The sequence below is a fragment of the Sorex fumeus genome, unplaced genomic scaffold, assembly GCF_029834395.1.
Source record: "Sorex fumeus unplaced genomic scaffold, SorFum_2.1 ptg000044l, whole genome shotgun sequence".
In the NCBI taxonomy this organism is placed as follows: Eukaryota; Metazoa; Chordata; class Mammalia; order Eulipotyphla; family Soricidae; genus Sorex; species Sorex fumeus.
In genome coordinates this window covers 70,199,612-70,342,979 of record NW_026606101.1, presented here as the reverse complement: position 1 = coordinate 70,342,979, position 143,368 = coordinate 70,199,612, and the positions used below count along the sequence as shown (strand labels likewise).

The window sequence follows — 143,368 nt, the reverse complement described above, 5'->3', positions numbered from 1 at the left end:
GGTGCTGGGACTAGGACTAGTGATGATATCCTTCTGGTCCCATGTCCTGTGTCTGAGTTCTGGGATGTTCCACCACTCCATCCCCAGAGACGTGGAAAGGTAGGGACAGCCCAATCCCAGATCGAGGTGCTAATGGTGGGCACCCTACAGAAGGGACAGATGCTAGAATTAGCGTCCCAGTCAGGGTCACTCTGTGTGTGTGTGTGTGTGTGTGTGTGTGTGTGTGTGTGTGTGTGTGTGTTGGGGGGGGGGGGGCTCCGTGAGCAGCTGTGTCCTATCGTCGGTCTGAAACTGGGGTGGGGTGGCCAGAACTGGGGTGTGATGAGAGAGCTCTGCCTCCATTGGACAAAGTCCAGGGCTTCACCCTGACACCGCTGTCGAGATAAAGAACCTCAGACACAGGGTTGGAGAGATTGTCCTGGGCTGGAGAGGTCGTCCGGGGCTTGAGGTGCTATTCTTTTCTTTTTTTTCTTTTTTGGGTCACACCTGGCGATGCACAGGGGTTCCTCCTGGCTCATGAACTCAGGAACTACTCCTGGCAGTGCTCAGGGGACCACATGGGATGCTGGGAATCGAACCCGGGTCAGCCGTGTGCAAGGCAAACGCCCCCAAACCTGCTGTACTATCACTCCAGCCCAATTGAGGCGCTATTCTTGACCACCTGTGGCTGTCCTCTAAGCACAGCCAGGAGTGATCCCTGAGCACAGGCCTGAGCACCGCTGGACATGGCCAAGCCCACACCCCCAAATAGAGTAACATAGTTCACCTTCTCTAATCTGAGCCATTTGATTTGGTGTGTCAGTGTCACTTTATGAGAATAAAAATATTTATATGGGGCTGGAGCGATAGCACAGCGGTAGGGCGTTCGCCTTACAAGCGGCCAACATGGCCGACCCGAGTTCGATTCCTCCACCCCTCTCGGAGAGCCCGGCAAGCTACCGAGAGTATTCGATATGCCAAACACAGTAACAACAAAGTCTCCAAGGGAGATGTTACTGGGCCCACTCGAGCAAATCGACGATCAATGGGAGGGCCTTTACCTTACCTTTTATATGGGGCTGGAGCGATAGCACAGTGGGTAAGGCGTTTGACTTGCATGCGGCTGACCCCGATTCAATTCTCAGCATCCCATATGGTCACCCAAGCGCTGCCAGGAGTGATTCCTGAGTGCAGAGCCAGGAGTAACCTCTGTGCATCGCCAGGTGTGACCCAAAAAATTTAAAAAAAAATATTTATGGGGCCAGAGAGATAGTACAGTGGGAAAGATGCTTGCCTTGTATATGGCCTATCTGGGTTTGATCCCAGGCACGCTATATGGTCATCTGAGCACCACTAGGAGTGATCCCTGAGCATAGAGCCAGGAATAAGCTCTGAGCACTGCTGGGTGCAGTCTCAAAAATGTTCATAAGGATTTCTCATAAACTTTCTAGAAACCTCAGTATTCAACTCTATTTCTCCATAGTATCTGAAATTTATTCAGTGAGAATTTCTCATCTTAAGGATGATTTTAGGAACCTAAATTCTATGACTGAGTTTAGTGCTCTTTAGGAATTAATATGGGGCCCAATGAGATACTACAGGGGTTAAAATAGCTGCCTTAAAAATAGCTGTTCCTGGGGTTCAATACCCAGCACCCCATGTGGTCCCCTGAGTATCAGCCAGGAGTGATCTCTGAGCACAAAACTGGAAGTGAGCGCTGAGCACTGCCTGGGGTGGCCCAAGTACTCCGCACCGAAGAATAAATATCTTGGACTCTCCATAGCCATGCCACCGGACCCCAAGCCAGGATGTTCTATTCAGGGTGTCCCAGGAGTGGGGCGGGTGAGGCCCCTCCCTGTCCCAAGGGACCCAGCACCAGCAGCCATAAACCTCCACAACTCAACCACTGCCACACTCAGGGCCCCTCTCCACACACTTGGGCCAAGGCTACATTTATTTATATTCAGACTTCTTCGTCAATACCCTGAACGATCGGTTTGAGGCTCTTCGTGTTCTTGGAGCGAGCAAATGCCATTGGGCTACACTAGCACGCGACAGGGATGAATGGAGACATCACTGGCACCGGCTCGAGCAAATTGATGAGTAACGGGATGTCAAGTGATCAAGTGATGAAGTGATATAGATATGGATATAGATATAGATATAGATATTGGGTGGGCACAATACAGATAGATATCTATATCTATCTATTTCACTGTCACTGTCCTCCTGTTGTTCATCAATTTGCTCGAGCGGGCCCAGTAACGTCTCCATTAGAGACTTTGTTGTTACTGTGTTTGGCATATTGAATACTTCACGGGTAGCTTGCCAGGCTTTGCCGTGAGGGCGAAATACTCTCGGTAGCTTGCTGGGCTCTCCAAGAGGGGCGGAGGAATCGAACTCGGGTTGGCCATGTTGGCTGCGTGCAAGGCAAACGCCCTACCACTGTGCTATTGCTCCAGCCCCATCTATCTATTTAAAAAAGATTTTAAAAGCAACCTTTCCGAAAGATGGCGGCCGCACGGGAGCCTTGTGGAAAGCAGGTTTGAGCCGGGCTGGGGGGGGGGGGGGGAAGCGGCGGGGACCTCATGGGAAGGGGGGCTTTGTGGGCCGTCCCCCACGCCCCACCGAGGTCGCCAGCTGCCCCCCACGAGCGGCTCTCCGGCATGGCCACGGCCCCGGAGGCACAAGGATTTAGCACAGAGAACCAGCCGCTTGGAGCAGAAAAGCAAATGGACTTGTGTTGATCCGCGCCACCAAGCCTGCCCGGAGGGGGAAGGGCGTTGACCAGCCCGCCCGCTCCTCTCTGGAAAGAAAGATGGCGGCCGCACGGGAGCCTTGTGGAAAGCGGGTTTGAGCCGGGCTGGGGGGGGGGGGGGAGCGGCGGGGACCTCATGGGAAGGGGGGCTTTGTGGGCCGTCCCCCACGCCCCACCGAGGTCGCCAGCTGCCCCCCACGAGCGGCTCTCCGGCACAGCCACGACTCCAGGGCACAGAAACCAATCTCTTAACTAGCTAACTTTTAATAGAAATTCTTCCAGGGTCAATAAGTAAAATAGCAGAAATCCAAAGACATCATTTTATTCTTAAACCAAGTTGTAGAAAGCAAATCATTTCACAACGCTGTTTCAGCATGTCTGATTGGGGGGGGTGGGTCATAAACTCTTAACAATAATTGTGCATCTTCTATCGAAATAATCTATCTAGTCAAAGTAGATAGAGTATTAACTAGAACTCATCTGCCTCACAAGAATTGGAAGGGGTGGGAGGTGGGGGTCTATTGGGGTTCGGGGTTAAAAATGAGTATTGGTAAAGGGAAATGTGTTCGGTATCTACATGACTGAGACCTAAACCCGAAAGCTCTGTAACTTTTCCCACAGTGATTCAATAAATAAATAAATTATAAAAAAAAAAAAAAAGCAACCTTTCCTCTACCCAAATGCCAACCATTTCAGGACCCTCCTTCTCTAGCCCCCAAATCTCCATCTCCCACCAACCAGTTCCCTCCCTGAGTCAGCACACAGACAACCCCCCCCCCCCGCCTCATCCCAGCAAAGGGGGCTGAGCTGAGGCTCTTCCCAATGGTCCCCAGACCCAGCACCTGCTGCTCACTCCCCTGATTCTCCCTCCCACCCCAGAGAGCCAGCCTGGACCCTCCCCACTGCTCTCCAGTTCAGTGTGGGTGGAGGGTGGCACCAGCAGCTCGAGTGCCACCAAATTTAGCAGCAGGAGGAGGACAGGAAAGCTGGTGCCTCTCGGATGTGTGAAGGGTTGCAGATTTTCCCCACCCTGCTCACAAATGCGCCGAGACAGAGCCTCTTTATTCCTCTCAAATCATCCCGATGTTTCTTCGCAGTCCCCAGTCACCAAATCTATGAGGAGAGAGCAGCCTCGGAATATTGACAATGAAATTAGCATTTTAGGCCAAAGAACCCAGCTCTTTAGGGGGAAAATACGTCACCTCTAAATACTTCTATTTTTATTGTAAAATAACTTGGGTGATAACATATGACTCACTCCAATATTTGATATTACAAACATTAGGGTTTGAACTTTGTGAGTTATGCATATGGAATGGGCATAAATCCCATTATTTGAGCTCTCTCGGGTATTTTGCTGCTGTTGTTGGGGGGCTGGGAGGATCTTGGTTCACCCCTGTGGTGCTCAGTGCTTACTCTGATTTCGTGCTTGGAGATCACTCCTGGTACTGCTGCAGGGACTCTATGGGACGCAAGAATAAAATCCAAGGGGGTATGGTGGTGCCAGCAGGTCAACCTGTACCTGCGGGGCTAGTACCTGTATCAGCAGCCAGATGGTGCCTTCAGACTTCCTGATACCCCAAAATTCCTGCTGTGCCTTTGGCCAGACCCAACAACTTGAGGCCAAATTTACCAAGAAATTAAATGACCAAAAGTTGGGTATGTGGGAGCCACTGACAAACCACCTCCGGCTCAGCTATACAAGCTCATTTATTGGCCTTATTTTAGAGACCCATAAATAAATCTCGAAAGAGATCAAAAGCTACAGTTAATCAGACCAGGGTAAATTGGAGCAGGGTTGGCCCCCAGCAGCCACTTGCTTCTGCAATCCAAAATCAATGCCATACCCCCAGCCTGACTCCACTGTCTCAGGACGGACCTCAACAAGCTATAACCTGCCAAAAATTCGGGTATGTGGGTTTTGTGACTGAAACCTCTCAGCTTTCTCGGGATTGGGATGGGCTACCTCCCCCTACCTTCCTGTACTCCCAGAAGTCTCGGCAGTCACATTTATACCCCAAAGCTGCCACCCAATTGAAAAGCTACTCCAGCCTTACCATACCAATAAAAATACCGAATGCCCTAAACAAACACCATGACCTCTTAGCACCTGTATTGCAAACCATAATACACAAAAGGAAAAGGAGAGAGAGAGAGCTAGAAGGAAAGTGTCTCCCATAGAGGGATGCTGGGGGTGGAGGGGTGGGGCTTGGGGGGATGGTGGTAGGGAAACAGGGAACATTGGTAGTGGAAAATGTACACTGGTGGAGGGATGGGTGCTGGGTCATTGTATGGCTGAAACCCAATTATGACAGCTTTGTAGTGTCTATCTCATGGATATTCAATTTTTAAAAATGTTTTAAAAATTAGTAATGTGGAGCTTATGCTCAATTCAATCAGCTTAATTAATAGCTGAATAAATAGTAGCACTCTTACATTTAAAAAAAAAGAAGAAAATCCACTGGGGCCTGATCAATAGAACAGTGGGGAGGGCAATTGCCTTGTATGTGGCTGACCTGGGTTCAAACCCCAGCATCCCATATGGTTCCCTGAGCACTGCCAGGAATAATTCCTGAGTGCAGATCCAGGAGTAATACCAAACCATTGCTGGGTATGATCCCCAAAACAAAAGCAAAACAAAAAACCCGAAAAACCAAGGATAAAATTAGCTAGTTACATGCGGGGCAAGCCCTTACCCCCTGAATTATCTTTTCTGCCCCTCTCTGCAATTTCTGTATTTTTTCCCAAAAGCCCTGTAAGGACCCTCCCATTAAGGCATCTGTGCATGAGCTATATACACACCCCCACAACTGCAGAAACAAAGGAGACAAGGGCTGGAGTGATAGAACAGCAGGTAGGGCATTTGCCTTGCATGCAGACTACCCGGGTTCAATCATCAGCATCCCATAAGTTTCCCTGAGCACCACCAGAAGTGATTCCTGAATGCAGAGCCAGAAGTGACCCCTGAGCATCACCAGGTATGCCCCCGCAAAAAAGCTACCCATCCCGTCCCTTTTATCCCCCATCCTTCCTTTCATTGTCATTGCGATGTTTGGCAGAGTGGGGGTCATGCCCTTGGCTATGGTACTACAGAGTTTGCCCACCTAATGCAGCTCCGAGGTTCACCCTCAGCTTGCGGGTGGCACCAGGGATCCAACTTGTGGGCCTCATTCCTGCCAGGAGAGCTTCCACTACTGAGTCGCAGCTCCCCGAGCCATACAGTCTGGGAACAAGCACGTTTGTACCTCAAAAACGCATGCACGGAGGAGTCTAGGAACTGTCCGTGGGCGCAGGCAGCCCTCTCAACAGCACCAGCAGTTGTCCACTCTCTCCTCCCCAGACCATTGCCAACAGTGACTGCAGGTTCATTGCCCTTGCTGGGGTCTGGGATGTGGGTGATGAAGGATTCCAGACTGGAGGGAGAATTGGGACACCCACATCCATGCAACACTGTCCGCACCCTTGCTGAGGTCTGCTATGGCTGGGGCACTGGGCCAACCTGGGAAGGGCTTTCCTACTGTGGGTTCCTCCAGAAGCATCAACTGTGGAGGGTGACTGGGGCGGGGAGCTGCCTCCCTGGGGTGCTGATGTCCTTGTGGACTCAACCCTGGGCTGATGGCGGTGGCTGCAAACCGCACCTCCCCCTTGTGGCTTTTGCCTGGAAAGTTGCCCGTTTCCCCAGTGAGGAACTCCCTCTGCGCCTACTGCCTGCAGGCCTGAGGCAGGTCCCTCAGCTCAGCCACTGTGCAGGCTTCTTGTCTCTGAGTCCGGCATAGCCCACACTAGCCGGCAGGGAGGACGCCCGAGAGATGTTGCCTCTCTCCTGCTACCACGAAGCTTTGCTGCTGAGCCAAAGCCAGAGGGGCCAGGCTCGGGTTTCAAACACGAAGACAGGAAATTCTCTAAACATGAACACAGGGATGAAAGACGAACTCTTTGGGGGAGGGAGGAAGGCTGGAGCAATAGCACATCTGGTAGGGCACTTGCCTTGCAAATGGCCATCCTGGGTTCAATCCCTGCACCACATATGGTTCCCCTGAGCCTGCCAAGAGTGATCCCTGAGTGCAGAGCCAGGAGTCAGCTCTGAGCACTGCCAGGTGTGGCCTCAGAACCAAACCAAGTGTAAGGCATGTTGTCTTCCAGTCCCGACACAGAAGCATGCTGTGTTCCCATCAAACTTGAACAGAAAATCTGCGTTTATGTCCTCAGCTAGACTCCCTCCCTCTCTCCTTCCTTTCTTCCTCCCTTCCTCCCTCTCATTCTTCCTTTCTCCCTCCCTCCCGCCCTTCCTTCCTTTACTCTCACCCCCTTCTTCCTTCTTTCCTTCCCTTTTTTAGAATGAATAAGGTCTGTTTTAACCCGGAGGGATCTTGTTCTCGATTTACCTTTGGTGGTGATCACTAATTCCTTTCTAAAGATGTTCACTGAGGTTTCCTAATGCCTCAGCAGGATCGGTAGAAATAATGGAAGTTGTGAAGATATTTGGGGAATAAATCACCGGTCATTTTTTTCAAAGTTATTTTGCTCAATATTTAAGATATGTTGCTACTTATAATTCACTGTGATTCATCCATTTTTATTGTTGTGGGGTCTAACTCTCAGCTGGCTGGGTTTTGGGGGTGCAAAGTGGTACTGAGGATCGAGTCCAGGCCTACCACTTGAGCCCCACCATTTAATTTTTTTAAATAACAGCTTTATTAAAGCAAATTCACATACCATACAAGTCCCTCACTTAAAATGTATAATTTAATGCTTTTTTAATTATTCAGTCCGACAGCCACCACTAAATGCATTTTCTAGTCTTTTCCTTGCCTCAAAAAGAAATTTCATAGCCATTAAGAGCTACTTTCCTTTCCCTTCCACCAGGCTGACACAATTATAAGAAGATAAAAATTGACTTTTAATCTCTGCAGATTGGTCTGATCTGGACGTTTCTTCTAACTGGACTCCCTCAGGGGATACATGATCTTCCGGGACAGGCTTCTTCCACTTCATTCCCAAACTTCATCCACTCTGTAGCCTGTCCCTCATTCCTTTTCGGGGCTGAATGGTATTCCACAGACCAGGTTTGATGTCCTTGCTGGCATTGTAAACAATGCTGTTAGGAACATCATGTAGAAACCCAGGCCTTTCCATGCTCTTGGATCTGAAGAAGAAAGATCTATGTTTAATCTTTCATTGTTGTATTTTAACTAAACTTTTTTATATTAAAATGGAAACTATTAAGGTATTGTGACTTAGATAATTATTTACAGTTGTTTCAGGTAGGTAGACACAATATTCGAACCCAAATCCCACCACCAGTGTTGACGTCAGATTCCCTCCCATCTCCTAGCCTTCCTCCTTGACGGGTCCTTCATTATCAGTACTAGTCGTCATGGTCCTCCTCGTCATTGTTGTCACAGTAGTCGTTGTTGTTTTGGGGTCACACCAAGTGGTGCTCAGGGATCACTCCTGGTTCTGCACTCAGGGATCACTCCAGGTGAGGCTCAAGTAGAATGGGGTGCTGGAAATCGAACCCAGGTTGACTATGTGCAAGGCAAGTCCCTACTCTGGCCCTGACCAGCATGATTTTAAGTTTGGTTATTGTAGTTTGGATCGCATGCGTAAAACTTTTGATGAGCAGAACAGTCAGACTCTCTCGCACGAGGTTACCCCACTCTCCTGCCATCCGCGGCTCACAGTGCACTGGCTTCCCACATCCCCCTCACACACCGGACACCATCTGTCTGTGGCAGCCGCTCTGCTGGGTGTGAAGTGGTGTCACATGTGGTTTCCATTTGCGTTTCTTCACGGGTCAGCGTGTTCAGCCCTTCTTTGTGCTTATCAATCATTCACTCTGGAACCATGTCTGGAGAGAGCCTTCGCCCACTTCCACTCTGGGTTGTCTGTTTTTCCAATACTGGAAGGTGCTTTCTCTCCTAGATGGAAGACCTCTATCAGAGAAATGACTTACAATGTTTTCGGGCTTTCACAGGGTCGGCCGCTTTTTGGTGATGTGCTTTGAGGCACATGCAGTTCTAATTTTATGATATGCAATTTGTCTATGTTTTCCTGTTTTGCTTTTGGTGTCATATTCAAGATACAATTCACTTTTATACAAACTTGGGTTATATAATATCATACAGGAGTATATATAATCTCACATATGATACTATATGACATTTAGATTTTACATAGTAATACATAAATATCATTTTAGTTTATAAAACAGTTTTTATTTTCTAGAGAATATATAACATACACACAAAGTAACTGAAATACCTCGAGTTCAGGGCTGCCGAGAGAGCTCAAAAGGCTAGCATTGCATGTGGGAGCCCCAGCTTCAACCCCGGCACTACATACTTCCCTAAGCATTGTGGGTGTACCTCCTTCCCTCCCAAACATCCTCGAGTTCATGTGCCCAGTCTGATAGTAAACTCAGAAAACAAGATCTTCACTTAAATGCAAACTCGGCTGGAGAGAGAGCTCTTTCCTATTCACAGCAATTGCTTTCAAATGTTGGAGAAGCCAAATATTACAAAGAGAATTTCTATGAGACCCTGCAGTCTTCACTCCTGGGAATCTACACTAAGATAAAAAACATTCTCCAAAAGACGCAGGAACCCCCTTATTTATCATTTATCATAGCATTACTCCCAATAGCTAAGTTGGAGGCAGCCTTAGTACCCACAGCCAGATGACTGCCTCAAGAAACTGGTCTGTAGACCCTCAGGGACACTATTCAGCTGTAAGACTCCCAGCACTATTCAACACGCCCCCACCCTTTTTAATTGAATCACCGTGAGCTACAGTTACAAAACTTTCATGCTTGAGTTTCAGTCATACAGTGATCGAACACTCATCCCTCCACCAGAGCACATTTTCCACCACCAATGGCCCCAGTATCTCTCCCAGGCCCCGTCCCACCCCTCCCGCAGCCTCTACGGCAGACAATTTCCCTCTTACTGTCTCTCTACTTATGGGTATTAAGGTTTGCAATACAGATAGCGAGAGGCCATCACGTTTCGTCCTTTATCGACTTTCAGCACTCATCTCCCATCCCAAATGATCCCTCCAACCATCACTGACTTAGTGATCCCTTCTCTATCGCAGCTCTCTTCTCCCCCAGCTCGTGAGGCAGGCTTCGAACCATGGAGCAATCTTCCTGGCCCTTGTCTCAACTGTCCTTGGGTGTTAGTCTCATATTATGATATTTTAGTGAGTGCAAATGAGTGCAGTCATTCTATGTTTGTCCCTCTCTTTCTGACTCATTTCACTTAGCATGATACTCTCCACGACCATCCACTTATAAGCAAATTTCATGACTTCATCTTTCTTAACGACTGCATAGTATTACATTGTGCAGATGTACCAAAGTTTCTTCAACCAGTCGTCTGTTCTCGGGCACTCAGGTTGTTTCCAGATTCTGGCTATTGCAAACAATGCTGCAATGAATGTACAGGTGCAGATGTCCTTTCTACTGTTTTTTTTTTAAGCCTTGGGATACGTTCCCAGAAGTGGAATTGTTGGGTCAAATGGGAGCTCAATTTCTAGTTTCTTGAGAAACATCTATATTGTTTTCCAAAAAGGCTGAACCAGTCGGCATTCCCACCAACAGTGAAGGAGAGTTCCTATCTCCCCGCAACCACGCCAACACTTTTGTTGCTTTTTTGTTCTTTTGGATGTTTGCCAGTCCCTGTGGTATGAGATGATTTAAAAAAAAAATCACTATTTAAAAAAAAAGTGAGAAGAAGGTATGGTGGACGCAAAGGGCTGAATTTGATCTTTGTGAATGACACCAAGAAAGCTACATGCTACAGGGAGGGGCCTTCTGCTCAAGGAAACTAGGTTTCACCCGGAAGGTTTAGCCCAGGAGAGGTTTCCAAGGCTAGGACGGGCTCAAGACTCTGCTTACTCACAGGTCCACCAAAAGCATCTTTCAGATCAGACAGTTGAGGATGGTTTTCCATGGGTGGGACACAAGCTGTTACCGTTACCTCCACTCTATAAGGAGAACATCTGAAACAGGAGCCTGGCCGTCTCATAGGAGAGGAAGCTTTTTCCTGTGGGGTATTGGAATTTCATTTCAATGGAAAGTTTTTCTTGGTAACCAGGCTATTATCTTTAACATGCTTAATTGAATGCTCACTACAACTTCCGTAAGGTCCTGGCATTTCCTGGACAAGGAACTAAACAGGAAGCCGTTAGAGATTTGTTAGAAGACTTGGGTAGACATAGAATTAGATTAGAAGAGAATTCAGAAATGACCCCCTCACTCTCCCTAGTCAGCACCTGGCTTCTTAAATTAGCCCTCAAAGTCTCATGTAACTTTTTAACTATTGGCCTTAAAAATCAATCTCTAGATGGATTACAATCAGTAAATGTTTGATTTGTATGTCTATTTTATATCTCTGGGTCACATAAAAATGTCTTGGGTGCAAAGAAGTATTGAGTGGCAGAAGATTTAAAAGCCTGTTCTAGGAGCAGCTAGGCCCATGGAGAATTTCCAAGATTTCTGTTCCTCTTCTTCTCTTTCCTCCTTCCTTTCTTTCTTTCTTTCTTTCTTTCTTTCTTTCTTTCTTTCTTCCTTTCTTCTTTCCTTCTTTCTCCTTTCTTTCTTTCTTTCTTTCTTTCTTTCTTTTTTCTTTCTTCTTTCCTTCTTTTCTTTCCTTCCTTCCTTCCTTCCTTTCTTCTTTCTTTCTTTCTTTCTTTCTTTCTTTCTTTCTTTCTTTCTTCTTTCCTTCTTTTCTTTCTTTCCTTCTTTCTTCTTTCTTTCTTTCTTTCTTTCTTTCTTTCTTTCTTTCTTTCCTTTCTTTCTCTCTCATCTTTTTTCTTCTTTCTTCTCTTTCATTCATTCATTCCTTCTTTCCTTCCCTCTCTCCCTCCTCTCTCCTTCCTCTCTCTCTCCTCTCTTTTTCTCTCTGTCCATTTGTCTGTCTCTGGTGTTGGAGCAATACCCAGTGATGCTTACTACTGGTTCTATGCTCCGGGATCACTCCTGGTTTTTCTCGAGGGACCACATACGATGCTGGGGATCAAACCCTGGGCTGGCCATATGCAAAGCAAACACCTTACCCACAATATTATCCCATAGGCCCCAAGATTTTTCTTTCTATAAAAACAGAACTAGAAAGTGCTTCAGATCAGAGAGGAAGCAGAGGACGATGTGGAGAGAGAGAGAGGAGGATTAGACTAGGAGGAAAGGATGATTCCTGAGGAGTGCCCCCACCCCACCCCAACCCCATCCCTTATAAACACTGCAATCCCTGCATTTATGCTCGGAGATGCCATTTAGATTTCCTCCTCTGGTTACACTGTCTTCCTGCCTCTCAGGACGACATGAGGGTCTAAATTCTCCTAGAAAAACCCCTTAAGAATCAAGTGAATTCTTATGGCTACCATGCAACTGACAGGCTTGATATCATGGCTGAGAAGGGTTTGGGCCACACTGGGCTTTACTTCAGGGACCACTCTTGGCGCTGCTCATGAGACCTTATAAGGTATTGGGGACTGAACTCCAATCAACCATGTGCAAGACAAAGCACCTGAACCCTTGTACCATCTCTCTGGCCTCCAGGCTTAATTTTTAATGATGAAAAGTAAAAGAAATATGTATTGGTTACACTAAGATATCTTAGCTGCCCTCGTGTCATCTTAGGTACCAGCAGGGGTGCACATACCCTGTTCTTGGGGGCAGAGTTCCTACCTACACAGCCACTGGCAGAAGCAAGGAGAAAGGAGGAGAGTGGACAGACTCCAGAATGGGAGAAGGGAGGTGATGACACCTCTTCCCCCACTGTCCTCTCACCCACTGGATCTCATGGGAGGAAGAAGTGCCACTCAGGATACCCCCAGGGAATGCCAGTTCCAATCCATGAACTGACTGGTCCTCTGGCCCCGTGCACTTCCGCCCTGTACACAGGAACTGTCTGCCGGTACAGATCTCTCTCTCTCTCTCTCTCTCTCTCTCTCTCTCTCTCTCTCTCTCTCTCTCTCTCACACACACACACACACACACACACACACACACACACATCCTAATCTATAACACAAATAGATCCTGACCTTCCTAATAAACACACACACACACACGCAGGCACACACACACACACACACACACACACACATTCTTCCTCATCTATAACAAAACAGATCCCTATCTTCCTAATACACAAACACATGCACATACACATTTCCTAATCTATAAACACACAGATCCTGACCTTCCTAATACACAAACACACACACACACACACACACACACACACACTCCCTATATCGATCATTCATCCAGAATAGCCCGGTCCTGCCTCCCTAAGTCTAGAGAAAGGGTGAGAAGAAAATGCTAGTTGTTAGTACAGGAGCCTCTTAGGTGCTACTTCCTGGGAATTACCCCCTGCCGCCTCCCTCTGATCCCCGCAGGCTCCTTGTCCAGCCCTTTTGCCTTGCTCATAGAGTTAGGGATCCAGGCTCACTTGGGTGAACCCTGAAGGTGGAGCAAGGAAGCCCAGGGGGACCCAGCACTGTTCCCAGGCAGCCCAGCTTCCTGAGAAGAGGCGAGAGGTACCAACTCTGCAACAGCACAACAAGCTGCTTTGTCCTGGAGCCCTGCTCTTTGCCCAGGAAGAGGCTCTGCCGACTTGCTCAGTTTCTGCTTTGGCTGGGGAGTAGCACGGCAAGAAGGTCCCATGGTCACCCACGCCCCTCGTGGCTGTCCTTCAGCCTGTCGGAAAACATTGTCTCTCACCAAGATGAAATGACTTCGTTGAATTAGAATTGATGGACGGGCTCTTTGGGTTTGAATCAGGCAAGATGCTGAACCACATAGGAACTCCCAGGAGCTTGGTTGTGCAGGAACAATGAAGAGGAATGAGAAACTGATGGGAACAATCAGTTCAAATTCAGGCTGGGGCCCAGGAGTCTTTCTTTCTTCTAGACACAATGGCCTGCTTCACTCAGAACCAGCTCTTTTCTTTCTTTCTCCTAGAAGTATCTGGAAGCAATCCACTCATTCACACAAAAATGCACTCACCCATCCATCTATCCATCCACCTGCTCACCCATCCATCTACCCACCCACATGCCTACCTACTCATCCATCTATCCAGCCATCCATCTGCTCACCCATCTGACCACCCAACCACTTACTCACCCATCCATCTACCCACCAGTATGCCCACCGACTCGTTCATCTATCCACCCATCCATCTGCCCACCCTCCCACCCACCCATCCACCCACCCACCTACTCACCCATCCATCTACCCATCTACCCATCCACTTATCCATCTACCCACCCATATGCCCACCTATTCCTCCATTTGCCCACCCATCCACACATCCATATACCCACCTGTACTCCCACCTACTCTTTCATCTACCCACCATCAATATGCCCACCCATCCATCTGCCCACCCTTCTACCCATCCATCACCCATCCATCTACCCATCTACTCATTTATCCATCCACCCATCCATCTATACCCACTCACCTACCAACCTATTTATTCATATATCCACCCACTTAAAGCATCAATCGACCTACCCATGTACCCACCTATTCATCAACCTATTCACCCATCCATCTACCCACCCATCAATTCAGCCATCCATCCACCAATCCACCTAATCAGCCACCTAACTCACCCGTCCATCTACTTACCTACCTACCCACCAACATACTCGCCCATCCATTACCCACCCCCTACCCACCCACCCACCTCCCACACATCCTGAGTGCCCTATAACAGTGTGGCAGTGTTGGGGTCCTTGTGCTATAGGCTCTAGTGGGCAAGAAGTCTCCATATTTGGGAGCTTCTGGAGGTAGAGTCGGGGGCATCCTTTTGGGAATGCTGACTAATAAACGTTTGTTTGGTGCCAACCATGCTGGACCTGTGCAGATGGCATGGCAGGCTGTGATGATACCTAGGTTACTACCATACCAAAGACTAAGAACATCACCACTTCACAGATGTCATTTAACACTGCATAGGTGCCACAGGACCTGTCATTTAACCCAGAGAGGTCAATTTACTGGTGTTAACATAAGTTAAAGCCACAGTGCTGTACACATAAGGTATGGAGGAAGCAGGGTTGGAAATCGTGTCACACCTGGCAGTGCTGGTGGGTGAGACACCATGAGGTACCAGGGATTAAACCAGGGTTGACCGCATGCAAGGCAAGCATATTAACCCCTGTCCTATGTCTCTGGGCCCACCCTTACTATTTGTATCTTTATTGTGGTTATGTTGAACTTTGGTACAAAAAGGAACAACATTTTTAAAAAGAACTTAACTATGTTTTACCACCGCTAAGAGAAAAGGAAAGAGTCAAAACTTTGATGAAAAGGAAAAGCAGGGGCTGGAGTGATAGCACAGCGGGTAGGGTGTTTGCCTTGCACGCGGCCGACCTGGGTTCAATCCCCGGCATCCCATATGGTCCCCCAAGCACCGCCAGGAGTAATTCCTGAGTATAGAGCCAGGAATAACCCCTGAGCATCGCTGGGTGTGACCCAAAAAGTAAAAAAAAAAAACAAAAGGAAAAGCAGTAAGAATTTATACAATTCAAATGAATCATCATGTAAACACCCTGCCTCGCATATCATTCTGCTAGAAGAAGCTCATCTAAATTTCAAGTGGAGACTTCAGGTTATTATTATTTTGGTTTGGGGGCCACATCCGGCAGTGTTCAGGCTTACCTTTGGCTCTATGCTCAGGGATCTCTCCTGACAGTGCTCGATGAACCACATGCACTGCCGGACTCACAGCACCATCTCTCCCGCCCCATGAAACCTCAGTTTTAACGAGCTGCCTCATTTGTGTGTTGTTCTCTGCAGCTGATGTGGAATTGCAGCGCAGAGGCCGATGTTGATCTGAAGGGCACAGATTCATGCTCTGAGGTTGTGATATCCCACTAGAGGATGGGAAAGGGGGACGCAGCCTGGGAAAGGTCTGCACGTTGCAAAGACCACAAACAAGATCCGGGTGTCATCCTGAGACCTGGCAGCTAGCTTGCGGTGGCTGTGGGTTTGCCTTGGGTCAATGTCCATACAGGGCGTCCTAAGGGCGTCAGAGAGCTGCACGGGCTGGGGTACATCTGCCTCGGCTCTCTCTCACCCAGGAAGGCACAGGAGGGCACATGCAAGCTTGGAGATCTGGGCTCCCAGAAAGCCCCTGGAGTGGAACTGACTCCAGGCCTGGCCAGATTCAGGGCTCCACAATGGCATGGGGACTCCATTTCCTCCCACTTGGAGCTCCTCCCAACCTCCAAGGTGCTCCCTGGGGTGAGTAGGAGGTAACCCTCTTCCTCTTCCCGCGATCTCCTCCACCCCAAGGCGAGGCCGCAGAGTTGAGCACCTCCTTACACCGGCTACAGGAGTCGGGAAATCTCATTGGCTGTGAATGGGTCACGTGCACACCGAGGAGCCAATCAGTGGCCTTGCACATGCAGCGTTCGGATTGGCTTATGCCTTGGCCACGTGCTCCTTCCTGTGGCCTGGCTCTCAAACGCGTTTCCTGCTTTTGGGGGTTTCTGTAGCCCTTGGGTCAGGCAGTTTAAGGGCTTGGGGTGTCTGGTGGCTCTCTCTCCCCTCCTAATGGTGCAGTTTCCTCCCTTCCGCCCTTAGTGGGTCACTGAGCCCTGGAAGCATAAGTTGGCAGCAGTGGTATATGCGGCTGGTATATGACTTGGCTCCGGCTGGCTTCTAGATGGTTCTCATTTTCTGACAGCTCACTGGTGACATTTCGTGAGAATGACGTGCTGGCCCATTGACGACGGGAGGTGGAGCGACAGTGGCAACAGAAGCTCATTTTATCGTGAAGGGTGGGCTTCTAGGCATGAGGTTCCTCCACAACTCCCTTAGCAGCGCCGCGGCCCCGTCTGAGCTTTGCATGCAAAAGGGTCGGACGCGCTCTGTTTTCACGCTCTTACTGGTTCACATGGCTCACCGCACGCCAGTCCAGAACACTTATCCTTCCTCTATAGGGGATCTGCGTGCGTGTGTGCGTGCATGCATGCATGCGTGTGTGTGTGTGCGTGTGCGTGTGTGTGCGAGTGAAACAGTTTATGGACTGGGCTATTCTCCGTCAGCTGCAGTTCCAGGTTAAAGCAGAACCCGGTGTTCTGTGTCTTATTCTTGGTGTTAGCTTAATGGTAAACTAGAAACCCTCAGCTCTGGAAGCAAAGGGTAGAAGCCGCCGGGCGGACCCGCTGGGATCGTGAGCTCGAGTGGGCTGCACATGGTGCAGCTCAGCTGGGGGTGAGGTCCAGGGGAGAGCCGGGAAGCCGAGCAGGCACTCCACGCGCGTGGGCGGCCGCTGGTCCCCGCGGGGCCGCAGTGCCCTCTGCTGGCACGACTTTTCTCTCTGTCCAAGCAGCGGGCCTGGGAGGGACCAGAGCAGGTGGAACCTTCAAACTGGAGGTCACAGCGGCCTGGGCTTCAAGTTTATTTCCTCGCCCAGGCTGTACCCGTCTCTCAGGGGCAGGACAGTCTGTTTGCAGAACTCACCTTCTGGAAAGAAACGTTTTCTCTTCTCAAAAAGAACACATTCGGCACGAAGTTTCACATCAAGTCGCTGGTGACATTTTGTGAGAATGCCGTGCTTGCAGTTTGATGGAGGGAGGTGGAGCGACCGTGGCAATGTAAGTTCATTTTGTCCATGAAGTGTGGTGTTCTGGGCACGAGGCTCCCTTCACAAACCCTTTTTGCAGCGCTGTGGAGCCCCTTCTCAGCTTTGCATGCGAAGGAAACGCTGTTGTGGCCTGAGACCCAGACCCAGGCCCACGCCCACCTCCCACTTCTCCACCTCTCCCCACTTTTTTTTGCAGTACCTGAAGTCTCTGTGTCCCCTGGCTGGGACACTCCCAAGTGGGCAGCAGGAGACCCTGTTCCAACAGTGGCTTCAGCCACCCACGCCTCTTTGGTCTGGGCTGCTGTGGCCGTTCCTTTTCCCAAGACTTTCTTCTCCTTTAGGGTGATTGACCACTTGGGCTTTCCCAAGACAGTCTCTGAAAGTCCCCTGGGCTGGGAAAATCTTGAGTCATGTGAGCTGGGTACCCTAGAATAACCTGGACACCCTAGAATGTCCCCAGAATGTCCCAAGATGCCCTAGAACCCTCCCTCCCCCATTAGAATGGTTTAGAATGCCCTGACCTTGAAATGCACCCGAACACTCTAGAGAGGCCCAGAATGCCGTGGAATGCACTCAGACACCCTAGGATGTCTTAGAACATTCTGGAAGGAGAGGAGGCACTCCTTGGCGGGGTAGGGAGTGGGGGATGAGGCTGCAAACACGGAACTGGCGCAGTCAACTCTGTGGTGGTGTTGGGGTGAAGAGGAGCAGACCTCAGAACATGGCAGGAAGAAGCTTGTAACTGAGACACTGAGAGGACTTTACACCTGTGGACAGTCAGGCGTCTGGGAGGGGGACCTTCAGTGTAGCCTGGAGCTTGTGGCTGGATACGGTGGGATGGCGGAGCCAGGCTTCTGGGGACACGGTGACACTCCTCTGCACGAGAGTATTTGCAGGATCGAGAGAGCTGATATTTTACATGTGAGGCGAATACACTTGGAACTAACCTGCTCTGTGCTCTTGCCGGGACAAACACACCATCTACAGGGGCTATAGTTCCTCATCTCACTCTCCCTCCTTCTCTCTCCCACTCTTTCCCCCTCTCTCTTTCCCCTCATCTCTCTCCTCTCTCCCTCCTCATCTCTCCCCCCCACCCAGGGCTGAACAAGAGAGGCCTTCCTTCCCTCTCGACTCAGCTCCTTCCCACACTACAGGGGTTGGGGGAGTGTCTCATGGAGGGGAGTAGGGGCTTGGGCACACTGTGCAGACCTGAAACTGTCTCAAGATGGGCAGCCTCCCCCGGCCAGCAGCTGCCTGTGGTCCCTCCTGACCCTCAGGAGTACACCTGCAGGGGTGAGGCCTGACGGGGCCCCCTGGGACTGAGATGCATGAGAGGTTCAGAACCCAGAGGCTGCCGGCCCTGGAGGCCCTCTGAGGTGAGGCGGATGCTCTTGGCATCACCCTCACCCCCCGTGGCCTGATTGCCCTCTTAGAAGTGGAGGCAGCCCTGCCCTGTCTATCCCCTTGAGGGACCGGATGTGCGTCAAGGGAGCGATGACCCGCATCGCTGGGGAGCAGCCCTGCCCCTGAGGCCACCCCCCCGCCCCTCCCCTGCCCCCGCTGGGCTCATACCTGACGCTGTGAGGTCCAGATTTCAGTCACCCACGGAGGGTGCCACGTTTCCCTGACTCAGGAAAGACATGCCAGACCAAGACTTCTGCCATGTGCCCTGTCCACTCTCCACAGGGAGGGCAGAGCCGAGCCCCTAGCCTGGAAGCCGCAATGTTGCTGCCTCGCGTGCAAGTTGCCGGTCATTCTAGAACATCTCTCTCTGCCTGAACCTGAGCCCAAACACTCTCCCACATCACCCCTGAGCCCCAACTTTCGCACTGGGGAGTCTCGCTTGCAGCTACGTGAATCCCGAGACGCCTGCCACAGCTCCCTTCCCTCCCTGCCCATGCCTCCTCCCCTCCTTGGAGAAGTGGGGGCTCCCCTTGCCCCTCAGACATGGGGCTGCTGCCACACCAGCTCTGCCGATCCTGGGCAAACCACAGAACTGGGTGAACCAGTTCAAATCTGCACAGTTTCTGCCTGCTTGAGTCTGGGGGTGCTGGGCCACCCAAGAGAGCCACAGAAAACCATGGATGATCGTGGCCACCTCCCAGGACTGGCGTGAGGATAACGAGTTAGCAGTCGCGGAGAACCTGGGTTGGCCAATGGCACACCAGGAAGAGGCAGGATAAAAGGAAGGGCGGGAGGCTCTGAGGGCCTTTCCCGGAAGGCACCAGAGTGACTGTCCCTCCCCGTCTTATCCCCCTGCCCCCCAACATGCTTTAGTCAAAGTGGAGGCAACAACGGTGGTGGACTCAACTGCAGCTTGGAAGCCCAAAGGCTTCGTGTGGGTTCTTGTCTGTCTGCACTGGGCAAGCCCCGCCACTTCCATCTGCTGCAGTGACCCCGCTTTCCAGGGAAGCCGTGAAACACCCCACAGCACTGTGACGAAGGCCCTAAGGAAGACAACTGTGGGAGCTTTGAAGAACCCCAGTTGCAGGCCTTGTCCCAGACACCCCATCTTGGACACCTCTTGGTCCCAGGGTTCCGTCTTCGAGTGTTTTAACCCATGCTCTGAGTTGTTCCGTCTCAGAGTCTGGTCTGGTTAAGTGGAATCACGCTTAACCCGTACTCTGGGGGTTCTTGGCCAGAGCCACCCTCTCACTAATATTTTCAACTTCCTTGCCACCCCATCTTTCACTGCACCTTGTGTGGTGGGATTCCAGCCTCCCCAACGTACCTTCCACACAGAATTCTCTTTCCCGGTGTCTCGTGTCCCCTTCAACGCTCATCTTCCTGAAACAAGCGTTCTCCGCCCCCCACAGCCCCCTGCCTGTCCCTCCACGCCCAAATCGATGTCACCAAGATCACCGAACACCTGTCTTCCAACTTCACACTCATTGGCACTGTAATGGAGGCTATATCATCCCTGGCAGGAGCATTTACACCCCAGAAATGGGCAAACACTGTCTCCATGTGCCTCCTGCCCCCTAGGACCCGGCTGTTCAAGGTTTACCAGCCTGTTACCTCACAGCTGCCAGGGCCAGAGGGCACCTCCCAAACATCTCTTACCTGCATTCCACTCCACACAGTCCTCGACTCTGGTCTCCGAGTAGCTGTTCCCTGCATTTCCCTCCTCCTTTGAGGTGTTGCCCCACCCAGGGGCTTCTAGATGGGAGTTGGGGAGACAGGACAGTGGGCAGGGCACGGGCTTGGGTTCAGTCCTGGGCACCACCAAAAGTGAGCCCTGGACCTCTGCGTGTGTGGCCCCCACAAAAAAAGGCAGCTCTTTGTTGGACTTTTATTTAACTTCACAAAATCACAAATCATCCTGTTATTCGTCGATTGCCTCAAGCAGGCCCCAGTAACGTCTCCTTCATCCTAGCCCTGAGATTATATTCAAGGCTCTTTTAGGAGAATGAGACCCATCATTTGGACAAACTGGCAGGCTACCGAATGTAGCCTGCCCACACGGCAGAGTCCGGCAAACTCCCTGTGGCGTACCCAATATGCCAAATAGCAGTATTTAACTTATCTTTCAAATATCCAGGTATCTTCTGAACTTCTTCAAGAGTCTAAGGAGGCATGGCACATTCCCAGAGTTTCAACAATTTATTTTTTCTTTTGGAGTCACACCCTGTGATGCACAGGGGTTCTTCCTGGCTCTGCACTCAGGAATTACCCCTGGCAGTGCTCGGGGGACCATATGGGATGCTGGGAATCGAACCGGGTTGGCCACATGCAAGGCAAACACCCTACCCTCTGTGCTATTGATCCAGCCCCAGATTTTCAACATTTCTAAATCTAAATCTATCCACTTCTTAGCTCTCATCTCCCAGGTCAGAGTCTAATCAACTGATGTTATCTTCTCCAAAGCACCTTCCACCTCCTTCTCACACTCTTTGTTTGCCAAACAATCAGAGCCAATTATTCTCTCCACCAGAATTTCTACCTGAGTTTCCTAAGGACTCTACTTCCACTTCCAGCTACCTGTGTCTTCCAGGCCATTCCAGACACTTCCACCAGAAGAATCTGCTTTTCACCAGCACACGGGTTGAAGTCTCTTGTAACCTGCTTGAAAAGGCTCGGGGGTTCTCTGCGACCTCCAGGACGGCACCCAAATCCTCAGCCAGCCTGGAGAGGGTCCCAGGGGACAGCTTCCTCCAGCTCTGCAGGGAGTCCATTTCTCCCGCACTTTGGCCCCCACTAGCCTGCAATCCCCTGGATCTAGAAGTCACCTTCATGCCTGGCCTGCTCTTTCTGTGCCCTGGAAGCGTCTCCAGCTTCAGCTTGGACTCAACTGCAGGGCTCAGCTCTAAAGCTTCCTCTTCAACCACAGCTCCCCTCGAACTACCAAATGAGGCTGGAAATAAAATGGGGGCACCAGAGCACCGGGACTCTTAAGGCTCTTCTCGTGGTAATAATCTGCCCTGGCTTTTGGTGTTCCCCATTAGCTCATCAGCTCCAGGGACCCTGGTTTGGTTTACTCATGTATTCCCAGGCCCTGGCTCCGAAGCGTTGAAAAGGAACATGTGACTTCGGAGCCAGACCCGGAGCCCAACCCACTCACCGTCTGCTGGCAATTCCGTGTTTCAGCTGCTCAGATACAAACCTTGGGATTGACTCTGACACTTCTGCCTCCTTCAAGCCCGAGGGCCCTGATCAGCACGAATCTTATCTATTTTCCAAGAACACTCAACATCTCAGCCAAGCGGGAAATGCTTATTGGAAGAATATAATCCAGTCTGGGAAGCTATTTTCCAGACTGTGAGAATCTCTCTAGGACAAACCATCCAGTTATTTTAGGTGGGAGGGGGCAGGTGGTTAAAATTAAAATTATAAAAGGGGAAACCAAAGAGAGACAGGGGAAGAACTTAGGAATCCCAAACAATTGCAGTGGGGGGGCTTTATTTTGATCAGATTCAAACTGTAGGGAAATATTGTGACAATCGAAGACACTCAAAAGCATTAATGGAAAGGTCTGATATTTTTAGAAATGGTTCTCTTTAAAGCTAGGATAATGATATGACTGTATCAAAATGCTTACATTGCATACACACTTAAATATTTACAGAGGAGATGGGATGATGTCTGGACTTTGTTTCAAAACTAAGGAGAGGAGAGAAATCGGAGAGGGACTAGAGGAAACAAAATGAGCTACAAATTACTGATGGCTGAGGCTGGAGGATGGGTTTGAATTGGGGTACACGAGGATGCCTGCTTTTGCATGTGTGAAACTTTTCCTTTTAAAAGGGGTGTGTGTGTGTGTGTGTGTGTGTGTGTGTACACGCACGCATGTGTGTGTGACCTAGCAGGGCTATCTTCACTAACCCTGTCAAAGACCATCACCCAGCTCCACCCCATCTCTGCGCCTCCACACCTGTCTCTTCCCAAAGGCTCCACATTCCATGCTGCTCCATGGAAGTCCTGCCTCAGGCTCTCCTCTTCCCTGATCAGGCCTCAGCCATCGTCTCCTACCACTTGGCCTGTCAGGGCCGCCCCACCCTCTGCCGTCCAGGCATCCAGACAGGAAGTATAAACATCTCACAAATGTCTCGAGGGCCTGTGGGTGTGTCTGAGAGGCTTTCCAGGCTCCTGAGGCCATGTCCCAGACTGGAGAACCATGGACACTCAGCCAAGGTCAGCTCCCTGCTCCTCATCCTGGTCCTGCCCTCCCGACAAGTGCGAACTCGGTGCCACAGATCTGTGTGGCAGTTCTGCGGCCCAAGTCGCTTAGGACTGTTTTCTGAACCTCTCTTTCTCCTGTCTCTCACTTTCCCTTTTACCAGCATGCACCCTGGACCCACTGCATAAATTTGAGGATAATTAGCAAAGGTGAAAAGGATGGGGAGAGAACCAATTTTTCTCTTTAGGTCAGAAATCATCAGGGCCAAAGCGCTAGTACAACCAATAAGGCACCTGCCTTGCACACAGCTGACCCAGGTTCTATTCCTGGCACCACATGTAAGTCCTCAGGGTGCCTCCAGGGTCCCTGAGCCTGGACTAGCCCCTGGGAACCTCTGGGTGTGGTCCCCAAGCATCCCATCCCAAATAATTTTTTACACCATAGCATTATCATTTCAGTCCACAGTCTAAAAGAAAGGGGATGAATTCTTACAGCATTCTGACAAGACGTGCATGGCCCCATTCCAAGAGACCAGAGAAGTCAAACACATGGAGGGTGGAGACAATGGGGCTCCCTTAACATCACGGTGCTGGTGCTACATCTGTGGTCATTAGACCCCAGCCCAGGGTGAGCCCGTGTGGATGGCGCCCGTGTCAATGTGTCTGCATCACTTCAGCTATTGACCTAAAGCTGCATCTGTCCCTTGCTCTCTCTTCTGTCTGCAAACAGCCCATCTCTGAGATCTGCACAAAAGGAACAAAACAGTGGATGCAGGAAATCAGGCTGACTGGCCTGAAGGGCGGGGTGCCTGGCAGTGGGAGTCTTAGTCATTGCAAAATGGGACAGTGTGGTCCCCCTGCTGGGGTTGTGCAGGAAGAACTGAACGTAAGTCCACATACAATAACTTTGCCAAACACTTGGAGCCTGTTCAGTGTGACTTGTTTTCTGTGGATGAGCACTCGCAGTCCTTCAATCAGACTGTTATCGCAATGTAAGTCTTATCTCCCTAAGGTGAGGCGTTTCCAAGGGACTCCACCATAAACAGCCTTTCATTCTGCTTTCTTTCTTTCCATGTCATACTCCCTTCGTGTCCTGGGAATGTAGTAAGTTCCATGGAATGTAAACAAGAAACAGAAATATACTGAATGAATCATAGGTGAAGAAATGGCATGACTCACGCACATGAGAAAAGGCTTCCGGCATGCACAAGTGGATTAACATGAAAACAGTTAAAAAGAGACTTAACATAGGAAGAAGCTATTTTAATCAAGCAAAACCAAATTATTATTTCTAAAAATAAAAGTAGACTTTTCCAACCCTTGACATCTGCATTTAATAATATCTTCTACCCAAAATACAGATGCTAAAACAGCAAGTTACAATATATCTTGTACAGCATACAGTATGTTCACTGTTTACACTTACTTTATTTCTAGTTGGTCGTTAATATAGTCAATGCATACTTAAACATCACTCATAATAAAATCTGCACAGTAAACAAAAAGAAAGTGACAAGGCTGTCTTAAAACGGCTCTGCTATAAATTGTATAGAATATACAGAATTACAAAGTCAAGTATTTTTTATCAAAATATACACCCCCTCCCTGAAACTAACACAAGCTATCGACATTTTCAACGGATAATACAATTATAGAAAATATTTGCAAAATTATTTTTTCATGTATAAATATTCTGCCATATGTACTTTGGTCTAGAATTATCAGCATACAAGTCCACTTAAAAAATACCCACATGGAAGGGCTGGGAGACATCACTACATCTAATTTCATGGCTGGAGTGACCTCAATCAAAAAAGGTTGAAAGACAGAGTTAAATCTCCTTGCTTCACAACCCTAATTGAGAGAAAACAAATGAATAGATCACAAAAACCGCTCAGTCAAGATCCTAATTAGCCATCTTAAAAAAAAAAAAAAGAAGTGTCCAAAAGCCCTTGTGTGACTATCTTGTTAACATAAAATCCAAATGAACAGTGCAGGTATCTGTATTTACAATGTAGAAAATAGAGTGGAATTGACCTTGCATGTCCCCATTTCTCTCTGTTACATAATACTGAGCGTAAGTGAAAGGAGATGAACAGAAGATAAATGCAGATACAATATTGGGGTTACTTAACAGCAAAGTACGACAGTATAAAAGGGGGGGCTTGGATCATGTCCTTTGCTGAGTGCTGAAGCACCCCACAGCCCGCCAGCTCCACAGGAAGTCTTCTTGAGACATCCTCCCCCACGGCGAGGAAAACTGGGGTCTTCGGAGCTGCTCCACTGGGAGAACACAGATGCGGTGGGTTTTCCAGTTCTCAAATCCCATGAACACGAGGGAACAGCAGCCCTCCCCCGCACACACACACGTATGCCCTCTGCCACCCCAAAACCACACTGGTAAACCGTGGGTGATCGTGCTGTCTCTCCCTCCACGCTATGCCGGCCACTTCCCAAGTGGGAGTCACAAGTCCTGGCCCCCCAGGAACCTGGTTGGAAGCGGGAGCGGGGGGGCACAGATCCCCTCCAGGGCCCTCGAAGTCTGAGGGTTGGCCTGACGGGGTCACACCGCGTACGAGAACACCAAACAACAGACGCAGGCTTCAAACAAGGAGCCAGATGTCTGCAGACACGAAGAAAACATGAAGGTTTTGTGAATGGGTTCCGAGGCCTCGGCACTCCACACTGTCCCCCAACCCCCGACCCTCAGCACAAAGCCCTGGCTGGCTCCCCAGCGAACAAGCTATGCTTTGCAAAGGGCGCCCTCTTGCCCCCGTCACGAATGGGTGGGGCTGAGCTGAGGGACCCTCCGTTTTCCTTCTCTCTTTTACCACTTTGTCCCCGTAGGCGGCATCACCCCCAAGAAGGCTAATACTTATGGGGGGCTGGGTTGTGGGGGAAGGAGGGGAGGGTAGCTCTCAAGAACCCGGAGATTCAGCCCCAGGTGCGGGCCTGAGAGGTGCGAGCTGGGACCTGAGCCCCTCCCTGAGGAGGCGCCTTACAGACCACCAAGCCCCTGGCCTAGGGACGACTGGAAGACTGAGGAGGAGGAGGAGGAGAAGTGAAGGAAGGCTCCAGAAGAAATGGACCCTCCTTCATTCTCGGAGGCCACTGCAAAGGAATGGCCAGCACAAGTCATCACGGAGGCCTGGAGTGGGGTGGGAGGGGTTCTGGGGGCAGGTGCTCCCCCACAGGTAAGGCAGGACTTACAGTTGTGCAGCCGAAGCTGCTCTGGGTGCCATCAAGGTAACAGCACCCCAGCTCAAGGCTGAAGCATGCTCTTCCACCACCCGCACAAATGCTTTCTTAGGCCACCGTGGCTGGGAGACCTCCCACCCGTCATTCCAAGTCTGTACAGGGGGCACAGACAGTTTCGTTTAGAAAATGACTTAGAGAGATGTGGTGTGGTTTTGGTGTTTTTACAAGGTTTGTGCCGCAAGCAGGTCGGTCTAGCTAGTGTCGGAGGGGCCCAGTCAGGCCGCTCGTGTCCCGGGTATTAAGTGTTAAGCTCTAGTGTTCCGTGTGTCTTAGGTACCCATAAATTTAAAACCATTCCGGATAGTGCAGAGGCAGAAGGGGGTGACTGCGGTCAGGGCTCGTTAACTGTTCTGTCTCGGTTCCGGTGATGTCGCCCGCATTCGGGGTACCCGACCCTACTTCTCTCCAGTGACTAAAGACTGTGTAGCAGCCAGTTCCAATTAGCGCGTATTTTAAAAGCTTTAAAATGAGGCTAAAACGAAACGTTTTCCCCTCACCCTTCACCCCCACCCCCCACCCCCACCCCGGCGGAAATACCACAGCTAAGAACTTTATCAACTTTCACAAGATACTCAGGGTACTGGAAACTTGAGCTATTTTGCTTTGGGGTGCTTTGCATGGAGTTCATGCTAAACCCAAAGAAGGTAAAGATCCTTTTTTCCCCCCCTGAAATTTTCACAAATGAGATTCTCCCCCCACCCCGCCCCCCATTTGATGTTTCACTCCCTCTTGACTGTGACGTAAACCAAAGAAAAGGGAAAAAACTAAAAAACCCACACAGCTAACTTCAATGAGAGAGAGAGAGAGAGAGAGAGAGAGAGGGAGGGAGGGAGGGGGAGAGGCAGAGAGGGAGGGAGAAGAAAGGAATACCCAACCAAACTCACGAACAGCTACAGTAGGACCCCCTTCCTAAGCCGGGGGGCCCCTCACGGGCCATCCTCGCCCGCGGTCTGTAGGTGGGGCTTTTGGTCCTGATGGTCCGGGTCCATCATGAGCAGGGTCTCCGGCACGCCCGGCTCCCCCTCGAGTCTCTCCTGCTGGCCCAGGCTCTTGAACAAGTGTTTCTTCTGGTGCATGCCCAGGGCCGCGGCCGTCTTGCAGATCTTGGGGCACTGGAAGCAGGCGTAGCCCTTGCCGTCGTGCTCCTGGATGTGCCTCTGCTCGTGGTTGCGCTTGGTGGACAGGTACAGGAAGCTCTGCAGGCAGAACTGACAGTGGTAGCGCTTCTCGCCCGTGTGGATGCGCTGGTGGATCTTGAGGGTCTCGTTCAGCGTGAAGGCTTTGCTGCAGTACTGGCACACGAACTCCTTGACGCCCAGGTGGATGCGCTGGTGCTTCTGCAGGTTGCCCTGCATGGAGAAGCAGCGGCCGCACGTCTGGCAGGGGTAGGGCTTCTCGCCCGTGTGGCACCGCATGTGCATCTTCAGCGTCGACGGGCTCTGGAAGTGCTTGGCGCACAGCTCGCAGGCGTAGGGCCGCGCCGTGACGTGCCGGTGGGGCCGGCCCAGGCCGCCGGGGCTGCCCGCGCCGCCGCCGCAGCCGGCGGCCTTGTCGCCCTCGACGTCGCAGAGCTCGCACTGCAGCTTGGGCATCTCCTTGGGCTCCTCCTCCTCCAGGGCCCTGTCGGGGGGCGGCCTGGCCGCGGCGCAGTCCAGCTCGGCGGGCAGCAGCAGCTTGCCGGCCCTGGCCCCGCGCGCCTCGGCGGCCGCCTCCTTCCTCCAGCCGCCGCGCCGCACCCTGCGCAGCTGCCGCGACTTCCTCTTGGGCTTGTAGTTGTAGTAGGGGCGCCAGGGCTTGTCGCTGGAGTCCTGGTCGCTGGCCTCGTCGAACATCTCGCTCAGCTCCACGCACTCGGCCTGGTAGAGGCCCAGGGGGCTGCGGGCGCGCGGCGCGGGGTCGCGGGGCGCGGCGGGCGGCGGCGGCGTCGGGGGCGGCGGCGGCGGCTCGGCGGGCGGCGGCGGGGGCGGCGGGGGCGCCGCGTGCTTGGGCCGCCGGCCGCGCTTGTAGAAGAGCTTGGAGCCCAGGATGTGGCGCTTGACGATGGCCTCGTTGCCGATCTTCACGGTGATCTGGCACAGGGGCGCCACGCTGCTGTCGGCCGACGTGCCGGGCAGCGCGGGCTTGGCGATGTACGTCTCGATCTTGCCGCGCTCGGGCGCCGGGGCGCGCGCGGGCTCCGGGGCGCCCGTGGCCGCGCCCCGGGGCTCCTCGGCCGCGGCGCCCTTGCCGGGGGCCGCCGCCTTCTTCCTCTCCTTCGGCGCGCGGGGCCTGCTGGCCGCCCGCCCGGGCCTCTCGGGCTCGGCTCTGCTGTCCTCTCTGCGCGGCCCCGGGCCCGCCGTGGCCGGCTCTGCGCGGTGCCCACCGCCGCCGCCGCTAGTGCCGCCGCCGCCGCCGCCGCCGCTGCCCCCGGGTCTGGCGGCCAGGGCGTTGCTGTGCATGATGACCGACGAGAACTGGCTGCTGTGCACGATGACCGAGGGCGCCGGGCCGCCGTAGCTGATCACCGACGCCGAGTTCTCGCCGCCGCCCACCGCCAGGGCGGCGGCCGGGGCGTCCGAGCTGACCGCGGGGTCGGCGGGGGCCACGGCCAGCTCGCTGGCGTAGAAGTGGCCGTCGAGATCCACCTTGAGCGCGTCCTTCCCCCACTTGGTGGCATCGCCGGGTTGGACACCGGCGGGCGTGGCCAGGTCCTGGTGCGCCGACCTCTCCAGAGGCAGGGCGGCGGGGCCCTGGGCCAGCGTGGCCACGTGGCCTTGGAAATTCAGGCTGGGCAGCTCGGAGGCGTGCGGGGTCTGGATGACGTAGGGGCCCGCCTCACCGCGGCCGTGCTCGCGGCCGTTCTCGTAGGCCGAGTGCCGGTAGCTCTTGTACGGGGCGCGCTTGCACTTCATGGGCAGCAGCCTGTAGAGTTTATAGGGATACACGCTGGGCTTCAGGCCGCCGTTGGCCGTCTTCTTGCTGATGGACAGCCGGTAGTCGATGGCGTGGAAAGACTTCTGGTGGTTCTTGAGGATGTAGTAGGTCATGAACGTCTCCAGGCAGAAGATGCACTGGTACCGCCTTTCCCCCGTGTGCCAGATCTCGTGGCGCGTCCGGTACTCGGCCAGGGCGAACACCTTGTTGCAGTAGTGACAGGGGTAGGTCCTCCTCCAGGAGTGGACGTTGGCGTGCCTCCGCAGGCTGGACAGCGTCACGTAGCTGCGTTTGCACACCACGCAGCTGTAGAGGACTTGGCCGTTGACGAACTTCACCATGTGGTCCTCGTCCGGCAGGGCGCTGCTGCCCGGGGCCCCGGCGCCAGGGAACTCCCCCACCCGGTTCTCGGCGAGCAGGGCCCCGGGGCCGGCGAAGGCACCCCCGTTCTGCCCAATGGTGGGGTAGTTCTCCAGGAAGCTCCCGCTGGCGCCGGGCATGGGCAGGTGACTGGAGCGCATGCAGATCTGCTCGTGGCGGTCCAGCCGGTTCACGGTGCTGAACTGCTTGTTACAGTACTTGCACACCAAGGGCTCCTGCGTGGGCTTGTGCAGCTGCATGTGGCCGCTGAGCAGCGCACTGCTCTCGAAGGACTTGGAGCACGAGCTGCAGTTGTACACCAGCGGTGGCACTTCTTCAGCCGTGGCCGGCGGGGGCGGCCCAGGCGCATCCGAGGCCTTATTTTCCTCCTCCTCGGGGGCACAGCAGGCTTCCCCTTGTGGCTGTGGAGACGGGGGACAGGGCAAGCTTGAAGTGGCTGGCGGCGGCCTAGGGGAGCTGGGGTCTGGTCGTGCCGCTCCATCAGTGGCTGGAAGGGATGGGGGGTTTTCGGCGGGGGGTTCGGGGTTGGGCGCCACGACCAGCGTCTTTGGCTTTCGGCACGGTTTTGCTTTGGTGGCCCGCGGGGCCTCGCCATTCTTTTCCTGCCCCGTCTTGCCCGGTGGAGGTGGCGCGGGCAGCGGCAGCGGTGGGGGCGGGGGGCTGGGGGGCTTGGGGGGCTCCTGGGTGGGCAGGCCTCGGTAGGCCTCGGTGGCTGAGGACACAGCATAGGAGTGCTCGGCCAGGGTCCGCACAGGCTCAGCCTCGTGGCAGGCATCCGCTCGCTCTGGGTATAGGCTGCTGCCGCCCCCGCCCCCGCCACCAACGCTACGCACTGGGTCCGATGCCTTCTTGAAACTCGCCCGCAGGTCCAGCGGCGAGAACATGCTGTTACTGTTGTCGGTCTCGACGATGGAAAAGGCGTTGGTGATCCTCGGGCCGCTGGTGACGGCCGGTTCCTCGGGGCGCCGGTCATTCTTCTCCTCTTTCACCACGCCCTTCTCAGTGATGCAGAACACGTAGGGGCCCGGCGAGCTGGTGAAGTGGCGGTCGGTGAGGTCTTCCAGGAAGGCGATGCCCAGCCTCTTCCCCGCGGCCGCCAGGTCTGTGACAGTCTCCTGCCGCCTCACCACCACCGTGGAGCTGTAGATGTAGTTGAGGATCTCCGTGAACACCTCGGCTTTGAGGTCGTCCAGCTCTAGCACGTGGCTGGAGATGCAGATGGCCCGGCTCCAGAAGATGTTCTTGAAGTAGAGGCTGGAGGCCGCCAGCACGTTGCTGTGCGCCTTGAACTTGGTGTCCTCCACGATGATGGTGACGTCGCACAGGATGCCGCGGATGCGCTGCTCATTCAGGATGGACAGCACCGTGTCGCTGTGCAGGGCGTCCTTGAGGTCCCTGGAAAGGGACATGACTGTCATCTGAAAGCAAAGGGGAGAAATCGTCAGACCACCGCACGCACGCAGCTTCTTTGCTCCTGGGCAGCTCTCTTGTCCTTTCAAAAAACGCTTTTGCGTTTGGTAGGAAAATAATCATTATTTTTTTTTTTTTGGTGTGTGTGTGGGGGGGTGGGATTCCTCTTTGTTTGTTTGTTTTCCTAGCTCATTCTGCGGCCAACCCCAGGACAGAGCATCAAGCGCTGGAAAGCTAAGTGTTACCTAGCCTCGACACTCTCCTCAGCCTTGTGCTAAGGAGCCAACGGAACGAGAAATCCTCCCAAAACTCATCCTCCAAGACTGTAGCTCTATGAACAAGTCCATGTTCGGGGAGCAGGAGAGGGGGCCACCCCCAACACATGGCCATAGCTCAGAGGGCTGGAAAGGGGCTCTGGCCCCGCTATGCTGCCAGAAGGGGCTGCCCAAAATGCTGCCTGAAAGTGGGGTTCAATCCTCACCCATCATCAGCCAGCCTGACCAAGTCTGGCCACCAGGGGCGCCCTGCACCCAGCACTGACCCTGCACTGGGGGTGGGGGCGTTGATTGGGTGGCCCCACCCAGTTCCCTGACTGCTGTGATTTCCCCTTCCCGACAGCTCAAGTCCATGAGGGTTTCCAAGAGAGCACTGTGAGGCTGTGGAAGCCTAAGTCCGAGCAGGGAAGTTCTGCGTCGCGGAGGCCACATCTAGCCCAGAAGCAGCACGGGCGAAGGCACAGCGGCTCACATGCCTGTGCGTCTTCCAGGGTCCACCTCCCGCTGTCCTCTATAAATGGTCAAGGATAGCTGGAAGGGAACCAAGTCCCCCGGGAGGGGAGGGCAGCCGGAAGCGGCCGCCATTGTGCTCAGCCACGGCCAGAGACGCCTCCTCCAGGGACATCTGAGCAGGTGGCCTTCCGTGGCCACCTCCCGACCTTATTTCCCTCCTGTGCTCCCCGCCCCAGGGTCCTGCCAGTGGACCCCTCATCTTGTATCTGTCCCCTCCCCATTTCTGGCAGATCATACCATGTGCTAAGTGTTTTGTTACATTATGTTTCATTTGAAAAACAACCACTTGTTCCTACAGTGAGACACAAGTCCCCCCACCCTGCACCTCTCCATCCAAGGACAATCAGCTACTGTTAGTTGGTCTCTCCCCAATCACAGGGCACCCAGAAAGCCAGGCTGATTGGCCTTTCTTATCTTGGGTGCTGGGCCATGCTCAGCTGTGCTCGGGGCTGAGTCCTGGCTCCGTGCTCAGGGGTCACTCCTGGAGGGTTTTGGGAAATCTGTGTAGTGTGGAATATCAAACCCAGGTCTTCCAAGTGCAAGGCAAGCACCTTCCCCACCCTGCCACCTCCCTGGCTCCTCCGACTGGTGTTCCCGGGACTGCTGGTGGCAATACCGTCCTTGGTCCAGGGTGTCGGAATGCGCCTAGCCGGCCAGTGCAGGATCCCTGAGTTGCACTTCCTGTAGGGCCCTAATTCAGCTGAGAAGGCCAGATGGCCGCAGGAAGCGCCTCCCAGACCTCACAGAGCTCTTACAAGGCTTCGCCCATGCTGCTACTTCTGGTCCTTCACGTGAGAATTCACCGGCTAAAACTCTCTTTATCTCCTTGGACCCCGGGAGAAGGGTGTGTTTCTACCAGCAAATCCTTGAATTCAGACCAGGAGAATGATCCGCTCCCCAGGCTTCTCTCTTCATCCTCAAGATTAAGGCAGCTCAGGGCTTTCATCATCGCCTGTGCTGTTGGAGCAGCCTTGCTCCCTGACTTTCTTTAAAAAAGTTTTAAAAATCACATTTTCAATTTGCTTTTGCTTGTTGGGCTACACCCAGGGGGTGGCTCAGGGCTTACTCCTGGCCCTGTGCTCGGGGACCATTCCTGGTGGGGGTCAGGGGACCATATAGGATGTGCTATGGATCCTGCCCCCACAAAAGGGGCCACTCCTGGCCTAGCTTGGTCCATCGAGGGCCAGGGGTGGTCGGGTCTAGTAGCTTTCAGGGGACCGCTAGGGCACACCCAAGCAAGGGGGTAGGGGAGGTATCGTGTTGTTCCAGGGATCAAACTTAGGGTGCACACGGGACCCCCGTGCTCTGTTCCTTGAGCCACCCCACGCCCCAGTTCTCCTCATGACCCTGCCCGTGGAGTCCTAGTCCTCCATGGCTTTTTTCTAGAAGTGTGGCATACATAAAAGGGGAGGAAGGGGCTGGAGCAATAGCAAAGCGAGTAGGGCATTTGCCTTGCACGCGGCCGACCCGGGTTCGATTCCCAGCATCCCATACGGTCCCCCAAGCACCGCCAGGAGTCATTCCTGAGTGCATGAGCCAGGAGGAACCTCTGTGAATCGTTGGGTGTGACCCAAAAAAGCAAACATTTAAAAAGGGGGGATGGAATACAACGCACTGTGTGTGGCTTCCTGTGTGCCCAGAGACCAACAGCCGTCTGAGGGTCTATCTGAGTCATCTGAGGGCCCGACCCTGGGCTACCCCTGGGTGGAACCATAGTCACTCCTGGGCTGGGCCGGGTTGTTCCACTCGTCCTCCCTTAAGTTCAGCCCTTTACTTCAGACCTTTATCAGGCCCAGTGGAGAATCCCGGATGTGGCAAAGCGCAGGCCAGGCCCGGCAGCTCAAGCAGCTGCTTCTGTCTTGGCTGGGGTCATCTGGTGTGTCCTTCCACTTCCAGACGGTTCCTCCTTCCAAAGGGCTCTGCCACGGGGCTCTGCCGCCCTTTGGGGAATGCAGGGGGCCAGGGCAATGACACAGGTTATGAGCCTTGCTCACTTCTGACAGGATTCCGGGGGTCCTGCCTTAGGTGTGTCCATCAGGACGGTGAGCTGAAGGTCAGCTATGAACACTTGGTACCTCGGTCGTCCCCACAGGGCAACAACGTCTGTAACAGGAGTCATAACACGTGACGTGGAGACAGACTCGGGCCAGGAGGGAGCTCGGCGCGGAGCCTGCGTGTCCTGGGGATGAAGCCTGAGATATGATCCCCAGAACATCCAGACGCACACAGCCTCGTCACGTTAGAACATCCAAGTACATCCATCTTTCTGGCAACTACCACTCTGTGATAGGAATTCTCTTAAAAATCACAGTTCCTGGGGTGGGAGAGGAGGTATAGCAGGTAGGGAGCTTGCCGTGCATGTGGTTGACCTGGGTTCGATCCTTAACACTCCATTTGCCCCCCTGTGCATGGCCAGGAGTGATTCCTGAGCACAGAGCCAGGAATGACCCCTCAGTACTATTGGGTGTGGGCCCTGCCTCCAAAAACGAAAGTCCCTAAGCAATCATCTTGATACGATTTCTTGGTATATGCTAAGGCGCCATTGTTTCCATTGTATCCAGTGACTAGGTCTGTGCCCGGCACTGTCAATCACAGGGCTCAGAGCTGGGGACACTAAGGAGGAGAAGGTGAGTTTCTGGCACAGGGGCCCAGAGTCTGGGGCAAAGAGAACATGGCCAGCTGGTACAAGGCCATGCACAGGATGGGTACTGGAAGCAGTGTCTGGCAGGAAGATCAAAGCCATCACTGATAATGCGGCAGGAGAGGGTATCCGGGCGGGTGCCCCAGCACCCCCACTGACGAGCCAGGCTGGGGCAGGAAGGCCCTGACCACATCCTAAAGGGCTCGGCCGGCCCCTCGGCCGTGCAGCTCCGGCTGCAGGTAGGTGGGAACCACTGAAAATGCTGATTTGAGTGTTGGGAAATGACTCAGACTCTGCAGTGCTACGAGAGGAGGGAGTCACGCGGGTGGCCGACGCCCAGGGCAGAGGCGACCCCAGAGGACCGGCTGGAAAAGGTGACAGGGCAGGTGGTGATGCCGGCTCCCAGTCACTACAGTGGGCGGGAAGTGGGGGGCTACCGGAATCCCAGTTTATTAGGATTCTCTTAACAAAGAATGAGAGCGATGGGTGAGTAGGGAGGGGATCAGGCTGACTGCACCAGGAAGACAGTTTCTCCCTCAGGGCCGGAGCGATACTACAGCAGGGAGGGCGCTTGCCTTGCACATGGGTGACCCAGGTTCGATCTCTGGTGTCCCATATGGTTCCCTGAACACCACCAGAGTGATCCCTGAGCACAAGGCCAGGAGTAAGCCCTGAGCACGCCCCAAAACATAAACAAGGAGATTCCGTCTTGGTGGGGACGGGGGGGCTGCTCCCCATACCAGGTCTGTGTCCGGATCACCAGACGAGAGACCCCTGTTCCCTGCTCCTGCAGGCAGTCGGCTTTAGAGGCGGCGGGCTGAGATGCTGGAGCCCATCTGCATCTCCAAGCTGCTACTGGCCCAGCGGGAAGGTACCCACGCACACGCACAGTGCCAGCTCAGAAGGCCCCATGCTGCCAAGTTTCCTTCCTTGTCGCAGGGGCAGCCCCCCGTCAGAGCCAGGCCCGGGGCGGGGAGAAAGGCCCAGAAAGCCCCAGGGACATGCACACTCTGCCTCCAAGGCTCATTGTGGGCAACAAGGGAAGCACGTCCGGGAACCGCAGCACACCGAGCCCCCATGGGTGTCAGGAATGAGGCGCGGGGGGTGGGGCGGGGAGGAGAGGAGCGGGCAGAAGAGGTGACACTTCCTGACCGAGGCAGGGCTCAGTCCTGCAGGCCCCCACAAAGGGAGGAAAGGAGGCTTCATCCCAGAGAAGCCTGGCATCCCAAGTCACAAGGCTGCACAAAGGTCACCAGGTAAAGGGCCAAAGTCCCCTCTGAAGCCAGGACTCTGGAAGGCAGGCGCAGTGGAGGGTGGTTGTGGCAGACTCCGTGGGGGGCCTCTGCAGTCCCCTGAGTTCCCCTCGAGGTGTCAAAAATAACCAGCAGACCACAGACACCTGGTGAGCTCACAAGACGCTCAGGAAAAAGCCACATTTCACGATGAAGAAAAGGCCATGGTGGACCGCGGCTGCCACCAGCCACATGGGCCCACAGACGGGCCTGAACTGCTGCGTTTGGGGCACCGGGCTCTGGAAAAACTGCTCAAAAGCAGCAGATTTTTACCTTTCTTACAAAACTCGGAGACAGGGCACCCCAGGGTGTTCCAGGCATGGAGGCCAAGGCGCCACATTCCTGTCAGGGTCCTGTGTGCTAAGGGCCAGCCCGGGTCTCAGGCCCACGGGCTACTGGCAAGCACAGGAGAGGCTGAGCCCGGCTGGCACAGTGAAAGGACGTGAGCTGGAGAACATGGGAGCCAGGGCCCCGATTACGACAGCGGGAAGATCCCCCAAACCACCATAAAGTCGTCTACACTAGCGTGTGCGGGTGTGCATGTACGTGTGTGTGTGCATGCATGCATGTGTGTGCGTGCGCATGTGTGTATGTGTGTACATGTGTGTGCTTGTGCATGTGTGCACCTGTGTGCCTGTGCGTATATGTGTGAGCGTGCGCTTGTGTGTGCATGTGTGCGTGTGCATATGTGTGTGCATGCACTCTCATCCCAGGCAGCATGCTCAGACTTCACACTGTGACTTTCTCCAAGACATGGCACAAGGGGCAGAAGGGTTGGGGTTCCTCCTGTCCACGGAGTGCTGGCAGTAGGTTTCCCAGAAAGGATACAAAATGGAAGGGAGAGGAGACTGAATTCACGCGTAACTTCCTAACGAAACAAGTTCTGTGCTGCGAATTCACTTTTCTCGGGAGAATGACCCAGGTGGAACAGCTAGGTAGAGAGAAGGTTAGTGGAAATGTCTGGAAACAAATATTTTGGGGAGTCGATCTTTGTTTATAAATGACAGTGGTAGCAGGACTATTTTCCAGAGCTTGCATGTAAGTCAGCTTGTACTTAATTATCTGGTTTTTGGGTTATACAGGGTGATACTCAGCCTGGCTCTGCTCAGGGGATCATACGGGATGCCAGGGACTGAACCTGGGTTGGCCATGTGCAAGGCAAGTGTCCTACTTGCTGTCCTCTCCAGCTCCAGAAGTCAGAGTTTTTAACTTACACTTTCCAGATACACAAATCTCTAGCCAGCCCCCACCCCCAAAACACACACACAGACACACACAAATGTCAGACTATCTACACATATGGACACATGCTAACAGTCACTTACTTTCTAAAGATGTAACAATAGGGTACACCCACTCTTCAGTATCCAAAATAGGACATTTGAGGGATGCAGAATGTGGCTTGGCGTTGAGCGCGTATGTGAAGTCCTGGGCTCCCATCCCAGCACCACCAAAAAAAGCAAACCAGAACAAAACAAAATGGGGCCCTTAGGGGACAAGGGGTGCAACTAATTACTCAACCGAGAGAACAGACACCCATGGTGACCGTACCCCAGGAAAAGAGGGTGAATGTCAATATGTAAACAAACAAACCTTTCATAAGTGGGTCACAAAATTCTATTTTCTGGTTCTAAGCATGCATATGTCTATTTGCATCAAGTAGACTTCATCTGTATGTAAAATGCGGTTGAGAATTTTATAAATAGAGGATAAACATCTTTTATAACAATTCTTTGTATAAATGTCACTCGGAAATTCTAACTAATTAGCATCTTTGGCTGGCCGCCTCCTGCCATATTCCAATTTATAAATACACACTCCGAGCGCACCCAGATGGGCATTTGGGATGATTCAAATGACTTTTATTCACCTGCATTTGGAATGAACTCACTTCAATAAAACAAATACACAATTGTGGTAAAATATTCATACAGGATGCAGGTCCACTAAAGTACAAAGCTCTTTCTCTGGCCCAACCACTCTCTCCCCAACACACCTACACACGCTCACCCTCAAACTCACACACACACACAAACGTGTACATGCGCACGCACACACACACACACACACACACACTCTCTCTCTCTCTCGCAGATTCACTGTCACATGCCCTTTCTTCACTCTCTCATATCTGTGTGTATAGATACACACACACACATACATGCTCACACTTCCATGTACATGCACACACACATGCTCTCACATACATACATGCAATCACACTTGCACACATGCTCGCTCTTACATTTCCATGCACACGTGCACTCTTTCACATACATGTAACCACCCTCTCTCTCCACCCCCCACTCCCAGCCACGGGTGTTTTTCTCCTAACTCCAGAAAACTCTATCTGGCATCTCAGAGCTATCGATGTGGGCAGCCCTTCCTCGGGGATTCTGAGTGGGGGTTCCTACCCCCATCCGAGCCTGTGGTCGACTCAGCTTTCCCTGTCTGGTCCTCAGCTGCCAGGATGTGGCAACCCACTTTTTGGACTGCTGGAGGGGACAATGTGGAGTCGTTTGCTGACATGGACCGAGGTGGCGCGGGTGACTCCACAAACCTGACAAAGCAGATGGAGTCTAACACACATTCTACTTGCCAGAGCACACAGCAGCTAACGAAAGGAGAAACGGCCACTCAGCCACTCCCTGACTCTCAGTGTCTTCCGTCTGGCTGTTCTTCCAGAGTGTTCTGGGAACCTCCTGGTCTCCCAGACCCTAACACAGGCCCATAGCCAAGATGTCACTCGCCTTTTTCATGATGCTGACAATGCTGCCAGGAGCAACTGCTGGCACTCTCACTGCATCAAGCCAGCAGTGACTCCACCCAAGGGGGGGTACATGGGGTAAGGTCACGAACTCTGGAGCCCCAGTTACATAATCTACGACTCTGTGAGTAGTCGATGGGGGCACACAACACTTTCGGTGCCTACCGAAAAGTGATGAATGCTTTGAGGGGTGACTCCACAAACCTGACAAAGCAGATGGAGTCCACTCCTGGCTGGATTGGGGGGAGGTGGGGGAACCACACTGAGTTTCGCGCTAAACTGGCCAACTGTGTCATGGAATACCGTGTGGAGGGGCCAACAGGCAAACGAGGGTTATTCAGAGACAGACCTGCGCAAACATTTTCTGGAAAATATATGAGTAGATGACTGCAAGAAAGTAATTTTGTTGCCGGTAATAATATGCTATGTCAGGCCCACACTAGAATTCTGGAAAGCATGGTATCCACTGCCAATGAACTCAAAGACTTCTCAATATCTACAGCTTTTCTGATGAGATTAGTGGTGATGCGGCTGTGTGGTTTATGGATGCTGTGTAATGAATCTGGAAGATGTACAGAGCTCAGTGGACCAATTGTTTCCAAACAACCCAAGCATATTGATATTAATTATACACACACACACACACACACACACACACATATCAGGCCTAGGTGAAAAGCTACAAGAGAGATCAGAAGGTTTAAATCAGTAGTTCACAAAGCATGGAAGGCTCACTGATGTGGTTTCAGACTCTAAGAGGCAAATAACCACTACGGAACCCATTTGGGGGCTGGGGAGAGGGCTCAGAGGGAGGGAGGACATGCTTTGTGGGAGGGAGGCCATATGGGTTCAGCCAGCAAGGCCTGGTGCTTGAAGCACATCTTCGTACTCCCCATTACCTCCTCCCTCCCCTCCCCCACCCACATAGACCGCACAAAGAAACTGTTATTTTGTCAAGTTTTGGTGTGGAATCGAGGAATCGAAGAATAGTGACCATTAACTGAAAAGGCTATTTTGAAAATCTTCCTTTTCAAGTATCTATCTGTGTGATTAAATTTTTCTTTAGAGGCTTCAACTAAAATGGCATTCTGCAACTAAATTCAGAAGGAGGTAAGAAAAGTCAGCTTTCTATAAAATCAGACAGTGAAGATATCTGCAAAAAAGAGAAACAATCTCACTCTTTTCACCTTTATTTGTCTTTAGAAAATAACTATTTCTTAAAATGTCTCTTTATCATGCAACAGGGATTGTCATGTCATTTTTGGATAACTTAATATTTGTTAAAATACACAAATTTTTATTTTGAATACAGTAAATGTCAACAGATAAACTAAAGCTTGGGACCTCAAAGGTTTATTCGACTTTAATGGGGTCCTGGGATAAGAATGTTTGACGGGGGGGCTGGAGCCATAGCACAGCAAGTAGGGCGTCTGCCTTGCATGCGGCCAACTCGGGTTGATTCCCAGCATCCCATATGGTCCCCTGAGCTCCACCAGGAGTAATTCCTGAGTGCAGAGCCAGGAGTAACCCCTGAGCACCGCCAGGTGTGACCCAAAAAGCAAAAAAAAAAAAAATGAAGACCCCTTGATAACGACCCAACCAGTGCGATCCAGTATTTTCAGCTTCATTAGAATCTCCGAAACCAACTTTACATATGTTGTTTTGCAGATAAGTAAATGCATATAGTAATGCATATAAGTAAAAAAATTAAATTCAAACAATTTAAAACACATACAAGTACATGCATATAAGGTAAAAAAAATAAAATTAAATCAAACAATTTAAAAAACTAAAAAAACCCTTCAAATGATAGTCTTTGTGTAAACTCTATCATTATGGACAAAGAAAAAAAAATCTTGCAACCCCCCTGTAAGCTGTTGACCAACAAACATGCAGAACTCTGCAGGGCTAGCAAATAAAATGCCCTTTTGTTAGCAAATCTTTAACACATAACAGACAGGGAGAGATAAAGCCCCGTCGGCCTTCACCCTCAGCAGTGAAAATCCCAAGTCCCTCCCCAGTGCCTTAGCATAAGTGGAAACGGGTTTTTCTAAACGTTCCATCAGAGGGGAGGGAGAGGAGCTGGCCGCATGGAGCACCCCCACCCCCGCACCCCACCCATCCCCGACATGCACCTCCTTCCTGCAATCCCTAACCAGGCTGCAAGGGCAGAGCACTTTCTCCTCTCTCCGAGGCGCCTTCTATAAAAAGCAACTTCGAAATAAAACCCGACTAAAAAAAGAACGCGCTGGATTAGGCCACTGACCTGGAATCCTGCAAAAGTCAAACCTGCAGCCCGCGTGGGGCTGCCGCGGTGGCGATGCCTGTGTCCAGCGGGGGCCTCCTGCCCGGCTCTGCCGGCCCCACGGCCCGTGTCCCGCTGCAGGCGACCGCCGGGGCCAGCCGGCCCTGCTTGCCCGCACGCATCTTCCCGGCCTGCTGTGTCCACGTCAGCCCTGCCCACGTGACGAGGCTGAGGCACACGTGTCAGATCTCAGAAAGCAGGTGACCGAGCGGAAGCTCTTTATGGAGTCGGGCTGTGGCTAGCGGCCCGTCTTCCTGCTCGGCCTGGCTGGCAAATCGCAGCCCCAGGGGAGGCCGTGTGGCCAGACCGTGGCGGGCCGTGGAGGTTCTGGGACTCTTGCAGGCACTGCGGACGCAGGGAGGGGTGGTTTTCCCCACAGAAGTCCTGGTGGTCGGCAAAGTGAAACTCAGGAAGTTCCTTTATGCCTTTCGAATCCCCTGCCCCAAACACTCTCGCCGCAGGAGGGAGATGTGGCTGGCGTGCAGATGATGGGCTGCGTGCACAGGGACGCTAGAATCTGGGAGGGATGCAATGTGCCCGGTTAAATAGTTCAGGTGGTTTGTTTGGAAACATCAAAGTGTGTGGAAAGGGGGGCTGGAGCGATAGCACAGCAGGGAGGGCGTTGGCCTTGCACATGGCCGACCTCGGTTCGATTCCCAGCATCCCATAGGGTCCCTGGAGCACCACCACGAGTAATTTCTGAGTGCAGAGCCAAGAGTAACCCCTGTGCATCGCCGGGTGTGACCCCAAAGGCAAAAAATAAAGTGTGGGGAAAGGTCCCAGGTGGCTCTCTGGAAGCACAACAAGGTTTTGGGCCCGTTGGTGCTTGCCGCAGTCGGACGAGAACAGTGCAGTCTCTGCCCCCGCGCCTGGGTCTCTGTTCCTTCCCGGAGTCCCTTGGAGGGGAGCGGGTTGAGCTTTCCTCCCCGCCCCGACCAGGGCTCCGGCAGCCGAAGACCTCCAGGACCAGCCACCACCATGCTGAGACCACTCTCCGCACACATGAAGGTACTGGCAGAGGGACAAAGCCACGCGGGTTCCGGGGCCGAGACCTCCAAGCCTACTCGATTTGGAGTCGAGCATCTTCCACCCAGAACCTCCAAATTCCAGTAGGCGGGGGTCACACCCACCACCTGGCCCCCTGGCGCCGTGTAATCCCATCAGCGGCCAAGACTCAGAGACTATAAAATCCAGATCCCGGACGAGAAGAGTGCAGTCTCTGCCCCCGCGCCTGGGTGTTCCTTCCCGGAGTCCCTTGGAGGGGAGCGGGTTGAGCTTTCCTCCCCGCCCCGACCAGGGCTCCGGCAGCCGAAGACCTCCAGGACCAGCCACCACCATGCTGAGACCACTCTCCGCACACATGAAGGTACTGGCAGAGGGACAAAGCCACGCGGGTTCCGGGGCCGAGACCTCCAAGCCTACTCGATTTGGAGTCGAGCATCTTCCACCCAGAACCTCCAAATTCCAGTAGGAGGGGGTCACACCCACCACCTGGCCCCCTGGCGCCGTGTAATCCCATCAGTGGCCAGACTTCTTATTATCTCATTCCTACTTTGGACAAACTTGCAGGCTATCGAATGTAGCCTGCCCACAGGGCAGAGTCTGGCAAACTCCCCGTGGCCTACCAAATATGCCAAATACCAGTAACAATGATGGGTCTCATTCTCCTAAAGAGCCGTGAATATAATCTCAGGGCTAGGATGAAAGAGACGTTACTGGGGCCTGCTCGAGGCAATCGACGATTAACAGGATGATGAAATGAAATGAAATGAAATGGTGCTTGCCGCGACATGCAGGTGTATCTCGGGCCTTGAGTGCGCTGGGCCCGCTTCTCGTCTCAACTAAATTCCCCTGGCACTCAGAGTCCCTGAGCGGGAGGCAGAGTTTTCCAAAAAGCTGGATGCGACGGGTCCTCCCTCCACCCCACATCCCCACACTCCCCCGTGTTGCAGTGTCCAGGCGGTGGGCTCACGTTCCCTGGAACGGCTCGCGTGGGAATGAACTGATTCTGGAGTTGATTTCAAATGCCAGATACCTCTTCCTGGGACCAGCCAGTTCCAGGCCTCGTCCTGGCTCAGTGCCACCTTGGCGGGGGGGGGGGGGGGGGAGAGGGGGACGGGGGCAAAGCTGCATCTCAGGGTCTGAGAACCAGAATGAATCTCGGGCTGGTCACCAGGACCCGGCAGAGGACAGACAAGACGGTCCGGCAGATGGAGCACCAAGGGCTGCTCTGCTCCTGCCCAGCCGGCCACCCTGAACCTTCTCTCCCTCCCCGCCCCCCCAGCCCAGCTCCTTCTGTGTCCAACTTTTTGGGGTCTCCTACCAGGCTTGCTCAACCTTTCCCCCGTGTGCTCCCCACCCGATCTTGCTTCTTTCCTGCGCCCTCCATCCACACCCAGTCTCATGCCTCGGTCCCTCACTAAGTTTTCACCAGTGACCTGTGAACTCTGCTGGGGTCCATGGGGGTGTGAGCACAAGGCCCTTGTTTAGGAATCGCTGCTCAAGACCACCGCTGACACTGCTTCTTTCCGTTTGTTCTGTCTGGGGGCCACACCCAGCGATGCTCAGGACTGACTCCTGGCTCTGTGCTCGGGGGACCGTCTGCAGCGCTGGGACTAAACCTGGGCTGGCGGCAGAAAAGGCAAACCCGTCCGCCCGCCGTCCTCCTGCTCTGGTCCCCACTCTGGTTCTTTCTGGATAAGCCTGACACCGCAAGCAACGAGGAGAAGAGTTGGAGCCGAGCCCAGAGTCGGGGTCAGCGCGAGGGTTGTGTCCTGCTCAGTCGGGGACATGTCTGGCCCCCGCTTCAACCAGAGGGACTGGGGAAAGCACACGGATCAGGTCCTTCGGGCCAAAAGTCAGGGGCAGTTCTGTCCTGATGTGACGATGACTGCCAGACCCCTGGCCAGACCCTCTCAGCTGCAGCCCCATGCGGCCACCTGCCGGTCCCTGTTCCTCCTCTCCCCACGGCCGGCACAGTCTGGGTCCAGCTCACGCCCGCTCTGCCGCACACTGTCCAATGCCCATCAGAAGCTCCCTGGCCCCTGGGGACGGAGGACTTGGACATCCCTGTCACTGCACTGGCTCCAGGCTCTGGGCAGCAGAGGCCCCGAGGCGAGCAAAGTGGCCAAAGCATCAACAGTTGGCTTGAGAGGCTCAGTGAGGGAAGGCGGGGGGCCCAGCCCGCTGACCCCAGCTGACCGCCCACCCGCTCTGCTGCACTTCTGTCTCATAGAGCACTGCAGCCGGGGCCCTCCCGCCAGGGTTGATGGCCTTATCCACTGCTGGGCTCAGGGACCAGAATCAGCCTGAGCGTGGCCCCTGGTGGCGGCAGGCGGGTCTCAGGTCCCGACACCTGCAGTGGAAGATCACTGCTCTATCCTACCCCGCACCAGCTTCCTGTACCGAGTGTGCCATGGATCTGCCCACCACAGGCCCTTTGCATAGGCAGCCCCCATGGTCGACAAGGCCCTGGGAACCCCAGAAGCAGTTCCCCAGATGCCCATTCAGCACCCTGCATCCGGTTCCTTTGGTTTCAACTGCCCCCATGCCCATTCCTGAGAGTGACACAGGAGGACCCCCAGAAGGGGGCATGGGAAGGACACACTGGGGTGACTCATGCTACTGAGCAGGGACCCCCGAGCACTGCAAGCCTGTGCTCCTTGAGCGGCTCCATCTGAGGGTCATCTGGGCCAAGGCAACCATGGCCTGTGGCCCGTGGCTTCGTGGTTGACACCTGAGCTCTGGCCTCCAGTTCGGCTGCTGCACGGGGCAAGTTCCTGACTCTGCGCCCGGCGTCTTCGTTGGTACCATCAGCCGGTGAGAGCATCTCCCGGGACCAGGCTCTCACTTGCTCTAGCATCTGGCCCCAAATCAAGCTTGACGTTAACATGACTGACTGCCAACGAGTCATCCTTAATCCTTAGCCACCAACATCAGGAGGCCAAAGACGGTCAACCCCCAGCCCCACACGCAGGGACTTCACAAGGGTGGGGACAATGGATTTCGTGTGATTGCCTCTTTCTACCTGTCATCTTTGGTGGGAATTCAAGACAACCAAACAACACCTCCTCTCTTTAGAGTGTCTCTCTCGGGTCACAGGAGCTGGCAGTAGCTGAGGGATTTCTCTGAGCTACAGGGGGTGTCAGACTTGGGCAATGAGGGTGTCGGCCAGGTGAGCCCGGGGGGATTATGGGGCTCAAACCAGGCTGACCCCAAAAGGAAGGGAAGCCGGCTACCGATCATTCATGAAAGGTTCAGTGCAAACAGGACAGATGTTCAGCAAAGCCAGAGGCTGTGTGTGAAAAAAAATACAGCAGTGGGGCTGGAGTGATAGCACAGTGGGGAGGGCGTTTGCCTTGCATGCAGACGACCCAGGTTCGATTCCCAGCATCCCATAGGGTCCCCTGAGCACCGCCAGGAGTCATTCCTGAGTGCAGAGGCAGGAGGAACCCCTGTGCATCGCCGGGTGTGACCCAAAAAGCAAAAAAAGAAAAAGAAAAATTCAGCAGTAAGAGCCACCCCTTTTTTGGGGGTGGGCGAGAGCTGAGAGGGTAGGGCGGACAGGGCGCGGGCAGCAGGAGTCCACCAGGCTGGATTCCTGGCACTACATGGTCCCCTGAGCACCGCTGGGTGAGGCTCTGGAGGGCCCTCACACCACTGGGGTGGCCCGAGTGTCCCCAGTACTGCAGAGAGTCCCCGCAGCACCCCATCATCAGGTCCTATGAACTGTGACCTGCCACTGGGGTCCCCGGACCTCCTGAGAACTGCTTGGGAGACACCCCCCCCCCCCCAAAAAGTCTCTATCAGAAGGTCTTGGGAGAATGTCAATAGTGGGGAAAGGTGATACACTGACTTTCAAGCTAATTAATTTTTTCTTTGGGCCACACCTGCTGGGGCTTTCTTCAGGGGTGCTTGGGTGAATGGTGCTGGGGGCCCCAATATGCTTGGGGATGCGGGATGGGGGCAGGTATTGGTGCTAGGGATCAAACTCAGGGTCTTGCACCTGCCACTACTGCAGCTGTGAACTGACCCCAGGTGCAGGGGTGAAGCATCTGCCTTGCACACAGCTCATCCCAGTCCACCCTGACGTCACCTCTTGTCCCCCAAGCACTGCCAGGCCAGGAGTAAGCCCAGAGCACCCCGGGGGGGGGGGGGTGGCCTAAACAACTGCCCTAGGGCAGGCATCACACTGTGAGCCTACAGCTGACCAGTGGCGGACCCCAGCAGCTGACCTCAGTAACTGACCCTTGACAGACTCAAGAGGAGAGAGCATGGGGTGCTCCGGGTTCACCAGGATCAGGCTCCGGGTTCAAAGGATCAGCAGGAAAGAGGCTGGGGGTTGGCACCAGCTGAGGGGGGTCTCCCCTGCTGCTCCTTGTCTGTCCCGCTCTGCAGAGCCAGCACCCCAGAGGCCCTGCGTGGGGAGACAGGCTCACCCTCGGCTCTGTCCCCCAACTCCATTATTTTGTTTCCATCTCACCTCGGGAAGGCAGGAAGGCGGGAAGTCCAGGGGGACGTCCCGATTGCGAGAGGCTCCTTCGGGACCACCCCAGTCACCCAGGTTCAGCCTGCCATGGGCTGAGAGCAATCAAGTGGCCCCCCCCTGCCGCCCCAGGGTCTGGCCTGAGGGCATCCGTCTTCACCCAGACTTTGGGGGCTGAGCCCTGCTTGGCAGGGCTGTGGGGGGAGCATTTTGAAGTCCCTGCACATGTGCGGCCATACCCCTGCCCGTTCACAGCGCAGTGTCCACAAGATGGTGCTGAATCCACATGCTGAGCTGCTCTGGTCAGCCAGCGGGCACCTCCCTCTACCCCCTCCCCCCCACACACTGCCCTCGGCCTTTCTTTGAAAGGACGAAGCGTCCTTTCAAAATGAACAGACAGTGGGTGTCTTAGGAGGAAAAAAAGGCAAAGAGCGCCTGCCTGCTGGTTAGTGGACCGTGTCCACGCGGCTTCTGAGCCAGCCACCGACGGGTACTGGACATTCTTCTATTTGGGGGTGGCCACACACTAGGCCTCTCCAGTTCCGGCACGACCCTTTCCTCCTTCGAGATCACCGTGGGGGGGGGGTGTTGGGGGCACACGTGCCAGCCTGCCCCGCGGCAAGCAGTCCCTTGAGGTTGGGACATCCCTTTCCCAGCTAAGCGCCGCTGATGCTTCCACCCACCCCACCCCACCCCAAGAGGCCCAACATTGGAGACAAGGAACTCGGGGTTTCAGTCCTGTCTGGGTGCCATGAGACATGGCCCCGATCGCCACCAGATTCCACGCATGTGGGACCATGCACCTTAGGATGACCCTCCGAGAGAGGCAGAAGCCAGGCCTGAGGCCTACCCTGGGGACTGCAGTAAGTGCCCAGACACCCTCCCCCCCCCCCCCCCCCCCCCCCCCCCCCCCGCTGAGCCTCCTGATTGATAAGACAAAGGGAAAGAGACTGGAGGGCGGGGATGTCGGGAGGCGGAGGGACAGACTTGAGTGTCCCCAGGCATGTGGCCACTGAGCACAGGCTACTGAGCTGGTGACCTGGCATGTGGCTGGCACTGACTGTCCTTTCTCCCTTTGTCCTCTCCAACTTCCAGAGATGAATTTTTTAAGGGGGGGTGCAGGGAGTCCCTCAACCGTAAAGTGCCAGGGGGGTCTACGGGTCAGATGGTTCAGTGCTTGGGTTGGGGGAGAAGGTCCTGCTCGGGTCTACCTGGGGGTTACCTGGGCTACATCCAACAGTCCCTGGGTGGCACCTCAGGGGCCTGCATATGCCAGGTAAGTAGCCCTGCCCTGTGGCCATCTCCCTATCCCCAGAGCTATGTAAGCTGTCACTCCGAGTTGACCGATTTCATTGGGTGCCCTGAATCATGTTCCTCTGGAAACTCACCTCCTGTCTGCCGGAATCTTTGAGATCGCCATTGCTATTTAAAGTAGGGGCTGGGCGATAACACAGCGGGTAGGGCGTTTGCCTTGCATGCGGCCAGCCCGGGTTCGATTCCCAGCATCCTATATGGTCCCCTGAGTACCGCCAGGAGTAATTCCTGAGTGCATGAGTCAGGAGTAACCCCTGTACATCGCCAGCTGTGACCCCAAAAGCAAAATAATAATAATAATAATAATAATAATAATAAATTAAATAAATAAACCCACAAATTCCTGACATGTGCTAGGCCTGAGCCGTTTCCCATCCCCACCCCCCTCAGAAACTCCTGGCACCAGGGAGGGGGTGGGGGCTGCTGTCAGCAGAAGGCAAGCATGGGTCTGATCGATTTGAGTGCCGTTTTCAAGATCAGGGCGCGGAGAGATTTATTTTCTCCCAATAGCTTAGAACTGAAAAAAGGGGGGGGGAGGAGATAAAGCCGCAGCTTCCTCCTGAGCAAGGAAGTGGGAGGCACCGCACACTGCAGGCCCCGGGGGAAGCCTTGGCGTTGGGACCCAGATAGTCAGTCCCAACGGACTGCTGGGCATCACCCAGCGGCGAAAGAACAGGGTGCTGAGCCCCCTGGAGCGAGCTGGTTCTCAGCTACAGGGGTGAGCCCGCAAGCCCTGGCGCCCCCAGTCTCTGCTCTGAGGTCTGCACACATACAGCAGGAATCTCATTTTCCACCCTCTCTCTTTTCCTTTCGTTGGGGGGGAGGGGTCGGAGGGTGTGCCGGGGCTGGCTGAACCCACCCCTGCACTCTCCACCTAGCCCGTTAACCATTCGTCTTGCGCCCTCACCTCCCCACCCCTACTCCTTTGTTCCCCCGGGGTTCCCACTGGTACCGTCACCTCCTGCCCCGCGGAGAATCTGAACAGCCTGCAACTGCTCCAATGTCCCCATCCATCTCCCGCCCACGGACCCACTCACCTCCTTCCCGATCTCCAAGTCCCCAAAGGCCAGTTTCCCCGAACCAAGGCACAGAACAAAGAAACTCGTGATTCCCACACTATTTACTGGCCCTGTTTTTTCTCTCTCTCTCTCTCTCTCTCTCTCTCTCTCTCTCTCTCTCTCACAACACCCTGGCCCGGCTCTGAAACATTCTTTCCATTTCAAAGATGAAGATACTAAGGCTCAGAAAAAAACAAAATGTCAAGCCTACATTCCAAGCCCTCAGCTCCAACCGGGCAGAGCCGGGTTTCTAGCCTTGATGGGGAGTCAGGCTTTGCCATTCAAACCCCACCTCACCTACTTCAAGGCAACACTACGCTTCCACTATGATTTCAAACGCCCAGGAACAGAAACTGCCGTTGCATCTTTGGATTGTTATGTTTAAGGGTGGTGCTGTGTTATGCTGAACTCATGTCTGACTGTACGTGCCTCTCAAAACACCACAAATCATTAGCTGCTTTTGCCAACACAATCTGCTTCCCCAACCCTGCCCCCAACCCCCACCCCGCCCCATGGAGCCCTGGGCAGCCCTTTCTGCCACTGGCCAGAAAGGCACCCGTGAGGTGAATGTCCAACCTTTTCACACCTGTGAGAGGAACATGAAAACATTTTGCAGACCGAGAACGAAACCAACAAAAAGTACTTGGCCACGATGAAAGCGGAAATTAAAATGGCATTTGGGGGCTAATACACTTACCTTGCGCATTGCCAACCCAATTCAATTCCTGTCACCACAAATGGTTCCCCAAGCCCTGCCAGGAGTGATCCCTGAGCATAGAGCCCGAAGCAAGCCCTGAGCAATGGTGGGTATTGTCCCCTCCCCCCCCAAAAAAAAAACGCAAACATATCTGCAATAAGAAGCACTGGGGAGGAATTCAGCAAATTGGAGGGCACGCCTAGAATCCTGGGGGACCCCAAGTCACTGAGTTCAACACCTGACATCACATGGTCCCCTGAGCATAGCCAGGACTGACCCCCAGCTGCCAAGGCTGGGGCAGACTGTGAGCACAGCCAAGTATAGCCCCAGACATACGTATGTACATGTATACACACACACACACACACACACACACTCACACACATACACAAGTATTTATCTATCTGTATGCCTGTTGTTAAGTATGCCTGTTGTATATCACTGTCCCCAACAGTCCCGCCACGTGGCCTAGGCATACCCAGTGTTAAGCGGCAGTGACTCTTATGGACTGGCAGGAAATCTCTGTGGAGCCCCATGGGTCCGTGACCACTGCTCTTCACCTCTCCTTTGGATTCTGTCATTCTGCATCACCAGTTTGCGCCACTGGTGCTGGGATGACCCGAAAGGATGACCGAGACAGTAAGAAGTGCCGATGTCCACAGGCCTGGCTGGCCAGGGCTCAGTGCAAGCTCCTGTAGCTAATTTCCTGGGTTCATGTTGTTTGGGGGCCACATCTGGCCGTGCTCGGGACTTGCTCCTGGCTCTGCACTCAGGGGTAACTCCTGGGGGGCTCAGGGACCACATGGGAGCACAGAGACTGAAGCCCAGTAGGGTGCATGCAAGGGAAACTGCTCTACCCACTGTACTATCTCTCTGGCCCCTAATTTCTAAGCAAATCCTCCACTATCATTAAGACCACCGTCTTTTACTTCCTTCACCAGCAACTGACGAGGGATAGAGCGGTCTGGGTTCATTTGCTCAGGGAGTCACAATAACTCTCTCCCTTATTTATTTCTTCCCGGGGGCTTCCAAGCAGTGATCAGGGCACTCAAAGGCTCCTCTCCGTGATTCTTGGCCAACCTGGCTGGGGGTGCCGGGGACTGCCTTGGGCAGCCTGATGGTGATGCGGCGGGAGCCGACATCCAAGGGGTCACCCAGTGATGCTCGGGGACCATGGAGCACGTGGGGCTGAACTGGGGTCAGCCACGTTCAAGGCAAGTGCCCACATCCCTGGCCCAGCTCTTGGTGTTCCCACCCCGCCTTGTTGACCGTATTTAATCTTTTATTTCTTCTCTCCCTCAGGGGCCTCTTGTGGTTTCCTGTCAGTTTTCCAGGGGGCTGTGGAAGGAGCAGCAGGGAAGGAGAGGGCGTGTGTGACGCGAGAGAGCATTGCTTTGGGATCCAAGAAGGCAAAAGCAATCTAGCCCAGACAGAGCTGGAGCAAAGGCCCAGAGCAGGAAACGCTGCTGGGGAGAGGGGCTGCAGGGGTGGCGGGGGCGGGTATGCTCACCGGGAGGGCCCTGCGTCCTGCTATGCCCAGTGGCAACCTCATCCTCCAGTGCCGTCACCATCAGCCCTGACATCCAGGTGGGAATCACCCATGACCTCGGGGTAGGGGAAACCAACCTTCAGGCTCCGATTCTAGATGGGGTTGATTTAGTTTTGGGTGAATGAGGGGTCCTAGGGATCCCCTGTCCCCCAAACCCTCCCTTCCCCAAGCTGATTCCCAATAGTGTGCCAGTGACAAGATCTCACTCAGGAAGCATCTGACAAACCTGTAGCCGGGGCCCAGGGAACAGTGTGGGAAGGCTGTCGGGGAGGACGCACCCTACACAGTGAGCACGTGGCAGCCAGGGCCAAAGGCTCGACTCTTCCGTGAGGCAAGTGTCAGGGGCTTGAGCGAGAGAAGGGAGACTAGCCCCCTGTTTCTACTGCCTGGGGGCAGACCCAGGTGGGGGGACGCTCCAGAGGCTGAGGCCCTCTGAGGTGCCCGTGGACACCCTTGGACAGTGGGCACGACTGACCCCGTGAGCCAGCAGCAGAATCCAGTGCAGAGACTGCTAGGGATGGGAGGCGGACGAAAATGGGATGCAAGAAGGGGGTGGGGGAGGCCAGGCCAGGTGGTTATGGGGACACCAGGACCACTCAAGGGCCCTCAGTGACAGTCCCATTCTGGCTGTCATGCCAGGCTGAATCATACAGCCAGGGAGGGGCACAGGAACTGTTTTTTTTTGTGGGGGGAGGCAGGGAAGTGAAGGGGTACACAGGGCTCCTTGCTGGCTCTGTGCTGGGCTCACTCCCGGCAGTGCTCGGAGGACCATAAGCAGTGCTGAGGACTGAATCCTGTCAGCGGCACACAAGGCAGGTGCCTTAACTCCTTGGGCGCTATCTTTCAGGCCCCCAGAACCTGCTTTTTAACTTCTGGAGCAGATAAGGTTTGGACATGCTGTTTCCTGGTGTGGACGTTTGCTAAGTCAATCTGCTAAGGCTGTGGTAACAAATGACCGCAAACTGGCCACACCGAATCCTTGTGTGTTTGCTCCTGGTTCCGGGACCCCCAGCCGGGCAGCTGCCCCCTCCCCCACTCCCAGGCCGAGAAACCCTCCTGCCTCTTCCTGCTTACTGCGTCCAGGTGTCCTTGGCCGGTGGCTCATCCCTCCCACGCCTGTGCCTCTCTTCCCCAGCCTCGCCCTCTGTGGACCTCTCCCGTGTATCTCATAGGACTGAGGGTCTAGCCCCACACCCAGGAGGAACCCTGCAAGCACCAAGATTCTTCCCAAAAGAGATTCCCTTCAGAGCCTTGGAGGAGCGCTCCATCCAACCCACCACAGACCCCAAGGCTCAGCACAGTGAATGAGACTGGGGTTCCAGAACAGGAGAAGAAGGAAGGAGGAGGAGGAAGGAAGAGGAAGAGAAGGACGAGGAAGGAGGAGGAGGAGGAGGAGGAGGAGGAGGAGGAAGATGGGGGGGGCGGGGAGGAGGGAGATTGCTATTCCAGGCAGTCTGGGCAGCCCCCAGGACAGGGGCACAAGAGTTCCCAGAGCCCAGAGCCTCCTGAAAGTCCCTCAGAGGAGGAAGAAACCACCACGGTGGTGAGTGAACAATGTGAGAGGCCAACCTGCCCGCAAGCTGCCTCAAACTTAGGCAAGGACACACGCCATCTCGCCCATAGAGAAACGCCCAGAGCCACGTCTCCCAGAACATGACCCTCCGAGCCTTCCCAGGTAGGCTGCTCCGGGCCCAGAACTCTGGGGCCTTCTTGGAATAGGGCAGGAAGATCCCCTTTTCTGTCTGAAGGCCCAGCAGCCCTCAGCGCCCCGACACACACCCTCTGACTCAGAAACGGCCCAGCTCCACAGCTGAAATTCATCACACTGCCAAGACACCAAACTGTCTCAGGGATCTTTTAGTTCCCAGGCCATGTGGCTGCCTAGGTGACATCTCCAAATTTCACAGCACTGTCAGCCCATTTGATGGGAAAGCCGCACCGCAGACCACCAAGCTCAATGAGCCCAAACACAGAAGGGCCCGGCGAGCACCACCCAGCATGGCAGATCCTCAGACAACGACCTTGGTATCATCACCATGGCATACAATGATCACAAACCGACTCTTACTGATCTAAGTCATGAAATTCCATTTGCGTTTGTGTTGCAACAAACAACATGAAGTAAATTTGTTTGTGCCTGCAAGGGGATAGGTTGGGGTGGCGGGTGGGAAACTGGGACATTTGTGGAGGGAAGGGCAAACTGGCGCTGGGATTGATGCTGGCACACTGAATGCCTGAAACAACTGCATTATGAATAACTTGGTAAATCGTGGTGTTTTAATAATTAAAAAAAAATACAGGTGAGGGGGCTGGAGCGATAGCACAGGGAGTAGGGCGTTTGCCTAGCATGCAACCGACCCGGGTTTGATTCCCAGCATCCCATATGGTCCCCTGAGCACTGCCAGGAGTAATTCCTGAGTGCAGAGCCAGGAGTAACCCCTGTGCATTGCCGGGTGTGACACAAAAATTAAAAATATATATATATATATATATATGAGGGGCTGGAGCAATAGCACAGCGGGTAGGGCATTTGCCTTGCACGTGGCCGACCCAGGTTCGATTCCCAGCATCCCATATGGTCCCCCGAGCACTGCCAGGAGTTATTCCTGAGTGCAGAGCGGGGAATAACCATAACCCTTGTGCATTGCCTAGTGTGACCCAAGAAGCAAAAAAAAAAAAAAAAAAAAAAAACAGGTGAAGGCTTTAAAGGGTGGAGAAAGCCCTCACTCAGCCAATTCACTTCCTGAAGGAATTCGGGAAGATGCGGAGGATTTCTCCAGAGGTGCTGACCACCTCAGCTCCCTGGGAGCTTCCTGCCTAGATGGGTGTCCCCAAGGTGGCGTGGGATGGTCAGTCTATGTCTCTCAACATGCTTCCTCAGTGGCCTCTGGGGCCCCCACACTCACGAAAGGTCAGCAATGCCTCTCCTCCCCACTGCTCATTTTCTTCTTCTTTTTCTGTCTTGTGAAGAATTTTTAAATTCATTTATTTATTTTTAATTTTAATTTTCATAAAGCTGTTCACAATAATTGATTACATTCAGCATTCCAACACCAATCCCACCTTCCCAACACCAATATTTTGAAGTTTCCCACCGCCATTCAAGCCTGCCCCACCAGCAGATGCTGGATAATTTATTTTGTATTGCTTGTTATGAATAGTATAAGATGTCTGTAAGGGTCTATCTCACAGTGATTCAACAAAAAAGAAAAAAGTAATAATAGGAGATGTCGCCACTTCTGCGGCCTGGGATTCTAAAAGTTTAAATAATTTGGGTTCAGTGCCATCCCTGTGGCAAGCTGCTCCATTCCGAGATTCGTTTGAGAGTCTCTGGGTCATGGCCGTTAATGCGCTTACATGGTGCCCAGAGGCCGTTTGTGGATGTGACAGCCAGGACGCCTGGAAGGATGGGGAGGTGGGAAGGGATGGCCCAGTCCCGATCCCTTGAGGCCAGGCGTTTTCAGTCACTGGTCCCGCATACCTGGGTTCTTCAGCCGATTTATTCTCTTGCGTGGGGGACCTGGGTAGGGCTGTGAAGACTGGTCACGAGGGTGGCGGTGGTTGGGTTCTGGAGGTTTGTGGCTACCGGGGTTCATCTGATGCGGGCGGAGAGAGGATGCCTGCGCCCACCTGAGGGGCCCCGGGGAAATCAGCCTGGCACGGTCTGGAGCCAACCCTGCAGCCGGCTGCCTGGTTCCGAGATTTGCGAGTCCCGCCGCTCATTTTCATGGCAACACATGTTGCCATCCGAGTCTGCACAGTTGGGAGGTGTGTTCCCCTGACACACAACGATTCTGTCCTCTGACACAGGAAGCTCCCTCTGTGCCAACAAGGTTTCCACAGCCAGGTCAGTGGGGAGTGTGTGAGCGTGTGCATGTATGTGAGTCGGAGTGTGAGAATGTGTGTGTGTGTGTGTGTGTGTGTGTGTGTCTGTGTGCATGTTCACTTTTTTTTTTTTTTTGCTTTTTGGGTCACACCCAGCGATGCTCAGGGGTTACTCCTGGCTCTGCACTCAGGAATTGCTCCTGGCGGTGCTCGGGGGACCCTATAGGATGCTGGGAATTGAACCAGGGTCGACTGCGTGCAAAGAAAATACCCTACCCGCTGTGCTATTGCTCCAGCCCCGCATGTTCACCTTCATGTATGTGTTTAGAAACAAGGCCCAGGGCCCAGCATGGTCAGGGGCCGGCAGATGGCAAATGCCAGCACTCAAAACTCTCGCTCTGTGGATCCATAAGCCTGACCTACAGGGACACCCCCCAAGACTGTCCCAAAGTGCCCCCTCACTGGCAACTGTGAGTGATCATCTCTGCCTGCCCACCTCTGGGTCATCCTGAGCATCTAGATCCGTGTTCCCAAACACAGGCGCATGCCTCGGCCATGTTCCTTGCATTAGCTGGCCCCGTGTCTCAAGGATGCATGGTCCCTCTCTGTTCCCTGCCTGTGGACACAGCTAAGGTATATAATCAGGGTTGAAAGGAAAAGCTGTGGGGTGAGAGAGAAAGCTCAAGCTCAGTGGACAGGGAGAATGACCGGTGTGGGTGGGAACCCAGTTGGGTCCCTGGCACCACACAGCGAGTGCCCTGAAGACGGCCCCTGTCACCACCAAGCCAACCACTGAACTATGCGGTCAAGTGGACCGAGTGTCAACTGGGTATCAATCCCAGGACCCCAGGCATCACTTAGGAGACACCCCCCCAACACACACACACACACACACACACACACACACACACACACTACAACAGCATCAAGGGCAACCCAATTTCCTCACCTCCTGGAGGAATAATCGCTACGATGGTGGTGTCAGTGACAACCAAAGCTGACATTTACTGATCACTCTGTACACGCGGGCCCTGTGCAACACAGGCGGGCTCGCTTACACTGCGAGAGGGGTGGAGACGAGGAGGGGCTGGAGAAGTTTAGGAAAAAAGAGCCGGCATTCTAAATTCCAGGATGTGCAGAAGGTCAAGCCCGTGTCAACAATGAGAGCAGACAATTGTCACATTGTCCCAGGTCCAGGGGAACTGGGAGGTTGCTAACTGGGATAACGAGAAAGCATCCCTGGGCAAACGGGTCTGCTCTGGAGCCTGGGCTGGCGCGCCAAGCTTGCTGCTATCGACCCCGAAACTCTTCACAGGGCTGGCTCTGTCTAGCCGCCCCGGGAGTGACAGGGCCGGACAGGGAGGGGCTTCCTTTGTGGGGTTCTCGCCATTCTGTCCTGAGACAGGCACACAGAGGGGCAAGATGAAGGTGGCTCCGTGCTGACGCCTCTCAGACGTCCCTGGACATCCAGGGCATGTCCTGCCGCTGACCCTACAGACTCAGCCTGAAGGCCAGGGGTCATTTATATCCCCAGTGGCTCCTTTGTCTTCCGGGACTCGGGCAGGGTCCTCGGGCCCTGAACTTTCCTTGGGCTGGATCTCCAAGGGTTCCAAGCCCGGCGCACTCTGCAAGAAGAGACGAGGCAGGCGGCCACTAGGGCAATCCAGACGGGCGGGTGGTGGGAGGGTGGCGTTCTGTGACTGTGGGCAAAGGAACAGAGCCCAGAGACTGAACTCCCGGGGCCCCACAGCATGTCAGTGACACGCACCCCAACCCAGTTTGCCACAACCTAGCCACTCTTTTTTTTTGTGGGGGGGTCACACCTGCAATGCTCAGAGGTTACTCCTGGTCTCACCTCCAGATGGAGCCCAGCTGCGGCAGGCGGAGAAGGCGTTAGGGTCTCCAAGTTTATAAATTAGGGTCCAAAAATTCTGATTAGACCCTAGAAGGTGCTAGGGTCTCTGGGCTTATAACTTAGGGTCCAAAATTCCTGATTAGCGCGTCTGTGGCGCCCTCGCTCACACACTTCCTCTGTGCCGTCTCCCACAATTCCTCCTCGCTGTGCCCCGGCCCCTGCCCACCTCCCATGGCCCCTGCTTGCCATGCTGCAGCCTGAGAAAGGCACCTACTCCTGGGGGCCCCGAGGCTGGCCAGCTCTGAGGGGGCGGTCAGGGACCCTGGCTGTGTTTCTAACACTGAGCACAAAGCCGTACGCAACGGACTCCTGTGAAAGAAACCAAACGGGGAGATGCCGGTGCCTGGCAGGAGGCCTGGATCCAAACCCTGGCCCCTGGGCAGCTTCCTTCTGTTTTGTTTGGGGGTGGGGTGCCTCCCAAGGAGGAGGAAGGGGTTCTGCGGGAGATGCTCAGTCAATAAGGTTGAAATGCAAAGGATGGGAGATGCAACACTGCACAGGGCCGTGGTGCTGGGATTGCCGGTGTCACACTGGTAGTGCTCAGGGGTCTCCACTGGGGCTGCCAGTGAATGCCTGTAGGCCCACGGAACCGGGGCTTGCACTCAGTCTCTTAGCATAGACCCTAACCACTGGACTCTCCTGCTCCCTCACCAACTTTGAGATGAGGGTCTGTATGTATGCACACATGCGTGTACGCATGCACACGCACATGCAGGGACAAAGCCTGGAGCACGTCTGTGAAAAAAAAAAAAAACATTGTCTACATTTTCAGAAAGTTCCCCCAACCAACCCAAACCCACCGCAGATGAAAAACCCACAACAGCCTGTTTAGGAAAATTACGCTTTAAATAGACTCGCATGAAAATAAGTTTTCGGAAGAACAGGCCGTTCTGTGAAGCCACTCGAGTTTCTGCTTGCGCTTTCATTTGAGAAAACAAACACTCAGACTCCGGGGCGGAAGGATGCGAACTCAGAACACAGCCGCCACCGCCGCCACTGCCGGGGTGGGAGAAACCAACCGGGGGCTGCGGGACCAGGAGTCACAGGACCAAGTGTCCAGCGGCACCGAGAACGCCTCAGCCCCGTCATGGACCCAGGCCACGGCGACATCAGGGCCTCCTGCCTTGGGGGAGGAAACGTGGGTGCATGTGCTTGTGTGTCTGAGCTTCTATGTGCGTGCGTGTGTGCCTGCGTGCATGCAGCATCTATTTGTGAGCCTGGAAGGGCAGATCCCCGGTGCCTTCCTCAGAGACCGGGAGAGGCCTGGCCGAGCAGTCCCCAGAACGGGTGAGGAGCGCGCAGGCCTTATCAGAGACGCCTTCCTCAAACAGAAAGGCCCAAAATAGCCCGTCCCCACGTGGCCAGTCACTCTGGGCAGATTTCCTGAGCGTGTCCAAACAAGAAGCCTGGAACAGCATGAAACCTTCGCTCCAACGGCGGCTGCTGGCTGGGGAAGGGTGTGCCACCCGCTGCCCCTTGGCCCTGCTTTCTGCGGGGGGGGGGGGCACGGGGGGGGGAAGGCTGGGTGTGAGACTGCACCCCCACCCGCGGGAACCCCGCTGGGCCCGGGTGGCAGGAGCTGGCCCTGCAGAGCTGCTCCGAACTGCACACCCAGGCCTGCGCTATTCCACAGCACCCAGGCCTCAGCTTCCTCTGGGGCGCCCTGTTCCTCCCACTGAAGCCAAAAAGTGTGCACAAGACAGCTCCCGGAGAGGGCAACAAGGCCGGACCCCCTGGAAGAGAGAGGGGAGGGGAGGCGAGCCCCTGGAGGTAACGGCTTCCGGAAACGGGCACAGAGGCTCACCGGGCCAGAATGCAGGGATGGCAGCAAGGATGGAGCAGGACACAGCGGAGCAGCTCTGAGAACTGTCCCTTTGGGCCAGGAGAGAATCATGTGCTCTTGGAGCTCTTCACCCCTACACACACACACACACACACACACACACACACACACACACACCATGTATGCACACAACCCGCATCTCAAAGCCAGCAAGGGAGCAGAAGAGGGCTTGTCAGTTTGGGGCCAGGGTGCCCTGGTGGTGTGTGTGCGGGGGGGGAACGGGGTAGCTGCAAAATGGCACGTGGGTCCCTCTTCCTGGCCATGGAGCGGACAGCCCTGCTGTCTGTGATCGACGCGACAACCTTCAGGCACGTGACTAGGGACAGCAAACAAAGGAAGTAAGGTCACACCGCAGATCAGGGCCCAGGCGGGAAGGGAGGTCTGAAATCACTTCATCCTGCCATGACAACCCCCCCCCCCCCCACATGCACCCAGCCATGGGCTCGAGCTCCCCACCCCCACAGGCTGTGAGCGATGTGCAGAGGGGCTTCGAGGGCTGTGCCCCGTGATGGCGCATTTCTTCCCTCCCAGACTCACATGGCTGCACAGAAAAAACAAGAAGGGGGAGCGGGGTGGCACTGCCCCGCCTGGGTTTGACTCCCGGGCGGCAATCATCCCTCCCAAGCCTTGACAAGGTGGGCCTGGAGGACACTGAGCCCGCCCTGGGGGCCCCCACCCTGCACGGCTTCCTCAGGCCCTTGCACTGAATGACTGTCTGGTTGGCAGAGAACTGCCGGGAGGACCCACTCCGAGGCCCCTGAGCACCCCTTGGGAGCTGCCTCCCAGTCCCCGAATAAAAATGTACCTAGAGAACAAGGCCTGACAGGGGCAGAGGCTAGCCCCGTGTGAGGCCCAGGGCAGAAGCTAGACCGCATGAGGCCCGGGACTCTCCCAGAACACCAGCGGAGGTAGCCTTGGGGTTGGGGTTTGGGGCGAGGCGGGGAGGGGGTTTCTCCAACGCTCCTGACTGGAGAGGGAAGAGCATATGCTCTTGGTGACCAGAGCTGGCATGAACTGCACACTCGTGCGGGGCTCACAGGGGGTGGTGGTTGGTGGGTGCCCAGTCACGTGTGGGGGTTGTGTCCCCCGCCTGCCTGGAGGCCCGCTGTGCCGGGAACTGCCCTCTGCTGCGGGGAGTGTCTGGACTGCGTAGAGGACACTGGGTTCTGGTCGTCCTCGGCCACAAGCCGTGTGACCTTGAGCACGTCCGTCTCCCCAGACTTGCCTCCCCTTATCTGGCCGAACAGGCAGGCTCGAGGGCTTCACAGATTCTTTCTAGCCGGGATGTCTCCATCCCTCCCTCAGCCCCTGCGGATTCAGCCCCGGCCAGGCAGGGTCTCTGGTTCCGAGCAAATGCCCCCTCCCAGGAGCAAAGCCTGGCAGCGCCTCCGAAGCGTAAGGGGATCGACCGGGCCCACCGCCCCATGGGCTCTGCATGTCAGAAGCTGGGGGGTCAGAGCCCCGACACACGACAATGCCCTGACATCCACTGACCCGGGAGCAGCCCCTTGAGCACCTCCGAGGGCGGCCCCCCAAGGCAAAACAACACCCAAACACTCCAACTGGAAGTGTCAGGGGCAGCGGCACCCCCCAAAGGCGGGCCGGCACGTGGACCTCTGAGGACCACTGGACGGGGCTCTGGAGTCCTAAGAGCCCCCCCGACACGGCGTGAACCCCTACTGCCCCTTTCCCTTTGCTTCTGCCCAGCCCCATCTGCTTTTGCTCCTGGAGGAGGAACAGAATCCGTGCCCCAGGGCTGGAAGGAGCCACAGAAGCAGGCCCCGGCCTTGGCCATCGGGTGTCTCCTACTGGGGTCTTTGGCTTGTCCCCAGCCCCCTCCGCAGGGCTCGGGGTCCTTCCCTCACCCCGTTCCCACGTTCTCTCCCAGCAGGCACTCTGCACACTCCCGGCACACAGAGTGGCCCAGAGAAGGTCCTGCAGCCCAGCGCTGGGCCCGTGACAGTGACGCTCGCTCGTGGCTCTGAGCTCAGGGAACACTCCTGACAGAGCCTGGTTTGGATCAGGTGCTCGGCTCGTGGCCGAGAGGTGTGGTGGGACAAATTCAAGCCTGCAACCTGCCCTTTGCCCCACTCACTTCCAGTAAAAAAAAAAAATCTTGAGGTTACAATAATACCAGGGACAGGGGTGAAGATCTTTCTCTGCCACGTGGGCTGCAGCCTACAGCATTTGTGCCCATGGGGGCCGAGTTCTAACAGGACAGCCGAGACGGGGCGCGAGAGATGGGGGACTGAGTGCATGAGGGCTGTGTTTTCTCCCCTGGTGGGTGATGGGGACTCCAGGGATAAACAGAAATGCCCTGATTCCAGGCAGGCATCTGGGCCAACCAGCACCAGCAGCAGCAAAGCACCAATGGGCTTGAGTAAATTCATCCCTAGAAATGGGCTCAGAGAGCTACTAGGCAGGGAAGGTGCTCGCCTTGCATGTACAGGACCCTGGTTCAATCCCTGGCAACGCACAGGGTGCCCTGCGCCCTGTCACTGTTAGATGTGACCCTATATTTCTTCCCCCAACCCCAAATCAGCAGATCTTCCTATTGAACGACTGGATTCCAAAATGATATATTGGGGGCTGGATCCATAGCACAGTGGGTAGGGTGTTTGCCTTGCACACGGCCGACCTGAGTTCGATTCCCAGCATCCCATATGGTTTCCCGAGCACCACCAGGACTAATTCCTGAATGTAGAGCCAGGAGTCAGTACTGACTGAGCATCACCAGGTGTGACTCAAAAAGCCAAAAAAAATAATAATAAATAAAATGGTATATTGGAAACACAGGGGAAAATTCTACATGCTCAAGACAAATCCATGTCTGATCCTCACTACATTCTCCATCCAGCAATATCTCTGGCTCCATCCTTTCTTGCGCCCAAGCCAAGACGAGAACTAGCACGATGGGGAGGGGGTGGGGGGCGGTGTAGAAAGAGGATCAACTGTTTTCTCATCTATGAAACGAGGCGATCTAGCCTGAAAGTGAAACGATTCCAAGAGGGCAAGAGGGAAACTGGGAGGTAATGACAGAGATGTTATCAACCCGAAGTCAGCGCCAGCGAGAGAAATGCGTCAGAACAGCTTAATGGCCAGGCTGTGCCATGTTATCCCCATTAAATATATTATTAGCAGCAACATTTCAAGTGACAGTGGCTTTGCAGATTCAGGACTCTGCCACTTACTCCCTGGGAGAACAAGCTGGTGTGGGGGTAGCTTTGTGCCACCGAGCACCCTGTCTGGATCCCAGTCAAGCCAGCGCCATCCGGGACCCGCCTGTTGGTAACTTTGTTACAAATATGATGCCCTGTGTTTTAGGAGTCGGAGAAAAAGTGCTGACCGCCAATCCCATTGAGACTGAACCTCAACTACTTCGCTTTATCAGTCTCGGCATTTTTTTTTTTTTTTTTTTGCTTTTTGGGTCACACCCGGCACTGCACAGCGGTTACTCCTGGCTCATGCGCTCAGGAATTACCCCTGGCAGTGCCCGGGGGACCATATGGGATGCTGGGAACCGAACCCGGGTCGGCCATGTGCAAGGCAAACGCCCCACCCGCTGTGCTTTGCTCCAGCCCCCCAGTCTCGGCTTTATTCCTTCCTCTGCTTCTGAGAAATGAACAGTAGATCTGCTTTGGAATGGGCATGCTAATTTCCGGTGCCGATTCCAAGGGGCCTCACCCCAAACCCTACTGAACTTGAATGTCCGGGCCAGGGGCCTGGAGATCTACAAGTTAAAGACCCTCCCAGGTGGATTCCTCACTCACCGTTGCTGTTCACTTAAACGATCACTGGGTAGATCAGCTATGGGGAAGATGCGCTCTTTTCAGGACACTGTCAACCTGTTATAAAGTGAGTCACTGAGACGGCTCTGGATGTAGAGGCACGGGAGGCAGGAGTTTACGTTCCTAAGCGAGGGTGTAGATGGAAGGCGAGGTTGACAGGGGCAGGGACGGAAGGTGCATTAATTGCTCGCTATGGTGAAAGTTTTGACCGGAGTATAATGACTCAATCTCCCAAATAATCCTGTTTGAGTTATGGATGGAAAAAGTTAGGCTTAGCAAGAGGGTAGCTTTTCTGAAGTCACAAGCCTGGAAAATGGCCCAGCAAGGTTACGAAACTCGATTTATCTGACCCCGGGTCCTCTCATTCCATTGCACTAAGCTCACAGGCCCGTGGAAACATGCGTGTGCGTGCACACACAAAGACACCGGCCCGTACACGCATGCGCGCGCGCACACACAGACACACAGACACACACACACACACACCCTCGTGCAACACGGAGGGAGCGAAAGACAAAGGAATCACAGAACCTTTCAACACCCTCAGAGTCAACAGTAAGTTTTTAAAGAACTTATCCTACCAGCAGATATTCCTTAATTGATTGGTTGAGAAGACAATAAAGTGCACAGCCTCCTTTACTAGCCTGAAGTTTGGGAATCAGAAGTGCGTTTGAACAGGGATCCTTGATGTTTGCGAGTTGAAAAGTCTGTGTGTGTGTGTGTGTGTGTGTACGTGCGCGTGCGCATGTGGGTGTGTGTTTGGTGTTGGGGATCAAACCTGGGACCTCACCCAGGCCTGGCAGATCCTTTACCACTCAAGTCACACCAGCAAGCTCCACATTCATCCCGCAAGTCTAGTATTACGCCAAGGACACTGCCCCAGCACTTACCAATTCTGGGGCCTCGCCCCTTCCACTCCAGGCTCCCCCGACTCTGGGAGCAAGCCCTCCCCCAGGCTTCTGGAAGCAGGCTCCCCCATGTTTCCGCTGTCCCCCTCTCAGACTGCTCCCCAGAGTGACCCTGTCCTTTCTTGTCACAGAAGGCCCTGCCCCACGCCCCATCTCTTCCTTCTGCAACATCTCGTCGCTGGGTGGTGTTGCCTCTGGCCTCATCTTCATTTCCCCTAAGCACAGTCCTGTCTCCCTGGGTGGCGTCTTGGTGCCACCCCCAGAACTCAGCGCCACACTGACCATCCAGCCCCTCTTCCCAGGACCCGCGCTCTGGAAATCTCGAGGTGGGGTCTGAGTCCTCCCCGCACCCTGGACCACCCACGTGCCCCTTAGCTGCTGCAAACCGTCGTCCATCTCCCCAAGACCCTTTATCTCCCTTTCCTGGGTGGTGGCAGGGGTTGGGGGGTGGGTTTCTCCTGCTCAGAGTCTCTGCACCTGCCCTCCTAATCTCCCGGAGCTCCTGGGCAAAGCGGCAAGCATCTGCAGTGCCGCCTGGAGGTTACTGCACTCAGCTTCCTCAGGCTGGCTGCGGGCACTGGGCACTTTAGGGGGGCCACCTGCCCGGGGCTCCGCAGCAGGTTTTCACTCAGGCACACTCACAACCTTTTCTCGAAAAGGCCCCGCACTTCCCTACCTTTCCCCTCCTCCTCTTTTCAAACGTCTCTTCTGGAAACGCACATTCTCACTGGCCTGGCTCATCTTATGGATATGTTCTGGCACCACACCTGGCAGTGCGCAGGGCTCCCTCCTGGCTCTGCGCTTAGAGATCACTCCTGATGGTGCTGGGCATTGAACGGGAGTGGGTAGATGCACGGCAAGTGTCTTTACCCCTGAACTATCTCATGGGCCCTTAAATACTATCTTTTTTTTTTCTCAAGAAAGAATCCTGGACTTCAAGAAGGAGCCTCTTCCACCTCAAAATATCTTTGCTGGCATCTGGGGCCCTTGGCTATCGAGTTTATTTCCTCAACCATGTAATAGGGCTAAGAGGGAAGGAAGCCAGAGTTCAGCTCAGAAACTCCCATTCTCTCTAGCTCAGGATCCTGCTCCTCCTCATCTCCGCCTCGCCCAGCCCCCCCCCACACGATAAATATTTGTCACAACATTTATAGAACTCCTGAAAGTTCGCAATGCAGTCAACATCTCATTTGTTCTCGTCAGAGCTGACACCTGGTACAAGTAGCTTTCGAGATTTACAAGCCAATTGCTGTGGCCTGGTGCCATTACGGGAACACTAACCCTGGACCTTGTAAATCCAAGTATCTCTTAAATGACTCCACTTTTGAACACTCACGGTCCTGAGCGGTCCACACGGGCTCAAGAGGGAAGCATTTCCAGTCAAAGGAAGTCCCTTTGCCAAACCACTCTGTTCTCTGCAGAGGCTGAGTGAACAAACAAAAGGCCTTGAGCCGCAGGTGGCAGTAATGGCAGAATCAAAAGTTTAAAAAGCAGAAATCCTGGAGCGGGGGGTGGTGTGTGCCGGGAGACCCTGTCTCCTTAACAGAAACTGAGGAGCATACCCTGCATGTGGTCAGCCCCAGCTGGATCTGTGATACCACGTGGTACCCCAAGCACTGCCAGGTACAGCCCTGAGGGCCCCCTGATCACCCACTGGGTGCCCCCCGGGGTGATCTCTAGCACTGCAGGGCCTGAGCCGCACCCCAGTCTCGTCAGCCCAGGGGGCTAGGAACTGCCAGGAGGTGCATTTTTAAAAAAATATTTTTAAATGGGGGACTGGAGAGATAGTATATCAGGTAGGGCACTTGTCTTGTACACAGTAACCCGGTTTGGTCCCTGTTACCCCATATGGTCCCCCAAGCGCCACCAGATGTGATTCCTGAGCCAGGAGTAACCCCTGAGCATCGCCTTATGTGGCCCAAAAAGGAAAAAAACAAAACAAAGCAGTTTTTTTTTTAAATTTTGTTTTTCTGTATATCTGGTTGGAACCCCTGTTGACAGATCAACATCTTTCTGGAACTAGTGGTCTGGAGAAATTCTAGCACCTTTGTGTCAGAACATCTCTAAGGGCTGAATAAATAACTCCTGGCTAGGTTAAGGCCACACCTGACTAATAAACATGCTGAAACCACAGTCATCATTCGGTCTTCCAAACCTGAGTGGCTCAATAAAAGAAGCCGAAAGAACAGTCGAAGTGAATTCCTAGAGGGCCTGCACATTGCTTTAATAGGTGGATGAAAGTATAAGTTAAGTTGGAGTTGGGGATGGGGCGGAGACCCAACCTTTCGTGGGGAGGCAAAACCTTGACCTCCGTGGCTTCGGTCACTTCCTGCAACTGATCTGGTCGCTTCCTGCAACTAGCTAGAGCAAAGCCGGCGAAGGAGGGAAGGAGAGAGCCTCTGGCAGTGCCCAGCTCGGGTTGGCATTGAGCTCGTGAAGGACGAGCACTTTGCCGTGGACCCCAAAGTGGGAGCCCGGACCTTCGGACTGGAGGTGTGGGCCGTGCTCAAAGCTGCCCGCACACTCCGATTTCTGCCCTTCTCAGCGCTTCCTGCCCTGGCAGGGCACGGCACACAGTGTGGGGGTACCGTGCATGTCCCTCTTAGCGCTCCAGTACCTCAAGGTCCTGAGTGCCCTGCCCTGGGAGTGGACACATGTGTGGGTGCAAGCAGCCTTTGCAGACGCCTCAGAGGTGGAGTTTCCTGGGCTGGGCCATCAGCCTCGCCCACCAACGGCATCTGAGTTGGGTGCTCCCTGCTGGGTCACTTGTCCCTGTGGACACACACTCACAGGCAGCCTGGAGGCCACAGGCTGGCCGCTGAGCTCCGGAGGGCAGGGCAGCGGAGCTCCAACCTCGGCAAGGGCCTCCTGCAATGTTCTCTAAGGTTCCAGCTGAACCCCCACCTTAGCAAGGGCCCCCTGCAACGCCCTGTGCTCCCTCTGAGGTTCAAGTGCGCCTGGGGGTCCCTCAGCCAGGAGAAGCCCGAGACCTCCAGGGACGCTGCCAGGAAGCTCCCAGGACCATCACAGGCCAAAGCCGACTAGCAGCAGTTGTCCCCAAGCCCTGTTCACTTAGCTCCCCGTGGCCCCAGGGACCTCCCCACCTGGTCTCCTTAACAACTTAATAACTTTGTCAGCCCCAGGTCCGGTGAACTGCTGGCACAAATCACCAGCCCCCCCGGGGAGTGCATCCGGTGTGACACAGGAAAAATAAAACAAAACAAAACACCAAAAAAAAAAAAAAACGCCAAAAAACAACACCTTTTGTCGATTTCTGGTGGGCGCAGGAAGGAGAAATGCAAACTTAGTTACCTCAGTGAGCGCAGACCAGCCTTAACCCAGTGAGTTTCTCGTGCTCGGGAAGAAATCACTTGGAAATCCCGGGTCCCGAGTCCTCCATCTCCTCCTCGTCAAGATCTGAAAAAAACAAAGACAAAAGGGCCGTGTCCCGTGACTCGCTGCCGGGATTTGATGTCTCAGCAGCAGCCACCGCGGCTGCCACCACGATCGTTACCTACTCAGAGCTGAGTGCTGAGCAAGGCGGCTGATCCGGGGCAGGGGGGAAGGGGTGGCCTTGGCCAGTGTCATTACACCCTCCAGTGTGGGAGACACCCCAACACACGTGTGCACGCACACACACACATACACGCGCACACACGAGCTCCGGGAGGTCACAGGTTCTGCCGAAGGTCACAAAGCTCGTGTTAAGTCACCCGCGAGACCCAGGCCCTACCTTTAAACTAAATTCAGAACCTGTAAGCAGCACCTTGCCAACTGTCCTTTTTCTTTTCTTTATTGTGACCCACCATAGTAGGTTTGTTTGTTTTTTTTTAATTACATTACAGGGGTTAGGGAGATGGCTCAAAGGGCTGGCTTCAGGCCTGCGTAAGGTCGGGGTGCGACACCTCCTGGCACTGGGGGGCCCCTGAGCACTGCCTGGTGGGTGGGCTGAGCACCGGGGATCCAGTACCACTGCGCAGGGAGCACCAAAGCCTGTGGCCTTGCATGGTGGGTCTCGCAGAGAAAAGGGGCCTCGGATGCAGGCCCCTCACCCCCATCTCTTAAAACAGAGAGCAGAGAAGCTCGGGGAGACACAAACCGAAACCCTGCGTGTGCACACAGCGCGGGGCTCCGACGCGGGCCCTGGTGCTTTCCCACTTCTCCATTCTCTCCTCTGGCGTCTCGAGGCAGCTCTGGTCGCGACCCACCAAACTGACTTGGCAACTCGGGCGGATGGGGGACCCGCCCTTGCTGGGGGAACACGGTGGCCCAGGGAAGTCCTCACTTCTCGGCCACAACGCGCTCAAATAGAAAAAAGAAAAAAGGAAAGGAAAAAAAGCTTCGTATTTTTTTTTAAATCAAGAGAGCCTGACCCAATAGCTGAGCTTCGTAATTAGGATTAAACATAAAATAATAATAATAATAATTTTAAAAAGGCTTAGCCTTTCAAATAGGTCCCAGGTCCCAGTGATCCTGCGGGTCTCCGATGCCTCCGGGGGTGGGGGCGGCAGCCCCCAGATCCAAGTGAAGCCGTGGGGGGCGCCCACTTACCTCCCGGGGGCGGCAGCTACAGAGTGCGGCCGCGGGCGGACCCAACTCTCCGAGGTCTACCGGGGCCACCCTGCAAACAAGTGCCCCGGCGGGACCCCGACACCCCCGCGCCCCGCCCGGGGGCCGGGCCCTGCCTCCGGGTGTCCCGATCACCCCCGCAGGGGTTGCGGTGCGGGGCTCCGCGCGGACCCCGGCTTCGGGCGACCGGCAGGTCCCCCCGGGGGCTGTCGAGGCTGGGTCCGAGCCGCCCGCGCCGAGGGATGCGGCGGCGCGCGCCGTTCCCAGGCCCGGGGTGCGCGTCTCCCCCGCCCTGTCCCGGCGCCCCCCAGCCCCGGCCGCGCACCTGGGGCCCCGGCGGGAGGCGCAACCTGCGCCCCCCCCGCCCCCCGCCGCAGGCCCGGACACCTGCGGGCGCGGGGCGGGGACCCCCCTGCAGCGGCGGGGCGGTGCCTGCAGCCCCCGCGCGCGCGCCGCCCCCCGCCGCCCCCCGCCCGGCGCGCGGCACTTACGGGGCTCGCTCGGCCGCGCGCGCCGCTCCCCGGGGGCCGCGGCGCTTCCGGAGCCGCCAGGCCGGCCCGGCGCCGCGCAGCACCGCCCAGAAAATGGAGGCGGCGGCCGGGCGCCCCGGGCCGGCCCGCCCCGCGCCCGCACCCCCGGGACACCGGCCGGACGCGGCGGGGGGCCGGGGCGCACGACGCGCCGCTCCCGGGGCCGGGCCGGCGGCGCTCAGGGTCCCCCTGGCCGCCCTGCGCCCCCCCAGCACCCCCGGGCCGCCTGCACGGGAAGAAATGGGGCGCCTTTGGAATGCGTGAGACCCACACCTTAGGGTGGCACCTGTGCGTCACCCGGCCGAGGGGGCGCGTGGGGAGGCCTCCAGCTGATTTGCAGAACCCCCCCATGAGCAGGACCCCGACCCTAGCTTGGGTCAAGCCACTCAATCTCCGCAAACCCGTTACCGAGCCGGGTAACGTGTGGCTTGCGCGGTGGCTGCTCTTGCCTCGGACGAGTGAGGCCCTGGGTTCAATTCCAGGCACCCCCAACAACAAGCCCCGGCCTCGAGCACTGAGCCTTGCAGCGCCAGGGGGATGCACCCCACCGCCCCCCTCCACCCCACGCGCACACCCCAATCAAATAAGCAACAAAAACTAAAGGGAAACGGCAGGCCCGAGAAACGCCTCGCGCGCCCAGGCCTGGGTTTCGTGCGTTTGGATGTTGAATCTGACCGTTCGACTTGGGTGCAGAAGAGCCGCGCTTCCAATCGCGGAGGGTGGAAAAGGCCCGTTCTCCGCCCGACGAACATCCTGTTTTCCAGCCTGGAATCTAGGGGTTGTGATTCTGCAGCCCCGCTCCTGCCTGTGTTTTGTTTTGTTTTATAAAAAAAAAAAGTGATCATGTGGATAAAGAAAGCGGACGGGAGTCTGTATGGAAGACCGAGCCTGGAAAAGCAGTTGCTGGGAGAACATTTTAAACGATAGAGGGCAAAGAAAAACACTGACTTCAAGTCCAAAGGAAGGCTGGTGTCGTTTAGAAAATGAAGGCTGGCCAGCCTGGGGGGGGGGGGGGGACCCAGGGACAGGCAGACACACGCACCCCAGCAGGGCCCAGCCTCCTCCACGCCAGACACCCTTCTCTCTCCAGGGACGCCCGTTGGGAGCAGCCTAGGCCGCTAAACTGCACTGGGTCACGAATGATTCATCTTCCCGTTTGAAGTCACCACCCTGGGCTCTGTTTACATCTCTAACTGTCCCAGCACAGTGGCCCCACGGCTGACCTGCTGTGGAAACTGGATCTGACCTCTCGAACCTGGGGTAGGGGGGTGACTGCACGTCAGTGTGGGTGCTTCAGGAAATACTGCAAAAGCAAAAAAATAGACGCGCTGCGGGTTAGGAAGAGTGGGCACAGGGTGTGTGTGTGTGTGTGTGTGTGTGTGTGTGTGTGTGTGTGTCTGGGTTGAGGGTATCTGCTCAGCTCTGGCCCCTGAGGAGGCCACTGGCTGTGTGACTGAGGCAGGTGACTTAACCTCCCTGGGTCTCCTCTATCAAACGAGGCTGGTTTTCCTCTAATGCTCTGGGAACCGTGACAGTTCTGCAGGATGATGCCCGAGAGGCCTCGGGGACAGAGTGGGCTGCCGTGGGTGTGAGCGCAGGAGGCCGGACTCTTGGCTCTGTTCCTGCGGCCGGAGCGGTGAGTGCTGGCGGCTGTGCTCACAGCAGCCCTGAGACCTGAGAAAATTTTCCATGCGGGAGCTGTCAGGGTGACTGGGCGCGGGCACGCGGGGCTTACGCACCAGTCTGAGGCTACAGCCCCGTTTGGTGGGCTGTGCACGTGGTGAGGGGTTGGGGGTACCTTGATCAGAAGCTTATTGAGGGCGGAGTTGGCTTTGCTTTCTTCCCTAAGAGGCTTAGCAAGTGAATGGCTCCTTACATCCACTTGGGAATTCAGAAACAGTGGCATTTCGTTCTCCTTAGAGCCAAATGTTTCTCCAGAAGCGAAGAGAGCGCCTCCAAATTGTTATTAACTGAAATATCATGGCAGCAGTTTAAGACACCACAGCCTCAAACTTACATAATCAGCCCGTCCTTCAAAATTTTCCACCCTTCCGTGTAACCAGTCGGTAGAGTTTCCCTCTCTTAAACATTCTTCTGAGCATGGGGAACTATCTGGAAATTTCCAGAAACGTCCCAGCTTGTCTTGATTTTGTTCTTTTCTGTAAAGGTTTCTCGGCAAGGCAACTAAATGTGGTCTCTGTTTCCTCTGGCTTTGCCGATACTTGTCGTTTCAATACATTTGCAAATCAGCAAAGCGTGCCTTTTGCGACCCCCCTCCTTCACTTTCTCCCAGCTGTTCACTGCCCCACGGCCCACTCCTTCTTTCTTAGTAGCCTTTCCCGGGAGGCTTTTGATTTTTTTACTCCATGTTGTTTCATTCAAACCTCACGATTTCTGCCCCGCCCGCAGGAGTTTTTCTGATCTAGGACTAGAGGCTAGTTTAACGTAGACGATCCCTTTCTATTTTGAGACTAGTGTCATCGTCATCTGTGAATGACAAGTGCTGTCTCTTTGAAACCCACTTGCGTAGGGGCGTGGATGTGACTCAGCCGTTGAGGACGTGCCTGGCTATGCCGGAGGCCCTGGGTTCAATTCCCAGACTCAAAAATAAATTTTGTTGTTGTTTTTTAAAATAAAGTCCATTTTTTTGTTTACTTTTGACCATGATTTTGAGGACTAACGCTCGTTCTATCTCGAATACTTGCAGCTCCGGGTTCACGGACCCCAGTTTCACTTTTTTTCTCTTGCTCCCTCATCTGGGCCCTTAGCAAATTCTCCCCGCTGGCCTTCCCTGTACTGCAATCTCTTCCACATCCAGATACGATGTTTTAGGAAAATCCGAGTGCAAATCATTTTAATTTCCTCCACATTCCTGAGACCTTCCAAGATGGGTTGTGTTGAGAAGTTTAACAAAGCCCCCTGCCCACACCCCCAAATGCAAATGCAAATGCAAATGTTCAGAAGGGGTTGTCAGCGGCCAGTTCCCCAGGGAGCCAAAGCAGGAAGTAATGTGCAATCCTCCCCCCCCCCTTCGGCCCCCAGACCTACAGGATAATTCATGGATGGGAGTCACCACTAGCCAGCCAAGGGGGTGGGGTTGCCAGACCTGTAGAATTTTCTCATGAAGCTCACCTCAATATGTTTCGATAAAAATCTATGAAATACTGACAACATTAAAAAAAAAAGAAACAGAATCAGATTAAGTGCTAGCTCTAATTGCTAATTCATTTCAACTTTGGGGAAAGCCTCCAAGTCAAACTCTTTTCAACACTTTTTTCCCCTTTTAAATAACAATGGTAAAGATGAAAGGGGGCCGGAGGGAGGATCAGAAGAGTAAATGAAACTTAAGAGAACATTGTAGTCGTAAGGTACCAACATAATTCGAAATTGTGCTTCGAAAAGAACTGGTATTTAAAAAGAAAAAAAAATCACCCAACCCACAGCTAGAGAGACAGTACAGGGATTCTACTAGTTGGTCTTGTATTTGCATTTGATCAATCTGAGTTATTCCTAGCTTTATGGTCCTCTGAACACCTGGAGGAGAAAGCAAGCATACACCCAAGCAGAGCCAGGAGTGGTCCCTGAGCACCATGGGGTGAAGGAAAAAACCTCCTCCTCAAAATGAATAAGAAGAACATTTTTAAGCAAAGTGAAAAAAATAAGAAATTTTTAATAGCTGGATTGTTTTGGAGGCTGACTATGAAAACCTGCTTCTGAAAATGCATTTTTCAGTGATCCATATTTATAAAATTTTTATTTAGAGACATTTCAAAATTACAGGATCGTTATGGAGAGAACAGTACAACAAACTCCTAGACACATAACACCCAGCTCTATTTTTCCCCCCCTCGGAGCCGTTTACAAGTTGCAGAAATCATTTTCTTTTACCCCTTAAAACGTCCACCTTCATTCCCTAAGAGAAGGGCTTTCTCTTGGTATCATCATCATTTAGTCAATCATGTGAAATATTCAGCGATCAAAGCCATATGCTTCAAAGTGATATAGGAAAGGATTTTCATGAAATGAGAGTAGGAACACTGGGCAGCGGCTTACGCAGTCAGCAAGCTGGACTTTCTACCCTGTCACACGTTTAAAATGTTCATGAGATGCCCTGCCACAGAGGCGGGGTGGGGAGGAGAAGCGGGGAGGGGTGGTGGGAGGGATGCTGGGACCATTGTGGTGGAAAACGGGCACTGGTGGAGAGACGGATACTGATCATTGTATGACTGAAATGCAAGCACGCAAGTTTGTAAATCTGTAACTGTAGCTCAGGCGATTGACAAATAAAAATAAAGAAATAAATAAATAAAAATATCCTGAGACATTAAAAAAAATGTTCATGAGAAACGCTGTAACTCACGGTGACTCAATAGGAGTAAAATTAAATGAAAAGTTGCTTCACTAGCCATGAAAAACATATTAAAATAAAATGTTTATAATCAAGTTTTGAAAAATTGTGCAAGCGAAAGCTCTGGAGTGATATTAAAGACACAAGCATCCCTACAACATATTAACACTGTCTCAATGATGAAAAAAAAATCACCAAAGATGTGACAAAAATACATAAATACTAAGATATTAATGTTTCAAGTTGTCTCACTTTAGGTGAAATGCATTTTTTAATTAGAAGAAAAGGAGCAACACACTTTAAAGAAATTAGAGAAGAATTACCAACCCATCCAATCACAGCTATTGCTCAAAGTTAAACAAGACACGTTCGTGATCTGGAACCACCAGTGGGATCTCTAGTGTACTTAGGAAGTTGGCCCCGAAACTGTGTCCTGGAGGCTGAATTCAGCCTGTCACCTGTCACCTCTGTATAACCCAAGTGCTCCAAAAGGCCTTTCCTGTGGGGGAGGGGGGCTCAACAGTGCTGGGGGCAGGGAGAGGGACACCAGATCCAGGGTCTGGCACATACCACTTGACCCATAATCCCGGCCCTGGAGAATGGTCCTAATATTTATTTATTTACTTAAATTTAATTTTTTTTCTTTTCGGGTCACACCTGCATACTCGGCAATGCTCAGCGGTTATTCCTGGCTCTGCACTCAAAAATCACTCCTGGCAGTGCTTGGGGGAACATATGGGATGCTGGGGATAGAACCCGGGTTGGCGGCATGAAATGCCCTTCTGGCTGTTCTATCACTCCAGCCCCTAGTCCTAATATTTTAAAAAAATGTAAAAAAAAAGAATAAGAGTCAAAAGAAGAATAACAGCGAATGATACAAAAATGACCTGAAATTCAAATTCCAGTGTCTGTAAGTGGAGTTTTATTGAGACAAAGGTACAGACATCCATGTATTGTATCTAATATCTCTCACTATCTATAGAGCATATTTTATTATTATATTTAATATATTATTGCAATAGCACAGCGGTAGGGTGTTCGCCTTACAAGCGGCCAACATGGCCGACCCGAGTTCGATTCCTCCGCCCCTCTCGGAGAGCCCGGCAAGCTACCGAGAGTATTTGATATGCCAAACACAGTAACAACAAAGTCTCCAATGGAGATGTTACTGGGCCCGCTCGAGCAAATCGACGATCAACGGGAGGGCCTTTACCTTTACCTTTACCTTATTGTATATTGAATTGCCAGTTGAAAGGTTGTAGGCATTTGGGTGCTTTTTTTTTAAAATTGCTAAATAACCTAAGTAAATTATACAATAGCTTCAACCCACAAAGCCTGAAACCTTTACCTTTTTGTGGAGAAAGTTGACCTGCCCTCAGTGTGGAATCGGGCTCTCTGTGACCAGAGCTGAAGGAGCACTGGACTAGGAGTCAATCATATTGCCTTAAGGTTCTGAGTGGCCTGGTTAAGCCACACGCTCTCTGCCCCCCACCCCCATCCCCTTGATGACAGAAGAACGTGGGTTTAAGGTGGAGCAACTGAAACCTGCTCCCCCCTCCCCCGGGCCCTGTACACACTAAGCCAGAAACACAGGATTAGCATGAAGGCCAAGTGCTGGCGAGCCAGCCAGGCATGGCTGCACTTAGGAGTTCAGACGAGAGGCAGATCCCACAAGGGCCCCTTCACAGTCACTCAGAGGGACAGACCCTTGGATGCTGGGAAGGCAGAGTGCTATGCCTGCCTTGGCGACAGGGCTTGGGTGGGGGGCGGGGAAGAAAATGTTTCTAACGCCTGCAAGCACAAAGCAGGAGGTGTTTGGGGTCTCCAGTGGGTGCGTGCGTTTGGAGGAAATGGAAAGCACTTGGTTGGAAGCACAGGTCCAAGGTTTTGTTTACAGTTTAATACTGGTCTGGTAGAGTGATGGGGTGAGGGTGCGTTTCTCTAGCCCCCTCAGTAAGCAGAACAGAGACTAGGTCTGGACTAGCGTCTGGGCCAAACACCCGAGAAATGCCCACAGGCCCCTGACACCTGCTCAGGAAGCAGCCTGGCCAACGCTTCCGAGCAAAGGCACATAACCCAGGCGTCCAGGCAGCGAGCTCCCGGCCTGCATTTTAGGGGCGCTCCCAAGCCCACTTTTGCCCCTCTGCACTCCGCTGTCTCTGGCCCCCCAGATGTGTGTCCCTTGGTCCTCCCGGGCTGTTCCCTTTGTTCTTCTCCCCTTCTGCACCTCCACCCCCACCCCTCGCTGCTTCTCTCCCGGATCAGCACCAGGCCGCTGGCCTGCAGCCTCCCAGGATCCAGCCTTTTGGAGAGGACCTTTGCATGCCGAGGATGACCACGCTGGAGCGGCGTGCTTCCCTGCCCCGGCTGAAGCTGCCCCTCTTCCCCTGCCAAGTCCCAGAAATGAAGGAGGAGACGGGCGACAAGGCAGGGGCACTGCCCTTCTGGGACTTAACCACATTCTCAGCTGGTGGCTTTGTGTCCGCTCTGGCTGGCTAGTGAGGCCCTTGGGGCAGGGACCCTGCGTCACACTCGGCCCTGGGGAGGCAGGGGCTGGACTGTGAGGCCTTAATTAGAGCAAGGCCTCAGCAGGGCAGGAGCTGGATCGGGCAAGAAGCAGGGGGATTTCCAAAGAGCTGGCACCAAGGCCCGGGGTGCGGGAGGGCGGGGGTGAGGAAGAGGTTACTTTTTCATACAAAGGAAATCATGAAGATGCTCAGTGCCCCGGCCCCCACCTCGGGCCCCCTTAAACCACTACAGAAGGCTATTTATACTGGAATCAGAAAAACAAAACCTATTAGAAAACAAACTCCAGAGATGAGACTGGGACGCAAGTGACAGAGATGCAATGCCAGCCCCGAGCAAGAATAACGCAGGAGCCGCGAGATGTGTGTGTGTGTGTGTGTGTGTGTGTGTGTGTGTGTGGTGGGGGAGGGGAGACACACAAAATGAGTCAGTTTCACAGGAGCCGTTGACGGGATGGTGAGGCATTGTTTAGGCTGCGGCAGAGTGATGCCCGTGAAGGCGAGTGTCTGTCCGGGCAGCCGTCTCTGATGTTGCTGGCCAGTCCACCTTCCACAGGCAGCCGGGGACAGGAAGGCAGACACACCTGCCTGCATTAGATTCAAACATGGGCACTCGAGGGGTTCCCAACTGAACACCTGCTTATGAAGGTAAAAGCACAGCCCCCCCGCCCCCTGCAGTGGGACGGGGTCACCTGGGGTGCAGGTGGGTGGCCTGGAACCAGACACTCGACACAGGAGGGGTGCTGAGAGGCCCCGGAAGCCAGGAGCGAGACCTGCGGTCCCAGGGAAGGGTGACAGCTGACATGTCCCCAAACCCGAGACAGGCCTCTGGGGAACCATCTTGGAGCCCCCCACCCTCGCCTGCCCCATCTCTGAGAGAACGGAGCACCTGCTCATTGCTTTCCGGCAGAGATGCTGGAGAATGTCACACTCACTGCCCCCCCCCCCCCCGCCCCCGCCACGCCTGTGCGCCATCCGGGCCCCAGGGCCACAATGTTCCATGTCATTTCCCTTCTCCCAAGCGGTCAACCATGCAGCAGAAGCTCAAGGATTATTCCAAGAGGTGAAAGTGCGGACCCCACACTGTGCCCACACACACGTGCACATACACATTGCACACATGCACACATACACACATGTGCGCATGCGTGTATCCACACATCACATATGCACACATGCACAAATGTACACATATGTGCGCGCACACACATCACACATATGCAGACATGCACACACATGTGCACAAACATTACACACATGCACACATGCACGCACACACATGCACACATGCACACACCACACACATGCACATGTGCACACACATACATATACACATAAGCAGAAATGTACAGGCACACACACATGCACACACATTGCACATACACACACACGTGCGCACACACATCACACGTACGCACACCACATGCTTACACACGTGCAGTTCCCTATGCTGTTAAGGATCAGAATACTCTGCATTGTGGTTCAATGTTTTCGTGCCATTTGAGGCTGTGGAAGCGTCAGTAGCCTCTCACTCGTGAAAAGCAAAGCCCAGCAAACCGGGAGCCCCTTTCAGAAGGTGCTTCTGAATGTTCGGGCATCCAGGGATTTCTCACTGTGAAACGCGGATGCTAAACCCGTTCCTTTGCCCCTGGACCTTCGTCTACAGGCTGACCCAAAAGGCACCAGGAGTTCTGGTTCTTAAGAAGAACCTGCTGGGTACGAGATCCCACGGAGCAACCCTGGGGCTGGGTGGAGCACCTAGGGCATTTGTGTGCGAGCTCTGCTTGCAGGAGGTCTGGATTTGATCCTCACGGGCCCCTGAGCACCTGACCGGGAGTAGCCTCTGAGCACAGCCGGGTGCGACCCCAAATTAAGCCCCCACCCAAAGGGAACTATCACTGCAAGTGGCCTGCAGAGGGGGCTGGGAAGACAAAGACGGTTTATTGGTCGATGAAGCATTTGCCTCTGGTGGGGGGGGGGGGGGCGCGGGGAGTGAAAGGAAACGCCTCTCTCAAAGCCCTGCCTGCCGTGAGTTTGAATCCTGGTGTTCCCATGAACGAAAATAAGTGGCTTCCTGGAAAATCCCCCCTCCCAGAAGCCTCGCAGCCAGGCCTACCTCAGGCTGCGCTGAATGTCCACCGTGTTCACCCCACCGATTGTTTCCTGCGACTCCCAAGGGAGCTCTGGGGTGAGGCTGGGTAAAAGGTCACGGCCCCATCAGCACCCAGAGTAAGGAAGCTGAATCCAGCCTTGGGTGGGGCGGGAGGGGGGTTCATCTCGGCCACTCCCTCACTTCAGACAAAGCTCACTGAGCTAAGTCACTCTCACCCACCTCTGACCCAGTGGCAACGCCAAGGTCACAGAGAAAGGACTGGCACCTTCCTGCTGCCGTGCCTGGCAGCTTTTCACCCCCTCCCAGGCCTGTGGGGCCCACTGCCTCTGTCGGCTTTCCCCGGCCCACCTTCCTCTTCCCGTCACCCTGGTTATTTGTTTATTTGAGAAGGAGACCTGGGGGTGCTCCTCACAGTTCTCAACGAACAGAGCTGGACTTCAATACTGAGGTCCATGGATGCTGTACTGTTTGGGCTCTGGACCGTGTGGTGCCAGGGATGCAACCGCAGTTGGCACATACATACCTTAGCCCAGTACCTTATTAACTCCAGGACCGGTCTCTCTCTCTCTCTCTCTCTCTCCCTCCCTCCCTCCCTCCCTCCCTCTCTCTCTCTCTCTCTTTCTCTCCCCTCAGCCCCACCCTTGGTTTTTTAAAAACGTAGCTTCCCTTTTCTTCCTTACTCTCGTCTTCTTTAATGAATTTCTGACCCTTCTCTCCACCCCACTGCAGCAGGCCTCGGTATCTTCTCACCATTACAGCCTCTGGACTACGCCTTGCATATAGTAGGTGCTCAATAAATGTTTCATTGCCCAGAATAATAGCCTCTCCCCAAAGGCGGGAGCTGTCAGAGCCAACCGCACGCTACTGGGCACTCGAAGGCTCAGCATGATTTAGCACGGAAGGGAACAAGGTGTGAGATCGTTTTCTCGGTCCTCTGCCCGCCATTACCCTGTGTGGACGCTATGGTCCTGCTACTCTTCTGTCTCCTGGGGAACTGAGGCACTGGCTGAGGTTGGGTTCAATGCCCATCCTTCTACAGCTAAACATGAAGACTTGGTACTGTCTCCGTGCTAAGGCCTGAAAAAAAAAAAGTTGCTATTCTCTTGGGAGAAACAAGAGCAGAGGATTTTATACCAGAAAGCACCCAGGCAGAAAACCACAGATGTGCCCATTTCGCTTTGGTGAGAACAAAATTGTCGTCTGTGCATTCTTCCTTCCCCACCTGTTCTGGCCTGCCCAGTCTAAACACCTCAGCCCAAACGGGCAAATGGCTCATGCATGGTCTTTTAAACCAGGAGGAAAAAAGATTAGATAAACAAACAAGCCACAAGAGCAGGGCTAAAAGCCATCTTCATAATCGGCAAGGAGTGTTTCTGTGGCTGGCTTAGGGCGTCCAATAATCAGGGTAAATAAGTAACTTTAGAAAAGCCCTGCGCCTTTGTCAATATTTCTGTGAAATATGAAGGGAAAACATTAAGGCGAAACACAACAAGTCATAAACAGTAATTATTCTTCCATTCATTGGTCTATTGATTACAATGACAATGGCCTAAGCATCTTATTTGGCTTTCAAACTCCTTGGATGGTTCTTAAAATTCTTTTCTACAGCCTGACCATGAAAAACCTACGTGAACAATACCACATCAAAAAAAAAAATCATTAGGTGTGAAAGTCTTCACAGTTATGCTACTGGGCTCGGGTTCGAGACAGAAGGGACCAACGTTTTATGAAGAAGAAACACACACATGGATCTCCCAGTCATTCATTCTTATGGCAAAATAGTTCCATCACATCTAATCTTATAATTAAGATTCCAATGGGTTCCTAATGATTCATTTGTACTGGCCTATCAAAAGGGAAGACTTTGTAGTTGTAATCTTTCTCGAATAGCAATAGTGTTTTAATTACAAATGGCTGGCTTATTAGTTGTTCAAGAGTGAATGACAATTAGGTGGAGCCTACTGCAACCGTTCCTAGTCCAGGTTCTAAAATAAATAGGCAAGATGGAGCTTCAAATGCTGCCCTGCAGTGAGGCTCTTTCGGTGCCTGCTAGAGCCAAAATGTACTTAGTCATTTTTAAGTCATAGGCAAGAAGGAAAATGGCTCCCGCTCGGCCCCCCGTCCCCTCCCCCACAAAAGGTGTCGCAGGAAGGCGATTTCATGGCAAGCCCCAAGAACGGAATCACTAGGACATGAATCACTGTCCCAACCGAACTGAGCCAGCAAAGACTCCAAGGAAAACATTTAAGTTGGCCTCCGAACAACAACACAACCACCACCACCACCACCACAAACCCCTAGCTTATGGGAGGTCTGCTCTGCAAGCAGGTGTTCCGGATGACGAGCACTGCTAGAATGAAACAACGATTGACAAAGATGGTTCTGCATCTCAGCGTTCTACACAGGGAGCAAACTTCGGAAAGGGTTCGGGCTGGGCAGGCTAGGTCTGGCTCACAAGGCTTGGTGAGCACCATTCTCTGGGGTGGGGGCGCAAGGGCTTGGGTGCTGCTCTCTGCCGGGAGCACTGAGATTCCCCGTACAGGGGTGAGGAGAGAGGAGAGCACAGCATTCCCTGAGACTCGGAATTTCTGAGCGACCTTCGGTTGCAGTGGTGCTGGGGAACCCACGAGAACGAAGCTGCACCTTTGCACACCAACCTTTGATGACAAAGAAAACCCGACTTTTGCAAGTACTGAGCACAAAGGGAGAAGAAAGCAGCTCTCAGTGGGCCAGCTTGGGCTACGTGGGCATAGATGGGGCTTCAGTTTGAAGGCTGGAAGACCGCATTTTAAAACCCTTCAGAGCCCAGTTCAGACCCTCGAGCAAAGGGGCAAAAAAAAAAAAAAAAGCACTGCACATTTTTCAGTTGACATTGGTTTCTTGTTAAGAGACCATCTTCGGCAGATCTGGGACTGCATTTTTAAATAAGATGTGGTTGCCAAGGAAACAGGTCTGGCCCAGTGTTCATTTGGAACTAAAATATATTTGAGAAGTTAAGCTCAAAGGTAAGAGCCCATGAAATTATTTCTGAAAAGTCACAGCATTTGGTACCTAGAGACCGGAGCTGAAAAGTCTGCACTGAAAACATTCAAGGGACACTCATTCATTCAGTGAGGCTCTTTTTCTCCTAGCAGGGCCTTTTCCTGATTATAAGTCCCCCCCTCAATAAACATATACAGATAGTGTGCACATTCTTGTATATTATCTAAAATAGATCTTGGAAGCATGTAAGCTTTTGTTTCCGTCTTCCATATAACACGCTTAAAGACCGCTTCTTAAATAAAAAATATTTTTTAATATTTTTGATGAAGCCTGCTTGCGCTCTTCATAATTTTCTCCAGAAACCCCATTTATTTTTAGTTTCAAGCTAGCATGGAGCTGAGTCAACAGACTTTTCAAAAAATTCTTTTGTTGTCTAATAGCGCCACACCTATCATATATATAAATGTATATCTATGATTTTTTTAAAAAGGAACCATCTCACTACTGCATAGCATCAACATCTTAAAAATTCATAACTACTATATATTTACATAACACATTCATGGGGAAGGCTATTCGACCCGATGCTCTCCCTCCCCCAAATTACAACTCTTTTATACCATTTTTGTTTTAAAAGTCATATTTTAATTCATCTGATATTCTGACTTCATGGCTTGCAAAAGAAAAATCTATAAAACATGCAAATTTCAACCTACCTGTATGTATCACTTAATGCAGTGCTAGCATAAGACATTCAGCCATTTTTATGGAAAGCGATGGAGACCAACTGATTTCTCGTCTTCTGGCTCACAAGTTTTAGATGCAATTGTCACACTCAAAAAAAAAAAATCATACGCAGAACAGCTTGAAGGTACTGCGCTCACAAGAACTGAATTTATCAACAGAAAACAGGATTGAAAAAAAAAAGTATTTCATCCAAGGTTTCTCTGAGGCTGCAACCAAAACATGGTGTGTTCAATCCCCCCACGCCCCTCCTCTGAGAGTTCAAAGCCCGGAGCTGACCACTGCAAGGGCCACCATCACGTTTGTTGAAAATCAAACCACTCTGAGACCTGCCCTGAAAATACAAATTTGAGAACCAAGTTGTTTGCACCCCCACGGAGTGCCTCTGAGTTAAAAATAGGTACCACCTTGCCTCCTACCTGCATCATAAATATGTAAGTTTCGAGTGTTTAATTTGATATTCACATTAATTAACAATACAACATACATTATTTAAAAGATAGCAAATGCAGAAAGAAACGGGAGACACCATCTGGTAGCAGAGTTTGGTTGTTGTTGTTGTTGTTGTTTTGAGTGAGGATCTTTCTGTTGCTGGCTTTGTTTAAAAAAAAAAAGGTAAAACTCTATTTTTGAATGTAATGAAAGGCAAACCAACCTCCGGAAGCAAATGAATCGGAACGGAAAGGTGATGCTGAAATCTCTCAGGCTGTAATGAGGCAAAAAGAAAGAAAGAAAGAAAGAAAACAAAACAAAAAAACAAAACCCCAAACCCAAGTCTTCACCACCAGATGATACGGCACACAGAGCATTTACATACCCACATCTGAAATACTAGGCAACGTGTAATGAATTCTCTACACAGCACGCACACACAGCACCAGCACGGCTAATCCTGCCTGCCATCTTAGCTCGCAGGAGCAAGATGACTAACTGCATGCAGTTCCCGGGCACTGGGGAAGGAGGAGGCAAGGGGGTGCTCACCTGAATTGCAGTATCTGATTAATGTTGTAAGTGACATTGCATATCAGCCTCAGAGTCTTGGTTCAACTGGGTAGGAGGGAACAAAGAAAAATGCCAGCAACTGGTGATGCAAGATGAGCCCAATCACTAAACACTGTTTCACAAACTCCAAATTCTGCCCCCAGACAGCAAAAGGCGTTGTAGACACTTGAGTCGAGCGGCTGCACCGCGAATGTTTCCTTCTGCTTCTGAGAAGTGCAAGGAAAAAAAAAGGAAAAGAAAGAGAGGGGGAAAAATCCTTTTGCTAACGGAGGAAGTGAGCTGGGATGAAATCTGTCATATCTTCTTCCTGAAGGAAGCTTGCAGACAGTATGTATCTGGCTGGGGATGCATTTCATAGACTGCTAATTTCCCAGAATTGCTCACAGATGCAATAATACTTAAAACAAAAACAACCAAACCTGTGAAGCTTTTGAAAAATAAAGAATAATATTAAAAAGGGTGGAGCTCTCTCTAGCTCTCTCTCTCTCTCTTTTTTTCCTCTCTCCTTTAAATCCTAAATGCTGCCGGCAGGCTTGTGGAAGAATGCATGATCAGCTGTCTGTGGCAGTGTTATAACCTCTAACCACAAGCGTGTAAATGTATCCTGCTAAATCTATCTGCAACGCAGAATGGCAGATACCGCCCCGCTCAGAATTATATTAAAATGTGAATGAATTTGCTTAAACGGAGAAGCAGAATAAAAGCAGAGCAGAAAAAGAAATGGAGGCTGATCTCTGGAGGTAGAGCTGACCACCAGGAGCCATAAAAGCTGTCCTTAGGAGACTGACCTACATAAGGGAACACCACAGCCCTGCGGACGGCAAGCTCCGCTCCCAGGGCTGGAGACGCACAGGGACCTCTCCTCCTTCCCCCTCCAAAAGCGAAGCGGTGAGGAAACCAGCCATTCACAGGGGTGCCAGAAGACTATGTATGTATCTATACGGATGTGTGCGTGCGTGTGCATGTGTGTGCGTGCATGTGTGTGTGTGCGCGCGCATGTGTGTGTGTGTGTGTGTGTGTGTGTGTGTGTGTGTAAATGCATCATATTCTGGCATGGAAATGGTGTGCTGAGACGCAGAGCCTCTTTGTTTTATTTTGAGGCTTATCTTCGCTCCGCTTGGGATGACATTGACATCACTGGAGGTCAGGGCTGACACTGGCGTGCGATCCATTTTATGAGTGAAATGTTTTCCGAAAATTAAATCTCATCTACTCAAACACCAAATTTCATGTCTCCTTCAGTGCCCCCTCCTTCCCCCCGCTGCTCAAGATTGATGGGGTCTAGTTTGGCTGAATGTAATAAATCGGAATCGCCTTCTGTAGCGATTCTAATTCCAAAGTGTAAGAATTAATATTTCTTTAAGAAAAGGTTGGAGAATTCTCATGCATTCCATTGCGATCCGTGCCATCAAGACACCACGCACGCACGCACACAGAGATGCATGCATACACACAATGGAAGCTCAAATTGCAATGAAATGTTTAACCAAAAAAAAAAAATGTGGAAAAAGCTGCTTATTCAGGAGCATGAAGAAATGTCTAATAAGCAAACACTGTTTTTGCGACAAAACCAGTGTCACCACCATGTCCCCAGAAAAAGGAAAACAGAACAGCAAGAAACATTTCCTTCAGATCCTGCTTACAAGGTACAACACCCCCCACCAAACACACACACCTCCACACGTGTGCGCGCGCAGACATACACATACACACACACGCACATGCATACACCGCACACAACCCCCACGCTCGCACACACATGCACATACACATGTGAATATACACGTGAGCGCGTGTGCGCACACGCACGCGCGCGCACACACACACACACCCCGGAAATGCATTTCATTTACCCTGCTATATAAAACAAGAAGGTTTTTATTTTTAAGGAAATAGAACAGATTCTTTCCCACTCTTTCCAGCTACAAAGCAACCATACCCGCCCCCACCCGCAGTTCCTGGACATAAGCCAACACTAAAAAAAAAAAAAAAAAAAGCTCTAAGACTGATTTTGAATATATGACATTTAGTGTTTTTCTTCTTGTTCTCCCCCTCCCCCCCAAGCCTGTGAGTCCCTATCACATTGCTGATTGCAATCATTTTTAAAGATGGATTCATATTTTCTAGGACTGCTAGTTTTCCAGCGCCTCCATCTTCCTGTAACGGCTGAAACAACTCGGCTTAGCAAAACAGTCAGGATCCCCTGAGTGTCTTAAAGGGGCAAAGGTTCTTCCAACATCTTGACTTAGGCACCCGGGTTCACCATGGAATCTTTTGTTTCCGTCTCCTCTGCTCTTTTTCCCTCAGAGCCCAGGTAATTTTCAGCGCGCGGTCTAGAAAGGACTCAACCTCGGAACCTGGAAAGTCTCTGAGTTGGGGGCGCTCCGGGTCCCTGGTCACACCTGAACTTCCCTGGACCCTCTTGTCTTGGACACGCCCCCCCAGCTACAGCATGTGTCCGGGATGGAGAGTCCCGGGGGTCCCTGGTCCTCCCCACCCCCATCCCCATTGGACCTGGCACAGGGAGGGCTGCAGGTTACAGACACCGACAGAACATTCAAACAGTGTCCCCGGGCCAATTCCTCCTGTGGCGTGAGGGGGGACAGGCTTAGAGAGACAATCGCCCCGAGTGACAAGGTGCCAACTTAGCAGCCGGTAATGTGGGCAGCACACCCCAGGCCTGGCATATTGAGCTGAACGCTGCTCATGCCAGGCAGCCGGACGTTCGTGTGACTGAACTCAAGAGTCACGCCATTGTGGGGGTTGAGCAGGGAATCCCCTCTGACCCCAGGAGCAGGGGGCCACTGGGTCCCCTGCTGGGATCACAGGCATCGCGGCCAGGTCCTCTGCCCCGCTGGACTCCTGCAGCGGGCAGCCAGGAGCCCAGGAGCCAGAGTCGGCTTCGGGGCCCAGAATAGTGACCCTGGCTGTGACCCTCCCTGCACCCTGGGAGTTGGGTGCCGGGGTGAGTGATGCCCAGTGCTCCTGGGGGGTTTCTCTGCCAGCTCCCTCCATCAAAAGGAGCCAGAAGGCCATGGGCAGGGTTTGTTTCGTGACGTCCCAGAAAACACTGCAGGAGCAAAGGCAGCTCGTTTCCCAAACCTGCTTGGATTAAACACATTTGAAGTGGAGTGGAAGCGAGCAGATGGATGAGCCTTGTTTGGGCAGACATTCCCAACTGGTCAAGCCTGTTTGGTGCCTTGAAGGAAAAACCCACATGGGGCCTGGATTATTTCAGTTTTGTCAGGGTTGAAGAGGCAAGAGGATGCCTACATCAAGGGCTTCTAGAAAGTACGAGCTCCCTGGCCAATTCCTTCGGACGCACTCATGTCACACGTGAATCCCTCTTCTCTCTCTCCCTCCCTCCCTCTCTCTCTCTCTCTGTCTCTGTCTCAGACTCTCTTTCTTTCTCTTTCCCTCTCTCTCTCTGTCTCTGTCTGTCTGTCTGTCTGTCTGTCTCTCTCTCTCTCTCTCTCTCTCTCTCTCGCTCTCGCTCTCGCTCTGCCTGTCAGTGAAAATTTCAACCTGTTTCTGCCCCGTGGACTTGTTAAGCCAGAGGCACCCTACAGAAGCTGGCAGTGGGCACGGCAGCCAGGGCCCAGCCTTTCAGTTGGATTAACGCTCTGCCCTGATCGCCGTCTCACTGCTCTGCAGCTTGTTTATTTCCACTCCTGTGGGTTAACGTTAAATTGCACAGTTGTTGCGAAGTACGTGACTCAAGTATGGACAGAGCAGGACTCTGTTTTCAAACCCAAAACAACATAAAGTCAGAGCCCAGAGTCCAAAGGAGCCCTTGCTTGATAACCAGGCAGATTGGTTTGCACCTTTTCCCCCTCTTTCTTTTTTCTCTCCTTCCTTCCTTCCTTCCTTCCTTCCTTCCTTCCTTCCTTCCTTCCTCCCTCCCTCCCTCCCTCCCTTCCTTCTTTCCTTCCTCCCCCTTCCTCCTCCCTCCCTCCCTCTCTTCCTTCCGTAGTTTTGGACCACAGCCAGCTGTGCCACGACTGCCACACGTCACACTTATGCTCAGCCCTTTGAGCTGGCTCCTTGGTTTGCTGCACGCCTTTTCTTACACCATTCGCAGCATTACAACTAGGGGACTGGAGAGATGGTACAGGGGTTAGGGCGCTTGCCTTGCATGGATCAAACCATCCGGGTTTGATTCCCGGCACCCCATATATTCCCTGAACACCACCAGGAGTAATTTCTGAGTGCAGAGCCAGGAGGAACCCCTAAGCATTGCTAGGTGGGTGACCCCAAGACAAAAATCACAGTGCACAGTAGCGGAAGACATAGTGGTATTCGGTGGGCAAGGACCTGGCCTGCACGTGGCCATCCTGGTTCAATCCTCAACCCCAAATATGATCCCCTGAGCTCCGCCAGGAGTGATCACTCAGTAGAGAGCCAGGAGCAAGCCCTGGGCACTGCCAGGGGTGGACTGAAAACAAAAACAAAACAAAATTATATTTATTTTTCATCTACAGCTAAGAGAGATATTAAACATTTATAGGCAAAGTTGTTATTAAGGTATTTTATCTCGATTTTTAAAAGTCAATTTTTACCAAATTTAATATTTTTATTTAAATATGAAGAGTTTAAAATGTTCAATAATTTCCATGAGATTGTTTATTACATTTCTATGACATATTCAGTCTGAGAAACCAGGATGAAATTAACAGTAACAGTAAAAGCCAATAGATTATATGTAGCCTAATTTTCTGGGAAAATCCAACGTAACTTGAAAAAAAAAATAAAAATATACGCATGTATACACACATATATCCATATATATGCACACATATTAAATATATATATGCATGTCTAGAGATCTTGAAAAAACTTCTACCTTCTTCTTAATCGTTTTTTTTAACTTTGAGCAGAAGCAGAGCTAAAAATCTTTTATTGAGCATCTATTATATAACCCAACATTTTAGCTATGAAGCATTGCTGAGAAGTTGAGTAGAAAGCAGCGTTAAGGGCTGGAGAGACAGTACAGCTGTCGGCTGTCAGGGCACTTGCCTGGCATGCAGTTGACCCGGATTTGATCTCCAGCACCAATTATAATTTCCCAAGTCCCACCAAGAATTGTCACCGAGCACAGAGCCAGGTGTAAGACCTGACCATGCTCAGGTGTAGCCCAGAACATAAGAGAAGAACAGATAAGAGGTGCAAGTAGTTTTGTCTTCCTGAGGTGCCCTCATACTCTGAGTTTGGGGGTTCTACACAGATTGGCACCCTGGCTTCTGAGGCTGATGGAACACGAGTTGGGTTCCGTGGTCCCGCCTCCTGGCCGTAGGGCCGACCAACCAGCTTGCTTTCCTGGTAGTACTCAAACTGCCGCCACCCAGACGGTTCTCAAAGTTGAATTTTGCCAGGAGGCCAGTCGGCAGACCCCTGGCTGGGCCTCGCAGAGGGAGATTATTTTGCTTGGTGCCCCCAAGGTTGTGGGGGCGGGAGTGCAGACAGTGGGGCAGAGGATGAACACCTTCCATTCCCAGACACCAGATCACCACTGGACGGGCTCTCCCACCAGGCACTGGACTGAGGTGACCACCATCCCAGGGCGAGAGCAGGAGGGTGAAGGGCAACATGAACCATGGGGTTTTCTTTGTCTTTTTTTCCCTTAAGTTAAATTTTAATTTTTTTAATTGAGTCACTGTGAGAGACACAGTTACAAAACTGCTCGTGATCGGGTTTCAGGCATACAGTGATCCAACACCCACAGTGTCAATTACCCATCACCAATGGCCCCAGTTTCCCTCCCGCCCCCTTCCCCAAGCCTTCCTTTATGGCTCTATGGCAGCCACTTTGTCTGTCTGTCTCTGTCTGTCTATCTGTCTGTCTGTCTGTCTGTCTGTCTCTCTCCCAAAAAATGTGCCAAAGGCCAGAAGGGTGACAGAGGGAGATCCAGCCCTGCCCTAATCCACGCAGCCCCTCCTGGTGGGGAGGGGAAGGGAGGGGTCTACTTGGCACATCTCACCACTTCTGTTTTTGGATTTTGGGGCCACACCTAGCAGTGCTCAGGGCGTCTCCTGGCTCTGTGCTCCGTGATGATGCCTGGTGGAGATTTGGGGGGCCACATGCAGTGCTGGGAAGTGAGCTGGGGTTGGCCGTGTGCAGGGCAAGTGTCCTCCCCGCTGTACTGTCCCTCTCCAGCCCATCTCATCATCGAAAGGAAGACACAGATTTGAGTGGGGTTGTTCTTCCTAGCTACGCTTGGGGACACAGGGGTGGTGGTGGTGGGGGGGGCACTCCTGGTGACATGTGGCCCCATGGTTCAATGCTTGGAATCTCCAATGAGCTGCTGGGGCCCCGTGGTGCTCGGGGGCTGCCAAGACCAGGCCTGGCCATGCAAGGTGGGGGGTGGGGGCAAGGCAGTGCCAGGGATCAAACTTGGGACCTTGCACATGGAATGCCCCCTCAGCACTTTTGACAGCCCAGCTGGGTTTGGTGGGGGAGATTCGGGGCGTCTGGGCATTCGGCTCGTCCCGGGAGCCAGCAGCAGATCCCCAGGGTCTCCTGGCTCCTGCATCTGTGAACAGAGTCAGCAGGAAGCAGCCCTGGTCTCTCCCTTCTGGACAGACTGAGACAACGAGGCGGAAAGGGAGGCTGGGGGTGGGGGTGGGGTGGGGCGGACAGGGAGCAGCAAAGGGGGAGGAGGAATTCGTGCAGGGGTGCTGGAACCCGGCAGAACTAACCCTCCTCCTGGGCCACAGACACCCCAACACACGGCCTGGAAACCGGAAGGGCTGCAGACCACCCGGGACCCTGGCCGCAGGGCAGCCAGACAAGCCCCGCCGGACGGCCCTGCCTTGGGGCTGAAGCCAACAGCGCTGCTGAGATGTGGCCTCAAAGGACACCTTCAGTACCGAGCAGGGCTGCCTCCTGCAAGATCCCCGTGACGAGGGGACAGCAGAGGGGGGAGGTGAGCTCACATGGGTTCACTCCCAACTGACCAGCCCAGGCTTGGGTGGCCTGTCTCTGCTCCCCGCACCCTGTCCCCCGAATCTCCAACTTTGTTTCCGGAAGCCCCTTCATAATATTGGGGAACCCGGTGCCATGAACTAAGAATTGGGCCTGGGGACCGTCCTGTGCCCATGGACGTCGTCCAAGTACTGGCCCAGTTCCCTGCAGGCTCGGCCTCCATCTTTCTGCCCCTGCCTCCCTCCCCCCCCACCCCGAACATAGGAAGGGAAAAGAAAGAGGGGCCCGGCCTCAGCAGTCCCTCGGGCAATCGGGGCAAAGGGTTCACAGGCCCACAGGGTGGGGAAGCGCTTTGTCTGTCCCTCTCCTGGGGCACTCATTTGTGGAGTATAAAATAGCATAATCGGAGACTGACACCCAAGGACAGTAGACACAAGGGCCGGGAAGATGGCCCCATGGTTGGACGCCTGTCTCATGAGCTGGGGAAGGCAGGTGGGATAGAGAGGATCACTAAGACAATGATGGTTGAAGGATTCGCTCGGGATGGGAGATGTGTGCTGAAATTAAAGGGCCAAACGTGATGGCCTGTATCTGTATTGCCAACCATAATGCCCAAAAGTAGAGAGGGTGTGGGGGAAATTGTCTGCCATGGAAGCAGGGGGAGGGGCGGAAAGGGGGGGGATACTGGGGACATTGGTGGTGGAGAATGTCCACTGGTGGAGAGATGGGTGGAGCACAATCATTGTATGATTGAAACTCAAACGTGAAAGCTTGTAACTATCTCATGGTGATTCAATTTAAAAAAAATTTTTTTGAAAAAAAGAGAAAGGAACAACCTAGATGTAGGTAGTTTTCTATAAAGAAAAAAAAAACTCAGAAAGAGAAAGGGCATCTAAATCCTTTCTTTGAGGAAAGAGGAAACGCAGATCAGAGAGGGTGTTAGAGCCCCAGAATGAAAGGCTTCCCTTCCTTAGAATCCACAGCCGGTCACAATCCCACACACGAGTTCAATGCGGAGAAACGTCCTAAGCTGTGGAAGTGGGTTCGTGGCAGCACATGCCTCACGTATGTGATGCCCTGGGTGAGATCCCTGGCACTCCTCACTGCCAGCCCCCCCCCCAAAAAAAAAGCAAGAAAAAAATTCTCAGCAGCTACTTATTAGACAGAGTAAGTGAATTCGTGGAGAGATGCCGATTTTATAGAGGCTTTGTCACTTGGATCGCCATTCCTCTCATGAGGACATGCTATTGTCTATTCAATTAGAATTAACTTAAACAGGGCCGTGCGCTAGCAAAGCAGGGAGGGCGCTTGCTTTGCACTCGGTTGACCCAGGCTCAATCCCTGGCATCCTACAGGCTCCCCAGAGCCTCTCTGGGAGTCACCCCTGAGCCCTGCTGGGTGTGGTTCCAAGACAAAACAAACCCTCACATAAAAGCTTCCCTTGAGCGAGGGGATGTGCCCCAAGTGAGGGAGACAGAGGGGCTGGGCTCCTCGCATGAGACCCCGGGTTGGGTCCCGGGCACCGCACAGCCCTCATGACAGCGGCCCGCTCTGCCCTAAAACAGAGCAATACAAAACTTCATTTTAGGCAAAGAAGTGAATATGGGCCCTAGATATGACCCGGGACCAAGCATTGCTCGAGAGACGCCGGGGAGGCAGGCCGGACGGGCGGCTGTTAGTCAGTCCGATCTGCTGCTGCTGCAGCCGATGTTGCCTTGATCCGTTCTGGGCTTCAGAGACAAATCTCCTGAGTTAGCGCGAGCAGCTAAAAATAAAGCTGCGGGTTTCGTTTTCCGTCGCTCGGTACGGTTCTGAAACCAAAAATGGTGCAGAATGGGGAGGTTCAGCCATGCACCCCGAAACCCGGTGCTCGCCACTGTCACCTTCCTGGGTGCCGTCCTCATCACTGACCACACCCAGGCCTACCAGGAGTGGAGCCCCCTGAGCCCCGGAGATGAACCCACCACCAAACCCCCAAACAGAGACGTCCTGGCAGAAAACCGGGGTGGGAGGCAGGATCAAGGGGGCAGCGGCTGGGGTGAGCACGGTCACCTCTAGACAGGAAGTCGCAGCCCCAGCAGCCCCCAGGCCTCAGTCTCCATCTGGAAGAGTGCTAGGGACCCCCGTCATGTAGAACTGGGGGGGGGCAAACAAAGCTCGAGTCTCCTCCTGACAGGGTCCCAAAGTGAGGGTGCGCAGCTCAGCCTCCTTTGACCTAAATGCCCGTGGCCTGTGCAACGCCATCCTGCAAGGCCGGACAGTCTGCAGTGAGTTTCATCTCCCCAGACCAACTGGCCAAGGCCTGGGGCGACTCCAAGGGGAACGGTGTCCGACGGAGGCCTCGGCACGACCAAGGGAAGCCAGCCGAGGTGGGCCTAGCCCAGACGGCAGCCATGCGAGCGGAAACCCCTGCATGGGAGGGGCGCACACAAAGGTTAACCTGCCCCCATTAGTGGAGGGGCTGTTTGTGGAGGTGAAGAGCATAATCTGTGGAAGAGCGGAGCCAACAAAGCCAGGCTGCGGCGAGGAAGAAATTACCGCACCGCGCCTGCCTCGCCGGTGATTGCTCCACTCCCACCCGCGCCGTTCTCAGATCTGAGTCTTCCTGGCTTTGAAGTCCCCACGCCCGCCCGGTGAGCGAGCAGGGAAAGGGGCCTTGCCTGCTGGATTCCACTGAGAGTCAGTCAGAAGTGGCAAACAAAACCATCCGACTGTGTAGGAGAGAATTCGGTGGTGCATCCCTCATGGGTGGGCTGGGACACACCCTTAAAAAAAAACTAAACAGGGGCAGGAGAGATAGCACAGTGGGTAGGGCATTTGCCTTGCACGTGGCCGAGCCGGGTTCAATTCCCAGCATCCCATTTGGTCCCCTGAGCACCACCAGGAGTAACTCCTGAGTGCAGAGCCAGGAGTAACCCCTGTGCATCGCCAGGTGTGACCCCCCAAAAAGAAAAAATAAACTAAACAATAGCAACAATAAAAAGAACAACAGCAAAACTCCACCTCTTTAAAAGTTGCTTTTCACCTGTATTGCAAACCATAATGCACAAAAGGAAAAGGAGAGAGACAGAGAGAGAGAGAGAGAGAGAAAGAGAGAGAGAGAACAAGAAGGAAAGTGCCTCCCATACAGGGAGGCTGGGGTAGGGGGTTGGGGGGTGGTGGGGAAACAGGGGACATTGGTGGTGGGAAATGGTCTCTGGTGGAGGAATGGGTGCTGGATCACTGTATGACTGAAACCCAGTTATGCAAAGCCTTGTAATGGCCTATCTCATGAATATTCAATCAGAACATTTTTTTAAAGAGTAATGTGGGGTTCATGCCCAATTCAGTCAGCTTAATCAATGGCTGAATAAATAGCAGTACTCACCTACGTTATTCAAAAAAAATAAAAGTTGCTTTTCAGGGCCAGGAGAATGAGGGATGGATGGGTGCAGGGGCTGGAGCACCTGCCGCTCACAAGCGAGGCCCTGGGTTGGATTCCCACTCCAGAGGCTCCCTGCTGAGCACCACCAGGTAACTGGGTACCCACTCACTCCAGCACTGCAGGGCAGCTCTCAGGCTAGGACCCCAGAAGTTTTTTGCTTCAGGGGTGGGAGCAACAGCTGGCAGTATTTCGGGCTGACTCCTGGCTCTGCTCAGGGATCACTCCTGGCAGCGTCTGGGGGACCATACGGGCTGGGTACAAAGCAAGCATGCTACCTGCCCCCCAAAAGGGTTGCATTTAACAGGGAGTGTAGCTCAGTTACACTTTGCACATGTGAGACCTCGGGTTCCATCCTCAAGTACCGACATCTCCCCCCACACACATGCTCCTGCCCAAACCTGCCAAAAACATAAAGAAAAAAAAAAACTGCTCTGTAACTTTGATGGAAACAATTTGAGTCACAAGAACTCGCAAAAGCAGTATGTATACCTCGCCTGCTCCCCCAGGGTGGGGTTTACCGGCGAGACGTGGGCACAACACGATCAGCACAGGGTCAGACACTCACACTGAGCTAGGAGATTCACACACCAAGTGAGGGAATGTGTGTGTTAATGTGTGAGTGTGTGTGTGTGAATGTATGTGAGTGTGAGTGTGTATGTTTGAGTGTGTGTATGTGTGTGTCTGTTAGTGTGTGTGTGTATATGCATGTGTGTCAGTGTATGTGTGAGTGTGTATGTGTGTGCATGTGTTGAGTGTGTAAGTGTATGTGTGAGTACGTATCTTTGACTGTGTTGTAAGTATATGTGTGAGTGTGTCTGTTAGTGTCTGTCAGTGTGTGAGTGTGTATGAGTGTGCGTATATGCATGTGTGAGTGTGAATATGTATGTTTCAGTGTGTGTGCATGAGTCTGAATGTGTGTATATGCATGTGTGTATGAGTGTGTGTGTATGAATGTGTGCATGAGTGTGTATGTTTCAGTGTGTGCATGTTTGTGTGTGTATATACATGTGTGAATAAGTGCATGTGTGAATGTGCATGTTTCAGCGTGTGTGTTTGTGTGTAGTGTGAATGTGAGTGTGAGTGTGCGTATGTTTCAGCGTGTGTGCTTGTGTGTATGAATGTGTGTGCATGTGTGTTTCTGAAATACCATCATTCACGTAGACCACAGTCATTGCCAACAAGTCCCACAACTCTTCCACACCAACAAAGCAGCTCCGCGTGGAGCCCTGCCTGCCCCCAGCCTCACCCTGTGGACACGCTGACCCTGTCCCTGAACCCTGAGCTGCAGCCGTGGCCTCAGGGAACCCAGCTTCTTGGCGCCAGCGTTATCTGTATGGAGAGAGCCCAGGTACGTGTGAGGGTACGCCACAGGGCAGCCCGTGCCCAGTACCACTGTGAACATGGAATGTCCATGTGTAGACTCCTGTGCTAACATACGTGTCCACGTCTTCTGTGCGAACACACGGGAGGGCTGTGCCGTGTCTGTGCGTATGACATGTGCAAACCGTTGGCCTGAGTGGCCGCAGCATCGCGTGGCACCAGCCACGGAGGAGGAGCAGGCTTTGGACACCTCCACAGTCCTGTGAAGTGCTCAGGGGCCCGTGAGGGGTTGGGGAGGGGCTTCTCCTGAGGACGCCCCGTCAAGACGGCAGCAAAGTGGGGCCCTGTGAACCTGGGAGGGGCTGACTCCGCTGCATTGTCCGGCACTTTGAGGATGGAAATGGGGCCCTGGGATGTGCCTCCAGGCTTGTGCAGTTGGTTCTGATGCAGCTGGGGGTCAAGACCTTCTGGAGGTGCTGGTCTTAGGGGCAGTGTGTCTGGGCCCAGCCAGTGAATGTGACGGATGGCAGCGACACTCAGCATGGGGGGCCGTGGCGGCCAGGACGGGGGAGGAAGAGTCGGATTCCTCCTACAGGTCTGGATGCTTCGGTGCTTGAGTCAGTTGCTTCCGGCAGGTGGGCAGTGTGTGTGTGGGTGAGTGAGTGTGTGTGTGTGTGTGTGTGCGCGTGCGCGCGCATATGTGTGTGTGTGTATGTGTGTGTGTGTGTGAACCTGGAGCCATCCAGACAGGCGGCAGGAGGGAGGACCACCCGTGGCGCCCCTGTCCCATCACAGCCCCTGAACATGGTGTGTCCTGGGACCTCCTACTCTGCCCAGCACGAGGGAACTGTGTTTGGATGTGAACTCTGATTTCCATTTTTCCATTGATTGGAGGATGTGGGGGGTTTCTCCTGAGCAGAGCTGAGGCGGCCCAGGGGCCCCCCACAGGAGTTCCCAGTGCTCAGGTCTGAAGAAGCAATGCCGCTGGCTTGCACGGGGCCAGGACTCAGCCCCCAAGGGTGCTGCGGGCTTCGAGGGCTCCGTCTGGCAGTGCTCGGATGGCCACTTCATGCCAGGGATCGAACCAATTGGGCATGGGCTAGGCCTGCCCTGTAACCACCATCCCCCAGGGGCTGAATCCGGGGTCACTGCTGTCCCTACTCCCCTGACCTCCTGGGCCTCAGGACCCAGGTCCTGCCAATGATCCGGGCTCCATCTGGAGGGCATCTGGAGGGGACTGGAGGGGCCTCGATGGGGGAGTCCGGGGGGAGGGGTCCTTCAGACTGGAGGGGCGCCCTCATGGGCCCTGCTTTAGCCCGTGCTGTCCTGGGGGACAGATGAGCATGGATATGCATGAAGGCACCTGGGGGCTTAGGGCGGAGGGGAGAGGAGTGGAGTAGCGGGTTGACAGAGGCGGCCAGCAGCCCCGAGGGACACTCCTGTCCTCTCAGGAGGTGGCAAGAACCCTAAAATCTGCATTACCGCACGGAGAAAACTGACCCCCACAGCTGAGTTGGGGGCAGGCGAATCCCCTGGTGGGGGTGCAGGGTTGGGTTGCATGTATGGGAAGCCGTCGTTCGTGCTGTGAACTGCAGAACCCCTGTAGCACTGGAGCACTGTCCTCCCGCTGTTCATCGATTTGCTGCAGCGGGCACCAGTAACATCTCCATTGTGAGACTTGTTGTTACTGTTTTTGGCATATCGAATACAGCACGGGAAGCTTGCCAGGCTCTGCCGTGCGGGCGAGATACTCTCGGTAGTTTGCTGGGCTCTCCAAGAGGGATGTAGGAATCGAACCCGGGTGGCTTCATGCAAGGTAAACGCCCTACCCGCTGTGCTATTGCTTCAACCAATAAAAATAAATGAACAAAAATAAAATCTTGCTTCTGTGTCCAAGACGCTCCCGCTGGCAGTGTGCTGAATCTCCCCCTAGATCCCCCCTGGACCTGGGGTGAGGCACCTTTAGCCCCTCACCCAGCCCCCCCCCCCCACCTGCAACAGCTGCCCCTCTGCCCCCATTAACTGAGATAGCGGAGTCTCCATCCCGGAGACCAGGCCTCCAAAGAGGCCCCCTCCGTAGCTTGGCCTGCCCTGACCTCAGTTTCCCCACACAGCACACGCCCTGCCTCGCTCACCCCCCTAAGGTGGCACGTGCCCCACCCTGCTCAGCTCTCAGAAACTCTGATGCTGGACCCCACGTCTCCAGGCCCGTCTGGGTGGCACCGGTCTGTGGGGCACTCCCCAAGGTCACTTCCTTCATGCTCTGGCTGCTTTAGGCCCCACAGACCCTCTAGGGGTCTCTGCTGAATCTACATGTCCTGGGGCGACCCCTGCCTGGGCACTGGGGCCACAGCACAGAGTAAGTCCCTCCCCCCCGCCCCCGACAGAGGCAGGCTCATGGCAGGACGGAAGCTCCAGGCCTCGGAGCTGGCAGCAGCTGGGTAACAACCAGAAGCCCAGGAGCCCTCCGGCCTCAGCCGCCTCGTGTGGGCAGCAAGTTGGGGGCTCCCTGGCTCATTGTTTTCCAGCTCTGCCAGATCATGATGAAGAAAAAAAAATCAAAGACTCAGAAGCGGCCCCTCTACCTCCCTATAAAAACCAAACCAAACCAGATCAAACCAAACCAGACTAGACCAGATCAGACTAAATCAGACCAGATCAGAGCAAACCAGACCAGACCAAACCAGACCAGACCAGATCAAACCAGACCAGATCAGACCAGACCAGACCAAACCAGACCAGACCAGACCAAACCAAACCAGACCAGACCAGACCAAACCAGACCAGACCAAACCAGACCAGACCAAACCAGACCAGATCAGATCAGAACAGAACAGACCAGACCAGATCAAACCAGACCACCACTTATCAGTTGCTGCCAGGCTTTTATGGGCCTGTGACCTTGGGCACTCAGGGGTGGCGGGGGGGGGGGCTCATGGAAATGTCTTCCTAGGTCCCCCCCAGCCCCTGAGCCCTGGGGTTTAAGCATTGTAACCAGAGAACTCTCAGGGACCAAGAACAGACACAGGCTACTTTAATAATATGGATTAGAATCTGGGAAAAACAGGCCATGTGACCTACTGATTCAATTCTAGAAAATTTCCCTAAAGGCAGGGGTATGGTGCTGCTAGCAGGTCAATCTGTACCTGTGAGGCGAGTGCATCAGCAGCCTGATGGTGCCTTCAGACTTCCAGATACCCCAAAATTGCTGCTGTGCCTTTGGCCAGACTCCAAAAACTTGGGGCAAAGTTTACCAAGAAAGTAAACAGCCAAAAGTTAGGTATGTGGGAAACACACCCACAAACCACCTCTGGCTCAGCTATGTAATTGGAGGCATGGCCTCTCTGGTTCCTGATTGAACTGCTTAACGGCCATATCCCTGAGACTCAGAAACAAATCTCAAAACCCAATGGCTTTTGGTAGAAATGCATCTGGTCCCTGCAGTAGGTTACCGGCACCGGGCCACCCCAGGTGGGAATAGGTTTTGTGCCTTGGCCTGTTCCCCTGGAAGCTCAGTGGCTGCCATTCTCCAGAGGCCATGGACAGTCAGGTTTGGGCCTGCAGTGATGAGACACAGGGGCCTCCCGGGATAGGAGTGGAGCCGGCCCTTTCCTCCCCACCTCAATGAGATCCCACATCGCCGCCCACAAATGGCCTCTCTGGCTCCTGATCAAGCTGCTTAATGGCCATGATCCCAGAGACTCAGAAACAAATCTCGAAACCCAGCGGCTTTTGGCAGAAATGTGTATGGACCGTTCAGTAGGTTACTGTTGCCAGGCCACCCCAGGGTGGAAAGGGTGCTGTCCCTCCACCTACTCCCCCTAGGCGGCTCGGTGGCTGCCATCTTCCAGAGGCCATTGGACAGTCAGGTTGGGCTCACAGTGACAAGACATGTGGGGCATCACGGGATGGAGGTGGAGCCGGCCCTTTCTTCCCCACCCCAACGAGATCCCAAGTCACCGCCAATGAACGGCCTCTCTGGCTCCTGATCAAGCTGCTTAACGGCCATGATCCCAGAGACTCAGAAACAAATCTTGAAACCCAGCGACTTTTGGCAGAAATGTGTCCAGACCCTGCAGTAGGTTACTGTTGCCGGGCCACCCCATGGGGGAAAGGGTGCTGTCCCTACACCTGCTCCACCTTGGTGGCTTGTTGGCCGCCATCCGCCAGAGGCCACTGGACAGTCAGGTTTGGGCCCTCAGTGACAAGACATGTGGGGCCTCACGGGATGGGGGGGAAGCCAGCCCTTTTCTCCCCACCCCAACAAGACCCCAAGTCGCCACCCACAAACGTCCTTTCTGGCTTCTGATCAAGCTGCTTAACGGCCATGATTCCAGAGACTCAGAAACAAGTCTCGGAACCCAGCATTTTTTGGCAGAAATTCCTCCAGATTTAAGTGTTAAAATTTCAGAATTTCAAAATTGCGTGGCCACTACTGCAGCCACGCAACATCATATGTTATTCATAACCAGCAATAGAAAACAAATTCTCTACTGTTGCTTTTTCAGCAGATCTGAATGTTGGGGTAAAATCCCAAATAATAATGGTGGGTCTGGTGTCGAAATACTGAATGTGATCAAAGTAGAGAGAGAGTAATGTGGAAATCATCTGCCCCACAGGTAGGGGGAGGGTGTGGGATGGGGGTATACTGGGGTTTTTGGTGGTGGAGAATGGGCACTGGTGAAGGTACGGGTGTTTCATTGTATGACCGAGACTTAAACCCAAAAGTTTTGTAACTGCTCTCACAGTGATTCAATAAATAAAATTATAAAAAATGAAAAAAAAAGTAAGGTGGAGTTCATGCCCAATTCAATCAGCTAATCAGTGGCTGAATAAATAGCAGTACCCCTACATTAAAAAAGAAAAGAAAAGAAAAGAAAATTTCCCTAAAGGATCCACAAAGATTTACCTAGAAGAACTTTTACATATTTGCAAGCAAAGAATGCAAGAAATAACCAAAATAGCTGTTTTAAAAAAAAAGGATAAATTTCAATGTTATTGGTGAAAAGGAAACACAGAAAAAATTCGTGTCTTCATAAACCATTGGACTCACTCCACAACCGAGGGTACCAGGGAGAGCCTGGGAAGGGATGCATGTGGGCTGAGGGAGTTGTGGGAGGGCTCTGGTAGGCTTCAGAGGAAGCGACACTTTGGTGGTGGAGCTGATGTGATAACATTGTACCCCTGAAAATGTAACACTGACACTGGTAAGCAAATACAAATGAACAGAAAGCAGTACTGAAAACCTAAATAAAATAAAAGTCTCAAGTTCTCATCAAATGAGCAAGCACTGGGGTGGGGGCGGAGATCAGACCAGATGGCTGACGCATTTCTGCCGATCTCAAAACCACGAGTGTTAGCGCTATTTAACCCTGCTACCGAAACCACGATAAATATAATAAAAACTACATCTCAAAACAATTCTAAGATTTCAAAGACAATCTTAATGCAATATAAACTTAAATGAGAGAAGAAAAAAGAAGTGTCAGATGCCATTTAAATCTTCTCTTTTATTTATTTTTTTGTAGGGGATATTGGGCCACACTCGGAGAAGCTCAGGGGTTATACCTAGCTTTGCACTCAGGAATTATTTCTGGTGGAATAATTCCTCAGAATTACTGAATTCTCAGAAGGACCATATGGGATGCTGAGGATAGAACCTGGGTCAGACCATGCAAGGCAAACACCTCATCCTTCTATACTATCTCTCTGGCCCTTAAACCATTTAAATATAAATATATATATATAATTATATATATACATATAATTATATATACACTGTCACTGTCCACTGTCCTCCCATTGTTTATCAATTTGCTCGAGCGGGCCCAGTAACATCTCCATGGTGAGACTTGTTGTTACTGTGTCTGGCATATCGAATAAGTCACGGGGAACTTGCCAGGCTTTGCCGTGCGGGCGGGATACTCTCAGTAGCTTGCCGGGCTCTCCGAGAGGGGCGGAGGAATTGAACCTGGGTCGGTCGGGTCGACCGTGTGCAAGGCAAACGCCCTACCGCTGTGCTATTGCTCCAGCCCTATAATTATATATATATTTACATATATATATCATACACATGGACTCTGCGCCAGGCTGTTTTCACTTGGGGGCGCCCAGGAGAGGGGCAGGTGAGAGCCCTCCCCACCCCAAGGGACCCAGCCCCAGCAGCCGACCTCCACTACCCAACCACCGCCATGCTCCAGGCCGCTTTCCACACACTCGGGCCGAGCCTCACATAGGAGTGAACATATTCCTGGTGAAAGCGGCAGCGCGACACATCATAAGACACTTCCTACCCATTTTCCATAATTACCACACCGTATCTGATGGGGTTCAGACAGTAGGCAACAAATCTTAGAGGGAATATATATATTATATGTTATATATAATATATATCTATATATATATATATCTTGGAGATTCTGGCAAGCTACTGAGAGTATGCCGCCCACATGGCTGAGCCTGACAAGCTCCCTGTGGCGTATTCAATATGCCAAAAACAGTAACAATAACAGGTCTCATTCCCCTGACCCTGAAAGAGTCTCCAATCATTGAGAAAGACAAGTAAGGAGAGGCTGCTAAAATCTTAGGGCTGGAAAGGATGGAGACATTACTGGCATCCACTCGAGTAAACTGATGAACAACTAGATGACAGTGATACAGTGAAATCATATATATGGGATATGGCAAGAAATATGTACGTTTTTAAAAACTTGTTTCACAGTTGCCAGATTCTTGGAAATGGTTGTTTCATCTCTGATTCTTTTCTGTATTATTTCAGATTTTGGGTAGTTTGAAACACAAAAGACAAATTTGGTGGTGGTAGTGGTGGGTTGTCCCCAGTGATGCCCAGGGGCTCTGGGAAGCCCTCCTGGCTATTATAGGTCACCTGGATGAAAGATTCAGTGCTCAGGCCAAGGATGTGGTGCCAGTCAACAACAGCAGTACTCAGGAGTCTGCAAGGACTGTGCCCTAACCACTAAACCATCTCCTCGGCCCCAAAGAGGGCAGAGGATTAAAAATGTTAACCCCAGTCCACTCTCACTTGGTTGAGTTGACGCCAGGTACAGGGGTAACTGGGTGGGTCCACCCCCTGGGAACCACATTCCGGTGACATCTGAGTATGGAAGCTTCTGGGTCAGGGCTCTGGATGGGGCTCATAGTGAAAGAATGCATTCCTCGTGGTTCTTCACTTAAACACTGGCTTGTTGCCTTTGAACTCCACACTCCCTCATGCACGCCCCACCCCAGGGCATCTGGATGCCCGGTGGACACCATTCCAGACTGGGGTGCCACCCTCCAAGGCCCACACCCCCACGTGGCAGAATCAAAGCTTCCTCTGACCCATGCACAGAGACAGAAACTAGCAACCCTCACCCCACCCCCACTCCTCAGCCCCACAAATGCCAAGAAGTCCCTCTGGTTTCTAGAAGAGAGAACGCCATTCCACCCCCCTCACAGCTCCCAGTGACCCCCAGGTTGAAGGTCTTGCTGACTAAAATTAGAAGTCACTAGGCCAGGCCTCTGGCCAGGAGCCAGCCCTGTCCAGACAGCTGTGACGTCTTTACAGCACCCACGGTGCTGAGTTGGGATTTCAGTTGGACGTCAATTCAGAAAGATGAACATGTTTTAAAGGAATAACGTGACAATATGAACACGCTTAGCACCGGGCTTAAAAGCGCCCACAGCAGCAAAACCGCCCAGAGACTGAGAGTTCCCATCGGCTCCTTGGCCTGTTGGGCACCATTTCACGTTCCCTTAGTGATTCTGATGGAATCTCAGTTTTACATTCAAAAAATCAAACAAACAATATCAAAGACACGAAACAAAACACACATTTTGGAAGCGGGAGGAAGCTCTCACGTTCTGGTGGGGACCCAGAGGTATCTTGAGAGTTAAAAAGAGAACTCTAAACTTTTCGGCACAATGTTTTCTGAGCTCCCTCTTGATGAGAAGTCAGGGGTTTTCGGCATGAGAAATGACACAGCCCTGTGACTATGCATTCTCAGTCTGAAGGACGGTGGTGTGGCCTTACTGTCATCTGCTCTAAGTGGAGGGATGGGTGTTTGTGACGCTGACCCCGGAAGAAGGGGCTTGTGTCAGGCCACAGAAACAGCAAACCTCTAGGGTTGAAAATAATCGCGGGAAAAAAGAAAGTAAAAAAAAAAAAAAAAAAAAAAAAAGAAAATAATCGCGGGTCCAGGTGCCACCCACATGAGCCGGTTCTTCTCAGCTGAGCTCACAAGCTGCCCTGAGGTCCCAGGATCACCTAAGCGCTAAGAAGACAACAGTGCCGGGTTCGATTAAGCTTGTCATACCATATGCTAGTAAAGTTTTTTGTTTTATGTATTTATTTTGCTTTTTGGGTCACACCTGGCGATTCTTAGGGGTTACTCCTGGCTCATGCACTCAGGAATTACTCCTGGCAGTGCTCAGAGGACCCTATGGGGTGCTGGGAATCGAACCTGGGTTGACTGCATGCAAGGCAAACCCCCTACCCACTGTGCTATGGCTCTAGCCCCAGTTGTTTTTTTTTTTTAATAACCAAACCGAAGTTCAAGGAAGCTCAAGAAAATCTAACTTTGTCCATGATGCCTGAGTATGCCAGTGTGTGTGTGTGTGTGTGTGTGTGTATCTGTTATTCCTGCTGTGTTGGCGGTGTGGATGGGGTCCTGCCAGGAGTCAAGCCAGTCAACTGGAGGGGTTTAAGGCTGTAGCCCCTGACCCCAGCCCACACTCATCCATCACGCCCAGCCCACCCCTTGGACGACTCATCATCACGTGGCAGCTGCAGTGACGACGCCGTGACTAGCAAGTGTCCCCAGCCAATAAAGGCACGTGTCTGTCCTCCCTGGCCTAGACCAATACCCCATGGCCTCCAGCTTTAGAAACCTGGCGCCGGCTCCCAACGTACTGCTCTGGTCACATCCTTCTATCAGGCTCCATGTCCCTCCCCCACTCCTCACCACCCCTCCACCCCGCCACCCTCCCCCCTCACAGCTTTATGCTCTCGCCACGCGCCAAGCAGGCTCTTAGCCTCAGAAACTGTTCTGAACCCTCCAACTGGGAAAACAAACTAGCAAGAAAACAGACTTGCAGAAGCTGAATCAGGAGGGAGGGGGCCCGTTACCCAAGCTCTGCTTGGGGGGCTAACCCTCAGACACCAAAAGCATTTCAACGCCAGAGCCTGGGGCTGCCCTGCTGGCAGGATCACCCGGCCACTCTCACCATGCTTGGGGGTCTCCGGGGCTGCACCTAGTGACCCCTGGGGAATCCCATGGTGCCAGGGACAGAACCAGGACCGGCCACACACGGGACAGATGCATTAACTCCTGTACCGTGGCTCCCACTGGACTTGTTGGTTTTTCTTTCCGTATTCTTTGTTTCGCTCAGTTGAGTCACCATGCATTCCAGAGTTAGTCACGATTGAATTTCAGGCATGCAATATTCCAACACCAATCCCTTCACCATTTCCCTCCTGCGCTCGCCTGCCTCTGTGGCAAGTGTCTTCTCTCTCTTTCTTTCTTTCTTTCTTTCTTTCTTTCTTTCTTTCTTTCTGTCTTTCTTTCTCCTTTTCCTTCTTTCTCCCTTTCTTTTTCTTTCTCTCCCTTCCTTCCTTCCTCTTTCTTTCTTTCTTTCTTTCTTTCTCTCTTTCTTTTCTTTCTTTCTCCTTCTTTTCCTTCTTTCTCCCTTTCTTTTCTTTCTTTCCCTTCCTTCCTTCCTTCCTTCCTTCCTCTCTCTCTCTCTCTTTCTTTCTTTCTTTCTTTCTTTCTTTCTTTCCTTCTCTCTTTCTTTCTCGCTTTCTTTCTTTCGTTCTTTCCTTCTTTTTTTCTCTCTGGCATTGTGGCTTATAATACAGTTATTGATTGGGTATCATGCTTATCACTTCAGCATTCGCTTCCCTGTTCTATGCCCCGCCCCCACAACGCCCCCAGTGCCAAGCTTCCTACTGAAGGCTACTTCTCACGTCCTTCCTTTCTCTTGCCTTTGGGCACGTGTTATTCCCCTACTGTGTTTCTTCATATCCTGCATACGAGAAAGATCATTCTGTGTTTGTCCTGTTCCCTCTGACTCACTCCGCTCAGCATGACACTCTCCAGAACCATCCTCGTGGCAGGCAGAGAACTATTTTCCTAACACTTCGACCTGCTATTCTATTCCTCTCCTGTCAGCCCACAGCTCATGTGGGCCTCAGACTTGGTAAGAACCCGAGAAGCTGAGAGCCGCTGGCCAGTGGCATGTGTATTCTTCAGGGCGTGGGTGCCCGGAGCGTCAAACCCAGTCAACGTCAGTCAGAAAGCAGAACAACTGGCCAGAGACTGACACAACTAGAGAACAGGGAGGCAGCCCCCGCGAGGCAGGCCGGGTGAGGTGAGGCGGCCCCGGTGAGGTCCATTCCCCGCAACCGTGCTGCTGTTTCACACACGGAGGATCCATTTTTTCCCCTTTAAACTGGAGATCTTTATGACGCCTTTGGGGCAAAGTCAGGCACCCACCATATGCTTTCTGAGATTTACCAGTGGGAAAAATATTGCCTTCAGACCCACCACGGTTAAAGGCTACATAAAATACAAAATTAGTTCAGGGTTTGCTAAATGAGGCTTACAACCTTACCAGCTCATTCTTTCAGGAAATGTTTAGAAACTTCTCAGGAAAAGAGAAAAGCTAGAATTCTCTGTCAAATCCTCTGGGGAGCATTAATTTCCCCAGGCTGAGCCTTTTCAGACTAGGTTTTCTACTGTTTCTCCCTTAAAGAGGTTTGAAGATTCCCCCCCCCCAACCCCGGCCACCCTGGAGTGAGGGTCTCTCCGCCCTCCTCCACCCCAGGCCTGGAGTGGATCTGAAAGGGCAGCGGCTCCAAGTCCCCACTGGGTGACCAAGCGAGGATCGAGAAGCTAGAGAAACCTGGAAGCCCCCGGGGCTCAGAGCAGGGACCACAGAAATGGGTGGGACAACCCAATGGGCAGAGCCAGACCGAGAACCGGGAGCTCAACCCAGAATGACCTCCTCTGACCAACAAGCCCTAGCGGGGAAAGCGTGGGGAAGGGTCGCTTTTGGCTCAGTGGCCACAAGCAGTGTGTAATAGTGCCCAGGGTTGGACCGCACCATCTCTAGAAAGATCTTGTCCACAGTGCCTTCCCGTGGAGCCAGACATTTGACGCCTCAGGTGGTAGGTGACTGGGCCAGAGAGATAGCACATAGCACAGGGGGCAGGGCAGGGCACTTGCCTTGCATGCGGTTCACCTGGGTTCTGTCCCCAGCATCCCATGTGGTCCCCTGAGCCCTGCCAGGAGTGATCCCTGAGCGCAGAGCCAGGAGTAACCCCTGAGCACCGCCATGTGTGGCCCCCAGACAAACAAATTGCAAGGCATTTTACGTACCACATCATTTTTCCCCTCCCACCCCAATGCCCACATCCCCCAGTTTTCTGATCCCTGAACACCTCCCTTAAGCTGAGCCCAAGCGGGCTCACTCCAACTTCTCCAGAAACTCTCCAACATCAGCCTGGAAAGCGGTCGCCCACCAGGAACCTTTCCCAGCTTGGTGGGGCCAGGCCCGCAGGGAACCCCCAGCTCCCGGCCGCGCCCCCCACACCCCAACACACACACGGCACATCTGCCCTTGCTCATCCCTGGAGGAGAGGCGTCAACCCAACCCCAGGGACCCCAAGCCGCTTGTGCTTGAGGAGGGTCCCGCAGTCGGTCTCTGAAGGAAGGGCCAGGGGTTCCCCACAGGAAACAAACGTCTCTGGCATTTGAGCCAGCAGCCATTGGTGAAGGGATTATCACCACAAGAAACCTACCCTAAGGGTCACACACCCTCCCCCAGCGCCCTCTCCATGAGCCTGAAACCCGGACAAGCCCAGCAAGAAGAAGGCGTGAAGGTGCGAGCACTCACCTAGGAGGGAGTCTCTGTGCTGGATCCTTCGGCTGGCACAGCCCCTCAGCAGGGGGTCAGGGCAAGGACCACCTGGAGAGAAAAACAAAGATGCAGAAACCATGCTGTCAGGCTAACTGATGAGAAACTGCCGGATGATGCTGCCGCTTTATGACGGATTCCCTAAGGAAACCCAAGCTTCCCGATTACCTTTGAAATAAAATCTGGGGCCGGAGAGAGAGTACAATGGGCAAGACACTTGCCTGGCATGCGGTCAACCCGATGCAAACCCTAGAACTGTATATGGCTTCCCTGGAACCCCAGCAGGAGAAATCCCTGAGCACAGAGCCAGGAGTAAGGCCCCTCCAAGAAAAATAAGATACAAGAAAATAAGATCTGGTTCTCATTTTGTTTTGTTTTCGGACCACACCTGGCAATGCTCAGTGGTTACTCCTGGCTCTGCACTCAGGGGTCACTCCTGGCAGGGCCTGGGGGACCAGAGAGGTGTCAGGGGTCCAACACTGGGTTGGCATGCAAGACAAGTGCCCCGTCCACTGTGCTATTGCTCTACATCATAAAAACATCTTTCTTGGCAACTGGTTTCAGTTCTGTTGGTGGGCGGTTTCAGAGTGTGTCAAATTATAGGCCGGGCAAAGACTTGGCGTCTTTTTTTTAAAAGAGGGAGTGAAAAGTGATAAGAGAGAGAGAAAGACAGAGACAGAGACAGAGACAGAGACAGAGAGACAGAGAGAGGCAGATAGACAGAGCAAAAAGAGAGGGACCGAGAGCGAGCAAGTGAGAGAGGGAGGGGGAGAGAGAGAAGGAGAGAGAGAGGGAGAGAAGGAGAGGGAGAGAGGGAGAGAGCGAGCGAGTGAACGAGCGAGAGAGAGAGAGAGAGAGAGAGACTCTTGGGTCTCCTGTTCTCCCAGATGCTACGGCACAAGCAGAAATGCGGAGAGGTCCCAGTGAGGCCGGTGGCTCCCCGGAACCCTGGGGAGAGCCTGCCATCGGCTCTGGGACGGGCTGGGCTGGCGTTTCCTCCTCACGCGTGCCACATTCCCCAGGGCAAGAGCTGAGCAGCCAGAGGGTGGCACGGGTGGGGGCCATGTTTGCCGGGCGCAGAGTTTACTCCTCTGTGCGGTGCCCGGCGGCAGATGCAGGACACAAACAGTTGAGAATTCTCCGGGCGCGTCCAGGCCGCGAGGCCGAGTCTGCAGGGGACAGCGGGCAAGGAGAAGAGAAAGCGCACGGCGAGGAGAGGGCGGGGAGGCCTGACTTGGGCCATTTCTCCGGCAGGTTACAAATCTTGCTTTTTGTTTTCCTCTCGGCGAGGGCACCATCCAATTCTGTTGGTGCTAGATCTGGGGGGGGGGGGTCCCCCAAGGCGGTGCCCTCTCCCTCACCCTGGGGTCAGGGCCCGCAGGCGTCAGGCGTCGGGGACCAAGATGGCACTGCCCGAGGGCACCGGGCTTTCACTTACTCAGAGGTGCAGCTCCCGGGGTGGGGGGCCCCTCACGCTGCCAGCGCCCCGAGCTGGGGGCTAGAACCGCCGAGTCGCCTCGGGTCCTGCTTCTGGGCGAGCGTCGCTCCACATATTTTCCTGGGGCTGTCATCCATCCCGACCTCTACATTCTGCAAGCAGGTCTACAGGCTGAACCTTCTGGAAGGCACAGGCCTGACCCCCCACGGAACAGAGCACGGGAAAAAAGGTGGGCCGAGGGAGGGGTGCGGCGGCGGGCTGGCCAGGCGGGCGCTGCTGCAGCGGCTGAGAGTGCCACTCCCCGGCCGGCTTCCTGGCTGCGGGGACAGGCCGGTGGCCCCGAGCGGTGACGTCAGGGCTGGGCCTGAGTCATCGCCAGCGGCCAGCCGGGCTGCCCTGCCACTCGGGAGGGGACAAAAGGAACCTTTGATGTCCAGAGGCCCTGCTCCCGGCCTGCTGGCTCGCACTGCACTGAGCGGCAGAACATTCCTGTGGCTGGCCCACCCCCGCCAGCCTTCCTCCTTCCGGATCCGACCGGGCAGGGGCGCTCAGGCCTCCCTCCCAGGGGACGTGACCCTTCTGCAGGGCAGTGCATGGCAGCTCCCTGTCAGAGAGAGGGAGAGGGAGGGAGAGAGAGGGAGAGAGAGGGAGAGAGAGGGAGAGAAGGAGAAAGGGAGGGGGAGAGCGAGAGCGAGAGCGAAGGAGAGAGAGAGAGAGAGAGAGAGAGAGAGAGAGAGACAGGGGTGGCAGGCTTGTTTCTGGATTCTCTCGCCTCCCCCTCAGATCCCTGCTCTTTTCTGAGGGGTGCTGCCCCAGAGCGACACGGAAGTGACATCCTCCTGCTGCCCACTCTAGGCCTGGCCACCTCAGCGGTCAGCGCTCACGCAGGGCTGCCCTGGGCCTCAGTGGTCTGCTCTTGGGGTGGGGGGGGGAGGCAATAATAGCCAGCTCGTCCTGAGCTGAAGGGAGCACCACCTTAGAACGTTTTGAAATAAACCGGCGGGAAAACATAAGCGCGAGTGAGAGTCCGAGGGCGGAGAGGGAACTCAGGGGTTAAGGCCTGGCCTTGCCGCACTGCTGACTGCCTGGGCACCTCCAGGGGTCACTTCTGTGCACCGAGCCAGGAACCCCCACTGAGCGCTGCTGGGCGTGACCCCAACACCTCCCAGAGATAAAACAAAGGCAAGCAGTGAGGCTTCTGGGCCCTGCCTGCTTGGAGCTTCCCAGCACTGATTCAGTCTTGGTAGTCTGGGGGCGGCCGGAGGGGGGCGGGCGGGGGGGGGGGGGGGGGGGCAGGTGCTGTTTTTGTTTGCAGTTCTCCAGGCCAGGCCCTGGGAGCTGAGAGAGGTTAAGACACTTCTCTGATGTCCCACAGTGAATTGCCTGATATCAAACCCCAGGGTCTCCTTTGGTTTTGGTTTCTTTGGGGACCACACCTGGCGGTGCTCAGGGTTTACTTTGAGCTCTGCACTCGCTCCTGGTGGTGCCCGGGGGACCCTCTGGGGTGCTGGGGGATGGAGTCCGTGTGCAATGCAAGCACCTTATCTCTGGACACTCAGCCCAGCTTCTGGGTTTGAACCCCCTGCTGAGTGGCTGGTCGATTTGGTCAAGGGCAACCTGTCCAGGGAGGGACCTGGAACCAAACCCCACGAAACAGGAAACAGCAGGGCGAGGCGGGGTGTAAGGTGTGGGCCAGGGGGCCACCTGCCTTGAGGTGGGAGGGGTTAATCAGGACCCCACTGTCAGCTGGGCCAAGGAGGGCCTTGGGGGGCTGGGGACACGCTAGAAGATGAAGTGTGGGGGCTGGGGCGATAGCACAGCGGGGAGGGCGTTTGCTTTGCATGCGGCCGACCTGGGTTCGATTCCCAGAATCCCATATGGTCCCCCGAGCACTGCCAGGAGTAATTCCTGAATGCATGAGCCAGGAGGAACCCCTGAGCATCGCCAGGTGAGACCCAAAAAGAAAAAAAAGAAAAGATGATGAAGTATGGTGCGTGGCCTGGGGCAGAGGGAGCCTAGCCTGTCCCGTCCCAGTTCCAGAGCACCAGGGGCCATTGGGCTGACTCCAGGGAGGAGCAGGGACTGAGCGCGTGCGCAGAGACCGGAGACCAGGAGAAGGTGCTGGAACGTGCTCCAGGAGCAGGAAGGGCCAAGCTGCAGCTCACCCTGGGAACTGAGTCTGCGCTCGACTGAGTCCCCCGGAGGCGGCAAGAGGACAACCCTGCCACCCTCTCCTGGGGAGGCCTCTCAGCCCAGGGCAAGAACGAGACCAAGTCCCCGCCCTGCCGTCGCCCTGACAGCCTCTCTCACACCCCCATAGCTGCTGTGAACGTCCACTGTACCGTACCACCTCGCCGGGACTTCCCCAGACAGGAACCTGCCGAAATTTCAGATACAGCAGGCTTTTTTAATTTGAATTATCTGAAAACTCCAGGCCTTTTCAGAATCGAGGGGGTCTACCCCCCACCTCCCCGTGTTCCCTGAAGCCTTGGCAGCCACCCACACACGTCCTGCTGCTGCCGCTGGCTTCTTTTCAGAGACTCCGAATAAAATCTCGAAAGACATCAACTCGCCGCAAAAGTTTCGTGGATACCTCGGAGCGGACTGCCCAGTTAGACACTCTGGGTTTTCGGGAGCGACATCTCCAGATTCTACAACACTAACATCTCAGTAGGAGCCTCACCCCAGACTGGACAAGAATGCAATGCCGCGGCCAAAGGAGCTCGACTAACCAAAACACTAACAAAGAAGCCTTCCTGCCTACCAACACAGTAACAACCCAGCAACAGCAAAGTAACAAAGTAACAGCTCAGTCCCTCCAAAGGAGACTTAGTATCCCCATGGTGAGACACAACAATTTTTACCAATTTTCTTTTACTGAAGTATTTTTGGTTCCTGCCCGTTAAGCCACTTACTGGTAACGAGCACTATAAAATAAATTACTGGGGGTCTGCTGTGGGGTTGGGCTTGAGGGGTGGCTGGGAAAATGGGGATAATGATGGAGGAAGGTGACAGTGAGGGTGGGATTGGGGTTGGGATACTGAAGGTCTGTAACAAGTCATCGTGTGAAACTTTGTAAACGTCCAAGTTTAAATAAAGTTTAGGGGCTGAAGCCATAGCACAGAGTGTGGGGCGTTTGCCTTGCACGCAGCTGACCCGGGTTCGATTCCCAGCATCCCATATGGTCCCTGAGCACTGCCAGGAGTAATTCCTGAGTGCAGAGCCAGGAGTAACCCCTGTGCATCGCCAGGTGTGACCCAAAAAAGAAAAAAAAATTTTTTTCTAATTCGAAGTAAATAAAGTTTAAATAAAGGACAACCCTGCCCCCCCAAGGTACTGGCTCTCACATGGACGGTTTACACCCAAAAATTCTCAGGGTGTGCATGACTAAGCATCTCAAATTCTCACAGGACACAGGCGCCCGGGACTGGGAGGGTGGCAGGAGAGGGTGGTCTGGTCTGGAAGGCCGCGTCCTGGCTCCCCATTCTTCCCCCCCCCCCCCCACTGTGAGGCATCTGAGCCCAGCGACCCTCTCCCGGGCGCTGGGCGCCGGGAAGCTGCTCACGCCGAGCCAGCAGGGGACCGGGCGTAGCTATCTTGTGCCCGGGAAGGCTGCCAGCCGCCACTCGGAGGAATTCCATGCGGGCACCCGGCCCTAAGTCCCCCAGGCAGGTGAGCTCAGCGGAGGTGAATTGTGGAAGGGAGAAAAGCCACGTGATGTTGATCAAGGGAACGGCCCAGGCTGGTCAGGGTCGCCATCGGCGTCCACACAGCGTGGCCTTGGGATGAGGAAAGTGCATTCTGTTCTGGGCGTTTCTGGCACCGGGCTCGTGGATTCTTCTCGCTGAAGAAAATGCCACCGGGCCCCTCCCTGCTCTGGTCACCCCCAGGAGCTCAGGCTGGGCCTGCGTGACACACGTGCGCAGGCATCCATTTCTCTAGTAAGACGAACCCTGGCCAGGTCCCGCAGGCCACTCTGTGGGACCAGGAGAGGGTGAGCAGAAGCAGGATGCCAAGGAGCCATGATCCTGGCACCCCCATGCCCCGGCCCCCTCGGCTCTGGGGGGGGTCCGTTCTACCTGCCAGGGGGAATCAGAGAACTGGGCCAAACATCTACATGGTCACACCATGAAGGATGCCCAGTGACGGCGGCAGCCTGTACCCCACCCAGAGAGCCCACGGCCTCTGTCCGACACAGATGGATCGAGGCTAGGGTTGAACATCAAAGCTGGTGAGTGCGCAGAGAGCCTCCCCTTGGCTGGCCTGGTGACTTGACTTGGCTGGCCTGGCGGCTCAAGCTCTCCCATCTCACTTACACACAACCGTGTCCGCGCGTGTATGTGAAGCTGTGGTTTACTCACAGCTCACCCACACAACGTGGACAAGTCAATGGATCCCGGGATATTTACAGACCTGTTACTTGGTTTCAGAAATTGTTTTTGTTGGCCGGTTTGGTGTTTGGGGACCACAACCCGCCGGTGCTCGGGGCTTCCTTCCGGCTCTGCACCCAGAGACCCCTCCAGTCAGGGCTCAGGAAACCACATGGGGGTTGAGGGGGGGTGGGGCGGAGATTGAACCCAGGTTGGCTGCAGGCAAGGCAAGTGCCCCACACGCGGTGCTACAGTTCCAGGCCCCAGTACAATGGTTTTGAATGGCAGGTCGGGACCTGTTATTTACTGTTCGGAAAGAGCATTGATTTCTTGTTTTGCTCTTCTTTTTGGGTCACATCCGGCAATGTACAGGGGTTACTCCTGGCTCGGCACTCAGAATTACTCCTGGTGGTGTTCAGGAGACCATATGGGATGCTGGGAACTGAACCGGGTTGGCTGCGTGCAAGGCAAACACCCTCCCTGCTGTGCTATCACTCCAGCTCCAAGAGCATTGATTTCTAGTGACCAAATTAAAGACAACACAATGTATGACTTGAAATCCCTCCACCATACTAGCTTCACAGAGGTGCTCGAGGATTTGACATCACTGGCAAGGAAAACAAGGCAAAAACTGGGATTATATCAGAATGTGCTTGTACTCGGTGAAAAAAACTCCCGTGAAAACAAAAGAGATCTCCATCTGAATGGGAAGAAACGCTCGCACACTGTACACGGAACTGAGGGCTGATACCCAAGGTCTACAAGTCACTCGCAAAACTCATTATCAACAATGAAACAACATCCGAGACCAAGAACTAAGATGTACAGATGTTTAATGACATGTGATAAGAGCTGCTCACTATCACTGCTTATCGAGGAAATGCAAACACAAAGGAGATATTTCCTGACACCCGTGAGAATGACTGTCCTCGGGAACGAGACAGAGCAGACGTTAAGAAGCTAGTTTTGCATGTGGCTGACCCCACTTGACTCCCTGGCATCCCCACAGGGTCCCTTGAGACCTGCCAGGAGTGATCCCTGAGCACAGAGCCAGGAGGAAGCCCTGAGCACCACTGGGTGTGGGCCTCTGTTCCCCAAAGAAACGTTTTTGTTTTGTTTTTGTTTTGTTTTTTTCTCTTGAGAATGGCCTCTCTCATGAGGCTTGAACTTAAAAAGTCTTGTTGGTGGTGTGGGGCAAGGAGGCTTCAGACACTGCTGGTGGGACTGCAAAGAGGTCCTGCCCCTAATATATGAAGACTTCTCAAAAAAAAGAAAAATCAAAACTAGAACAGTGGTATGATCCAGTCATTATAATTCTATCCCGAGGACACAGAGACACTAGTGAAAATACACACACACACGCACACACACACGCACACACACACACGCACACACACACACACATATACACACACTCCTATTTTCATCACAGCACGACTCACAATGTCTGGGAACAACCCGAGCACCCCACAATGGGCAAATGGATCGAGAAGACGGGGTACAGACACGCAACAGATGGCTGGGCAGCTAGAAGCGAAGACGAACCCCTGCGTTTGGCTACAACACGGATGCAAGTGGCAGGCTGGTTCGGGGGTGGGAGGGGCATGCTGAGGGAACTAAGTAAAAGGATCAAGACAAATCGGCAGATGATCTCGCTCCGTGGGAAAAACCAAAGAGATACCGCAAGAGAACAGACAGTAGCCAATGAAAACACCTCCCCAGACTCCGACAGAACTGAGGTCACCCAGGGGCTGGGAGTGCCCTCGGGGGCTTCGGGGGAGGGGGATGTTTGGGGGGAGATAGGGAGGGTGGTGTCGCTAGACTGGTGGAGAGAGCAGGGTCTGTGGGTGGGTTTGGGGTGGAAACTCCGGATCCCTAAAAACACAGACACACGTACAGTCTGGTAAACTAACTTACCCCAATAAAAATAAGGAATCAGCGCCCCTGGGCCATGCACGGTGGCCTCCCTTCCTCCTTTCTATGGCGTCTGTGATCTGGGCGCGTTCTGAGAAACGGATTTCTCTGCCGCGTGGGGTTTAAGCCACGCTTTGTCAATGGCCTGGGGTATCACTTCCATTTCTCTGAGGGCACTTAAACCCTGTCAGAACACAAAGCGGCTCTCTCCCCAGGAGTGGCTCAGGAGCACCCGGGACAAACCCCTATGTTCCAGGTAGGAAGAACCCAGGACCCTGGGGGGTCTCTCCTGGTCATTCCTAACCCTCGGGGAAGGCACCTCTTCGGCCACCTGTGTGGATGGTCACCCCACCCGACGTCACCTCCTACTCTCTCAAGATCTGCAAATTTACCACCACCACCCCAAACTTGCCGGTGACTTTCGAGTTTTCAAGATATCTCCCTATATCCCATCCCCTGTGATTCTCACCCCTTGTCCACAAAGCCACGGGTCAGACCAAAACCCTTGCCCGAACATCTTGTGCTGTGTGTGACCTTCGGTTATCTCCTCAGCTCCATTATGTATGACCAGAGAGGCTAAGAGACTTGGCCAACATCACACAGCCTGGAGGTGGCAGGACTGGGAAAGCACTGGGGCAGCAGAGGGATGGTACAGGGTGAAGGCACTTGTCTCGAATGCACCTGACCTGAGTTCGATCCCCAGCACCCAAACAGTCTCCTGAGCTTGCCAAGAGTGATCCCTGAGCACAGAACCAAGAGTAACCACTGAACATAGCTGGGCGTGGCCCCCAAACCAAACAAAACGCGAAATGGGAGAAAGCTGGGTGCTTCCCCTCCCAGTGGGCTGTGCTCATAGCTTTCTCTGCACAGAGACGCAGAATTTGGTTTCAGCCACGTGACTCGTGGGACTGCCTTAAGGAGAATGTTCTAGAAGAGAACCTTTGGGCCAGAGACAGCACAGCGAGTTGGGGCCTCGCCTCGCACACAGTTGACCCGGGTCCAGTCCCGGGTACCCCATAAGGTCCCCCGAGCCTCACCAGGAGTGACCCCGGAGTATAGAGCCAGGAGTGGGCCCTGAGAACCACTGGGTGTGGCCCCCCAACAGAAACCCCGAAAACGAAAGACTCTCTGCACCTCCCCACACACAGATCCCGCCAGCCCAAGCGGTAGAAGCACAAGCCTTCCTGCCTGCAGCGACGGGCCTGCTACACGTCGGAACTGTTTTTCAAAAAGGCTGGGTCGTCCCGGAAACCAGCAGAGTCGGGAGAGGAAGACGCAGTCCCCTGGCGCTGCTTTGTCCTTGGAGCTGCAGACTGTCCCCTCTAGTGGCCCTGGAAGCAAACAGCTCTGGGAAACGGCTCTGTGAGGCCTGGCACGAGGGACGCTGGTGGGGAGGGGTCTCGGACTCCCTAAGGGCCCAGGGCGCCGGGTGGCCACGAGGCAGCGCTGCGAGCAGTGACACAGTGTCTCGCCAGAGCGTCTCCTTCCCGCCTGCCCTGTGACTTTTGGTCAGGCAGCAGTCTCCTTAGTTACTGCGGTGAACCACCCTGAACGCAGGCGTGCACACACACGAGCACATACACGTGCACATACAAGCACACACGGAAGCACACATGCACGAACACGAACATACACCCCCCGCCCCCCGGCTCCACATTTACCCACAAAACAGAGGCGTGGCAAAATTCATGGGCATCTCATCCCCTCTATCTGTGAAAAAGAATAAGCCACTATTCTTGACCTTCAGTTTTCAGTTCTGGGTTTCTCTGAGGAAAAAGAAACAGCCCTAGATTTATTTGCCAAAGTTTAAAACAAGCTTCTATGTCCCTGGAGAAGGCCGGGAAACTCAGTCCTTGGGTGGAAAGCCAGACTTCTTTTCCTTCAATAAATTCTGATTTTTTTGGTTGTTTCTTTTTCTCTTTTTGGGTTACACCCAGTGATGCACAGGGGTTACTCCTGGCTCTGCACTCAGGAATTACTCCTGCTGGTGCTCAGGAGACCATATGAGATGCTGGGAATTGAACCCGGGTTGCCCATGTACAAGGCAAATGCCCTACCCACTGTGCTACTGCTTCAGCCCCAAATTTTGATTGTTTCTTTTTCTTGCTTTTTGGGGTCACGCCCGGCAATGCACAGGGGTTACTTCTGGCTCTGCACTCAGGAACCACCCCTGGCGGTGCTCTGGGGACCATATGGGATGCTGGGAATCGAATCCAGGTCGGCCGCATGCAAGGCAAACGGGGCACCCCAAGCACCGATGTCCTGAGGTGTTTGTGAGAAACAGCCGCAATTGGCTGGTGACCACAGCATCCCACGAGTCCCCACTTGCAGGAGAAGCAACTGGTGATGCCCAGAGGCCCCTGCAGGCACCCAGGACAGCTCCGGGGAAGATCATCGGGAGGCCGGCCTGCAGAGAGGCCAGCAGCTGTGCCCTGGGTCCAAGTGTGACTGCTGACGTGTACACTCACTCAAACCCACACCTTCCTTCCGGCCTCCTGTGCGCTTGGTTCTGTTTGGGGGTCACACTCAGCTGTGCTCCTGCCTCTGCACTCAGAAGTCACTCTTGGTAGGACTCAGGGGGACATATGGAGTGCTGGGGAGGGGACCCAGGTCGACCGTGTGCAAGGTGAGCACCATCCCCGCTGTACACGCTCTCTGACCCTCATTCGTGTTTTTGTAACTGCCAGCAGGCCCTCGGATGTGGCCAGCCCCACCTGAAGCCCCACAAACCATGGGATGTGACGCTGCCAGTCACCTCTCTCTCTCTCTCTCTCTCTCTCTCTCTCTCTCTCTCTCTCTCTCTCTCTCTCTCTCGGGGAATAGCAGCCTTTGTATTTGGGAGCCGACTGATTCACTGTCAGCTTTCCACAATGCATCCCAGGTCCGTTATTTTGCTTCTCTTTTTAGGACATGAGAGAAGACCTTCAACGAGAAGTTTCTGGAATTCTAGAATCTTTTTATCTCTCCCTTCCTTTCTAAGGAGTGTGGGTTGAAAAATTTCTTTAGTTTCTGGCATTTGCAAATGAATGTATGTCATATGCCTCTTAGAAATATTGTGACTCATACACCAGGAGAATTCATAAAACATGTAAGTATCAGTATAAAGCAAAGATATCGTATATTTATAAAGGACAAACAGAAAGAAATAAGCTGGCGGGGTGAGAGAGATACTTGGGTAAGATAGGGTAAGGCCTTGCATGTGGCCAACCCCTAAAATTTTGGGGGGCGAGGGGGCAACACACAGTGGGCTCACTCCTGGTTCTGTGCTCTGCAGTCACTCCTGGCAGGGTGCAGGGGACCATATGGGGTGAAACCTGGGCTGGCTATGTGCCAGGCAAGTGAGTGTCCCACCCACTGTACCATCTCTTTGGCCCCAGGTATGTCTTTTCTGTCTCCCTTTGTGTACATATATATATTTTGCATGTCACAGCTCCCCAGATATCTGCAGATCTAACTGGGGGTTTCTTTCTTCCCTTCTGCTTCCTGTCTTTACTCCTTCTCCGGGGTCATTCTTGTGCTTATTTTTATCTAGCTTTCATGCGGTGCCCTTTCTTTAAATATCTGGTTGTCTCTACTTCAGAATGACACGACAAGATGCTCTTTCCTGCCTCTCCCTGCCTCTCCTGTGCCCTCCCACCCGCACGCCCCTCTGTGCATCTCTCCCCGAGAGCCTTTATCAGCCTTAGCTGCCTGGTGATCTGCCTCTGCCAGCGACAGACTGTGTGATCTCAGGCACCCACCCGGCCACTCTGTGCTCCACTTTCTTCCAAGGGTCATTGCAGAAAATACATGAATGAACTGGGCCGGAGTACCGTGGGTCGGGAGCTTGCCTGGCAGGCAGCTGACCTGAGTTGGATCTTCGGCATCCTATAGGGTCCCCTGAGCCCTGTTAGGACTGATCCCTGAGCACAGAGCCAGGAGTGAGCCCTGAGCACCACTGGGTGTGACCCTAAAGCCAAAGGAGTAATGACTAAGAATGAATGAATAACCGACAACATTCCCGGCATGGAGCTCCTATTTGCCGCTTTTACTTACTGTCACGCTGATTTCTTGGAAGAGACCCTCAAATTTTGTTGCAGAACTCCGAGCTGCTCACAAGTCAGAGACCTTATCTTTGAGCCATTCCATGTTATAGGAGTTGGGGGAAGGAGGAGTAAGTGGGGGGGGGGGAAGCCAGTGAGGACCAACTGCCTCCTTTGTGCTCTTATCCACCCAAATCGCTTACTGCATCACTGGCACAGCTGACACTCATGAATTGTTCAGTGTCCCCAGTCCTGCTTTGCACAAGATCTCCGGGGCCAGCCTTCCACTCACATCATCTAAGTCAGCTTCCCCCGGGTGCCCGGGTGCCTGTCACTCCTCCATCCCCTGCCTACCCTCCCCCAGCCCCCACCCCCAGAAATTCTCTGAAACCTCACCCACCACTTTGGAAGAGCTTTTATAGCATCTGAGTGAGGGTCTGAGGGAGGAGCAAATCAAACCCTCTGAATGGACCACCTTTTTTTTTCCTTTTTGGGTCACACCGGGCGATGCACAGGGGTTACTCCTGGCTCTGCACTCAGGAATCACCCCTGGTGATGCTCAGGGGACTATATGAGATGCTGGGAATCAAACCCAGGTCGGCAGCATGCAAATCGAATGCCCTACCCGCTGTGCTATGGCTCCAGCCCCCATGGACCATCTCCCCCCCGAGAGCACTGCCAGATGTGCTGCCAGGGCGCAGAGAGCGGAACTCTGATGCGTTGGCCCCTTCAGCTTGGACAAAACGAGGGCAAGGGCGGGAGGCGGAGAGGAAAGTGGCAGCCAAAGTGACTGGCTTTCAGAAGGGCCAATGCCGCCTCCCCGCCCGGGAACGGCACTGAACGCGAGAGGGTTTTAGGCAAAGGTTCAGGAAAGATACTGCAAGTCGAGATAAAAATAAATCACTGGAGGAGAAAGATGTGAATCACTTCCAAGTTCACCCGAGCATCTCGCATCTCTGACTGTAAACCACCATGGGCTCATTCCTCCGTGACCCTTTGCCGGCATTCAGGCGGCACAGAAGCCCAAGGATGAACGCAGGCTACTGGCAGAGACGTAAGTCGAACGTTCTATGTGAATCACAAGCTGGCACTAGCTGATGATTCACCACTTCCATCCCGTTTGTCACACGAACGTGCTGGGTAAAAACTGGGCCGCGGCTTTGAGGATGGTGAGGGCAGAAGTTGCAAGCATCGAGCCGCAGGGCCACCTGGCAAGGAATAACAACTGCGATAGGTGAAACCGCCTGTCAAGCAAATAATTGCCCTGACCACAGGCTGGCGGCCCCCCTTCCTAATTAAGGAATTTGCTGAATTTGAATGAATGCAGGTCTCAGGAAAACGTCTCTGAACCGTGACCCGTTTCCCACTGTGCGTCCAGCCAGAACAATAGAACCCAGGAAGCACATGGATAAGGGGCGGGGGTAGGAGGGGGGAGAAAGAGTTGAGCAGAAAGCCTGGACAATGGGGTGGTGGATCTGGGGGGACCCTTTCATTAGACACCTCCCCCAAGCCCGGGCACCTAGGTATCATTGGTTCATCCCAGCAGGATTGCAGCCTCGCCAGAGGACTTTTCTGAGGCCAGAAGGCCCAGAGGCCAAAACACCTGGCCCTTTCCTTCCTGGCTCTGGCCAAGCCCCGCTGGGCAGAGTTGGCGAATGTGGCCCCAGGGCCCGTGTGAGACGCAGACAGCATCCTTCAGGCTGACCCTGGGATGTGCATCTCCGCATTGCAGAAATGTATGTATTTATGCCTCTGTGATGAGTGTGTATGTGTGTGTGTGTGAGCTTTCAGGGGGTCCAAGACCACTCCTGGCTACCTAACTGTGGGGGTCAGATGGCACCGCTGGGGGAGGAGAGCCTGGGCAGTGCCTGGGGGCCATCCGCATCGGGTGGCAGGGCTGGAACTCCAGGTGCTCCCGCCCCAGAACGATCTGATGGGTGTGCAGACTCAAGGGAGCCATAAACTGCCGCTGGCCTCCATTGTCCACTAAACCACACTCGGTGTCTTTGTTTGTGAACCGGGGTCACTCGTGGTGGAGTTCAGAGGTGCCAGGGCTGGAACTCAACGCCCTGGCAATGCGAAGCACGTGCTCTACCTCTTGCGTCCTCTTTCCAGTGTGACATCTAAAAAAATATTTTTTTTTTTTGGCTAAACCCAGCGGTGCTCAGGGTTCACTCCTCTTTCCGGGCTCAGGGATCACTCCTGGAAGTGCTCCGAGGACGACATGGGGCTCAGGGATGGCACCCAGGCCGGCCGCATGCAAGGCGAGCGCCCACCCTCTGCACCATCTCTCCAGCCCCCACGTTTTAATGTTTTGAATCAAGAAACGTCCTAAGCGGCCCCCTTGGGCCATGGAAGCCGGCCCCGTCCTCTTGCCCCAGCTCTGCCCGCACGAAGAAGCCCTCGTCTCTCACACACACACACACACACACACACACACACACACACACACTCGATTCCCGGGTGTACAGGGGCTGCGCAGCTCTCAGGCCCGCTGGCCGCAGGGACCGGGAGAGCCAAGGTGGGTCTCGGCCACATTTCCTAGGACCGCAGGAGAACAGTACGTGGCAGCCAACTCTCACCCCCCGCTCGCTGGCCGAGGAAGCGCTGAGCCGGCTGTCTGCGTGCGCCCGTGTCTCTGGCAGTGGACAGGGTCAGGCGGGAGTGCAGATTGCGCCGCTGCAGCCCACGAGGGAGGCGGGGGTGGGGGGAAGTGGCAAGTCTCAGACACAGACGAGCGGCGAGACTGCAGGAAAATCCTGGGCGGGAGGCCACCGCCACCACCGGCCCTTGCTTTCGAGAGAGTCTGGCTGGCTCCACGGGCAGGTGTCGGGGGGCGGCAGGGATGGGGTGGGGGGTCTCCACTCCCATCCGGTGTGTCACTGCTTCTACTCCTTCAGCAAGGCCCTATGATCCAGGAGGATAGAAAACAATGCCTTGCCCCTCCCATTTTTTTCTCCAGAGGCACAGAACTTTCAAGAACAAGGCAGAGTGGCCCAACTCTGTGTGTGTGTGTGGGGGGGGGGGCGGGGGCTCCTTCACTCAGTCCTTCTCCAAACGACCAGAGCATGGGCGTGAGTGAGGCGAGCGATGAGGCTAGAAAATGCTTTAGTGGCCCGAAGTCCCCCAGACACAAAAAGTGGTGCTTAGCCCGGAGTCTCTCGCCTTGCAGGGCCTGGGACGTGCATCCTGAACTGGTGCCCGCTAAGATACCCACTATTCCAGGGTGCAGAGAGGAGGGAGCAACCCTCCCCAGCGCCTGGGCCTGCCAGCGGGCACAGAGGGCAGACTTCCTATTCACACATACACACACACACACACACGGTGGTCGCAGGGACCCCAACACTGAGGCCTGGCAAGTCTCAAAAGTGCTCTGAGCACAGCTCTCGGTGGATGGGGTGCAGGGTCAAGATCTGGGATTCTGCTGTCTCGGGACAGTGGGGAGAAGGGGGCTTTGCAACAGCCACACTGCTGAGGGTGTCTGGGCGGAAGTCATACAGCCAGTGTGCGCCCCGCTCATGTCTCTGCAACCCCCCCTAGCCTCCCCACGCCCACCCCTCACCCCAGCAGCTCTTTTGGATCTACGTTTGTGCCACTGCATGTGAGGGGGAGCCGGGCCGAGAGCAGTTGAGGAATGAGTGAAACAGGGTCAGAGTCGTGGCACAGAGGCACCGTCTGGGGGCGGGGACTGGCTGGGAAGGAAAAGGCTCCCCCCCCACCCCCGGAAGGAGCTCGAGTGGGCGGGCAGGACACCACCTTTTTCTGTGCTCACCAGCCCAGACGCCTCCCCCTCCCCATGGCCAGAGACCCTGGTCCTCAGCACAGGAGCCCAGATGCCGCCCAGCCCCGAGTATGGTCCATGGGAGCAGCCCAGTGGCCACTGCGCACTTGAGCCCTCAGGATTGACCGACCCCACCAGCACGCCCAAAGGCATCTTTCTGGTTTGCTTTGGGGCTGTGGCTGGCGGTGCTCAGGGCTTACTCCTGGCTCTGGTCCCTCCTGGCAGGCCTCGGGGACCGTAAATGATGTCGCAAATAAAACTGGGATCTGCCAGATGGCTGTGCTCTCTGCGCCTGCCACCGCCCCCTGCCGCCAGCCATCTCTCAGCTGTCCTGCGCCCCGGGATGAAATCCTGTCCCTGTCCCACAGCCAACAGCAGAGGCTCTTCCTTAGGGGACCCACCTCAGAAAGGGCCCATCCGCACAGCACCTGTCTCTGCCCCCGTTCTCGGTAGCGCCCCTAGGGGGCGCTGCACTGTAAGAGCCCAGGTGAGAAGTGTGGAGAAATCCGGGGTGGGGAGGGGCTACTTCCTTGGAGAGGAAATCACCGTTACACCCTACTCTCTGCAAGGGCCAACATCCTTATCCCAAGAACCCACAGCAAGGGGCCTTACAGGGGGGGTTGGGCAGGGTCGTAAGGCCAGGCTGGCTGCAGGGGTGAGCAAGAGGCCACAGAAGGGGCCATCCCAGCTGCAGGCAGGGACAGGGGAACTAAGGGCTGCAGGGACGGAACCTGGTTGGCTCTGCAGCCCGAGGGAGACAGCCCTGAGGTGAGGGGCAGGACCAGCTCCTGGAAGCCGGGAGAGCCGGGAACTGGCTTTGCCCAGGGAAAACACAGCCTCACACACACCTGAATGGAGGCCCGGTGGCCTCCCTCAGACAAACCCGGAAAGCTGAAATTTTGCTAAGGTTTGCTCACGGTATTTAAGCCAACTCCGCAGTGACATGTCAGAGTCTCGAGGGGAATCTAGCCCAGGGCTGACAAGAACCACCTGTGCTGACTGTAAGGAAGGCCTTCTTGATGGCCACCGCGCCAGCAGCTGCCCACCTGGGTCCCCGGGGCACCTGGAGTCCATCTTGCACCTCAGACACAGGTTAGAGCCATGTCCCCCACTTCCTTTGTTTTTTTTTTAAATTTATTAATTGATTATTTTGGCTTTGGGGGCCACACCCAACAATGCTCAGGGGTTACTCCTGGCTGTGCACTCAGGAATTACTGTTGGAGGTGCTCGGGGGACCATATGGGATGCTGGGGTTCGAACCCAGGTGGGTCACACGCAAGGCAAATGCCCTCCCCACTGTGCTGTCAGTTCTGCCCCACCACATTCCTTTGTGACTTGTCCTTCCTGCGCTGATGGTGACAGACTTCTCTCCCTGGCTCTCCAGTCTCACTGACGCTCACTTCCACGCTGCCCACAACACAGCCCTGTGCTTTTGGAGTTGTGCTCTGACTGTCTGCGTGTCAGTTATCTCCTCTTCTAGGTGATGACGAATAAGAATTCTGCTGCAAAAAGCCTCTGTCTATCTAACCCGTGGCTCCTGAGTGCCATGTTTCTGTGGAGACCAAATGTCTCCATGTCCTCGGGGTCTGTGCTCAGAAGTGGACCTGCTCGGTTTTGCGGGGACTTGACGGTCCACGTTTTGGGAAACTGCCAAAATGATGTTGAAAGTGACTTCAGAGTTTTGCGGGCACACGCCCCGCTGGGGGGGGAGGCAAGTTCCAGCACCTCTGCAGCCTCGCGGACATACATGCGGCTCTCCAAGGAGTCTCTGCTCAGCTCCTTCGCCAGTTTTCACATGGGGCTGTGTTTGTCATTTCATTGTGGAGTAGGAAGACTTTGAACGCTGTCTTTTGTTAGTCACCATTTAACTTCAATTCCTTTCCTGAATTATAAGAAAACAGAAGTGAAGGGTCTGGGTGATGGCTCAATTGCGCTGGAGAGCTTTGAACGTGGAGACCCAGATTTGAGCCCTGGTGCCCTGCGGTCCCCTTGGGCACTGTCAGGAGGAACCTCTGAGTAGCAAGCAAGTGGTACTCCCTGAGCACTACCTGGCATGACCCGTACCCAGCCAAATCCAAACAAGTAAAAACGGAGAATATGAAATCTGGACTGTATTTTAAAACATGTATGTAAGTGGGTTAAATATTTAAAAGGGTGTTATGGGACGCTAATGTGTCAGTGGTATGTATGGAACAGATTTAAACAAACCCCTTACCCTCTCTAGGTCTCAGTCCCTAATGCCAGGGCTCCGGGTCAACTGGAGAGCTTTCTGGAGTCTGCCCTCAACCCCCCTCGAAGTTCATTTCCACGCCAGCATGGAACAAGTGGAATCATGACAGAGGCCAATGCCATCCATTCCTGGGAGCACAAGTCGGGCTGAGAGCACACCATGTAGAATAGTCTGCACGTCCATCTACCATGAGCCTATATATATACACATATATATGTATATATGTATGTATATGTATATATGTATATATATGTATATATGTATATATATATAGGCTGGACGACTGGAATCGGAAGGAATGGGAGTGAAGATAGATGGTCGGCAACTACACCACCTCTGCTTTGCTGATGCATCGTTGTAATAACACCAAACATCAGCCAAGCAGCACAAATGCTAACCGACTTCGACCGTGAGTGTGGAAAGGTCTGGACTACAACTGAATCTCACAAAGACAATGTTCATGAGAAACAGTCTTGTTCCTGATGTTCCATTCGCTCTCAATGGAACCACCATCTCCGAATGCAACAGTTATATATACCTAGGTCGAGAAATCAACATGATGAATGACCTGGCACCTGAATTGTGCAGGAGGAAGAGAGCGGCTTGGAATGCCTTCAAGAGCGTTGAAGAAATAACTAAGAGGACAAAGAACCTCCAGCTCTGAGCACATCTCTTCGATTCCACTGTTCTTCCTGCATTAACATATACCTCAGAGACCTGGGCCCTACGAAAACAGGATGAGAACGCTATTCGGGTCTCTCAAAGAGGAATCGAAAGAACTATGCTTGGAATATCACGATTCACTCAAATGAGAGATAGAATCCGGAGTTCTGATCTTCGTCAACGCTCAAGAATCAGGGACGCTGTCTCATTTGCCAAGACATCAAAAATCAGATGGGCTGGACACATAATGAGGTTTACAGACAACCGCTGGACTAGAGCCATTACTGACTGGATTCCACGGGACATCAAAAGATCCCGTGGACGCCCACCTACAAGATGGTCAGACTTCTTCATCAAGACCCTAAATGATCAGTTTGAAGCTCTGCATGTTCCTAGAACGAGCAGATGTCATTGGTCTATGCTAGCACGCAACAGGGATGAATGGAGACGTTACTGGCACCTGCTCAAGTAAATCGATGAGTAACGGGGTATCAAGTGATCAAGTGATATATATATATATATATATATATATATATATCACCATGGAGAGATATATATATATATCTCACCATGAGATAGTTACAGACTTACAAACTACAAACTTGTATGATTACATTTCGGTCATGTCATGTTCGAGTACCCATCCCTCCACCCGTGACCATTCTCCACCACCTATGTTCCCAGTATCCCTCCCGCTACCCCCGCCTTCCCGCCCCCTGCCTCTATGGCAGGCACATGCCCTCTTACTCTCTCTCCTTCTGGGTGTTATGGTTTGCAACATAGGTACTAAGCGGCCATCACGTTTGGTCCATGGTCTAGTTGAGGCCATATTCCACACCATTGAGTCCCACGTACAGCAGGTCCCTTTCACGCCATTCCACACTCAGCAGAGCACAGATGGTGACCCCCAGTTCATGTCTGATGGATTCTTTCCTAGCGGATTCACCTGCCCATTCAACAGCTCCTGTGGTCTCACTTCCAACAGGCCCCACGGAGGATTTTCGATTCACTGCATCTTCCCAAATGTGCTCCCCTGCTGCCAGGCCTCTAGAGGTCCCCTAATTTCAGCAAATGGTCCCACCACCCTTGAGATCCCAGGAAAAAACCGTGGGGAGGTTACTAATTGCACCACTTCCTCCTTAAGTTATCCAGGTGGTTAAAAGGCCTCATCAAGTTTATCCCCAGAGATAACCCCAAATCCATCTTCTGACCCTTCCTCTTGGGGCTGAGGCCACTGGATTCTCTGGGCCACTTCTTGCCCTCCTCTGGTTCATTTATCCTTTCTCCCTTGGGTTCCCCAGCCTGTCGGATCTCCCCGAACCCCTCTTGCAGTGCCCCCTGAGAACTTAAGCCAAATTGCACCACTCTCTTGATTAGAACCTTCAAAGACCTCCCATTTCATCGAGAGATCAATCCGGATTATTTTTAAAAAATAAATCCTTTTCACAACAGTGTTGCTGTTTATGTTTCCAGTGTCCAAAGCTCCAGCATCTCCCTCACCACTGAAGGGCTAAGAGCGCCCCTCGACCGTCCTGTGTCCATCTAGTCCCTCCCATCCTGCCCTGCTCAGTTCTCCTGTCGGAGCTCAGGGGCTTGCTTTCATTCCCCACTGTCCAGTGCATGTTTGGCTTCTTCAGACATCACAGACGCGTGAGATCACTGGGTATTTTTCCTCTGACTGATTGGACTTAACACGATACCCTCTAGTTTCATTCAAGTTGCAGCAGGAGTCAGGATTTTGTCTTCGCTTACAGCAGAGTAATATTCTACCTGTGTGCAGGTACCGCAGAGCATGCACCCATCTGTCACAGCACCTGGGCTGTTTCCAGCTCTGGGATGTGGTAAACAGCACGGCAGTGAACATAGCATGCAGCTCTCTTCTCAGAGTAATGTTCTGGGTTCTTGGGATAGAGCCAAGGAATGCAGTCCCCGGGTCATATGGAGGCTCCGTTCTAAATTTTCTGGGAAGTCTCCATAGAGGCTGATGCAGAAGCCATCCCTGCCAACAGAGTTCCTTTCTCACAGCATCCCTGCGGCACTGGTTGTTTATGGGAGTTCTGATATAGGGAATTCTCACTGGCATGAGGCGGTGTATCCATGTTGCTTTCATTTGCACCTCACTGATGCTGAGTGACAATACAAACCCCTTTTTTTAATTCCCTCTGGCCATCCGTCTTCTTTGAGGAGGTATCTATTCCTCCTTCTCCTTCCTTCCGCTGAGGCGGTTTGTTTTGCTGGTGTTGCTGAGCGTCTGTGAATGCTCTGTGTGCTTTGGTTATTAGCCCTTCGTCAGATAGATGATGTGCAAATATTTTCTCCTGGACAGTAAGGTATCTTATTTTAAGTCATCATTTCCTTGCAGTGAAGAAACTTTTTGGTTCGGTGCATTCCCATTTCTTTTCATCGTTGTTTACGTTCTTTGCCAAGAGCATTGATGCACCGATGACAACTCTGAAGTCAAAGTCACAGAGAGTTCTGCCAATGCCTTCCTCTATGTCCTTTATGAATCCAGGATGAACACCAAGGTCTTTAAACTGTCCTGAATTAAGTCTTGTGTGTGGTGTGAAACGGGGGATCCAATTCCTTCTCCCCCACACACAACCCCTGCCCCATATGGCTGGTCAGTTTCTCCAGCCCCATCCATTGAAGAGGCCCCTCTTGTTCTACGTGATCCTCTTAGCTCCTCTGTCACAGGTGGCCTGTACCACTGAGCACTGAGATCTGGGCTCTCAATTCCAGTCCTTGTTCAGAGAGTCTGTTTCCTGTCCACCCACACTGCTTTGATAACTGCAGCTAGGGCCGGAGATAGCACCGAGTGTGTGGTACTCGCCTTGGGCAGCTTCTGCGGCCACACGCCTGTTTCTAGTTCCCAGTATCACAGATGGTCCCTGAGCACCACAAGGAAGGATTCCTGAACTCAGAGCAAGGAGCCACCACTGAGCAACGCCAGGTGTGGCCCAGCCCACCCCTTCCCCACACCCGAGAATCCTATATCCGGATCACTGCAGCTTATAGTATCATTTAAAGCCAGGGACTGCAGTGCCTGAGAGACAGCATAGAGGTTAAGGTGCCTGCCTTCCATACAGTTATGGCCTTGAACCTGGTTCAAACCCCTGCACCACACTTGTTCCCCCTACCAGAGAGTCGGGACTGGTCCCTGAGCTTTGCTGGGTGTGTGGGATTCCTCCCCGGCTCCCCAAAAATTCAAGATTAGAAGTGCCGCCCATCTTTTTTTTTTCTCCTCTCAGAATTACTTTGACTGTTGAGGAGTTTTGAGTTTTGTTCATTCCGAAGTCTTATTAGAGCTAGAAGGCGCAAGCAATCTGTTCCTGGCTTCTTTCCTCCTTCCTCTTGGCCTTACCAGCTCCAGTCCCTCCTTGCTGACCTCTTCATGGTCCTTGAATATCCCCAGCATGCTCTACCTCCGGGCCTTTGCATCTGCTGCTTATTGGTGGGAGGTGTTCAGCACAGCTTGCTCTCATTCCATCTGAGTCTCTGTAAATGACACCACTTCCTTCTAAAGAAACCCCTTCTGATATATATGAAAACCTTACAGTACTTGTACCACAAACCAAAATGATCAAAAGTGGAGAGAGAGAGAGAAAGAGAGAGAGAGAGAGAGAGAGAGAGAGAGAGAGAGAGAGAGAGAGAGAGAGATCCTGGCTCAGGGTTGACTTCTGGCTCTGTGCTCAGGGCTGACTCCTGGCGGTGCTCAGGGGACCATATGTGGGGCCAAGGATCAAACTAGGGTCAGCCACATGCCAGGACATGCCTTAGCCCCTGAATTATCTATCTGCACTCTTGCCCCTATTCTGACCCCCCTGGGCTCCTTCCCAGGACGTGTTCCCTCAAGGCAGGGGAATCTCCGTGGTGGGGCCCCTGCCTGGCCTACTCGGGGCCCTGAGTCTGACCACTGCCCACACTGCCAGGCCAGCACCACAGCACTGGACCAGCACTGCTGTGATAGCCCCATTTCAGAGGAAATATGCGGACACCGTCTGCATGCATCACTCGGTGCAGGACAAAGGCTGTCACCCCACGTGCCCTCTGAGAACCAGCGCTCCCGACAAAGAACGCCATTCTGGAGACAAAGGAAAGAAACTAGCCTTTCAGTGCCCAAGATGCGGCTGGCTGGTCTGCACAGCAGCCGGAAACTCCCGGCCGGGAACCTCTACTTCCCATTCAGGTCAGACACGCTCGGTTCTGTGGGAGCAGCAGGGTGGGCGAGAGTGATTCAGAACGACCTCGGTGCTGTGTGCCCCGCTGCTGTCACCAGCCCACACTGGGACTCTCGGCAGTCATTGCCTTTGCTGCTCTCTGCTCAGCACAACCACACACACACACACACACACACACACACACGCGCGCGCGCACGTGTATATGCACACACAGACACATATATAACACGTGCACATGCACACATGAGCACATGCACACACACACACTCTGTGTGCACACGGGCACACATGCACACACATGCACGCATATGCATGCACACACAGACCCGCACACACATGTGCACATATATGCACACACTCATATACACATGCATGCACACACACGCACACAGAGGCACACACATGCACGTACACATGCACGCACCACACGCATGCACATGCACACACACCCACATACACATACACAAACACACACACGCACACGTGCACACACATGTACACACACTTCCGGCAGCATCTTGAGGATGGGCCTCTCTATGTGTTCTGACAGGCAAAGATCTTCAATACATGTGGCAGAGGAAAGAATCAGACACACGCCAACAACACTGTTTCCGCTCAGGTTCCGACAAACGTCAGTGTGGAGGAGAAGCAATGGCTGGAAGTAAGGGCGGGGCAGCCCCTGAGGCTTCTGGCAGATTTCGAAACGAAAGTTCTGACTGTCATAAAAGGTGAGTTTGGGGCTGGAGAGAGAAAGGGAACCGCGCTTGTCTTGCACGAGCTGACCCACGCTGGATCCCAGAACTCCAGATGCCCCACTGAGCCCTGCCGGGAGTGCTCCCTAAGCAGAGGCAGGAGAGAGCCCTGAGCCCCGCCGGGAGAGCTCGCTTGTGCTTCACTGCATCCAGCCACAGGCTCTCCGGCAAGGCCAGGGTGTCAGGGGCGAGTGTCCAGCGCCCCGCTGCAGTGGCCGGAGCATGCGGGACCAGGACCCGCTAGGCCCTGCTGCAACCCAGGAAGCAGCAAAGTGAAAGCCACATCCCCGACATAGAGGAGACAGAGGCGAGGCAGGTCCCAGGGCAGAACTGAGCACAGGTTGCCGCCAGCTGGGGACCTGGGCAGGGCCCAGGCTGGAGAGGGCTGGAGAGCACGTGGTTCCAGCAGGACTTGGCACCTTTGCCAGGGAAGAGAATGGGAAAGTCTGAGGGCTGGAGGTGGCAGAAGGGGGAGGGGGGGCGGGGCTCCCGGTGCATCCAGACAAGCCAGGGGGTGGGGCCGGTGGTGTAGCGGGTGGACTTAGAGCCAACACAGGGTTCCGGACAAGAGACAGGCGTGTCACATGGAGGAGAGGGGAGGGAAAAGCAGCTCAGAGTTTAGCTTCAGGGCGGGGGCGAGGGGACATCACGGGGAGGGCACTTCTCACACATGGCCCACCCAGGCTGCACCCCCGACGTCCCATATGGTCCTCTGAGCACACCAGGAGTGAGCCCTGAGCACAGAGCCAGGAGGAGCCCCGTGCAGTGCTGGGCGTGGGCCCAAACAAAATCGAAAACAGAAGAATTTACTTCCTAGAAGAGCACCAGGAAACCCGGGTCGGCAGGACAGGCTCAGACTGCTCACAGCCGCCAGCAGTCACGACACACGTCCCTGGGCGGCCCCCGGCCCCCAACGCTCACACAGCTGGGGCCTGGTCAGCGCTGACTCACCTGCCCGGCCGGTGTGACTCGAGCCTTCCCAGAAGCGCCTGCACACCTCCCCCGGCCACGGCCAGCCCGCCCAGGCTGTTCCCACCTCTCCCTGTCTGCCTGCCGCACCCCCCTACACACACACACACACACACACACACACACACACACACTACACACATACACACACCACACACCACACACATGTACTACACACATACATACTACACACAACACACACTACACATATACACTACACACATGCCCCCCACACACCACACACACACACTACACACATACACACAACACACAAATACACACAAACACGTACACTACCCACAACACACACACCCACTACAGATATACACACTAAACACACTACACACAACACACACAATGTACACACTACACACATACACTATACACATACATACTACATACAATGCACACACACTACCCAAACGCACTATACACAACACACAAACACATACACTACACACAACACACACCCACTACACACATACACACTACACACAATGCACACACACTACACACTACACACACACAAACACATACACTACACACAATACACATCCATTATACACATACACACTACACACAATGCACACACTACACAAACATACTACACACAACACACACAAACACACATATACTACACACAACACATACCCACTACACACATACACACTACACACAACACAAAAACACACACACAAACACATACACTACACACAACACAACGCACATCTACTATACACATATACACTACACACAATGCACACACTACACAAACACTACACACCATACACAATGCACACACAATGCACATACACTACACATATACATACTACACACAACATACTATATACACTACACACACCACACATACTATACACAATACATATACACTACATACACACTATACACACAAACACATACACTACACTCACCACACACATACACTACACACACTATACACAACATACACAAACACACTAACACATAAACACACACTACACACAATAGACAACACACAAATTACACACACATTCTACATACACACACACGCACACTGCAGCCTCAGCGCCACTCCACACACAGGGCCCCAGGAAGCAGCATCCCCGCCCCGGGCAGCATCACTGCCGTGCCCTCATGCATGCACATGCCACGCCTCACACCGTGTGGGGCTGGGCCCCACGTGGCTGCCCTAAAGGAGGGGGAAGGGGCTGCAGGGATGAGCCACGCGTGTCTCCACAGGAGAGACAATCTGGGGACATGTGCCCACAAGGCTGCTGCATGGACAGAAAGGCTGAGATGGGGGCGAAGCTCCTCCCTGCGAGGAACCCCAGGCCTACCCGCAAGCCTGCACGCAGGAGGGAGGCCTAGAACATTCTCCCCACAGCCTCGGAAGAAACCATCTCAGCCCATACCATCCGGGCTTCCTGGCGCCCGCATTCGTGAAATTCATTTCTGATGGTATGGCAAGGCCCCAGCCACATCCTCATTTGTGGGGCCGCTACCCCCACCCCAAGGGTGCTCCTGGAGGCGGTCAGGCCAGTGCCGGCTCCATCTCTAACTGACCCCGACACCATCCAGGTCTAGAGGCACGGGATAAGACATCTGGGGCACGTGGACAGAGGCAGTCAGGCTCTGGGGTCCCACGCAAGGTCCCTGCACGTGGGGTGTGTGGGTCCCCCAGCTGAGTGCAGTCTGAGAGCCTGACAGGAGGGTGAGCCGAGCGCCACCATCAGAGAGGGCCAGGGAAGGAAGCCACGTGCCCACAGGCCATCCGGGAAGCTATGCTGGGCCCCATGGGTCCTCCTGTCAGGGAGCATGTCAGCCAGTGACTGAGTACTGATGGGAAGGCCAGGCCTCCCCTGGGTCACCTCGAACTCCCTGCCACACCTAGCATCTGTCCCTCAGGAGCTCAGAGCGCTGCAAACATGCTACCTCTCCCAGTCTGGGCATCAAGGACACTTGTGTGTGCATCTAGGAACCATGAACCACGTTCTGAATACATGATCATATGAATCTCGAACCACAAACCACATCTGGATACACAAGCATATGAACGTAGGAACCACAAACTACATCTGAATTACGATCACGTAAATCTAGGAACCACGGACCACGTCTGAATATATGATCATACGAACCTAGGAACCACAAACCACGTCTGGATGCACAAACATGAATCTAGGAACCATGAACCACATGTGCAGACACAAGCATATGAACCTAGGAACCATGGACCACATCTGAATACAGGATCCAGTGAATCTAAGAACCAAGAACCGCGTCTAAATATACAATCGTATGAACCTAGGAAACACGAACCACATCTGAATATAGAATCATGCGAATCTAGGAACCACGAACCACGTCTGAATGTAGATTGTATGAACCGAGGAACCACGAACAGCGTCTGAATACAATCGTACAAATCTAGGAACCATGAATCCTGTGTGGATACACAAACATATGTATCTCAGAACCACAAACCACATCTGGATACACGGATGTGTGCACCTAGGAACCACGAACCACATCTGACTGCAAATGCAGGCACCAGCACTCGAGGCTGCCCGTCCTCCTGTGCCCTGGGGAGACGATGCCACCAGGGCCTTTCCATCCTTCCCTCGCCTCCAGGCCCCAGAGGTGGCCATCCACGTGACACCACGGTTCTGGGCTGGTGTGTCCTGATCCAGACAGAGCTGCACTCCATCAAGACGGGGATCCCAGGGGCATAATACTTCCGGTCATCTTGGAGCCTGACATTCTGAGTGGTAGCGTCTCCCTCTAGGAGTGAGTGGCTGGGCCAGGGCAGAGTGACGGGTCTGCCACCCTCCACGCCGGCCCCACCCAGTCCTTCGTCAGCATGAGTCCCACTGCTGGACGGCGTGAAGGACGGGGAGGCGGGGACAGGCCTGCTGTCCTTCATGCCTGTCCTCAGCTGTACTTTTGCTTTGGTTTGGGGGCTACACCCAGCAGTGGGTTTCCTTCTGGCTCTGCGCTCAGGGCTCACTCCTGGCACTGGTCAGGGGAGACTGGCCACGTGCAGGCAAGCGCCTTCACTCCTGAACTATCTCCCCGACCCGCTGGTCTGTACTTTTTGGTTGCCAGTTACGGGCTAGACATCGCACTAGGGCACGCGTGTCTTCATAAATCAAAGACAGCGGGCTAAGCACCCGCTTCCAGAAGACAGAGGGTCTCGGGTGTGCTTTGCCTCTCACCGTGCCTGAGTTCGGTAAGTGCAAGGGTGGGGGGAGAGGGGCGGGGGCAGGACGAGGGAGCAGGAGCACCTGGAGGGTGCCCGCCACAAGTGTGCGGTGGGGGGGGGGGGGCGGCAAAGAAACTTCCCAACAGGCATCTGGCCTGCGTCCAGGAGAGCCAGAGGAGGCTGAGTCACAGGAAGAAAGTGGAGGCAGGAGTTCCCGGCACTGTGGCGGGAGTGAGGGGCCTGGAGTGCCCGTGTCCAGCCTGGCCTAAGGGCAGGAGTGACAGGGAACAGTGGGGGGGCATTGGCAGCTGGGGAGGGGCCTGGCCGAGAGTGCCTCAGTGAAGCCCCCCACGTGGGCAGGGTGGAGGGCGATGGGGCTGGATGTGGGGAGGATCCCCAAAAGGGGGCTCAGGTGGGGCACGAGAGCGAGGCTGGAATCTGTGACTGACACAGGAGATGGCATCTGGGTGGTCACGCGGCTGGGGAGGATGGACCGAGAGTTGGGGTGAGCACCCAATCTGGGTGGTGGGGGCAGGGAGTGGCATTCGGGAAAGAGGGGATTCGAGAGCACGCGGTCACGAGGGGCGACTGGTTTAGAGAGTCCCCCACAAGCAGAGGGAAGGGGAAGGCCGGGGCTACATAAGACATGCCCACCAGCGGGTCCCCACACCACAAGAAGGGACCGAACCAGGAGTGTGGGGTGTGGGGACTCGGGTGAGGATGCCCTTCCCCCTGGAGGAAAGGTGCAGCTGTGGAGGCGACTCTGAAGCCCCTGGAGAAGTATCGGAAGAATCCCGGCTGTTCTCCTAGAAGTGCCCCCATCCCCCACCCGCCTCATCTGAGGATCCCTGGAGCCGCAGAAGGAAAGTGCAGAGAGCGCAGAGGGGCCCCACGCGCCTGCCCAGCACTGCCCACGCCTTCCGTGGGGCAGCCGCTCACGCTGGCGTCATTTCTGAGTCCCGGCCACGCTTGAGCTGCAGAGTGACGTCCAGCACTGATCCAGGCAGCGTCCGAGACACCACCTGCACCTGCTGACCAGGCCTCAGGAGGCTACCCCCCGGTGCTGTCTCGTAACCCCCTCATTGGTGACGATCCTGAAGTTTTGGGGGGAGCTCCCGTCCCGGTCATGAGGCCGTCCAAGGTCCTCCACTCTGGCTCTGTCCGATGTTCTCACGGTGACGCGGGGCTCACTGGTCCCAGGGACGAGGACCCGCAGCTAAGCTCTGGCGGCACCATGGCTGGGGTGACTGGCTGGTTCCTCCCACATGCCTCAATCACCCCCTGCCTGGCCCATGTAAGGAGGGAGCCACGTGTGGACCCCTTCCTGCCTTCCCAGCTCGAGGAGACGTGTCCCGCGTGGGTGGGGAGAGCCTTTCTCTCAGGTATTCTGTAAGAATGCACAGGTCGCCCATCCTGTGGCCTGCCTGGAGAAGAGCTTGGCGAGGAGGGGCCGGTGGAGAGAGTCTAGACGCCAGCCCTTCCAACGCACGTCATGAGGATGACGCGGTGCCCACCCCCCGACCCCCGCACCCCCCAGGAAGCGTTCGCGTAGAAGAGCAAAGCCAATGTTCGTCCCTGAAAGTAGGAGAGGGAGACCCTGGCGGTTCTGGCGCTTGCCTTGCACCAGCCAGCGCAGGCTGGGTCCCAAGCTCGCCAGGAGTGAGCCCCGAGCACCGCCAGCGGCCTCCAAACACAAACAAAAGAACAACCACCACAAAAATGATGGTAGAAGAAAAATTCACCCTGTAGGAATTAAAGTCAAAGGAAAGTATTTCAGAAAAATAGGAAAACAGATGCCCCGGGGAGGGGGGTGGGGAGAATGCCCCAAATAGTGCTTGGCATCTGTCTGGGCCTTGGGAGCACTTTCTTGTGGCACTTCCTGTCCCCTCCCCTGCACTTCCCCCAAAGTGGGCGGGGGCTGTGGGCTCCAACCAAGGCCAGCGGTTGCCATAGCAACATGTGCACTTCCTGGCAGTGGGGCGGGAGGGGCGGCGTGGAGCGGGGAGGGGGCTTTGCACAAAGCCACACGGAAGCAGCCGCCTTTCTCCCAGAACCTGGAGCAAGTCAGAGCTTGAACGTTTGTTCCAAGGTGTGGTCGTCGTCACATAGACAGTCTCCAGGCCAGCGAGGGCTCCTCTGGACTCGCCCCACCAGGCCTAGGCTGGGTGGGCCTAGCTGGAAGGTCCCGCTGGGGGAAAGCCCCTGCACAGCACAAGGACACTTGGTGGGGGGCAGGGGTCTTGCAACTGTGCAGGGAGCCTGGGGCCTGATTTGGGGGCCTCCACATGTGCCACTGTCTCATCTCAGACTCTCAGAGCCTCGCCTAGCCTGCCCACCGCCATCCTGACTGGGAGACTTCCTTAAAAGTCGGGTGTCTGGGGGCTGGAACGATAGCACAGCGGGTAGGGCACTTGCCTTGCACGCGGCCAAGCCGGGTTCGATTCCCAGCATCCCATATGGTCTCCCAAGCACCGCCAGCACTAATTCCTGAGTGCATGAGCCAGGAGTCACCCCTGTGCATCACCGGGTGTGACCCAAAAAGCACCCCCCCCAAAAAAGTAAGGTGTCCTTGGCAGGACTCGCTTCGGGGAAACTCAGAGCATCCACAAGGCTGCAAACACCGTGTGTAGGCGGTGACAGGAGCCAATGGTGGGCAAAGCACTGGGCCTGGGCTACAGGCATGAGTGTCCGGGCAGGACAGAAAGGGAGTGGAGGCAGGAAGAGGAGGTCTGGGCATGTCTGCATCTAACGCACAGAAGCTGGCATCCCCAACCACCACGGTGACATGGAACCACGGGACGGAGCAGGCATTGGGTTCCAGGGGTCGGGAGGAGTCTGGGCTGAGTGGGGAAGGGATGGGGACATAGGTGGGGACCGGACACCTGCAAAGCCACTGTCAACTGAGAGACATTTACAATGCAGGGAGTCACAGCCGTGCGTGGAGGGTGGGCTGGTCTGTCATGGGAAGGGCTGTCCCCTTGAGGCAGCTGGAGGGGGGCCCCGTCTGGCCAGCTCTCCCCCTCACCGTCCTTTGCTGGTTGTCCTGCGTGAGGGCGGCTCACTTCTAAGTGAGGAGTCCTCCGAGAGGGAGGAACGGGACAGAAGGGGGTGGCGTGAAGAGCCAGGGGCGCAGAATGGCCGCTCTGGGCTTCCGGCACTGCCCCCCCACCTCTGTCCCCATCGGCCAGGAGCCCCGCGGCAAGACTGACGTCACCCATCACCCGGGGGTGGGCAGGCACCAATCGTCCCCCTGGGGAGCAGAAAGGAATAGCTTCATTGAATGAAACTCCACCCTGCATCTCTGCCAGTGAGCTTGGACATGGCAGTGACGACTCAGCCTGGGGTGGTGGTCCCTGGACACAGAAGCGCCTGCCCTCCTGCTCCGGTTCGCGGGGGCCCCCTCCTCCCGTCTCCTCCCCCACCCGCCCCCGGACTCGCTTTCCCGCTCACACTCTTAGTGTTCTTCCTCCACGCCTGGACTTTGAAGCGCCGCAGCGTTAATAAAACATTAACCTGCTTCTAGCATCGCAGCCCACACTGCTAACGGGGGCTGCTGCCACCCTTCCGTCCTTTCCCCAGAGCTTGGGGGAGCCTGGCCCTGGGCCGGGACGTCTCTGGCTCTGAGATCCGTTCTGAAGTCACCTCGACTGAGCATCACCGTCCTCAGCTCCTTCGACACATCACTTTGCTTTGGGTCGTTCTCCAAAGACCCCCCACTTAGGGATCATTTTGGGTGCTGCTCCCTGTTCATCAGCCTCCTTTTAAGTATTCGATTTAGAGAGAAAGCATGTAAAATGCCAGTCAAGTCATAAATGGTCGAGCAAAAGTGACCCCTGGCCAAGGTCCGGGTCTCACTGAACATTCGCACTGATCAGCTTATAGGTAAGAATTTACTGCTCACATAACACCTTCGTCGTCACACAACTTGAGGATGAGACACCGCTGTAAGGTGCATTTGAATGTTCACCACTCATCTTCCGCCCACTGTTCCGAGTTTTCTTCTCTTCTTTTGCTTTTTTCCTGGACCACACCCAGTGGTGTTCAGAGCTTACTCCTGGATCAGCCGTGTGCAAAGCAAACGCCCTACCCGCTGTCCTACCTCTCTGCCTCTCACCCCAAATTTTCTTTGTATAAAGTATCTGTGTTGATCATCTACCAAGGTACCAAGACTTATTTGGCTACTTGGCCCCTTGTCAAACCAAGAAAAAAATCCCTGGAAATCTACTTTCTTTAAGCAAACACATAAAAATGAAAATGTACTCCACAATAACACCCAAGCCTATGACCACGCCCCAGGAGAGTGCACGGAGGGGCAGCATCTCCCCTCTACAAACAGGGCTCAAACCTTAAACTTTTCCCCTGCATGACCCCTATGCACCCAAGAAACTTTTTTTATGGGCACCCAGGCACATAACATAGGTATACACAGCAAACACATACTGGCAATAAATCACACCTTAAAACAAACTTCTTGGGATTGGAGCAATGGTACAGGGGGTAGGGCATTTGACTTGCATGAGGCCGACAGGTTTGATTCCCAGTATCCCATATGGTCCCCCGAGCACCTCCAGGAGTAATTCCTGAGTGAAGAGCCAGGAGTAACCCCTGTGCATCGCCGAGTGTGACCCAAAAAAGAAAAAAAAAACTTCTCACCACCATGATGAGTGATTTAGGGGCTGAAGACACTACAAACCCTCAAAGCCGGTCCCCACCCAGCCCGGTCCCCTGCTGGTATTAAGAGGGGGGCTGGTACCTCCCTGGTCCCCTGCTGGTATTAAGAGGGGGGCTGCTGCAAAGAGGCTTTTTACGGTTCTTCCCTGGTACTGGTTGATCTCCCCCAAATTAAATTCACAGGAAAGTGTGGCCTGGCCTAACACTGAGAGCTTTAATCTATGTCGCTAGCTAAACTGCTGAAGCGATTTTGAGCGCTCGATTTTATAAACAGGGAATGTGCGGCTTGCTCCCGCTTCCCTCACCCCGGGTGCGAGTACAGAAGAGAGCTGGGCCTGAACGGTCGCCCAGGTGATCTTCAAGGAGTGAAATGCTGATACTTAAAAAAAAAAAAAAGAAAGAAAGAAAGAAAGAGAAAAAAAGGAAGATTTCCCTTCACACCGTCCCCCCCTGAAAAACAAACACTCAGGTGTTTTTCCTTGATTAGGAAACACATTTGAACATTTGCCGGATTACCTTGTGGTTAAGCCCTCTCTGTGCCAGGCAGCCAAGATATGGGTACGTGTCTTCGGAGAACCGTTTCTGATTAGGTGACTTTCGAAACACCAAACTGACCAGTCGCGGCCAACTCTATCATCTCTAGGATGAACTGGCCCTAGGCCCCACATGTGATTCTCTGCTGTTTTTACTTGATCTCGGAAACTGGCTGGGCGTAAACACAAAGTTACCATCCAGCTTTTCTTAAATTGATCTTACGCTATGACAGCGGCAGTTTCTTGATTTCCAGGGCACATTCATTGCTCTGCCTGCGATGACTCTAGCTTCATAAATACACCCTTCGTTCTGCCAAAGTGACAATTAGTTTTACTGATCCGAGGTGCCAGCAGGGACACACTTAACTCAGGAAACACAATGCTGCGCCTACAGTTATTTCTGAATAATTCATTCATCTCCTTCCCACTCGGCCCCCTTCTCCAGCCCCTTCCTCGCGCCTGTCCTTTCTTCCTTCCCTCCTGTTTTTCTTTCCTTCCTCGGGCCTTTACTGAGCGCCTGCCTGGGTGCTGCTCCGTTAGATATTGGGGAATCGATGACAGACAAACTCTGGGTCCTCCTCAAAGCTCGCGCGATCGACCTCAGACCACTGCTTCCTCATTATTCCAAAGGTCTTTAGGAGAAGAACACGCTAACGGGATGTATGGGGAAGCGCGAACACCGCGAGCTCTCGCAGAGGCAGAGCAAAGGTAAGGGACCGACCTTGAGCTGTTGCAGGGTGAGACTTCGAGGCACTGCTACGCGGACATCTCTCCTTTCCAAGAACTGCTGCTGGTGAGGCATAAAGGACCCCGGGTGGGAATGCGGCTCCGAGCACCCGCTGGGCACGGCCAGCTGCAGCAGGGACTCCCTCCGCGAGGGGCGAGTGCCCACACCAGGCTGGTGCCGCTTCTCCGGGCCTCTGGCCCAGCACGCTCCTGCAGAAAACCACAAATGCACAGGAAATTGGGGAAAATCAGATAAAGGCGAAGCATGAAGTGCCATGTGTACAGAGAGGAAACAGTTAAGAATTAACCCAAATTAATTCAAGGCTCTATGTGTGTGGGGTGCAACGGTTTTGTTAATAAGTAGCTCAGGCATCGCTGCAGGCATTTCAGGCAAATGACTCAGGGTTTTCGGAGCCATCAGGGGAGGAAGGGATGGATGTGAGGGAACCTCCACAATGCTGTGGGTGGGGGAGCAGGAGCCGGCCCTGGACATATCCAGGTTTTGGTTTTGGTTTTTTGCTCTTTGGGTCACACCCAGCGATGCACAGGGGTTCCTCCTGGCTCATGCACTCAGGAATCACTCCTGGCGGTGCTCGGGGGACCCTATGGGATGCTGGGAATCGAACCCGGGTCAGCACGTGCAAGGCAAACACCCCACCCGCTGTGCTATCGCTCCAGCCCCCACATCCAGGTTTTTTTCAGCGTCATCTGTCCAGCATCTGTTGATCTTGTCGGCAAACACTGGCCAACCGCTGCGGTGGCAGCTGATGGTGTCCAGGGCTTGCCTGGACCGTGAGTGTGTCCTGGGGCATCTCAGCAGCGTGGAGCTGCCACGGATGGCTGACCGGGACAGGGACCTGAAGAAAGCCTCAGCGAAAGCTCAAGTCTGCAGCGTATGGCCAGTCTTGGTGGGTGGCGGGGGAGCAAAGTACCGTCCAGGGAACTCCCGGCACCCTCGCCCTCTGCCTTCCCTCTGTCCGGGGCTGTCTCCCCTTCCCGCCTTCCCCTGGCGGAGCAAGGCTTTGTCCACCTCTGCACCCTTATGCTCTGCCCCGCCGGTGCCCTAGGCCTGCCTGATAGGGGACACGGCACCCTGGGATCACACACGGGTCCGACAATGGGCTCTCCCGGTTCTTATTTCCTCTCTGATCTTGGCCTCTCACATGTGAATCTGAACTCCAAACCCTTCCAGATTCGGTCTTTCCCTAAGATCCACAGCTAGAGGGTCCTTCACCAGCCCTAAGGAACTGAGGTGGGCTGCGGAGGTCCAGCCAGGGGGCTGCCGTCAGTGGACGGGAGTGGAAACCCAAAAGACAGGTCCGGACGGTTAGCCCACGGGGCTGGTAGTCTTCGAGGCACACGGTACTTCCTTCTAGAAGGTCGGCCCACACTCTTGGGGCAGATAATTTACTCTGTGTTGCTGAGTGGCACGAGGCTCTGTGTAAGTGAAATCAGGACAAAGACCGTTTGTAAACGCAAATGAAATGAAACGGCACAAGAGGAGCAGCTGCTCACGGAAGCGTCCAGAGACGCTCTGCAGGAAGGGCTGAGCATCGTGCAGAGGGAGGGGACTGACGGTCACACTGTTCCATCAGACACCCGCCCTCCCTATTTGCTCAACGTGTCCATCTCCTGGTCTGTGTGTGGCTTTTTTGTTTTTAGGGCTTGCTGTGGTTCAGATACCACTGAAGATAAATTAATGATACAAGAAATATCAGAAGCTGTTTTATTTTCTTCCGTTCCTTCCATTCCTTCCACAAACCACTCAGAGGACAACGGGAAATGCAGGCTTATAGACAACGAATTAAAATACAACAAGCTGGAATTTCTGATACAAGATTCTTGGGGACCTCAGAGCCAGGGCAATCCAAAGCTTCCCAGGAATGTCTGGAAAGTATGACCCCTGGGTTTATCCTAGAAAAACAAAACAAAACAGAAAAACAAACCAAAAAAAAAAAAGGTCTTTCGAGGGTGGATGTTTTGTTCAATTTTTTTTGTCTCCACTTAACTCTTCTTAATGGGAAACGGTAGTTTTGGACTTGTCGACCATCTTTATTTCAGTTTCCTCAGCAAATCTCAAGAATAAGTGAAAATTCCAGTCAGTTTTTTGAGCACACTGTTGAGCCCCGGTAGAAGTCCTGGTAGCTGGGAGGTGCCAAAGTTCCTAGTTTTCTTGACGGACAGCTGGTTACTGGTTCAACATGGGAACTTCCAGGGCCGAGCGAGAATAAGTCCCACATTTCCCGACAAGCAAACAAAAATGTGTAGGACAGAAACTTCTAGAGACTTCTTGAGACTCAAAGGCATCATGTACCAGGGGGCCCAGTAAGAGCTGGAGAAAGTAAATTCACTCGAACCCTGCCAGACCCCTTGGCCGCCAGCCCCTTGGTCACTTGTTTCCCTTCCCTCAGGCTGGCATAATGAAATGCCACACATAAGGGAGGCTGCAAGCCCGAGACGGAGCCAGGGGCAGGTTGGGTTTCCCTGTCCTGCCAGGAGACCGTCCTTCTGGGCTTGCAGGTGGCGGGCGGCCTTGGTAGCCTGTTCCCCACCTGGGCACCTATCTGGGGAGACGTCTGTCTTCCTGTGAGGCCCCGGCGTGTGCGGGTACATCCAGCCCCATCGCGAATCTCTGAGAGTGTGCAGGCCAGGATCCGGTCCCTGAGGGGCCGCTTCCACAGGGGCTGGTGGCTGCGCTTCACTGAAGAAAGGGCCCGGGCACAGTGGGACCCGAGAGCGAGAGCACAGGACGGCCCTCCCCAGATGCCGCTCTCCGCCCAGCCAGAAGGGACTTGGCGTAAACACGCTCGGCTGCAGAGCCTCCCTCGGGGCCTCCCCGGACTCGGGGCAACTCCCTGAGCTTGGACGGTGACAAGGACTGGGGTCGCTGGAATGTCTGTGGGATCACGCGGGGGGTTTACAGATCAGCAATGGTCAGGGGCTTCGGGCCGTGCCAGCTTCAAAGCAACCTCGGGTTCCAAGCCAGCTACAACGTAAGAAGGAAGCCAAGAAGAGAGGAAGTAAACAAGCTCTGAGCAGTTGGCAGCCTCCGAAGCCAGCGCTTCCTGTTTGCTGACCAACCTCGTTCTGCCACAGGGCCTTGCTCAGCGATGACAGGTCCCGGGGGCCAGTGGTTCTCGCCACTTCACTGCAAGCCCATTGCTCCCCTGGGTCCCGCTCCCCCTCATCCCGGCCCTCTCCCTATCGGCCAAGCCCTTAGCCTCCTCTCTGAGGGAAGACCGGCTTTGCAGTAGGGAAGAACGCAGGACCGATTCTAAAGAACATCCCCACTGAATTCTGTGAAGGGGGTGGACCTCACAAACACCATGACCAACCCCATAACTCTTCTGTTTTATTTTGCTTTGGGGGGGCACACCTGGAAGTGCTCAGGGCTTACTCCTGGCTTTGTGCTCAGGGTTCATTCCTGGCAGGCTCAGGGGACCATATTGTGTGCCAGGGACCAGACCTGGGTCAGCCACGTGCAAAGCAAGTGTCCTTCTCGCAGTACTGCTGCTCTAGCCCCTCTTAGCTCTTTTTAACTCTCTGACATGTTTTGTGAAAATAAACATTGTACTGACAGCTGATTTTGTATTTTCTTGAGTTTTTGCTTTGATGGAAATCCTCTTCTCTCTCTCTCTCTCTCCCTCCCTCCCTCCTTCCCTCCCTCTCTCTTTCTCTGTGTCTGTTTCTCCCTCTCCCCTCTTTTTGATGAACAGTCTTCCTGATTCTCTGAACTGCTTATTCATATTTATTGTCAAATTTTCAACAAGTTGCCTTTTGAAAGTTGATTTTTGGGAGCTGGAGAGCTATTACAGGGGATAAGGCATGTGCCTTGCACATGGCTGACCTGAGTTTGATGCCTGGAACCCCAGACAGTCCCCTGAATACCACAGGGGTGATTTCTGAGTGTACAGCCAGGAGTAAGCCTTGAGCATTGCAGGTATGGTCCCCAAACAAACACAATAATTTGGGGGCTGGAGCGATAGCACAATAGGAAGGGCGTTTGCCTTGCACGCGGCTTACCCGGGTTCAATTCCCAGCATCCCATAGGGTCCCCCAAGGAGCAACGCCAGGACTAATTTCTGAGTGCAGAGCCAGGAGTAACCCCTGTGCATTGCTGGGTGTGACCCAAAAAGAAAAAAAAAAAAGAAAAAAATTTATTTATTCAGCTTATCTGTCAAATAATCTCCTGCTGGTGGTCATCTATAAATAGCAATAGTTTTACTTCTTTTCTGATTAGGTTTATATTTTTTTCCTGTTTAAATGTTGTGGGTGAGATCCTGGTAGTGAATCCGCAATACAGCTCACGGAGGATCCTGATGTATTGGGCTTGAATGCCCTGATTGGCTAGGGCTTCAATGACCGCTTCCGTCTCAACAGAATCAAAGGCCTTCTTTAAATCAATGAACGTTAGACAGAGCGG

General features: G+C 53.8%; 1 protein-coding gene across 4 annotated transcripts; it reads right to left on the bottom strand.

Moving 5' to 3' along the window:
* Positions 1-27,024: 27,024 nt before the first annotated feature.
* ZBTB38 (zinc finger and BTB domain containing 38) lies at positions 27,025-82,143 on the bottom strand. 4 transcript variants are annotated; one of them, XM_056121616.1, is made up of 3 exons: positions 81,895-82,143; positions 66,415-66,519; positions 27,025-30,935 (listed from the first exon to the last, which is right to left on the bottom strand). In XM_056121616.1, exon 3 carries the CDS (start codon positions 30,933-30,935, stop codon positions 27,150-27,152), a length of 3,786 nt encoding a protein of 1,261 aa, XP_055977591.1. In that variant the 5' UTR covers positions 66,415-66,519; positions 81,895-82,143; the 3' UTR covers positions 27,025-27,149. The 4 variants fall into 4 exon arrangements, with proteins under 4 accessions (XP_055977591.1, XP_055977594.1, XP_055977592.1 ...); XM_056121619.1 differs by lacking the exon at positions 81,895-82,143 and adding an exon at positions 81,731-81,753; XM_056121617.1 differs by lacking the exon at positions 81,895-82,143 and adding an exon at positions 80,886-81,395.
* Between the last annotated feature and the right edge of the window lie 61,225 nt (positions 82,144-143,368).

Bases quoted from the DNA above. Each gene is read 5' to 3' on its own strand.
- ZBTB38 (XM_056121616.1), bottom strand. From the start codon at position 30,935: ATGACAGTCATGTCCCTTTCCAGGGACCTCAAGGACGCCCTGCACAGC.